Genomic DNA, 144,179 nt, shown 5'->3' on the forward strand with positions numbered 1-144,179 from the left:
TTTCCAGAGATATTACTTTAAAATGGGCTTAGAAAATGTTCTGAGTAGTAGAAGTGTCTTTCTCCTTCTGTGATAAATACTGTATAGGTAATCCCCGAGTTATGAATGTTCACTTAATGCTCGTTCGAAGTTACGTGATCAGCACCCCCCTAGTGTTTACGAGCAAGTCCCAAAATTACAAACATTGCAGCACCATGGCAGTTGTTCACCCTTACAAATGACCACAGAGGCCCTGCAACATTCACCCTATTCGCCCCCCAATTCCCCCCAACTGCTACCTCCTCCCTTCCTGCCGCGCCAGACTTACTTACCTTGCAAAATCTGTCTCCTCTCTGCCTCGGTTTCTTTCTCTTTGAGGGAGAGGAGAGTCAACTTGGAAATGATTTTCACACCAACAATGGAAGCTCCTGAATATCGTGCAAGTTCAAACACAAATTTTCTGCAAAAGAGGTCATAGCCCCCGGAAGCTTCCATTCTGGGGAGAGTAGGGAAGTGTTTGCTTCGTTTATATTCCTATGGGGCAAAGCATGGAATTGGAATTGGCCAGGCGCAGGAACCAATGCCATCTCTGGCCTGATTGCACTGCTCGCTCACATGTACCAGCCTTAGTTTGAGGGTAGGAATGAAGCCTTCAACTGAGCAGGGAGATATCGCTGAGTGAGTCTCCTTGCACCTGTGTCCAAGCTGCTGGTGGCGGCAACAGCAGCCACCTGAGCGGCCAAGATCTCCTCTCCTTAGCCAACCAGCCACCTTGCCTAACATACTCCGTGCCTGGCCTGCTGGTGGCCCAAATCCTGACCTCCTTGTTGTCTTTCCCACTCAAGCAGAGGGAGCAACTTGAGTTTCTCCACTCCATCCAAAAAGAAGAAAGCAGAGGCGAAGAGCAGGATTGGTCTCAAGAAAACATGGGTGTTCTACTTGCTCGTGTGCACTAGCCTTATTGAGAGTAATTCCTCTCTGCGCCTCCACTTCTTTCCACTCGGACAGAGCAAAGAAACTCAAGCTGCTGCCACTCAAACTTTTTATCCGAAGGGAGACGTGAGAGAGACTGGAAAGTGCATGTGACTGCCAATTGGGGGGGCTTCAGAAACTGAGCATTCCTTTCCATTTCTGAAGCCTCACCATTGGCAGTCATATAGACTTTCCAATCTCTCTCAGGTCTCCTTTGGATAAAAAGTGTTTGTACGCCTGTGAGATTATTCAAAACACAGGGATTCACTGCATTTGAAGCTTGATGTGACTGCACATGGAACTCACATGATATTACAGCATCCAGAAGCTTCCATTGTCAGTGTGAAAAGCATTCCCAAGCCGACTCTCCTCTCGCTCAAAGGGAAAGAAACCACAGCAGAGAGGTAAGTGAGTTCGGTGCGGCAGGAAGGGAGGGGGAAGCATGAGGTATTTTAGTGGGTTAGGGAGGCCTTGGAGGCCTGTTCCATCACTAGGCCCCCCGTGGCCTTCCCTACCCTGAGATACCTCATGTTCACTTAATGAGCCATGTGCGAAGGTACGAGATTCACTCCCACGAGTTTTCGAATTACAAATGACATGGGCAGGCTCCATTACATTCGTAACTTGAGGAGTACCCATAATGTGTTATCCAAGATCAGGGGTGTCAAACTGCTGGCCCATGGGCCAATTTCATCATTTAGAGGCCGTGGCCACCCCTGCTCCGGCAATGCAAAAAAAGTCACGATATGTCGCGACACGTGACACGATGAGTTTGACACCTATGCCCTAGATGATTCGCATCATGTATCCCAAATCAAAGCACACAGTGAGGTAACTCAGAGCTTATTTAAACAGTCACAAATGTGTGTCTTGTTAATAGCTAACTCAAAGTAGTTTCTGCCAGGTAATAAATTCCTCTATTAAAATTCATACAGAGTTTTCTACAGTTTGTAATAAATAGCACAACATGTTTATGATTACTCCAGGAGATTGCAAATTCTTCTAACTCTCTATATAAGGAACAATCATACTATTGTTTTGAGATGAGCAGTGTGCAGAAAAGGAGTAATAGTAAGGGTAAAAGGAGACAAGCAACATCTCCATAACATTTTAGTACACTCTTAAGTTTTATTTAGTTTTAAATAGTGCATTTAGTTATTTAAAATGAATTAGTATCTTTAGTATTTAGTACAGTATTACTAATTCTACTGTGTTAAGTTTTGCTGATATTTTAAAAAACTGGAGTCCAACAGCCTTGCACTACTGATAGTGCAATGCAATAGTAATTAAAAAGCAGAAGTAAAAAAGGCATTCAAAGGGAAAGACCAAAGGGAAGAACAAGTCTGAGATTTTGCAGGAAGAAATTTCTAGGCATTCCAAACAAGCTAAGGCTACAGGGACTTCCAGGCAATTAAAACTAAACTTAGCCTCAGTGCAAATATACCTTAAGTAAGTCTTTTTTTACTTTTTCCCCTTGGAACCTCTGCTAATAAAACCTGGTCCCCACTTGGTTGGGTAGTGGATGATTTTTCTTTCTCCAAAGATAAGACTTCAATAAGAGATACAGGGGAAGATGCTATTAAAAGTACATGCAACTTAAATGGGAATCTGGATTTGGTTGCTAAGAATTGCCATTTAATGAACCAAATGATTATTTCAATATTTGATCATTGACTGGTTGCCAATCAGAAAACAGACAATCTGTATTGTGGTCAGATTACCTGTAGGACCATTTCTCCCTGATTATCTGTCTTGTCAGATCTGACAGGAGAAGCATGCTCTGGTTCTTGCCATAAGATGGAAGCCAGGATGACAGTCTTCTGTGTTGTGCACATGCTCTCTGCAACATCATTCTTCTGGAGATCAGACTTGCCCTGGCTTTGGTAGTCTTTCTCAAGGCCTTGATGACCCGGCTTAGTTACTAAACCTGGGATGCCAGGTGTGTGGCTGAGCCCATATTATAGTTGTTTTAATTCTTGTATTGGTAATCCTTTGTCTTGGCTGCTGCGTATGTCATTTGTTTGTTTATAATGCTTTTATCTTGTTTTAAGCCTTGTTAGCTGTCCAGAGTCATGTATTTGAGATGCACAGGCTTATAAATTTAATAAATAATGTCTATAATAATAAATTGATAATTTAAAATACTTATTTATTAACAGTAATACTCTTATATAGTAATAAATAAGGCATGAAGAAAATGACATATCTACTTTAAATCCATTTACTATAGTTCAGTTTTCTGTCCTTGAAAGCCATCTTTGCTTGTAACATGCCCATATATTACTGCAGTGGTGTCAAACTGCCGGCCCATGGCCAGACATGTCACGTGAAAGCCGTGCCCACCCTATTGCTGGCAATGGCAAAACAGTCCCGATACGTTGCGCGATGTCACATGACATCGCGAGTTTGACATGTCTGTATTACTGAATACTCTTTTTTTCTTTAACTTCTCACCTCTCTTTTTGATGAACTCATCCTTCATTCAGCCATTCTTCCACAGCTTTCTCAGACCCTCCTTTATATATTCCTATTGACATTCAATCTTCATTCATTCTCTCAACCAACCACTCTCCATCAACTTACCTCAACATATTTCTTTGTATTCAATTGTAGAATCATATAATTGAAAGAGATACTATATTAGAGCTTGTCTAGTCTACTCCACCTCCCTGCTTAGTGCAGGATTCTTGAAGCATCCAGATTCAGCTTGAAGATTTCCAGTGATGAGAATTCATTTCATGTGGCAGTTTGTTCCTCTGGCTGGCAGCTGTACAATCAAAAATTTCCTCCTGATACCTAACCTGAATATATTTTGATGTAGTTTTAACCATTGATTCTAGATGGACCCTATAGGTCAGGGGTGTCAAACTGCCAGCCCGTGGGACGGATGCATCATGTGGAAGCCACGCCCACCACATTGCTGGCAATGGCAAAACAGTCCCGACACATTGTGCAACGTCACGTGACGTTGAGAGTTTGACATGTCTGCTCTAGGTAATAGAAAGTAACTCTAATTTCTCTTCTGTGTAAGAATCTATCTGTTATTGTATCTCCTTTAACTATCTCTTTTGTAGAACAAATTACAAGGTTCCTTGAACTATTCTTCAGTTTTCCTTGTAATCCTTATCTGAACTTGCTGCAGTCTGACATTTTTTGAATTGTGCTAAAAAAAATGTTAATTCTTCCAAAATGAAGAGGCATCTATAGAAAAGTTCCTCCTTTCGTCATTTCCATGCAATGAGAATGGCAATGCTACAGGATAAAAAAGATGACAAAGCCTATTCTTAATAATAATGGAGCAGAAAGTAGATGGAATGAAAGAAATAGCTAATGAAGATGCATCCCTTGGTCAGGAAGGAAGAAAGAGACAAGAGAAAGATTTTGACTCATTTATTTCACTGACTTCTCTTTATCTAATTTTAGAGTTTGTGTGGAAAACAAATCACAATTTAGGTCACCTTTATGTAGAAATATTGAAAATTAATAAAGATTCACAAACTTTTGAGCATTGCTATAAATCAGTCCCTAGTTAACATGTATAGAAGCATCCAGAAAACTATAACAAGAACAAGCAGTGAGAGGAATTAAATGAATAATGGTTTTTTAAAAAATTATCTGTGTCAGCAAAATGCAATCATTTCTACCAAAAGCATGAAACCCTTTGAAGGAAAACAGAAATTTGAAGAAATGGAATGCATTAGTTAATCAAGTATTTATTGCAAATTATAAAAGAGAAGTATCTCGGAGTCCTAGTAGTCACTTAAATATGAGCCAGCAGTGTGCTGCAGCTGCCAAAAAAACCAACACAGTGCTAGGCTTCATTAGCAGAGGGATAGAATCAAGATCACGTGAAGTGTTTATACCACTTTACAATGCCTTGGTAAGGCCAAACTTGGAATACGGCATCCAGTTATGGTCACCATGATGTAAAAAAGATGTTGAGACTCTAGAATACGGGTGTCAAACTTGCCGCATCACATGACGTGTTGTGATGTATCGTGACTTTTTTGCATGGCTGGAACTAGAGTGGGCGCAGCCTCTGTATGATGCAACAGGCTTGTGGACTGACAGTTTGACACCCCTGCTCTAGAAAGTGCACAGAGAAGAGCAACAAAGATGATCAGGGGACTGGAGGCTAAAACACATAAAGAATGATTGCTGGAATTGGGTATGTCTAGTTTAATGAAGAAAAGGACTAGGGGTGACATAATAGCAGTCTTCCAATATCTCAGGAGTTGCCACAAAGAAGAGGGAGTCAAGCTATTCTCCAAAGCACCTGAAAGCAGGACAAGAAACAGTGGATGGAAACTAATTAAAGATAGAAGCAACTTAGAACTAAGGAGAAATTTCTTGACAGTTAGAACAATTAATCAGTGGAACAATCTGCCTTCAAAAGTTGTGAATGCTCCAACATTGGAAGTTTTTAAGAAGAGACTGGACAGCCATTTGTCTGAAATGGTATAGAGTTTCCTGCCTGAGCAGGGGGTTGGACTAGATGACTTCCAAGGTCCCTTCCAACATCATCATCATCATCACCATCATTATTATTATACTTTTATTCATAAAACATGAAAGTCAGTCAACTGAACACTCAAATTGACTGGTACTAATGGTTGACACGGGCTGCTGCCAGCATCCTAGGTATCAACCAGGTATCTCCTTAAAATGTGAGATGTTCCGAGTAGCGCAGTTTTTTGTAGCTTTGCTGCAGTTATTGCAGGAAGTTGCAATTTCTTCATGTGTTTTGTAAAGTTTTTGGACATAGTTCCCAGTGCCCCGATGACAATGCTTTTTTTGTAAAAGAAAAAGGTGCCAGAACTCAAACATGTCATACAACCCGCCTTGCCTACCCTACAAGGTTCCATCCAAAAAAGGTGCCGGAACTCCGTTCTGAGCGTTCTATGAGAAAAAAAGCCCTGCTGTTACGCATTTCATCCATAATCGCACAGTTTCGATGGCCAGGTTGCGGTATTTCGTAATTTTTTCCAGTTCTTTTTCTTTGACTCTGGCATCTCCTGGTACAGCGATATCAATCAGCTGTACGTTTCGGTTCTCTACAACTGTGATATCTGGCATGTTGTGTTCCAAATGGTGATCTGTCTGTATTCGGAAGTCCCACAAGATCTTCACCCTCTCATTCTCGACAACTTTTTCCACCCTATGTTCCCATGACTTTTTGGACACAGGCAAGTCATATTTTTTACACAATACCCAGTGGATTAGTTTAGCAACTCGGTCATGTCTAGCGTTGTAATCAGTTTGCGTGATTTTGCTGCACTCACATTTTAAATGTGAAACAGTTTCAGCTTTGTTGTTGCAAAGTCGGTAATTTGGATTGTCAGTAGATTTTTGTATCTTCACTCTCATGGCATTAGTTTGTAGTGCTTGTTCTTGAGCAGCCAGTATTAAGCCTTCTGTTTGTTTCTTTCTTGATGGTTCCCATCTTTAAGCCATGCCCATGTCAAGTTATCACATTTCCTTCAATGTTTTTCAAATGTTGTCCATGCAAAGCTTTGGTTTTCCATCTATTTAATCTGTCATCCAGCTGTTTTTCCTTATATTCTGCCTTTGTTTCTGTTATTTTGATAATGCTCTCTGTTTTCACAGCCTGCAACAATTTTTCTGTACTTTGATTCACATAGTCATTCAAACTTCGTTTTTCTTCTTCTACAGTTTGGTGGATTTGCAGTAGCCCTCTGTCCCCTATTCTTCTTGGCAGGTACAATCTGTCGATGTCACTTCGTGGATGTAGAGCATGGTGCATGTTCAAAAGTTTACACATTTTCCGGTCTAGGTGTTCCAATTCGGCCAATGTCCAGTTGATAATTCCAGCTGGGTAGCGTATCACTGGGACTGCCCATGTATTAATGGCTTTAATTATATTTCCACCATTCAGCTTTGATTTTAGTATTTTGTGGACTCTTCTGTTGTATTCCTTTTGTGTTGACTCTTTGACTTTTCCATTCAAGATGTTATCTGCTTCCAATTTGCCTAGGTATTTGTAACCGTCATCCTTTGCTAGTGCTTTCATAATACTTCCGTTTCCCAGTTCTATTCCTTCTATTTTTCCCACTTTTCCTTGTTGCATGGATAATATAGCACATTTTCCAAGTCCAAAGTCCATTCTGATGTTGCTGCTAAACAGTTGAACTGCACTGAGTATTGATTCAGGTTCACTGTGGTTTATCTTGCCATGCTGGCTTGAGATGTAGTATCCCAGTTTTGTGTTTCGTAATATTATTGTCAATGGAATTAATGCGATGTTGAACAGTAGTGGTGAAAGTGAGTCCCCTTGGAAGATTCCTCGTCTGATGTTGATTTCACCAATGTTCTCCCAATTTGCTGTTAGAACTGTTTTCCATTTTTGCATATTTGCTTTCAAAAATGTACAGATGTTTTTGCTGATTCCAAAGTTTTCCAGACACGCATTAATCCAACTGTGGGGTAATGAGTCAAATGCTTTCTTGTAATCAATCCATACCATATTTAAATTTGTTTTTTGTCGTTTTGCATTTTTAAGCACCATTTTGTCAATGAGCAGCTGATCTTTTGTTCCTCTTGATTTTTTATAATTTCCTTTTTGTTCTGCTGAATACAAATTATTTTCCTTCAGATGATTGAATACTGAATTTGCCAGTATTCTTGTAAAAAGTTTGAACGTTGTTGGCAGACAAGTAATTGGGTGGTAGTTGCTTGGTTCTGTGCTCTTTTCAGGGTCTTTCATTATCAAGTATGTTCGACCAGCTGTTATCCATTCTTCACTTGTGGCATTTTGAAGCATTTCATCAAACTGAGTGGTCATGCGGTGATGGAGTCTGGTGAGGTGTTTCAACCAGTATCCATGCAGCTCGTCCAGGCCAGGTGGAGTCCAGTTCTTGACTTTCTTTACTTGTTTTGCAATCATATCAGTGGTTATTACAAAATTCTCCATTTTGTTTTGTGTTGCTTGTTTTTGAATATCTTTGATCTAGGAGGCAGTTTTATTATGTTCCACTGGCTTTTCCCACAGTTCTTTCCAAAAGTTTAAGGTTTTTTCTTTACATGGTAGAACAGTAGTCTGGACTTTATTTTCATCAAAATAACTAGAATATGTGTAAACTAAAAACTATGGATATATGTAAGATAGTTATTTTCTATATGATTGATAGGATAAAACTTGTCTTTTAATTTACAAATAGACAGTATATATGAAGGGAAAAAGAGAGGAAATGTTCATGGTAGCAATCTGAAATCTGTACTAATGATATCTGTATGTAATTGAATTACTACTACTCAGCCACCACGTTGCTTTTCAAATATGTGAATGTAATATTAGAAAATCAATAAAATTTGTAAAAACAAGAACTTAGTTTAATATCTGTTATGGGAAAACAATGGAGGAAAATAAAGTAAAGTAAAACAAAACACAAATCATTTAGCTTCAATAGACCCTTAGATAATGGTGGGATTAAGCTGGTTCACACCAGTTTGGCAGAACCGGTAGTAATTTTTTTGTTGCCCAGGCCCAGAATGGACTTTTGGAAGCGGCATCAACACAGACAACCAGTTGTTCACATATTTAAATCCCACCACTACCCTTAGAGCCTCTTTTTAGAGTTGAAAAAAACTTCTAGATTGAGTGAAACCCGCCCCCCAATCTATAATGGAAAAGAAGATAGCTCGCTTTCATTCGCTTTTGAGTTCATTGCAAGTTACAGTAAGCTAGCAGGCATGACATTCAATTCATAAGACAGGGCTACTATCATCCTCTTATCTCTGAGTTTGGAGTAAGAGATTTTTCAAAAATGCAACATACAAAGTTGCCTAGGAGGAAAGTGGCAAATCTATCTATTTCCATTTACCCCCTACCCCTTAAGCTCATATAAATACACTGTTTCTGAAGAATTAGAAGGATAAAATTATTTAAAGATATATAGTCATTTGCATAATCAAGATCTTTATAGTGAGATAAGCTGGGATAAGCTATACTGATCCAACAGACTTATTGTCAAGGTTCTGACTAATGACTAATGAACCCAATCAAATCAGAACTCCGAGGCTTGAAGTTTCCTCAGAGAACATGTTTATTGGATACATCATATCGGCACAGTCAAAAGTGAAACCAACTCTAAAATTCCCTTCAGGGATTCAACATAACTAAATGTAATACTTCCCTCTGCCATGCTATTGATCATGCTACCCAATAAAAGCAATTGGCAGAATCTGTGATACTTCTTCTCTCCACATTCCAGCACTGTGGGAATGACCTTGGTTCCCCTGGGACTGCTCCATGTTTAGTCTAGCAATATTTTCACTTTCTTCCCCCCCTTTCTTCCAACCTGTGTGGTGACTGAGAATGACAAAGATGGCTTCAGCCAGGTTCATTTCAGAAATTGACGGTCGGACTCCCCTAAAGAGAAGCAAGTTCCTGAAAAATAACAAGCATAGATAGTGTTTTGCTAATTTTCTACACTATCATCCAGAGGTTCCCTAGGCTTTGGGGGAATGTTTATTATGAAATTTCTATATTAATCTATCTGCCTTTACACCTCTGCTCTTTACCCATGTAGCTTCTGACAAAGGATAACCTTTCCATTGAACTAGGTACTGTAATTTATTTTTATACAGCACAGAATTGAGAATGCGTTTCATTTCATAATGGGTGTCACACTCCAGCATAACGGGACCTGGGGCTGTTCAAGGTACTGGTCTTAATGTCAATTCTACAACTGGTTTCAACAAACTGCACTGCAAAACTGAATGTATTTTCCCCAAGAGTCATGGGAGTTTTAGCTCCACCGTGACAGAATTTATGATGGGGAAAGGACTGATAAATTTAGGTCCCAGATTTTCACATGGAAGTTTTAATCTTAGGTATTTGGTTGAGAGATAGACTTTCTTTCTTATATGAAATGGGTTTTAGGGGGACCGCCTCTTATCTGCTTGCTCCTTTTAAATCTTTGTGGCTTTGGCTAAGGCACATTTGACATTTGCCCAAGCATTCTGCAGCAAGCTTACCCACTCAGACAGTGTTTGTGAGGGGGGGGGGCATTCTTGGAGATATTCAGGCATAGGAATGAATTTCCTGCCAGTAGCCACTTTAAAAGGCATAAGTCCAGTACTGCTGTGCACAGTATTGTTTTATGCTACTTCAGCAAAAGGCAGAAGGTCTGCCCAGTTAGTTTGCTGATATAACATAGCATCTCAGGTATTGTTCCATCATTGCGTTTACTCGTTCAGAGGCTCCATTCATACGCGGATGAAAAGCTGAGCTGAGCCCCTGAGTGAATCCAATCAGTTTCATGAACTCCCTCCAGAACTTTGTTGTGAACTGAACCCCTCGGTCCTTCTTGGGGCTCTGTGGAGTTGGTAGGTATGTTTTAAAAATAGCTTTGCCAGTTTCTGGGCGGAGGGGAGACAAGGGCAGGCTACAAAGTGAGCCTTCTTTGAGAAAAGGTCAATAACAGTCCAAATTACTGTATTTCCATAGTTTTCAGGGAGCTCTACCATGAAGTCCATTGCAATCTTTTCCCAAGGTTCGGATGGTACCTCAGATGGTACCTCTACCTGTTGTAAAAACCCAGGGGGGTTTCCCTGGTAATTTTTTCATCGCTGCATAGATTGCACAACTCTTAGCATAGCTTTCAATGTCCTTTTTCATTCGTGGTCATCAAAATGCCATCTTACCAAGTGTAAAGTCTTTAAAAACCCAAAGTGACTTGGCATCATGGTTTCATTGCAGGGTTTGGACCCTGAGGGTGCTAGGAAGGTACAACATGGAAGCTTTCCAGGCTAGTTCAAGGTCTTGGTGATGGTTTTTAAGTCCTTACATGGCATGGGTCCGGAATACCTCGGGGACCACCTGCTGCCGGCGTCGACTCCCCTCCGCCCTGTGCGTTCCCACAGAGAGGGCCTCCTCAGGGTGCCTCCGGTCAGAGAATGCCGGCTGGTGGCCCCCAGGGGGAGGGCCTTCTCTGTGGGCGCCCTGGCTTTATGGAACCAACTGCCGGTTGAGCTCCGGATGGCACCGGATCTTCGCTCCTTCCGGCGCGGGTTAAAGACCCATCTATTTGAACAAGCTGGCCTGGCCTGATGGGGGAATGTTAGGGTTTTAATGGGTTTTATATTCTGATTGTTTTAATTGGGCAATTATTTAATCCTTTTTTAACTTTTGTATTTCTATTTATATGCCCTGTTCACCGCCCTGAGTCCTTCGGGAGAAGGGCGGTATAAAAATTCAATAAATAATAATAATAAAAATAATAGTTCAACTCTATATGTTAACACCTGTCTGTTGTCTCTGAACCAGGGGTCAGATTTCAGTTTGGTCTTAAGTTTCTGGGTCAAGCTACTTTCGGAGCAGATGGATTGTTTTCAAGCTTGATGCCTAGTGGTTACTTGAGAGGCTTTTTGTGGTGAGGAGATAATATTGACTACTTCCTCACAGTTGTGCTTGTATTGTGGCATTCTGGACAAGGCATCAGCTAGGAAGTTCTTCCCTCCAGGAATGTAGTTTAGAGAGAAGTTAAAACAATTGGAATATTGCATCCATTGAATCTGTTTGGGAGATAATTTCCATAGGGTTTAAAGTTCCTCAAGATTCTTATGGTCAGTCCACACTTCAAAGGATATCTTACCCAGGCTAGCATTGCCCATCAAACAGCAAACCTTTCTTTCTCCAATACAGCCTATCACCGCTTTGTGTTGGAGAGTTTTCTGGAGATGTGTGTGCATGGTTGCAGATCTCCCTTGTTTTTTTGAAGAAGAACTGTACCCACTGCAACATCTCTAGCATCTGCTTGGATGATGAACCGTTCCTCGGGGTTAGGGTGTTTGAGGACTGGTTCTCCCATGAACAACCTCTTGAGCTGTTCAAACGCTGCCTGGCATTCCACAGTCCATTTTAAAGATTGACTGGGATGGGGTTTTGCCGCCCCTTGCCCGTTTTTAGAAGTTCAGTAATCAGTAGGGCTATTACTACAAAGGAGGGAATGAACTGCCTGTAAAAGTTAGCAAACCCCCAAAAGCTCTGCAGCTGTTTGTGAGTACGAGGAGGTTGCCATTCCAATATAGCTTTGACTTTCTCTGGATCCATTTCCACCTGTTTGAAATTCGGTACCCTCTGTAGTCAAGGTGGTGGAACTCACATTTAGATAATTAAAGGTTTGCCTTTAATAATTTTTTGAGCACTTCGCAAACCAATCTAATGTGTTCCTCCATCATTTCTGTAAAGAGGATGATATCAAGGTAAACTAGGACCTCCTTGTATAAGTGGTCATATAACACCTCATTTATCCACTGCATAAACACGGCAGGAGCCCCCTGGAGGCCAAAGGGCATCACTTTCAATTGGAAACTCCCTAACGGACAATTAAAGGCAGTTTTCCATTCATCTCCCTCCTTAATTCTTACTCAGTAGTAAGCTTCCCGCAGGTCCAGCTTAGTGAAAAATTTCCCATTAGCTAGGTGAGCTAACATGTCCTTTATAAGGGGGAGTGGGTACATGTTTTCCACACTAACAGTGTTCAAGCCTTTGAAATCCATGCACAATCTCAACGTTCCATCTTTTTTTCTCTTTGAATAACATAGGGGCAGCCACATGTGATTTAGCTGGCTAGAGGAAACTCCTTGTCAGGTTTTTGTAAATGTATTCTCTTAGTTCGTTCATCTTTCTGGGGGTCATGGAATGCATTTTTGGCTTTGGGAGTTTTGCTCCCGGCAGAATCTCTATTGCACAGCCAGTGGTTTGGTGAGGGGGAAGCACATCACATTCCTTCTCACTGAACACTTTGGCCTGATCTTGGTATTATTGAGGAATGAGTTGGACCCTAGGTAACCGCTCAGTTGCAATTTTCAAAGGTTCAGTGGAGATGGCTTTCCTTTCCTATTACCGTGTTTCCCCAAAGTAAGACCTACCCCCAAAATAAGCCCTAGCTTGATTTTTCACGGTGGGCCTAATATAAGCCCTACCCTAAAAATAAGCCCAAGTTTTGGGGTGAGGCACATACCTTAAAATCAAACTAGAGTGGGGGTATGGAGCTGACCTAAGTGCCTGCAAGGACATTGGGCTGCTGAATGCCTAGTGCCAGCTCCCCAGATGAAGAGTACCCCTACCACCATGACTAAGCCAAAGAAGCCACAGGGGAGAGGTCGAGAGAAGTTGAGCTGGGTACATCAGAGCCAAGTTGTTGAGGTGTCCTCCCTCCCAAAGGTGAGAGAGGGAACTCCAGTTGAATGCATTCAACTGCCAGCCCCCTCTGACAGTGATGCCGAAGGCAAGAATGAGCCCCGATCTGAGCAGCTGTCCATGTCCCATCTGCAGGGGTTGCACCAGGATTAGTAGTTGCTTCCTCTTTCTTCTCCATCCTGGAATCTTCCCTGAGTCTTTACCATCCTCCCAAAAGAATTGAGTAAGCAGTCAGGGCTCAGGACCCCAAACAGCACTCTTTGGTAGCTTTCAATCTTAGAGCAGTAAAAAAACTTTTACAGAGTTGGTTTAATGTCAGCATTCTGACTAATGAACCCAAACAAATCAGAACTCTGAGGCTTGAAGTTTCCTCAGAGAACATGTTTATTGGATACATCATATCGGCACAGTCAAAAGTGAAACCAACTCTAAAATTTCCTCCAGGGATTCAATGTAACTAAATGTAACACTTCCTTCTGCCATGCTATTGATCACGCTACCCAATAAAGGCAAGGCGGGGTCCGTGACACTTTTTCTCTCCACCTTCCAGCTCCTGTGGGAATGACCTTGGTTCCCCTGGGACTGCTCCATGTTTACTCTAGCAATACTTTCACTTTCTTCCCCCCCCTTCCTCCCAACCTGCGTGGCATTTGAGAATGACAAAGATGGCTTCAGCCAGGTTCGCTTCAGAAGTTGACACTTATTCAAGATTTCTAATTTAATAGTGTCTCATGCTTGTGATTATTTGTCATGTTCCCTAGAAATTCCAGAAAGCAGCAGAAATCACCAGGAACAAGAATGAAGACCCTTTGTTTACCTTTTATTCAGATTAGTTTGATTGAATACTGTCTTCTGGTTAAGGAACAATATTAGACATAGGCATAAGAATAGGGCAATTATTATTACAGTTCATCTAGTCAGTGGAAAATGAATAAAGAAATGCCAGTCTTGCTATCACTTTTGTGTACATGACCGACAGAGGGATACTGGCTGGGTCATAACTAAAGATTAGCAAATGGAACACAATCTTAACTACTTAAAAAGCTTTTAGATGAGGCAGGATAGGATGGTCTTCATCATACGATGTAGCACAGATCTATTAATATTGTAAAACCAATAGAAACTGCATAGAGGCTAGTTTATGAAAAAGCATCTTTGGGATAATTACAGTATGACCTGGATGACTGAGAATCTCCATAGACATTTAGCTATGGACTTTGGGAAGAACTGAAGAAATTTCTTGGATGAGAAGTAAAACGTCTTCAAAGAAAAACAAGAAAGTCCAGTAGCCTCATGAAAAAAAGCGTCTTTGGGACAGTAAGGGAAGCTAATTCAAAGCTAAGATTTAAGTTCCCATGCAAATTCAAATAATTAGAGGAAGAATAACATTGATTTTTCCAAGATTTATAAGGCCAGGAACTACTAAATTCTCCTCAACACTGTGAAATGATAACACCATGAAACAATTTTGAAATACAATTGAAAGGGAGGGCAGGTGAAAAGCTGGGTATTGTACATTGATAATAGGATTACAAACTTTACTGTCTGCAAAACAAGTGTCTTAGGCTACAGCAGGGACTGGGCTACTTCTGCTGTGGATTTCCAGAGGTTGCTGAATTCTTGATATCCCTAACTATTGATTATGCTGGCTGGAGCTACTGGGAATTGCATAAATCAACAACTTCCAAATTCTCCAAGTTTGTCATATAGAATAGATAATCATAGCCTCTTAAGCAGCTGTGTGTATGTGTGCATATACACACACATTGCTCCAGGACCTAGGTAGAAAACATTTCATGTAGGAAGGGAAATAAAGATTTATATTCCACCTTTCAATCAAATATACTCCACCTTTGAATAATTTCACTGGGAAGTTGACATCATAACAAGCATTTGACAATTTTGTTTTGGTCAATAGCAGAGAAGCCAGTGTCACTTTTTCAGGTGTTCCAGGGCAAATAAAAGAAATAGTTGCTGGCAAGATATCTGGAATTTTTACAGTTAACATCAGTGATATCCTAATGACAATCAACCTTGTTTTTCAGTTAATATTCAGTAGACTGGGTGCTGTAAATTGGTGTGTAACTGCAGATACAGTTAAGATGGGTACTGACAAATTGATAAATAAGTTTATTGAGAAAAGGATTCCTAGATACACATAAGTATGAATGGTCCAAAGAACTCAATCTTGGCTTTGAAAAGTTAGAAATTCAGATTTTGGATATTTATGTTCAGTTGAAGTATATATACATTTTGCCTTCAAGAGATACGTAGCAGTTTTGTCTCTAGTTGGGGCCATGTGTTTTAATCATATCCAAATTACATTTTTGCAGCTCTCTTGGATTCAGTACATTTTATATGTTTAAAAAACACAGAAAACATAATTGAAAAAGCTTGTATTCCACTGGGTTATGTTTTGTTATTCAGTTATAGTGGAGATGCTGCCACTTGCACTTTGTTTCTTTCATGTAACACAGAGAGGAAATGAAGATGCAGATTCCCCCCCACTCCCATGTAAGAGAAAAGCAATTTTCATTTGCTTAAGGAGAGAAAGCTGCATGTGAAGAACAGCTGTATAAGAGAAGCCCATCCTCAATGACCTAACTATGGAAATAGAATTATATCAGCCTTTTAAATGTGTATAGAGATTCTCAGTCATCCAAGTCATAGTTATCCCAAAGGTGCTTTTTCAAGAGGCAATTGGACTTTCTTGTTTTTTCTTTGAAGGCATTTCACTTCACATTCAAGAAGCTTCTTCAGCTCTAATTGGATGGTGGGGAATGGAAGGATTTATATTCCTTGCAGACAGCTGGTCATTTGCATTCTTTTAGAATCATTTGGGCCACCTGGATGTTTATCTGTGTTGTCAGGGTCAACTGAGTAGTGCAAATGGGTGTGGAGCCTACCTGGACTTGCTAGACTGGAGATAGATGATGTCTTATCCCTCCCTCTGATGAGAAAGAGCTGTTCAATTTTGTCATAGATGGCCTCTTTGACCCCTCTTTCAAACCCCTCTTGGATGAGAAGCGAAATATCTTCCAAGAAAAAGTCCAGTTGCCTTGTGAAAAGCACCTTTGGGATCAGCCTTTTAAACATTTCAAACATTTTGTGATAGGTTTCCCAATAGTAACTGGCTAACGGACAGAGTAGATTCTCTTCCCTTGCCAGTGACTGAGTTATTTGTACTACATCCTAAAATTTTTGAAAACTTAAGGAGTAATGAAAAATGTAGAAATCAGAATGCTCCATCTTTCCTACCCACCTGTTTTAAGCAATTATTATAGTGTTATGGGTTCACCACAACTGTCATAAAGCTTTGGCAGCTACATGCCTCGTTTCAACTTGCCAATAGGTTTAATACTCTGCTCAATGCAGGATTTGCCAATACATTTTGTATGGATCAGCCACGGTTTGAAGATTTCCAGTGAAGTCTTCAAACATGTTACTTTATGTGGCAACCTATTCCACTAGTTATATCTAAACCTGAATCTACTTTCCTACATTTCAGTGAATTCTGGTCTTGGTCCTGTTATCCAAGCCCTAGAAATCAACTCCATTTCCTCTTCTGTGAGATAACCCTTTGAATACTTAGCATATTTCTATCATACAGAAAGCTAAACGTATTGTTCCTTTAACTAGTCCTCATAAGACTTGGTTTCTAGGACGTTTTGACAGCCCCTCTTCTAAACCTGCTTCAGTTTGTCAATGTACTTTTCACACTGCAGTGCCTAGAACTGGAAAGAATATTCTACATGGGGCCTGATTATAGAGTAGTAAAGGTAAAGGTAAAGGTTCCCCTGCACATGTGTGCTAGTCGTTTCCGACTCTAGGGGCCGGTGCTCATCTCCATTTCAAAGCCGAAGAGCCAGCGCTTGTCCGAGGATGTCTCCGTGGTCATGTGGCCGGCATGACTAGATGCCAAAGGCACACGGAATGCTGTTACCTTCCCACTGTAGTGGTCCCTATTTTTCTACTTGCATTTTTACGTGCTTTCGAACTGCTAGGTTGGCAGAAGCTGGGACGAGTAACAGGTGCTCACTCTGCTATGTGTCACTCAGGAGTTGACCTGCCAAACTGCCGATCTTCTGATATAGAGTAGTAGTAGTACTACTCTGATAGAGTAGTAGAGTGGCACAATTACTTCTCCTCATGATCTGAACTCCATGCTCCTATTAATATATCCCAAAATAACATTTGCCTATCTAACAGCTGCATCATATTGTTAGCCTGTGTTTTTCTTTTGATGTACTGGAACATCAGGTCCTTTTCATGTGTACTACTGCCAAGCCAGTCCTCCATTTTATATTTATGTTTTTCATATTTTTCCCATCTTCAGGTGCAGAATGTTGTTTTTCCCCCACTAAATGTCACCGTTAATATTGTCTTACTATTCAAGTCTGCCTAGAGCTTTTAAAATCCTTATGTAACAAAATTGTTGGCCAGTCCTTTTATTGCTGGTGTAAGCATCATTACATCTCATTAATAAACATGTTGAATACCTGGCTCAGGACAAGGCCTGTGGCACTTTCCGATTTGAAAAGGAACTATGTATGAGTACCCTGTCTAGCCATTTAGCCATCTTTTAAATTAATTGCTGTTTTTGGATTCCACAAATATAATCCTCAACAGCATAAATCATGCACCCAATTGATAATGGAAGATTTCAGTCTAATTCTACCCCTTGCTGAGTTTGAGGTATATGTTATCCTAAACTTCTTTTCCTGTTTTGGTGTGAACTTGGGGAAAACTAAATGGCAGAATGGACTTTTGTGATTTACTTGATTTGTATGTGATTCAGTTAGCTGTCAAAATAGGATTTATTTAGGTTGCTACTCTCACATTGAATCAGAAGGAACTCTCAGAGTGAGTATTCAGTGCTAATGGCAAAAGTGAGACATTCAACTATAGAGTGTACCCATTTTACTCTTAGCAGTTAGCATTGCCTGGATGATCTCACCTTGACTTGGAAGTTGAAGCCTAATTAGTTCAGGTTCAGGAAATATTAGGACTGTAGACAAATTGGGGAATTAAAAGAAAATAAAAGAAAGCAAGCAACAATAAAATAAAAAATATTGTAAAAAACTATATGGGCATGTCCTTGAAGTCAATAGAATTTCCAAGTTTGACTTGAAGATTTATACTATTGTCATATATAAACTGAGAGTAAAAAGAAGCATGTTGAAGATGTAATTTGGAAAGAACAATTTGCAGCATACTTCTCTCAAATATACCCTCAACTGAGGCATAGGCAAAAACCGGGTGTGTTCTTTCCCATCCAAACTCTAATATAGTTTCCAGACACTGAGACAGAATGGCATCACCAAGTTGGTACAGGGCATAGATGTAAAGCTGAGTATCATCAGCATACTGATGGTCTATTCTATGCAATTGGATGACCTCACCTACAGGCTTGCATGTAGATGTCAAATAGGATTGGGGAAGTATGTTGAGCCTAGAAAGACCTCACATAGAAGAGGTTGTGCACTAGACTTCCCCCGCCCCCGCATCAACAATTGGAATCAACCCCAGAGAAAGGAAGAGAACCAGTGCAGAACTGTACCTCCCACTCTTAATCCCCAGAGCTGGTTCAGAAGTATACTATGAACAAATGATGGAATCAAAAGCCACTGAAATCAAGAGTTAAGGTGGATACACCACCTTCATCTGACTACATCATCCATAAGTAGGATCAATGCCATTTTTGGCACTGTATGCAAGTTTGAAATCTGATTGAAAATGATCCAGATAAGGTTTCCTTTATCTTATGTGTTCCAGGATCCTCCTGGATAAACAAACTACAAGAAGGAACTTAGTTTGGACATAAATTTTCAGGATTCAAATGGGAATTTTACCTATATAATAAGTTAAGATCTCATTTTCTCTATAACATGACAGCTTTAACTGTGTAAATACTTATCTCTTGAAGATCTCAACCATGTAAGCCCCCACTATAGGCTGAAATGATAGCCCAGATGCAGTTCTTCTATTTTTTGAGATTATTAAGTCTGGTAAATAAGGACAACCAAAAGAAATCTAGCTCTTCAGAATTCTCCTGCAGATTCATAGTATCAAATAAAATATCTAAAATACTGCATGTTCTGTTCCTTTGATCCAGAAAATATTAACAGGACCAATCTGAAAAATTGTGAGACAACTAGTAAAATGCTAGTTTTATTAGTAGTAAATATACATTTACATTAAAAATCTGGATGAAAAATCTTTTCATTCTACAGTCCACCGTATCTAGAGAATAAGCATTTCTTTTGAAGAATCAAAAATAAATAGGACATTAGGCTAGATGGAGGCATTATAATTTAGTACTGACTGAAAGTCATCTTCCCTATATAATTACTTCAGATAGGAGCGGCTTCCTGTTCATCCAGGCAAAATAGAGACAAATGGACGGTTCCACCCCAACCATACCAGAAGAGGAGGCATATTAGGAAGGTCTAGGACCACTTGGTGTGGACAGGTGATGGGTCACCCGTTATCTGGATGTGGGAGTAATGGCCTTGGCCAAATTAGGGACAACTCACTGCTGCTGGACAGTAAAGCGGGAAGAGGATAACATCTGCAGCAATTATATGTAAAAACATCTCAGCACTTGCAATTTTAGAGACATATTAAAATTTTAAAAAATAGTTTTTAAAATTCTAATGGGGTTTAGTTAATTATAGATAGTTCTTTTCCATTTTAAAATGAATCAGATCCTCTCTTTGGTATTGTTTTTAGTAATGAACATGAGGGATTAAAAAAATGACTCCAGAAATTAGTGCTTTGACTGACTTTAATCTTAGAATGTTGTAACCCAGTGACAGCAAGCAGCTGTTCACTTGTATTGTTTGGATTTGATGTTTGAATTATAAATCTACTCAAAAGAGAACAAATCCAGATTTGGAGTCCTGCAACCTTACAGTGAAAAGAGCACCGCCAGAGCCTTTCTTTGGAAGTCAGCAGGCAGCATGGAAGTATCAGTAATCAATACTGAAAGCCAAAACCCGTGCCTTCCTTCCTGGGAGTGCTCGTTCTTGCCTGCCTCTTCTGCAATTTTGCCTCTTTGAAGAAAAATGTTGCTCACCCCAAGCTTCTGATCAATGTAGCATCTCCCCAGCAAGTGTGTGCATTGTGTTTGAGTGATGATTTTGAGAGACTGTTCCTGGGGACCACAAAGTGAAAAACAAATCGGTTAGAGCCAGAAGAAGCATGGGAATGGCCCAAGATACAACTGCAGGAAGAAATCTTCCCTTTTCTGGCCCTTGCCTTGTTGCATTTTGAGAGGTGCCAAATCGGGGTGGATTTGTATCTATTTCAAGAAGACTGAAAAATGCTACCCTTTGAGAGCTTTGAAGGAAGGGGAATTAAACATCTGCACAGCTCTGCCTATAACTATGTAATTTGCTGGTCTTCCCTTCAGGGGTATATTTTTATGTCTGTGATTTATTTACCTGATCAGGAGGTAATCACTCCAGAATAGCATTGCTGAGTGGTTGCTGCTCTTTTTGAGGAAGAATTAGAGAAGCACGTACCTTACTGAAGTTCCATAGTTAATTAAACCCCATTACAATTTTAAAAACTCTTGTCTTTTAACATTGTTTTCAATATGTATCTAACATCATAACATCTTGCAACTCTCGAGATATGTTTATGTGTGCAGAATGTTACTCCTTCCCGCTTTGTTGTCCTGCATCATTGAGTTGTCCCCACATTCAGTTGGCCGGGGCCACTTGTCCCACATCCAGATGACAGGGTCCGTGCCGAGTTATCCCATTCCATGCTACGTATCTCATCAGTCAAGATGATAAAAGTTTCTGTGAAATAGTTTTTGCAGATTGACACTGAAATTTTCTCCTCTCAACTTCACAGTGAATAGAGCATTCCAATGAAAAAATACAGTCACAGAAAGGAAAATAAATGTAAACCAAGTTTATTTTGCTTTTTAAGTAGTGTTCTTAAAGCACTACAGCATGGTAAACAATGTAAATTAGTAGAAGTCATCTCAAAAGCCAGAGTTCTTCTTTAATGAGCTTGTTAAAAAGATGCAGCCTATTCTAACAGGATAAATATTTTAACCATTTCACTTCGAGTTAATGAAGGCTCACAAATGAGCAACACTCCTCATTGAGGAAAACAAAAAGCTGTTGTCGACAAAGCGACAGCACACACACAAAAACAAAAGAACTGTGTAAAAATAACTAACTGTACTGTGTTCCCATATTTTTCCAAGTTGCTTTACAATGGGATGATATGCACATGATCTTGCTGCAAATTTGCCATATGACTTGCAAATATCAGTAGCCTAGCCTTATCATTTAGCCCCAAAGCTGCTCATGTCTGATGATGCAGCACTCATCTTCTTATTACTAACAGTTAATTTGATGGATTTTCTTTATTACCCTTTTTTCAAGACTGCAGAGCAGACTAGAAAATTATCCTTAATTAAAAGAAAAAAAGTGTTCTAACTGGAAAAATGTTTAATTTTGCAGTAGACTTTACAAGTTATATGTTTTGCCTTTTTTTACTCTTAGCCACAAAATGGGCATGAAGTGTTTTATTTTTAAAATGCCTTAATTTTCAACTTCATGCAAATCTAAATAAAGATGACCAAAACAAAAAGCTTAAACAATGGAAGGATATTTCACAGAAAATTTCTTATACAAAAACACATAAGAAAAAAGGGCCACTAGGTGACATCTTAAATTTACAAATTGGCATCATTTTGGTCAACAAATATCCAAGTCCTGTTTTCTTCTACAACAAAGCAGCTGTACAGAAAGAAAACAGAAAAACTGATTATTTTTGTTTTAATCACACATTTCCTCAGGAATTTCATGTGGATTAAGGATGCCAGGGACAGACATCTGAAGTTTGTGTTTTTCCTCCTGAGCCTGTCGAAGAGCTGTCTCTCTTTCTTCCAGGAATAAGTCAGATGTGTCTTCACCTGCAAATTCCTATGGAAATAAAATAATTTAGGAATTATAACTGAGTCATACAGGAAGTACTTTCTAAAAAAAATTAAAAAGGCACCAAACATACAGCCATTTCTCTTTAAATCTTGAAGTAAATTTCATTTAAATACATTATTTTAGATTTTATCTTCAAAGCAAGTTTTTTTTTTACAAAAACACCTTGTTCCTCTTTAAATGAAATGAAATGAACCTTTATTGTCAAAGTACAACTATGTGTACATTGAGATTAGCTGAGCCTCCCTTTGTGCTCCCACCCCCCAACACACAGTGACAACAAACCCTCCATCTTACTACACCATGTGAACCAACTACACCACACACCGGCCTCCCAAGTCAATTCTGCATAAAATTCACAAAAGTTATTTCTCATTCAAAAGCCTAACAGCCCACGGATAAAAGCTGTTTTTCAGCCTGTTGGTGCGGCTGGCTATACTCCTATATCTCCTACCCGATGGTAGGAGAGTAAAGAGATACCGTCCAGGGTGTGAGTCATCCCTGAGAATTTTCCTCACTCTTCCAATCCAGTGGTGTCAGGGAACAGCCCACAATGTCTTGTGCTGTACTCACCACCCTCTGTAATACTTTCCTATCCGCAGCTCAGACCAGCATACCAAACCACAATACCATACGAGAGGACGCTCTCTATAGTAGACTGGTAAAAGAGGGTCATTAGCCGTTGTTCTACCCTGTTCTTCCACAAGACCCTGAGGAAGTGAAGCCTCTGTAGGGCCTTTCTAGCCACCTGGGTTGTATTAACTTTCCAGGTCAGATCTTCACAGAGGTAGACTCAAGGAAATTTAAAGGAGGAAACTCTCTCCACACAGTCCTCCCCGATGTAAAGTGGGGCAGGTTCCTCCTTTTTTCTCCAGACGTCTAGCACCATCTCTTTCGTCTTGCCAATGTTCAGGTGCAAGTTGTTACTACACCATATGGATAGTTTTTGTACCTCCGCCCTGTATGCTGTCTCATCCCCACCTGTAATGAGACCCACCACAGTTGTATCATCTGCGAACTTAATTATCGCAGTGGATGGGTCAGATGACACAGTCATATGTGTATAAAGAGTACAGGTAGGGGCTAAGCACACAGCCCTGTGGCGAGCTGGTGCAAAGCTTCAGGGGGGTGGACAAAGCAGACCCGACCCTCACTGTTTGTAACCGGTCCCTAAGAAAGTCTTGAATCCAATCACAGATGGCGGGGGAGAATTTCAAGTCAGTCAGCTTCTCGATGAGAATGCTCGGCAAAATGGTGTTGAAAGCCGAGCTATAGTCAACAAAAAGCATCCTGACGTAACTTCCAGGTTTCTCAAGATGACTTGCTACAAAGTGTAAAGCAGTAGCTATGGCATCGTCTGTCGACCTATTTCCCCTGTAGGCAAATTTATGTTTATCAAAATCCAGTGGGAGGCATGTCCTGAGATGTTGGAGAACCAATCTTTCGAAGCATTTCATGACTACAGACGTTAATGCAATAGGTCTGTAGTCGTTCAGGCACTCAACTGCAGTTTTTTTGGGGACTGGGACAATGGTAGCTGCTTTCAAGCACAATGGTACACATGTCGTTTGCAAGGAGATGTTAAAAATCCTTGTCAGGACCCCTGCTAATTGGTCGGCACAATTCCTAACCACTATCCCCAGCACCCCATCTGGGCCTGTGGCTTTGCTGGGATTCACAGCCTTCAATATAGCTCTCACTTGGTGTTTACACAGGGTGAGTGGCTGAGAATCAGAAGGCCGGCCAGCAAAGGCTATGGGGTCTGGTCTTTTTACCTCGTAGCGAGCGAAGAAGATATTCAGCTCCTCCGCCAACGAGGCATCGGTGTTAACCAAGCTCCTCGTACTGCCCTTGTAGTTGGTTAAGTGCTGCAGTCCCTGCCATACTTGCCTCGGATCGTTGTCTGCTAAGTGGTTCTCCACCTTGTGTTTATATTGTTGTTTCGCCATCTTAATGCCTCTTTTGAGATTTACCCTGTCCCCTGCCTTAAAGGCAGAATCCCGAGCTCTCAGGAGTGTTCGTATCTCTGCAGTCATCCAGGGTTTACAGTTCCCGTAAACTCTAATGCACTTATCTGTTGTTACACTATCAGTGCATGTTCTAATATAAGAGAGTACGGCATCTGTATATGCATTCAGTTCTTGTTCTTCAAATACACTCCAGTCAGTGGTTTCAAAGCAGTCCTGCAACTGGCTGAGGTTTTGACCCTTTTTGTGACTGCCTGAATTCTTTTCCTGAGAGGGACATACTTTGGGCACAACAGGAGTGAAAGATAGTCAGATGTACCCAGGTGGGGGAGAGGGAAAGCTCTGTATGCCTGTTTCAGATTGGAGTACACGTGGTCTAAAGTGTTCTTCCCTCTGGTGGCAACTTGCACATACTGTACAAACTTGGGGAGAACTGTCTTCAGACAAGCTTGATTGAAGTCCCCAGCCACGACAAGAGCGCCCTCTGGGTGAGTTTGCTGCTGCCTGGTGATGACGTCATACAGCTTGGAAAGTGCCATGCTGACATTGGCATCAGGTGGAACATAAAACAGCTGTAATAATTACCACAGTAATTTCTCTAGGCAGATAGAAAGGCCTACATATAACAGTCATCAGTTCCACATCTGGGGAGCAATATGTGTACACCAATCTGCTGCTGACACACCATTCACAGTGTATATAGACAGAGTCCTCCTCCTTCTTTCCTTTAATCCCAAATTTTTAAAAGCTGACTGCATCGATCCTTTTATCATATAATCACAGCATGTCAAATTGGAGGTAGTCGGGTTTTTTTAGCATTATTTATTTATTTAGAAAAAGCTAAATAAGATTTTGGATTGAAGAGTTATATAGACAGTTCTTGAGTTACAATTGTAATTGAGAGCAGAACTTCTGTTGCTAAATACATGGTAGTAAAGTGATACGTCAGATGTCTGCATCACTTAGCAACTGCAACCCCTGCAGTCTCCATTGCGGTCCAGTGAAGATTGTGGGTCATTAACAGAGCACCTCCTGCCGGCTTCTAACAACCAAAGCCGGCAGGAAGTTGGTGGGGGAGAGTTACCTAAGCTACCTGCAACTTTTGCTGCTGCCTTCTCCATTGTCTTTGCTTGTGGAAAGCTGGCAGGCAAGGTTGTAAATCTCAGTCACTTGATTGTGGGATGCTGCAGCAATTTTAAATGTGAGTTGGTTGCTAAGCACTAAGGTTATGATCATGTGATTGTGGAAGTGCTGGGGTGGCTTGAACTTTGAAGGCTAGTGGTAAGCGCCACTCGTTTAGCATCATTGTAACTTCAAATGGTTGCTGAACGAGTGGTTGTTAATCAAGAGTTACCTGTAAAGAAATTAAAGATCCAGACAAATTGGGAACATTGAAAACTTTCACTATAAGATTTTGGAACTAACTATATGAAATAAACAACTTTTTGTGGGAACCAAAATTATTTAGTCTACTGTAAATTGTAACAGAGATAAGAAACTTTACTGGCTAGTAGAGGGGCTAGAGACCACCCCCACCCCCCTAAATTGCGAAGTTGCTCTCGGTTTTAATCAATACTATATTTACAATATGACACAAAATGCTATAACATTTGAAATATTAGAGATCTTCAAAGAATGGAGCCATAAATTAGTAGCCACAGTATCAACATTAATAGTAATGTCTGCTTCTATGGATAAAAAGGTAAAGGTAAAGGTTCCCCGCACATGCGTGCTAGTCGTTTCCGACTCTGGGGGCCGGTGCTCATCTCTGCTTCAAAGCTGAAGAGCCAGCGCTTGTCCGAGGACGTCTCCGTGGTCATGTGGCCGGCATGACTAGACGCCAAAGGCGCATGGAACGCTGTTACCTTCCCACCGTAGTGGTCCCTATTTTTCTACTTGCATTTTTACGTGCTTTCGAACTGCTAGGTTGGCAGAAGCTGGGACGAGTAACAGGCGCTCATTCTGTTATGCGGCACTCAGGATTCGACCCACCAAACTATGTTTAAAAGATGTTAATGAAGGAATGACAGATGTAAAACAATCTTGCTTGATGCAGAAATAGTAGAATCAAACATATTGCATTAAAAATGTGTGGATTAGGAGATAGACATTTAAAATGCAAATACAAGTGATAGCCCAAGAGAATGACCCAGATAATGTCTACTGGATATACAAAAGAAGCTGGCTAAAGTTTTCAAAATTAAAGGGGAAATATAAATGATAAACCAAGAGAATGACATGGATAGTGATTTTTACTGAATTTACAAGAGGCATGCTAAAGCGTTCAAGATGCCTTTTATATAGGAAAAAAAAACCTGACGGTAGACCAAATCCTACAATAATATCTGATTACATTAGAGATCAAGATTGTCAGAAGTAGAAGGGAGGAATATTTGACCAAGGTTAAGATAAGACATATTTTTATAAAGTTCTGGCAATTTTTACAGATTTTTGCTGATACCAGGATTGAAAAATTGATGTCTCATGGATTTGCTTATAAATAAAGGATTGGTTATAGAAGTTAGTATCTGTTTTTAGCCCTATAGGGAATGAAGAGGTGGTATAATGCTATCATACACTTAACAGACTGCAGTATAGTTTTATATACACTGATAAAAAATATGTGTAACTCACTTTAATGCAATATTCATTTTATTGCAGTGGTCTGGAACTGAACCCATAAACATACACATGTACATATGTATTATATATTTACATATATGTTTATGTGTGTGTGTATGTATATGTATACACACACACTATTCCTTTGCTGAGCTATTGAAAGTGGTATTTTAGATAGCCTAAAAACAACTGGTAAGCTGCAAACTTAAATGAATTGCTCTCCACTCCTTTTGGAATTTTTGTAGGACACTTTGAAAGCAAAAGAAACAAGCTTCTCCCCTTTCCATCCTGAACAATGTACCCCAATTCAACTTTTGAAGTACTTACTGCTGAGATGCAGAGCATAGTTATATCCAAGAAAGTAACCAACTTTATTAGGGAGATGTCTGAACAGTGATTTTGACTCCAGAGATACATTCTGATATTGGGGTAAGGGAACTTCACAATTTTGAGATTTTAGTCATATTATAGTCTCAAAAAACACCTTATGCTTGAAAAGCAGATCCAATAGAAGGATGAAGCTTTGCAGAAAGATGTGAAATTGGTTAAAACAGTAATGGCATCACACAGAAAGGATTAACTGTTCAGAAGACAATCAACAGCAACAACAAAAACAACAACACACAAGCAGATAACCGGCCAAGAGGAATAAGATCAGACTGAAAATCAAACAAATTGCAAGTGCTTGGGGATGCTGAAGTTCCTATATGTATAAGACAAATGAGATAATATTTTCTGGTTGCCACAGAAAATTCTAACAGAACTTGTTTCAAATGAAACATGGACATTTTTGGGACACTGCTTTAGAATCCAAGATAAGTCATGATGTCAAAAGCTGTTTTATTCTTTTTCTAACATTTCTTTCCCTTTCTCCCATTCTTATAACTTTTGATTAGAAACCTTATTGAACTCTAGCTCAGATTCACAGCTCATTAAGACAAAAAGATAAAAAGTCAGACATAGCCAATTGCTCTATAGTGTAACCGTGCAAAAATAGTTTTATCATTTTTCATCTCATGTTCCTTTTTTGTTTTCTCTCCTTTTGTATATCTACAGCCTGCCTTTCTGAATGAATGGTTTTTGCAAAAATTTTGCAACTGAGAATTGAGAGAAAAATCTAGAAATCAGGCAAAAAGCAGTTAGTCTTCAATTTATAGAATTCCACTGACATTTATATTTTATGAATGCAGTAATGCCTATTGGATAGGTAGAAAAGTTTACAAACTGAATATTCCAAAGATTTTTGATGTTCCCTCAGGAGACTTGTTTATTTGTATATCCAGTAGTCTTTGACTTATGATCGCAACTGAGCCCAAAATATCTGTTGGCAAGTTGGTTTTAAGTTAGTTTTGTTCCATTTTACGACCTTTCCTGCCACAGTTGTTAAATGAATCATTGCAGTTGTTTTTTTTATTGAAAAGTTTTAAAATAGTTTTCCTTTAAAAAACCCCCCTTCCCCCTCCCTCCTCCCCCCACCACCCCCCCTCCCCCCCCCTCCCCCCCCCGACTTCCCAGAGCTAAATACAAGGTGTATATAAAAAAAAAGCAATCATAAACAACCATATACTAGCAGCTATAAATTCTAAAATCCATCACTCTCTAGCTTATATAGGATAAAACAAACCTTAGCATTATTAAATATATATAAAAAACTAAAATAGAAAAAGAAAAAAGAAAACGAAAGAAGACTTATTCGAATGCTACATAAAACTTCTTAACCCTATACTTGTTCTGGATAAACTCAATCCATTTTCTCCATTCCATAATATAACGTTCATTGCAGTTGTTAAGTTAGTAGCACGGTTGTTAAGTGAATCTGGCTTGCCCATTGACTTTGCTTATCAGAAGGTCGCAAAGGGTGATCACATGACTCTGGAACACTGCAACTGTCATAAATATATGCCAGTTGCCAAGTGTCTGAATTTTGATCATGTGACCATGGAGATGCTTTCACATGGTCATGTGAAAAACAGTCATAAGCTACTTTTTTCAGTGCCATTGTAACTTTGGTCATTAAATGAATGGTTTTAAGTTGAGGACTACCTGTATTAGGGTATGCTTGCTGCTCCTAAAAGTATTTTGGATGTACCTCAAAATTTGTGGGAGATTTTGAAATGACCAAAACAATGAAAACTGAAAAGACTCTGGCTAGATGGGAATCCTGTTAAATAATATGGAACTATAGGAAAAAAAACTATCTCCATATCATTAGATATACATAATAATCTTTCAAAAGAGACTTTTCCTCATAATATTGTGGGGCTTATTATGAAAACAGTATAGGAGTCTATACGTTATATTAATTATACAATATTCTAAAAACAGACAAGATGTGAGTCCCCATCCCCTGGCCCACTACTGGGCCTTGAGCCTTTCGGAACTGGGCCATGGAAGTGGTGGGTGAGCGTGCACATCCCCACTTGCACCAGCAGTGGTTGGCTGGGGCCATGCATGCTCAATTACACAAATGGAGTTACGCATTTGCCCTCCGTGCACACAGAACCATTCCCCCCCCCAAGCTGGTCCGCAAATTCAAAATGTTTGGGGAATTCTGCACTAAGTCTTTGTGTGCTATACTAACACAATTATATATTATCATTAATAATTCATCTTGTATATTATTTTTGTGAAAGGATGACAGCTCTCTGATAACATTTATACTGTAACTTATTTTCATAACATAAAAAATAATAATTTTGTAAGATGCAGAAGCTTTTGATGCTGCAAATTAACTTTTTGCAAGATATGAGAAAAGGGAATTTCATCTGATTTTTTTAATTGGGTAAAAATCCAGCTCTTCTATTTGGGTAGTTACTAATACACTTATTATTTTAAAAATCCAGCTTGTTATTAAATCACTCAGCTAGAAACAGGGAAATCTGGCAGAATGGTAGAATATTACGAAAGAGGTAACTCAGTCCAGAAAATGTAAAAACAAAAGAAAACACCAAAACAACTGCCCCTTGACTGGACTAGGTATAGGTTTGACTTTAAAAACTCTATTTTAATTACTGGATATAAAACCAAAAAGTCAAGGAAAGAAATAAACAGTCCAGCCACGACCATTGCAGATAAGCAATAAACAGTGCCAGATTCACAGTCAAGGAAGAAACAATGTTCTTATAAAGGTACCATCAAGGAAGACACCCAACTCCAACAAAAACTAGCAGAAGCTACAGCAAATTCTACTCTTCCATGAAGTATCGAGGTTACCAAACCTGGAAATTAAAACAGCCGGCTCAAGAATACTAACAACCTAACAGTTCAACCATGAGCTACACATATTCTCAATAATTGGAATACCTTTACTATATTAAACTACATTCAAAGACTTCTAGCTACTCATTTCATACTTCTAGCAAAGAACAGTTCACCAATTTTTGAGCTGCTACTTAACCATTAGGAAACCCCAACTTTACCTAAATGTTAATGAGAACTAAAAATATTCAGCTATTTCATTCATATCATGTATGTGGAAATATTATTGCCTGATCTAAATAATATAAAGTCAGATGATGGATACAAGATCCATCTGAGAACTCAAGCTAACTCGGGAATATAGAAGATGGTTATATTTACTACTACAATATTCACAGAATTTATAAAGAAAGTTCAGTGTTTAAAATAATGTATATCTACCGTCTGCACAGGCAATTATGCTAACTGGGTATGAATAATTTCCCCCCTTCCTCTACAAATGCAATCCAATACATGTTCATAAAATCAAACATACCTTTATTTGTACTAGGAAGTCCCGAAGGTGTTCCTTGAAAGCAGGAATATCCTGATTTAAACTGAAGAGTCCTGTTACAAACAGTTTAACCTGTGCACTAACATAAAAAAATATCAGAGGAATTAGTTTATATTACGGCTGCATGCATATAAATTTTAACCTGTGTTTGGAAATCAAGCACTTACTCTTGTAGATGAGGAAATGCAGATTTAAGAAGATTAGCAACATACTCCTGAATAAACATTTGGTTGTTTACTGGATTTCCAGGATTTAGGGGAGTACTTATTTTTCCTTCTTCTACTAAGTTGAACATGTATGCAAGAATTGATGCATGCATCGTCAAACCTGATTAGAATATACAAATTAGAGTTAATATTTGTAACTGATGTGGGTTCTACTTGTAGTAATTTTTTTCTAGTTTCCCACCTCAGGGTTCAATTCCTACCAGCAGTATGAGATGTGTCTGTTACAACAGAAAAAATGTGTTGAAGAATGTCACAGAAATAAGTTTGATAAAAGCTCTGGGCAGCAGCTTCTTCTTGTGCAACATTTTGTAAAAGTGTATAAAGGATCTGAAGACCTGGAAAAAAACACACATCAAAGTCATTCTAAAATGTTAATATTTGCAGATAATTACATTTTGACGAGTTGAACAGATAAGACTGTAAAAAACTTCCATATTTATGTGCTTCTAAACCATGATAATTTAGATTAGGATAAAGCAAATTCACCTGTATCTGCAACATTTCTCATTGTATGCTTGAAAGCCCAAATGATAGAATCCAATACTAGCTTGAACTGTGCAGGTGGAATGGCCAGGAATGCTGGAAAGCAATGGGAGTTTACTGCTTGTAGTAATAAAAAAAAGTTTGTTCTGTGTTCAGGATACTCTTCAAAATCCTAAGGGGAAAAAAGAGATCCTTTTACATGCAATTCCAGAAACTTCCTTACTTGTAAATTTTTATTCTGAGTCAAACAAATAACTTCATCTTATGACACTATTGAAATAGACAAGTCAAATTTTCAAATGCCTCTCCAGAGAAATATCCCACACTTGTCCCCCAGACCAGGGTAGAAAAACACATCAAAAACCTTCTTAAATAAAGTATCAATTTTCAAAGTGGAGTCAAATGACTCTCCTGTAAAGAAATTGGTACAGGTAGTCCTCAATGTACGAACAGAACTGAGCCCCAAATTTCTGTTGCTGAGACAGTTGTTACATGAATTTTGCCCCTTTTACAACCTGGCTTGCCTTAATTCTTAAGTGAATCACTGCAGTTGATAAGTTAATAACACAGTTGTTAAATTAATCCAGCTTCCCCACTGATTTTGCTTGTCAAAAGGTCACAAAAGGTGACCACTTGACCTGGGACATAGCAACTGTGATAAATATGAGCCAGTTGCCAAGCAGCCGAATTTTGATCACATGACCATGGGGATGCTGTAATGGTAGTGTGAAAAACAATCATAAAAGTCCCTTTTTTAGTGTCACTGTAACTTTGAACATCACTAAACGAATGTTTGTAAATTGAGTATTACTGTAGTTTGTTTTCTCTAGAAATGTATGGATCACTCTACAAATCATGGAATATAAAATCAATGTACTTTTGTAGAATTCAAAAAGTTTCATGCCACATTGATTTCCTGAAGCACACAACCTTTAATAAATAGTAATGCTCCTGAAGTATCTATTGGCTCTGCCTCATATTGCTTTTGTAAGTGAATTGGAAAGCTGAAGTAGCTATATTCTCAAAAATATCCCCAAGGCTTTACAAAGTCCTAAAAGGTCTTTGCAGTTTCTAAAATCCTGTACAAAGTAAAATTCAATGCCCATCTGCATTCCAATTAAGTTAGATCTTTTCTTATAGCAGAAATTAGGGCAAGAAATGATAGCAATGTTTATCTTTTCTCTTTAACCTGAACGTGAAGACAGGTTGAGGCCTATGGTCATGATTTATCTGAAAAATGTTTTAAGATATAAGAAGTCTTAGCTATAAAATTCACCTGGTCAAGACAGTCACCATTAGAAATATTAGACAATTCAAGGATAAGCTAGTTACTGGTTCAAATAGCAAAGCTGTGAGTTCTACCAGTTTAGATTCCAGTTAGATCATCCAGCAACTCTTATTCAGTTTATACAGGTAGTCCTCAACTTACAATAATTCATGTAATCAGCTATTCAGTTACAATGGCACTGAAAAATGTGACATACAACTAGTCCTTGCTCTTACAAGTGTCAGTGCCCCCATGGTTAAAATTTGGGTGCTTGGCAATTGGCATGTCCTCATGAGGATTTCAGCATTTTGGGGTCATATAATTGCTATTTGCTATCTTTCCCAGAGGGCTTCTGACAAGCAAAGTAAATAGGGCAAGCTAGAGTCATTTCACAACCACAGAGATCTGTTTAACAATAAAGTTGGGCACAATTAAGTTAACAACCACATCACTTATCAATAGACGTTCTGCTTCCAACTATGGTTATTAAGTTGACTACCTGTAATAAATTCTACCGTAATCTGAGGAGAAAATGCACCTCTTTCCCTTTGAACCTATGGTAGAAGGTAGTCTGGATTCCCAGGAGGCAGCGGCTGCATATCAGAGGGCAAAGAGGCAGCCAAGCATAAAAAGTTTGGTCAGGAAAAAAAGGAAAATGTAAATCAGTGAATCATGTGGTCCAAAAGTGCAAATCAAGTTCGTATTAAATTCAAATGGTTAAGCAATCAGTCCTAAGTCAAGGACTACCTGTGCTATTGCCAAAGAGAATTACATGGATTTATCTATGGTTTGTATAAGCTCTCTCTCTATAGCTACTTTTAATGTTTAAAAATCACTGAATTACCTTATTAATCATATTCAATGTGCACTCAAAGACAGCATCAAATATCTGAGGTATTTCAGCAGTAATGTGCCCCCCCAATTTGTTTACTATGATAGCCATTGTACTAAGCACTTCTGGCTCTCTGGCAGCTGGAACATTCCTCTGGTAATCAATAAGAACGGCATCCAGCAAAGGTGGAACAAAGTTTTCAGCTACCTAGAAAAAAACACACACCAACAAAGAGGATTAATCCAACATTTCTTCAAGTTTGATCTGCTTGCTTAATGTGTTAAATCATACTATGTTCAAAGAATAGTCAAAAGTAATATGTAAATAAAGCACAAACATAAACTAGTTTGTAGTCAATTTAAAGAATCAGTAAGACTTGCATACAATCCTAAAGTTGTGATAAATTCTTGCTTTATATGAGCATACAAAAAATACTGAGAAAAAATATGCCAGAATGATTTAAGGAGTGAACCATTTCAGATGAATTTCTATTTCTCACCTCCCTTTATTTCTGAGGGTCTTAAAAGAATTGAGAAAAGGATATAAACTTCCCTTTCCCCATGCAATGGTCTAAAATCAAGATACTCCCTCCCCCATCAGTAAAACATCATAAAGGCAGTTGTAATATTTGCTCTCAGCAGGGAAAGGTGGTGAGATAATAAAGGAAAAAGGGTGTTCTAGGATCCAAACAAAGCATCACAACTGGGAGCATTCTCTTGGAATGTTTTGAGTGAGTTATGTGTTCCAACAGTATAAACATGAAAATAGTTTAATTGTTGATATGCAGATGAGACTAGCCTTTTGTTTTCCAAACCAGGACCAAAGCCGTTAGAGAAGGGCTGAAAACTACCATATCTCAACTATTCGTCTGGATTTAAACATTTCTTCAGAAATAATCCCCTTGATATTTTTTTTAAATTATATTACTACTAAAACTGAGGAAGCTAGATTTTGATTAAAGTTCCCATTGTTTTCTCTGAACGTGCAATGAAATCCCATCTGTCCTCAACTTGAGACAGAACTCCAGAACCCAGACTTGTTCTGAGCTAAGAATATGAGATGTTCTGTAGAACCCTAGGGCAGTCAAATTGCTGCTACTATTGCAACCACAGTACCTAACACTTGGGTGTTTCCAAGGTCAAGGTAAATCTCCTACTAGGGTAAATGTTAAGTCAAGATTGTGTGTCATGCAAACGTATCCTCCGTTTCATAGTCTATTAAGGTCATTGCACTTACCATCTGAGGATCATTAGATCTGCTCACCCAGCCAGAAATGAGTTTTAAAGTTTCCCTTTTTACTGTTCTCATACTTCTAATCAGAGGTTGCTTTGTTACCATTTCACCTGGAAGAGTTTTAAAGTCAGTTACAAATCAAGAATAGCCTTGGAAAAGCAAATTGATTTAGAAAGTTTAACCCAGCTTTTCAAAAATCAACAAATTAAGGAATATGAAAAAAAATCCAGAACCAAATAACCACCATTAAATAATATTGAAATTCAAGATGCTGTACCAGAAGGATTACAAAATCTTTTTCTATAGTTCGTAACCTTTCTGTAAAGACAGAAGATGCCCAAAACCTACATGATACTTTGGTTTCTGCCAAGTGTACTACATTGTTAGCAGAACATAGGTGACTCAGGCCTTGATCTCTAAGGCATCATTACTGAACAAGCAAACTCATGTTTTTATAATTACAGAAAGTCTATAACAGATTATTATAATATATACATTCTGATTGAGTGTAAAAATATTCTAAGCTTTAATTGACTATGGAAATGCTTCTGATCCTACATCCCTTCTCTCATGTGCCATGTAACTCTGTTCTGTCTCTAGCACTTGAAGTATTTTTATGCATTGACCCCCTAGCTATAGTTAAGTATATGAATTGAAAAGCTTTGTGCTGGGTGTCAAGACTGATTCACTCTTTCAATGGCCCCATTGAGGAATGTAGCAGTAATTGGGTTGTATGTAATAATGCATATGTATGTTTATTGTTGTTCCAGGTCTACCCTTCTTCCAGGGGTCCACATGTGAAAACTGATTTGCCCTTTCACCTACATCTCCCTTGCTCACAGCTTGTCAAAAAAGGGAAGCGGTTGTGGAATGTAATGCAAAGATGGGGGGATGGTATCTAGGCAATCCAGGGATCTTTGGAAGTTTGCAAGGACATCCAACTTTATTGTTATTGTTATCAAGTGTGGCTAACTGTTTTCTCATAACAAAATGAACAGAAGTGATTGGTGAACGCTTTGGGCTCTGGGTGATTCATAGGAAAATGGGGAAATAACTATGCCTGTGTTTGTGTGGGAAATCAAGAGGTGGTTTCACTTCTTTTGTGCCAGTGTAGATTTTCAGTAGGGACGCGGTGGCTCAGTGTCGATCAGAAGGTTGTCAGTTTGGCGGGTTGAATCCTGAGTGCCGCGTAACAGAGTGAGCGCCTGTTACTCGTCCCAGCTTCTGCCAACCTAGCAGTTCGAAAGCACATAAAAATACAAGTAGAAAAATAGGGACCACTACGGTGGGAAGGTAACAGCGTTCCGTGTGCCTTTGGCATCTAGTCATGCCGGCCACATAACCACGGAGACGTCCTCAGAAAAGCGCTGGCTCTTCGGCTTTGAAACGGAGATAAGCACCGGCCCCTAGAGTTGGAAACGACTAGCACACATGTGCGGGGGAACCTTTAGCTTTAGATTTTCAGTAAAGTATTATACTCTTGGCAAAATTATGTCCCAGGAGTTTTTTTCTAGAAATGCCAACTGGGCAGTTCACATTTCTTGGAGAACTACAAATTTTTACTGTCACAGGATGGAAGGGGAAGATGATTTAAATAATCTTAAATTTAAATTCAATTTAATCTTATTTTGGGTCCACTTGCTGTTAAGTAAAGAAAAAAATTGTTTCCCCTTTTTATGCTCAAATGAGCTTGGGTGTTTCAAACTTTTTTTTTTTTATTGAAAAGTTTTTTTTTAAAGGGTGTTTCAAACTTAAGCCAGTTTTATTGTGAGTCTAAAGTACCATGGTCCAGATAGTCGGGTGTGAGTCCCTCCTCCTGAGATGTGACCCTAGAGCTCAGTTGGGCTTGCTGCTGGTGTACTTTTCGCCTAGTCGCATAGCAGCAGCCCTGCCTGAGCTTCTCGATATCCTCTCAGGGTTGGTGGTTGAGTTCCCCAAACTTATGGTCTTGGGTGACTTTAACCTACCATCCCTGGGGGGATCATCTGAGTTAGCTCGGGAGTTCATGGCTTCCATGACGGCCATGGACCTGATGCAGGTTATTCAGGGCCCAACTCATGGGGGTGGTGGTGTCACACACTCGATTTGGTTTTTCTATCCGGACGGTGGTTAGATGATCTTGGTGGGGGTTCTCCAATTATTATACCCCTGTCATGGACCGATCATCATCTCCTGCGGTTGGTCTTCCGTTTTGCCACTCCCCGTCGTGGGGCTGCTGAGCCAATGAGATCATTCCGCCCTAGGCGCCTAATGGACCCTGAGCGGTTCCAGGCAGCGCTTGGGCCCCCACCTGCCTCCTTTGCCCACAGCTCGGCTGATGCCCTAGTGGAAGCCTGGGAAAGGGCGGCCACAGAGGCACTTGACCGAGTTGTACCCATGCGGCCCTTGACCCAGCGCAGATCCCAATGGGCTCCATGGTTCTCCATGGAGCTCAGGGAGATGAAGTGTCGGAGACGGGGCCTAGAGAGCTGTTGGAGGTCCAGCCGATCCGAATCCGACCGGTTACGCCTAAGGTCGTTCACGAGAACTTATCTCACGGCGATGAGGGTGGCAAGGTCTAACCACTTTGCCACCCTCATCACGTCCGCAGATAATCGCCCGGCCGCCCTGTTTAGAGTAACTCGCTCCCTCCTTAATCAGGAGGTGAGGGAGGAGCCCTTGCAGGGTCGTGCCAAGGAGTTTAGTCGATATCTGTTGGACAAAATCGCTCGGATCTGGACCGGTCTGGACTCCGACTGGGCAGAGTCCGATGATGAGGATACGGGCAGTCTTGTCGATGTTATCTGGGAGGAGTTCGATCCTGTGACTCCTGAAGACGTGGACAGGATCATGGGGAAGCTGAGCTCCACCACGTGTTTGTTGGACCCGTGTCCCTCCTGGCTGATTTATGCAGCCTGGGATGGGACACGAGGCTGGCTCCAGGCAGTGATAACTGCTTCTTTGAGTGAGGGTAGTTTTCCCGCCACCTTGAAGGAGGCGGTGGTGAGACCCCTCCTCAAGAAGCCTGCCTTGGACCCAGCAATATTAAACAACTTTCGTCCGGTCTCCAACCTTCGCTTCCTTGCGAAGGTTGTTGAGAGCATGGTGGCGCAGCAGCTCCCTTTGTTCTTGGATGAAGCTGATTATCTAGACCCGTACCAATCGGGCTTCAGGCCCAGGTACAGCACGGAGACGGCATTGGTCGCGCTGGTGAATGATCTCTGGCAGGCTCGGGACAGGGGTTGCTCCTCTGTCCTAGTCCTTTTAGACCTCTCAGCGGCTTTTGATACCATCGACCATGGTATCTTGCTGCGACGTCTCAGGGGGTTGGGAGTGGGAGGCACAGTTTTTTAGTGGTTCTCCTCCTACCTTCTGGGACGTTCGCAGTCGGTGTTGGCAGGGGGGCAGAGGTCGACCTTGAGGCCTCTTATTTGTGGAGTTCCTCAGGGATCGGTCCTCTCACCTCTCCTGTTCAACATCTATATGAAGCCGCTGGGTGAGATCATTCGTGGTTTTGGAGTTGGGTATCATCAGTATGCTGATGATACCCAGCTTTTTATTTCGACCCCAAACCATCCCAGTGATGCCCTCAACGTGATGTCCCGTTGCCTGGAGGCGGTCTGGGTCTGGATGGGGAGGAACAGGCTTCGGCTCAACCCTGACAAGACTGAGTGGCTGTTCGTGCCGGCATCCCGGGAAATTCAGATTATTCCATCTCTTGCCATGGGGGGTGCGCCATTACCCCCCGTAGATAGGGCGTGCAACTTGGGGGTCCTACTAGACTCACAGCTCTCTTTAGAAGAGCATATTGGAGCTGTGACTAGGGGGGGCCTTTGCCCAGGTTCGCCGGGTGCGCCAGTTGCGGCCCTATCTGGACCGGGATGCCTTGCGTACAGTCACTCACGCGCTCGTGACCTCTCGTTTAGACTACTGTAATGCTCTCTACATGGGGCTGCCCTTGAAGACCACTCGGAGGCTCCAACTGGTGCAGAATGCAGCCGTGCGAGTTTGTTGGGAGTCTCCTGATACTCCGTTACACCTTTGCTCCGCGAGCTGCATTGGCTGCCGGTTGCCCTCCGGGTGAGATTCAAGGTGTTGGTAATGACTTACAAAGCCCTACATGGCATGGGTCCGGATTACCTACGGCAACACCTGCGGCCGGCGTCAACTTTCCTCCGTCCAGTGCGCTCCCACAGAGAGGGCCTCCTCAGGGTGCCTCCGATCAAAGAATGTCGATTGGTGGCCCCCAGGGGGAGGGCGTTCTCTGTGGGCGCGCCAGACCTGTGGAACTGCTTGCCGGTCGAGCTCCGGATGGCCCCCGACCTTCACTCCTTCCGGCGCGATCTCAAAACTTATTTATTCGAGCAATCCGGCCTGGTTTGATGGGTTAAGGGTTGGGGTTTTAACATGGTTTTTAATTACTGTTTATATTCGGGCATAATATTTAATTGTTTTTTAACTTTTGTACTTCGTTTTTATCTTTATTGCCCTGTACACCGCCCTGAGTCCTTCGGGAGAAGGGTGGTATAAAAATTTAATAAATATAAATATAATATATTTTCAACAAAGAAATTATGCTGCTGCGTCTTAAGTTACCAAAATATGATTTTATATTTAACACTTATCTTTATATTACAATGATCCCTTGTGTGAAGCTATTTAGGTTCTGCAACAACAATTAATCATCTGGTAGGATCATGTTCATGTCAATAAAGTTTATTCACCCATCACAAATTAAGCAGACCATACCCACAACACAACCCATTTTTTAACTCTGCTCTATATACTTTTACTGAATCATCCTAAGATTTGTTTTGTTTGTCCTTTATGTTATAAAGTCTAGTTCATTTTATTCACATGATAAATAACCAAGTAAAAAGATCCAAAATATTATTGTAATTAATCATTCTTACCATTTGCTTGAATAGCTGCAGAAATGTTTTCACTTAGGCACTTATACACATTCAGCATATCTAAGTAGATTCTTCCAAGCTGAATCACAAATGGATGTCCAACCGCTTTACATGCCCTCACATTAGTTTTTAGGATACTTCCCAACTGCTTAACTGTTTCAGAGTCTTTAAGAATATCAACATTCTGTTAAACAGAAATTTGTACATTTAGCAAGCAAACAACTCTTCATCTAATAGTGTATAAAAGTTAATGCTGTAGTTCAGTACAGGTCAATTACTAGTATGTTACTAGTTAACAATTCAAGATGCAGGTTTTGACCTTCAAAGCCCTATGTAGCATGGGACCAAATTATCCCAATTACATTTGCCTGTCCCAGCAGAGGGGGCATGTTGAAGGTCAGCTAGGAAACTTTACTTGGCAAATCCTAGGCAGCAGGCCTTTTCTGCTGTGGCCCCTGCATTTTGGAACATTATTCTGCCCAGAGTGAGGCTAGCTTTATCCTTCTTAAATTTCCAGACATGCCAAGACCTGGTTGTGTCATCTGGCTTAGGGGCCCCAGGGGACTGGTGCAATATTTGTAATATTGCTTTTCACGTAATATTTTTTATTTTTGTGCTTTTTATAATTTTAAAATTTTAGCACTAATATCAATACTTGTTTGCATATATGGTTTTTAGCTTTGATGCACCATCCAGAGTAACCTGTTTGTGAGATGGTTGGCCATTTAAATATGACAAATAGATAAATAAATAACCTGTAATGCAACAGTCCCATTTCATTTTATATACAGACAAAAATATTGGTAACATATTTTAGTACAGAGATGAACCACACAAAATTAATTATTTAATATTTTAATAATAAAACAATTCCCATAAAAATATTTGCTGTTCACCATTTTTTTCCTGAAAGCAAAACAAATCAAACCCAACTTAATCTTCACAAGAAATCATTATTTTCTAAAACTATAATCATGCCTGCAAGGAGTATACATAGTATGAACTCTTACTTTTGTAGCTTGTTGAATTATGCTATCCCATACTTGATTAGGGAGTAACATATATTTCTCTATCAAATGCTCTTGTACTGTCTGGTCAGTCTGAGCACCAATCATGTATCCAACTGCTTCATAAAAGGTATGTACCTAAACAAAGAAAAAGCATACTAAAATATGTAATTGAGTATGTTTGGAACTGAATAAGAATTTCAATAAAACTGTTAACCTGTAAGTTTCAAATCCAAAAAGTATATTCTAGGGGCAAAAGGATATTTCCAAGAGTTAAAAAACAGCCTTTTTGATGCCCATGTTTTTGCACATTCCCTTATTTTAGGTATTTTTGCAATATCATAACTTGATATTACCTGTTGCGGCTGAAGATCACAAATAATTGTGTTAATATTGTTCAGGATCTCATCAATGAATGGCATTACTTCTCCAACTTGAACTTGAACAAAGTGCCTTCGACATTTTTGCGCTATTTTTATAAAAGTATCACAAGCCATGTCCTGGACTCCATCATGAGTTTCTAAAGAGAAAAATTAGAAATAATTGCTGTTGTAAGAATGCTTTGTAAAAGTATTTCCCAATTGTTCATATACTGAATTTCTTCAGATTGATAAAAAGCACACAGTAATAAGTTTATTTCTTTTCTATAAATGTAAATAGTATTTTAAATAGAAATAGTTCTAAAACCCCATCTATTATGATATTTAATAGAAAAGCAGTAACTGTTACTGATTTTAACATTACTTATTATTACACAATCCAAATTGAATTCTAGACATATTACCATGCATAAATTCGAATAGCTTGTTGACGACAGTCTTCAGAAATTTCCAGTGGGCTCTCAAAAATCTTGGATATTGCCCTACTATGTACATTATATTTGATGCAATAATAGCTTTATTATCTTTTCCTCTTTTTTGCTCACAAAGTCCAAGAAGATCCTACAGAAACACAAGATTCATAAGAAGGTCCATTTTTATTTATGATAAAAAATTGTTAGAGCAGCATTGCAGAAAAAATTTAAAAATAAGGTAAAATAAATGAAATTAAATGCTTGTAAATGAATAGCCGAGACCTCATCTTGTAAAAAATGCTGCAAATATGCAAAACATGAAGACATTTTTCTTGATACTCTGACCTAATTAATGTAGCACCAACAAAGAATATATAATAAGACAAATCCTCTGAGTAACTAGTAACAGAAGTCCATCATAATGAAAATTTAAGTAACATACCAATTAACCAACTGAAGATTTCAGACTTTAAAAGTACACCAGTGAAATAAACAAATAAATTCAACTGAACCTAATAAATATATCAGTTTTAGCATAAAAATATGCTTGAATAAAAATGTTCTAAGTTTCATTAATATACGAATTAACCAACTGAAGATTTCAAATGTACTAAAAAGTACACCAGTGAGATCACACCAATAAAACACCACAGCAAACAAATTCAACTGAACCTAATAATCAGTTTTAGCATAGATACTTGAATAAAAATGTTGCTTCCTAGAATAACACAGAAAGCCTCACAGAAATTCCAAAGACTAAGAGCAGTCATCGATAACTCTCCCAGTGTTGTCCCCAACAAGTGGACCAGCCCTGCTTGAAAAGTTTAATAGAGAATATACTCTTTCCAGCAGCTTGTGTCTGAATAATGAATACTGAGTAAAGAAATTTTTTTAAAAGACTGTCTATCCTATATAGCTACCCCTTGCTTAGTTGTTATGTTGCTTAGTGGCTGTTCATAAATAGGATGGCAATATATATATTTTTAAAAAAAATCCAATAATGTGCACTTACAACCAAATTTGTGCCTGAGAACAATATCACTGCCACAGTTGCATGGGACAACTTTATCTCAATGAGATGGCTACAACCAGTGAACTTTGCAACCTCTCTGTCAGTCACTGCTTAGCCACTATTTCACTTCCAATTTAGGGAACTAAATGAGATGGCTAAATGAGATGGTGTATTTGGACTTTAAGGCATTCAAAGTGCTGTTTACCAGTGAGGTTGTAATACTGGTGTTTGACTTTCATGAAAACAATACCAACCTTCTCAAGATTTAAGCCTTATTAGAAATTCAGAGTTTCCTGATACAGCTGAGTATTTGCAAAATTGTCTTACGTTGATTTTCTTTTTACAAAAGATAAAGTTCCCTGAGAAGCTACTAATGACTGTATGTATTGCTATACCTTTATTACTGTTACAAGAAACCTTTTTTCATCTTCTTCATGCATTGCTCCACTTATTGAACCTATAGCCCAACACAGGGTGTTGAGATTTTTCCATGACCATTCAGTACCATTTACTTGATTGTGGAGCTTCTCTGTCATTATTCGTTCAGTATCTGCATAATCCAGATGGGTAAGATAAACTGGAAGAAATAATGTAAGTAAGTTGATAGTACTAGGAATGCAGAATATCATTCTTCACTAATATTTAATGAAGTACTAAAAGTGAATTGTAAAATTTGCTAATTTTTTTCAGAGTAGAGGGAGACCAATGCAAACTATAAACAATCATAATTAAACTCATAAACACCTGTAACAAAAATTTCAATGTACAGAATCATGGCTAAAATAAATTTGCTTATTAAAATGATATAACCTATGCACTGGCTTTGCTTATGGCTGTCAATGGAAAAACAATTTATCCCTTCCTATAAACTGTAAGAGTATAAATTTCCATATTTTAGTTTGGGAATTTTTTTTCTTAAGAAAGCAGAATGAAAGGTAATAATTATGCAAATATAATTTACCCAGTGTTTCTCTCATGTTCTTGTACAAGTTGATAGAGTCTGTATCTTTCATAAATTCTCGAACAACTTCTCCTTGATCATTTTCTACAACAAGTACTTCTTCTGGTTTTGCCATGCGGCTAACCATCAATAATCGCACCTATATATACATATACATATATATTAAAAAACATAGTATGTAAATCAGATTTTCACATCACTATTTAACTGATAGGCCAGATAAGACAGAGACCATCTAATGGCTGAGAATTTATTGTTGAGTATTGCAGTACAGAATATTTGAAAACTAAATTACAAACTTGATGTGCATTTACCAAATACTGATACTATTCCTTAATATAGACAAATGCTTTTCTTTGTAATGATAAAAAGTTATTTCTATGAAAAGCAACCAAAAACCTCATTTGCTGTGGCACAAAATTCATATACCCGGAATCCTTAACGTTTACTAGTGGGTGGCTGTGTACCTGTGACTATCACACTTACAACCCCATCAAGTTCTCTTTTCCACCTCACCTATTTAAATGTTATTGTTTTCAAATATTTATACAGCTCTCAAACTTAAAACATGACTCTGGGAAGTGTACAGTATTAAATAAAAATATAAAGATAAAAAAATGTGCATCACAAAAACAAACTAAAACAATTAAATGACCTTCAGAACTAAAACTGATTATATCTTTTCAATTGGGAATTCTACTCATCTTGACAGGGAAAGATCCAAATCTCGGCTGCCTTTAAAGGGCTATGGGGTTGTGGTCAACTGTAGTATTGGGGGGATTGGAAATGACTGGTCCATAGGAAAAGGGCCAACACCAAAAAGCATGCCCCCTGTATCTCATAGGTGACATTGCTTCAGAAACAGGGAGTATGTATTTTCTTTTGGAACGTGTGGGATAGGCACATACGCTTGAAAAGCCAATCTAACAAATAAACCAGTCCAATGCCATGTAGGACTTCATAGATGTTAATCACCATCCTGAATTGCACCTGGAAGCCTGTAGGGACACAGTGCAGCTTGCAGAGTAGAAGTGTTACATATGTATAATGATGAAATCCCATAACTACTACTGCATTCTGAAACAAATCAAACCTGTACGGTTTTCAAGGACATCCCCATATAGAGTATGTTGCAATAATCCAACTGAGAAGTGACTAAAGTTTGAGTTATCATAACCAGGTGCTCCCAATTCAGGAAAAAATATACTTAGCACAGTTGTACAAAAATCTCCCTGATTACAGCATCACTAGTTCTTCAAGTAGGAGTTGTAAGTCCAGAAGCCCCTCCCCCCAAATTGTACACAACATACAAGTGGAGTAGCAAATCACCATCCAGAGTCCAAGATAAAATGTATCTTCAGGAACCCATAGCTACTACTGTTTCCCGAAAATAAGACCTATCCTGAGAATAAGCCCTAGCTTGAGTTTTACATGTGTCTAATATAAGCTCTACCCCCAAAATAAGCCCTAATTAAGACCCCGCCCATTCTGTCCCACTGTCTGGTTGTACGAAATGGGGTGAGGCGCATGCATAAAAATCAAGCTAGGGTGAGGGTGGAGCTACCCCATGAATACGCTTACGTCAGGACTGCTACAGCCAGGCCTCCCACTGCCCAACGCTGCTGCTTGACTTCTTCTGCACCCACTTATGGCCACTAGCAGCAGGTGGCTGCATGGCACCGATGCTGCCGCTCACTGCAGGCCACTGGATGGTGCATTGTGCCAGTGCTGCTGCTTGCAGCAGGCCGTGTGGTGTGTTGTGCTGGTGCCGTTGCTCAAGGCAGGAGGCTGTGTGGCATGTGCAAGTGGCGGTACCGGCATGACATGCCACATCCTACTGCAAGCGGTAGCCCTAGCGCAAAGAATCACGTGGCCTCCTGCTGCGAATGCCTGCAGAAGTCAGGCGGCGGCGCAATAGGTGTCAGCGCATGGGAGGCCTGGCTGTGGCGGTCCTGAGGTAAGCGGGTAAGAGATTCCTCCAAAAATAAGACCTAGTGCCACTTTTGAAGGAAAAAAAAACATAAGACTGGAGCTTATTTTCAGGGAAAACACGGTTAAGTCATAGCAGGGCATTGCAGTAAACTCATACTTACAGAATGTATAAATAAACTGGAGATTACAATTACCTTAGACAGGACAGGCAAATAAAGTTGTCTCCTGGGAGGAACATCAAAATGCTGAGTGCCTGATAGCAATGGAGAAGCTGATGTTGAAAATGGACTCTCTCTATATAATTCAGCAGCCAGGTGATTCCAATACTCCAGACAAATCTTGAAGATTTCAGTTTCTTCTACTTCAGATACCAGCAACATATAATGGAGAGCCTAATATAAATTTATTTTGGAGCTTAATTAATAAAAGATTTAGAAATTGCTCAGATTATTTTAAAGCATCCCTAAAATGAAGTACTTATGAAACTGCTCTGAAATCGTACCTACAACCTGTTCCAAAAAGAAAATTTGAAAATTGCTGAAACTGAATACATTAAAATCTCATAGAATTCCAGCATTTTTTTTTCATTTAAGTTATTGCATTAAATTGCAAATCACCATAGATAAGGTGAGTGAATAGAAAAGGCTGGTTCTGCTCTAATCTGTCTGTATTTACCTTTTCAGAAACTACCAACCAACCAACCACCAATTAATAGTTTATCCACACCAATCACTAAAAGCAACAGAAAAATAAAAAGGACCATGTTCAGGTGAAAGAATTCATAAATCAGGGCAGGCAGTTTCATTCATGCATTCAATCAAGTTATTTATAAGCTGCCTAATCATAGAAGTGCCTCCAGGTAACGTACAACATTAAATGAATGCAATTTAAAACAACAAAGAAAAAAATAATTCAAGAAATATGGAACCATGTTGGGGAAACAACTCCACAATCAATCAAAATTAAGACAATATTTGAAGGGTGTCCACAAATCAATCTATCACAAGATCAATGCAAATTTTGTGAAGAATGCTATCATCAGAATGTAGAGGTAGCCAGGTAGCCACAAAGCATCCCATATGACATCACTTAACTGGAGAATGGCAATCCTGTAGGTTTCTAGGCTCTGAGTCATGCAGAGGTTTACAGATAATAGTCAATATCTTGAACTGCTAGAAGCCAGCAGGTAATCAGAGATGAGACTCTGCATATAACTGCAGTGGGATGTAAATATGATATAAATAGATAAAATAAATTTGTGCCACTGCATTTTGGATTAAGCTCTGGTTTCCAGGTGGAACCCCATGTACAGTAGTCCAAGTGAGAGGTGACTAAGTCATGAGTGACTTGGAGAAGGACATCCTGATTATGCACCAGATGCATCTATGCAAACATTCTTCAAGTTGTGGTTTCAGTTGCTTGTTGAGTAAAGGCAGCACGAGGACTCCCAAATCATGAGCAAAATTTGTATAGCAAAGTGCATTTCCATCAGTAAAGATGGAGATCCTCCAAAAATATAAGGTGGTTGAATCCAAAATAATCTGGTCTTGTCATTGTTAAGTTTCTTCCCATCCATAATCTAATAGCCACCTAATGGCAATGGGACAGATTCACCACAATATCACCTAACAACTGTATATTGATATCTGGCCCATACTAATATTATTTCATTTAATGCCTCATGGGGAATGGGGCAAATGCTAATCCCTGAGGAACTACACAAAATAAGGCTTAACTGCCATCTCTACAACACCATCACAACTGTCCTGAGAGGTAAGGTTACAACAGTGCCTCCCATGCCCAGGGATGGTCCAACAGGATTCCATGACTGATTGTATCAAACCCAGATAGATATGTTCAGGAGTTATATCTCCCTTATCTGAGGCCCATAAGAAGCGCCTGCAAGTATAATCAATGCTACCAGCTGCATATAGTCCTATCATTTCCAATGTGCAGTCCCAGATTTTCCCTTTAAAATTTGAAAGCAAAATGGCTTTTGTGCAATGTTCATATCTTTTCCTGTAAACCAAGTTCTTATACTATGAAGCTAAATGCATTGTTTTCATCGTAGGATAGCCCATTCCCCGCTTCCAAATCACCAAACAATCAAATACCTTAACTCTGTTCATCTGGTAATACACTTCAGAGAGTGTTTATCTCTGAAACACTCAAGATAACAATATTTTAAAAAATGAAAAAGGTGCCAGATTTTTTTTTTAAAAAAGTTTACAATTTCTTACGCACAGTTACAGTATCTGCACTGATCAGGTAGAAGATACATATCTGGACTGGAACAATTGCCAAGTTGACAGAAAAATACTTTCCTACTCATGGTAGGACTGCCATTGTGGTTGACTCCCAGCTCTCAAGTTTTAATCAAACTTATGAGATAGAGAGATAAACTAAAATGGAATAGAAATAAGCAACCTGGTCTATTTTACATCTTGTCATCAAACCAAGTCTTAGTATTTCTTCCCCACATCAAGTTGACATAGATGTGAATAAAAATAAAAAGGAACTTACTTCCATTAACGTTTCTCTCAGATTTAAACGTTTTTCTATAAGTTGGCCATGCTCTTTTAAAAAGGTACAAAGAAACAAGCTGAGGTTCTGAATGAAATTCTGTTCATCATCTTTTCCATTGGAATATGCTAGTCGAATATTGGTGTTCAAAGGAAGCATCTAAGAAAGTAAAATGTAGTTATAATTTTGAACAGTTAAGTCCTGCCAATGCTCTTATTTTTGTGTATGACATTATAAAACATACATAAACAAAGACATTACAGGTGAAACTCGAAAAATTAGAATATCGTGCATAAGTTCATTTATTTCAGTAATGCAACTTAAAAGGGGAAACTAATATATAAGATAGACTCATTACATGCAAAGCAAGATAGTTCAAGCCGTGATTTGTCATAATTGTGATGATTATGGCGTACAGCTCATGAAAACCCCAAATCCACAATCTCAGTAAATTAGAATATTACATGCAATCAATAAAACAAGGAGTGTACATAGAACAATATCGGACCTCTGAAAAGTATAAGCATGCATATGTACTCAGTACTTGGTTTGGGCCCCTTTTGCAGCAATTAATGCGGCGTGGCATGGAAGCTATCAGCCTGTGGCACTGCTGAGGTGTTATGGAAGACCAGGATGCTTCAATAGCGGCCTTCAGCTCTTCTGCATTGTTCGGTCTCATGTCTCTCATCTTTCTCTTGGCAATGCCCCATAGATTCTCTATGGGGTTCAGGTCAGGCGAGTTTGCTGGCCAATCAAGCACAGTAATCCCACGGTCATTGAACCAGGTTTTGGTGCTTTTGGCAGTGTGGGCAGGTGCCAAGTCCTGCTGGAAAATGAAGTCAGCATCCCCATAAAGCTAGTCTGCGGAAGGAAGCATGAAGTGCTCCAAAATCTCCTGGTAGACAGCTGCGTTGACCCTGGACTTAATGAAGCACAGTGGACCAACACCAGCAGATGACATGGCTCCCCAAATCAACACAGACCGTGGAAACTTCACACTGGACTTCAAGCATCTTGCAGTGTGTGCCTCTCCATTCTTCCTCCAGACTCTGGGGCCTTGGTTTTCAAATGAGATGCAAAAGTTGCTCTCATCAGAAAAGAGGACTTTGGACCACTGAGCAACAGACCAGGTCTATTTTTCTTTAGCCCAGGTAAGACGCTTCTGACATTGTTTGTTCTTCAGGAGCGGCTTGACAAGAGGAATACGATATTTGAAGCCCATGTCCAGGATCCGTCTGTGTGTGGTGGCTCTTGATGCACTGACTCCAGCCTCAGTCCACTCCTTGTGAAAGTCGCCAACACTTTTGAATGGCCTTTTCCTGACAATCCTCTCCAGGCTGTGGTCATCCCTGCTGCTTGTGCACCCTTTTCTTCCACCCTTTTCCCTTCCGCATAACTTTCTATTAATGTGCTTTGATACAGCACTTTGAGAACATTCAACTTCTTTTGCAATTACCTTTTGAGGCTTTCCCTCCTTATGGAGGGTGTCAATGATGGTTTTCTGCACAACTGTCAGGTCAGCAGTCTTCCCCATGATTGTGATTCCTACTGAACCAGACTGAGAGACCATTTAAAGGCTCAGGAACCCTTTGCAGGTGTTATGGCTTAATTAGCTGATTAGAGTGGGACACTTTGAGCCTAGAATATTGCACCTTTTCACAATATTCTAATTTTCTGAGATTGTGGATTTGGGGTTTTCATGAGCTGTATGCCATAATCATCACAATTATGACAAATCACGGCTTGAACTATCTTGCTTTGCATGTAATGAGTCTATCTTATATATTAGTTTCCCCTTTTAAGTTGCATTACTGAAATAAATGAACTTTTGCACGATATTCTAATTTTTCGAGTTTCACCTGTACATTGTATTTATTCCCCAGAGCAGACTTTCTCAACCTTTCCATCTTCAAGGAACCTTTGAAAAAAATTTCTGACCTCAGTAAATCCCTACATAAAATTTGCAAAAAAATATGGAAACTTCGATATACAATTCACTTCTAATCTACAATCTGTTTTACAATGATTATAATAGCAAAACAGCAGGTTGCCACTGAGTGTCAGAGCATTAAAATTTGAGTACTAGCATTGTACGGTGTATAAAGGTAAAAAATATATTTTAAAAAATTATAATCTCCCATAGAACCCCAGTTAAGGAAGGCTGCCCTGGAGTTATAAAATACTTCCTAACCAACTTTCATCTGAGAAACTCATGAAAATTCTTATCTACATACACAAAACTAGACTTCAAAGGTAGTATATCCCTTCAGAAATGACAACTAATATTTTCACACTTATTGTAACAAAGCTTTGCTTAAACATTCTGATTTACTTTTCTTTGAATTGAAGCTATTAAATAATTCAACTGAGAGGAATAAAATTTCAGTCCACTTGCAAGTCCTACATGTATTTTCAGCTAAAGATAGTATACTATTCAGAGATATAATGTTAAGGCTGATTTTGGGCGTGGCGGGGCTAGAGTGCATATGGCCTACTGGGTGAGCATGGCCAGCTCTACATCGTTCGCATCAAGGGTGCCTATGGGGGCCTGGGCAGGAGTGGGACAGATCTGAGGGTCTTTGGTGGAAGGAGGGTCTCTGGGCCAGGGCCAGGGCAGTGGGGGCCGTTCCCTCACTGTTTCCAGGATGGCTTTGCGGGTCACATGAAACCACTTTGCGGGCCGGATCCGGCCCCCGGGCCTTGTGTTTGACATGTCTGGGCTAGAGAGGCCAGTTCGGTTTGCTGGTTGTGCATTACTGCTACTACTATATCACCTACTCCTGAGCTTGCCTGATTGTTATGATGGTGGAGTTTTCCCAGATAAAGTAATGGGGGACTTGAACCTACCTTTCTTCAGCAGGAAGTCTGGAGTGGTTCTGGAATTCATGGTTGCTATGGCAACCTTGGCATTGACACATGAGAGATCTCACACTATACTATGGAATTTTGTAGTGCTACTCCCCCCTGCAGCAGAGGAACACCTATTAAATCAGCCTGCTGCAGCTGTCTTATGGATTTTGTGGCTTTTTAGAGGTCTTTTGATGAATTTCCCAAGGATTTGGTAAATCCTTGGGAGTGTTGGACTAGATTGTACTGGAGGGGTATCTCTTGTTGGCAGATTCATTGCAACTCACTCATTACTGAGCAGTTTAGGTAAATCAAGTAGCAAAAATGCCTAGAATGTCCCTGGGGGAACATCTATCTACAGTCTGATCTGTGCAAGGATAAGCTTACATTGGTGTATATATAGCAGTGATTCAAGCAGCAAAAAGGAAGCATTTTGCGACAGTTATGACGCTGGTTAATGCTACCCTTTGGCCTTTTTAAGATGACTCCATCCCTTCAATAGAAGAATATTCATCAAGACCATTTGAAGAATCACTGAAGAATTCTTGCAGCATTTGGCAGACAAAACCACTTATAAACATGAGGAAGAACTGGATTCCAGCTGGACAGCACCTGTAGAGATGACTGGGATCTTGTCTTATGAAGTGGAATTATTTTATGTCTGTGAGTACCAAGACAGTGGATGGGATCTTCTTCAAGGTTGGTCAAAGCCTCCCATGAGTTAGCAGATTGCCACCAGTCAGTAATCAATCCTTCTTTCCTGTCACCTCTAATCAAGATGTAATAAACCCCTTGCTCAAGAGGTTTTCTCTAATCTTGGACAATTTTGGATCTATCAGCAACCTTCAATAGCCCTCTGCTCTTTGGAACTCTGTCCTATTTAATTGGTTCTGTCCCACTTAGATTTTAGTAAAATTGTTTTCTAATTGCACTGGAGAAGGGTATTCTAATTGCAGCTGGGGTTCGCAGGCACATAGTGTTTGTATTTTTTATATGAATATCATCGTTATTTTATATATTTATAAACTGTCAAGGCCTTCGGGAATGAATGGCACACAAGCAAACTCAATCAATAAAATAACTCTCCGTGCAGTAACACAAATATATTTCTGATTATTTAACTAAAATGACATAATGCTCTTAAGTTAAGTGATTGATCAGGAAATGCTAGCTATTAAAGCTTAGTTTATGAATAAAATCTGCAACAGCCCAGAACAGAAACATGATTAAAATAGGTCCCTGAAGAATAAAATCTATCCAAGCTGGTAGTCTGGGACGCTCTATAAAATTTCTTGAATGGATATATCAATCTTTGAACCAGGAGAACTTCTAAGTGGACCAGATGCTACATAAGTCAGAGGTAACAATTTCTAATGACAGAATTTCAGCAGATTGTGAGCAGGAACTGCACCTAATAAGCTATCTGTGGGTAAACATGGCTATAAGATTTTCTGGTAGTAATTGATAGTAATAGCCAGGGCTTTTTTTCCTCATAGAACGCTCAGAACGGAGTTCCGGCACCTTTTTTTGGATGGAATCTTGTAGGGTAGGTAAGGCGGGTTGTATGACATGTGTGAGTTCCGGCACCTTTTTCTTTTACAAAAAAAGCACTGGTAATAGCAATAATAAGTAAGGTTAATGTCAATAAAATAGTTCTAAATGGAAGGTGGACTAGAAAAATAAATTCGTAATAGATTTTAAATGACACAGTCCTGGCTTTTTTTGAATGGCACAGAAACTTAACCCCTTACAATTTTTTATTTATAAATCAAATTTATATAGCTATTCATTCGTAAGAAATGATTCTGGGTACCATACAAATTCAATTAGGAGTTACACTCTGAAGCATTTTAGGGCCAAAAGGACCTCAGGTCTTACATCAAAGTCCAGCCCAAAGCTAATGATTATCTCCTCTCAAGACAGAGTCTGAATACAGCCCATATATTACCATGCACTTAACATTTTGTAAAATTATTAATGTGTAATTGTGTATTAAAGCCTTTGCAGTTTGTCAGGATTAAAAAAAAGGCTTCTATAGGGAAAATGCTTTTAAACAAGCCAAGAACAGCTTATTCAATGTAAGCAGGATAAATACAAAGAAACCTGCTACTTATTTAACAAGCAAATAGAAAAGATCAATAGTTGAGGTGGGGCCAGCGCCGTGGCGGGAGGACATCCTTTGGAAGCTCCCGAAAGATTGTTGCTTTTCAGTTGTTTGGGGGATCTGTCTGAGTTTCAGGCAGATCAGAGCTGTACTGTAGGGACGGTGAAGAAGGGAGGCAGTTTTGGCAGCACAGGAGGGATTGCAACCTCCTGGAGAGCTGACGGAAGCTTCTTGGACCAGCAGCTGTCAGACGGTCATTGCGAGCCGTCACAAGCCAGGGTGGCCATTTGGAAGATCTTGAAAGTATGTTTGGAGGATTGCCTGGGTGAAAAGATTGAGAATCCTTAAATGCTGGAAACTGTTTGTGTATGGGGAAATAAGAAGAATTTGAAGCCGTGGAAAAGTGGGGGGGGGGAGGAGCGGATTTTTAAACTGCTCCTCTCCTGGAACTGCAGCGTCGGATAACAATGGAAGGCAGATTTTGGCTGAGAATACACTTGAAGCTTAAGAAAAAAAGGAAGAGTAAGTGACCTTGAATGACAGCTGCTGGACTCACTGATAAGAAGTTTACAGAGTCTGTTTTTTTAGTTTGCGGAATGGTTGATTGTTTTTTACTTTGATTTTTTTTCTTTTGGACTAAGGCACAGAGACTCTAAAAGGAACAAAGAGCGTAACCTGTATGGATTAATTTCTTTCTTTCTTTTTTTTAAGATATAAGGATATTTGGCTTTTCCCTTCTCTTTTTCTTTCCTTTCCCCTTTGTACTCACCTTTATTTGTCGCTGAAATTTTTCGTACTCCTTTTTTTTGGAGTACATTTGGATTATAATACCCCATCGACATTTGGATTACAAACTAAAGGAGAAAATGAAGAAGACCACAACACACCCAGCAACAGCTGCCCTAATATCACAGAGTCCGGTGGCACAGAAATCACTGGACAACACAACGCAGCAAGATAGATCCAACATGGAATTGAAAAATATGATAGTGGCTCTACACACAGACTTCAAAGAAGGGATTGGCAAACTAGAAGAGGACCTAAAAGAGGTCAAAGAACTGATGGAGAAAAATGAACAAAGATTGCAACAAGCGGAAGAATTGAATTAACAGATAAGAGACTAGAGGAGATTGATAACCGACTTACATTAACAGACAGGAACCAGGAGAAAATGATCATTGCTTTAGAGATGGATAGAGCTGATTATTATTTAAGATTCCAAAATGTTGAAGAAGAAAAGGGAGAGAACCTAACAGATGTAATGGCAGGAATATTAGCAGAAGCATTGGAGGAAAGCAAGGAAAAGATAATTAATGATATAGATGAGATATTTAGAATATACACTAGATATGCAATGAGAAATACTCTCCCCAAAGAGGTGCATATAAGATTTACTAAAAAAGCATTAAGGGTAGATATACTACAGAAGCTGAGAAATGTTAAAGTAAAATATAAAGGAAGAGAGATAGTGATGTTAAAACAGATCCCAAGAAGAATGAGAGACCTGAGAAAGGAGTATCAATTTCTGACAAAATGCTTAATTAAAAAAGGTATAAATTTTAGATGGTTAATACCAGAAGGAGTAATGATAAATTGGCAAGAACAGAGACATAGACTGGACACAATAGAGAAAGCAGAACTTTTCTATGATCAATACTTTGGGCAGCAAGAAGAAGAAAGGCTGAGAGGGGAAAGAGTAATCAGACAGCAAGGAGATGAGACAGAGAAGCAACGCAGTAAGTATAGGGACAAGAGCAAAAGAGGCAAAACAACAAAGGGAGATGAGAATAAGGAGAGCAACTAAAACTTCAAATAAATAATCATGGAAGAAATAAAAGCAATTTTGATAAACGTAAATGGACTAAATTTGGCTATAAAAAGAAAAAGAACACTAAATAAATTGGGGAAATTAAAAATGGACATAATTTGCTTACAAGAAGTTCATATTAAGAAACAACATAAAAATCTACTAGAATATCCAAAATTTGGAGAATTATATACTTCACTTGCAGATCAGAGTAAAAGAGGTGTGGTATTATATATTCAAAAAGCAATACAAACTACATTGTTATACTCAGATGAAGAAGGGTGAATTTTAATGGTGGAAGTAATTATGAATTGTAAAAAAACTTTATTGGTAGCTATTTACGCCCCAAATGAAAACCAAGAAAATTTCTATTCAAAATTACACCAGAAAATAATAGTGGAATTTGAAAGCATATGTATGATTGGAGATTTCAATGTTATTGTAAAGGCCGGGCTGGATTATAATACGACCAAAAAAAAACACCCTAAGGAGAACACTTCCAAAATCTTTTCATAATATGGTGGACGAATTAAATATACTAGATGTTTGGAGAGAAAAATATCCGGAAAAGAAGCAATATACATTGTATTCTAACAGGCATCTGTCCTGGTCGAGAATAGATATGATATGGACATCAATAGACTTATTTACAAGTGCACAAAATATAAACATAGAAACAAGCGCAGTCACAATTACATGGAAAGGACAAAAGAAAAAGAACAAGATGGACATTAAATCAAATTGTATTGAATGAAAAAGACTTCCAGCAATATATGGAAAAAGAAATGACTTTCTTCTTTAAGGAAAACGGAACAGAAGATACCTCACTTCAAAATTTCTGGGATACGGCGAAAGCGTACATGAGAGGACCTGCTATATCTTATATGGGGAAAAAGAATAAACAGAAAAGACAAATTAGGGGAAAACTGGAGGAAGAATATAAGACTCTTGAGAAAGAATTACAGAAAGATACACAAAACAAAAAGATAAAAAATTTAATGGAGTTGAACAAGCATAAAATGAACTTAATAGAAAATGAAGAGGTGGCAAGGAAAATAAAGGCAGCTAAACAAACATTTTTTTGAACATGCAAACAAACCAGGGAAATGGTTGACATATAAAATTAAAAAGGAGAAAGAGAAGAGATGGATTAAACAACTGGAAGATGCCGAGGGGACTTTACAACACCGGAATGAAGAAAAGAAAAAAATAGCTTGGGAATAGTATGAGAATTTATATAAGCAACAAGCAGTTTCAGATGATAGGATAAAACAATTCTTGGAAAAAACAGATATACCTAAAGTACCAGAGAAATTTGAAAAACTACTAGAAGAGAAAATAACAATGATGGAATTAACAGAAGCAATTAAAGAACAAAAAATGGCAAAACACCAGGACCAGATGGGCTACCAGCGGAACTATATAGAACATTGCAGGAACTGTTAGGCAATGTAATGCTGGAACTCTATAATGAACTCCTCTCTGGTGAGGTAGCAGGTTTGAAGATTAATAAAGATAAAACAAAAATGTTAGTGAAAAATATTACTGAAAAAAAAAAAGAATTGATGGGAAAGTTAGAGATACAGATTGTAAAGAAGGTAAAATATCTGGGGATTCACCTGACAGCAAGATGTACAACAATTAAAGAAAATAACTACTATAAATTGAAAAGACAAATTGAAGTAGATTTGGATAAATGGAAAAAGGTACAACTATCATTAATGGGCAGGATTGCAATAATCAAAATCAATATATTACCACGATTGTTCTTTTTGTTTTCAACAACACCAATAAGATTGGAAAAGAAATATTTTGAATAAAATAAATAAAATAATTTTGAAATATATTTGGCAGGGGAAAAAGGCAAGGATTAATTTAAAAATGTTACAGGATGCAAGACTCAGAGGTGGGTTTAGCTTACCTAATTGGGAATTATATTACCAGGCTGCAGTAATGTCATGGATGAGAGAATGGATTTTACTGAGGAATACTAGATTATTGACATTAGAGGGACAAGACGTATGATTGGGATGGCATGTGTTCATATGGTATGGGAAAAATAGAATACACAGCTATTTCCAGAGACATCATATCAGGAATTCTTTATTGATGGTTTGGGAGAAAATAAAGAGGAAGAATTACTTGAGTTTTCCAGATTGGCTCTCAATGATGGAAGTGTTAATATACCCCAATGCGAAACATTATAAGATATAAAGACCTACTAACAGACACAGGGAAACTGAAAACCAAACAACAATTAGAGGAACAAGGAATAAAGATGTATTGGTACATGAGAATGCAAATACAATCTAGATATCAAAAAGATGCTAAAAAGATGGTTTTAATTTGGGGAGAACAGACTTAGATGAAATACGGGAACTGAAGAAAAATGGATTAAAAATGTATAGCTACTTATTACCGTATTTTTCGGTGTATAAGACGACTTTTTAACCCATGAAAATCTTCTCAAAAGTCAGGGGTCATCTACGCTGGGTGCTGAAACTTTAGGGACAGGGCTGGCTGGAAAACCTGGAGCGGATCTCCCATTTAGTCTGCGCAGGGAAAGCGGGACCAATTGGAGAAGAAGCTGCAGTCTGTGATTTTTTACAGGCTGGGGTCTGGGCATCTTTCCTTCTAAAGTTGAAGAGCAGCTGTAGTCTATCCCAACTTGAAAGGCAGGTGGGGAATGCTGCAGTCAGAGCAGCTGCTTAGCTCTAAGGACACATTTGACTCAGGAACTGGGAGGGCTGGCTGGAAAACCTGGAGCGGATCTCCCATTTGGTCTTTTTTTTTAATCCCATTTATATCCCGCCCTTCTCTGAAGACTCAGGGCGGCTTACAATTTAAAGCACAAATCAATGTGCTTAGCAATAGCCTTCATTCTATGTATATGCCTGCTTATTAGGGCTTTCACCCCCACCCCCAAAAGCAGCATTATTACAAAGTCAGCTTATTGCTCCCAACAATCTGGGTCCTCATTTTACCTACCTCGGAAGGATGGAAGGCTGAGTCAACCTTGAGCCTGGTGGGATGCGAACCTGCACTAATTGCAGGCAGCTGGTCTTACTTAAGGCTCTGAGCAGGGAAAGCTTTAGAGTGAATTAGGAAAAGTGAAAAAGTGAATTAGGAAAATAGGGAACGGTTGCTGGAATTGGGTATGTGTAGTTTAACGAAGAGAAGGGTGAGGGGTGACATGATAGCAGTGATCCAATATCTCAGGGGCTGCCACAAAGAAGAGGGAGCCAAGCTATTCTCCAAAGCACCTGAAAGCAGGACAAGAAGCAATGGATGGAAACTAGTCAAGGAGAGAAGCAACCTAGAACTAAGGAGAAACTTCCTGACAGTTAGAACAATTAACCAGTGGAACAACCTGCCTCCAGAAGTGGTGAATGCTCCAACACTGGAAGTTTTTAAGAAGAGACTGGACAGCCATTTGTCTGAAATGGTACAGGGTTTCCTGCCTTAGCAGGGGGTTATTATTATTATTATTTAAATTTATATACCGCCCTATTCCCATAGGACTCAGGGCGGTTTACAGGGAAAATTAAAAGTTAAAATACATCACATACAATTAAAATCGATTAAAACTAAGATTAAATTAATCCCTGAACTTAACTAAAACCCATTAATTAAATAATTAAAACCCCTCAGTCTGGGCAAGACAGCTCAAAAAACCCAAGTTTTCAAGTCCCTACGAAATGAGCGAAGGTCGGGGGCGGTCCTAAGCTCCGTGGGAAGCTGGTTCTAAAGGGCCGGCGCGCCCACAGAGAACGCCCTTCCCCTGGGAATAACCCGCCGGCATTCCTTAACCGGCGGTACCCTAAGAAGGCCCTCCCTGTGGGAGCGCACAGGATGGGAAGTTGATGCCGGCAGCAGGTGTTCCCTTAGATAATCCGGACCCAAGCCATTTAGAGCTTTATAGGTCATTACCAGCACCTTGAATCTCACCCGGAGGGCAAGCGGAAGCCAATGCAGCTCACGGAGAAGAGGTGTTACACGGGAGTATCGGGAAACTCCCATAACAACTCGCGCAGCTGCATTCTGCACCAGCTGAAGTCTCCGAGTGGTCCTCAAGGGCAGCCCCATGTAGAGCGTTGCAGTAGTCTAGCCGGGAGGTCACAAGCGCATGGGTGACTGTGCGTAGGGCATCTTGGTCCAGATAGGGCCGCAACAACGGGGGGGGGGGGAACACCTCACCCCCCCATCATTAGTGGTGGAACAACCTGGTTTATCCGAGATGCCGATATGCACAGCCACTCAGTCTTGGCAGGATTGAGTCGAAGCCTGTTTCTCCCCATCCAAACCCGGACCGCTTCCAGGCAACGGGACATCTCGTTGAGTGCATCACTGGGTTGGTTTGCGGTGGAAAGAAAAAGTTGGGTATCATCAGCGTACTGATGATACCCCACCCCGAAACTATATGGTCCCTTCCAACTTTATTATTATTATTAAAGTTTAATCCACTTGCACTGTTTTATGTTTACATGTTTGATGACAAACAGCCTTATGTTTATAAGTGACAGTTTTCCTACTAAGTACCTGCATGTCATAAGCATTTGAATTAAAATTACCATATTAAAATCAAATCTGATGTTTTTAAATTTTTATTTGGTGTCGTCTTATACGGCGAGTATAGCCCAAACCCTATAATTTAACAGGAAATGTAGGGGGTCGTCTTATACGCCCAGTCGTCTTATACGCCGGAAAATACGGTATATAGGGAATTAGAGGAGGAGCAAGTTAAGGAGTCAATGATAAAATGGTCAAGAAATTTTGGATATACAATTGAATTAGATAGATGGCAGCAATTGTGGGAAAGAAACTATAAACTGACAATGGCGACAGCGTATAAAGAAAATATTTACAAGATGTTCTACAGATGGCATATGTCTCCAGAAAGACTAGCTAAAATGTTTAAGGACAGATCTATGAAATGTTGGAAATGCCATCAAATACCAGGCTCTTTCTATCATATGTGGTGGACGTGTGCAGAAGCTAAAACCTATTGGAACATAATCAAATCATGGATAGAAAAGATGATACAACAACGTATAGAATTAAGACCAGAAATATTCCTGTTGGGTATTTTACCAGAGAAATATAGCAAAGAGAACACATATTTGATTATTCATATAACCACTGCAGCTAGGATTGTGTTTGCACAAAACTGGAAGGCACTGAAAGCTCCTCCAGAAAAAGAGGTGATCAGGAAAATAATGGAATGTGCGGAAATGAATAGATTAACAATGATAATTAAAGATAAGACAGAGTCAGAGTATTATGAAATTTGGGGAAAATTTTATGAGTGGGTGAAAAAGAGAATATGCTTAAAAGACAGCTAACACTAATTTAGATGGAAGAAAAATGAGATAAGGATATTATCATACCTAATATAGACATTGAAAATCTAAGGAGAGGAGCTGCTTGGACATCACCCCTGAATTGTATCGGAAGAGGAATAGGAGGGAGGAAAGGAGAGGAGGAAAGAGAGTAGAGGAGGGGGAAGGAAGTAGGGAAAGAGGAGAAGAGAGGAAGAAGAGGGAAGTAGGAAAGAAAGGAGAAAGGGAGAAAGTAGAAAAGAGGAAAGAGAGAGAAGGAGGGTGGATACAGTGAAAGGGGAAATGGACGAGCAGCACCCAAACTTACGTGTATGTATTTATGGCGATATATTTGTTGACTTGTTTGTGGAAGAAATGGGAAAATAAAATTGAATATATATATATATTTTACACAAATATATGAATTGTCCGGTGTGACTACTGCCTGTTTGATAGCCTTCAAGATAGGCTGAAAACAGGAAATAAAGATTTGCCCCATGGTTGGGGCCTAGCAAGGTAATCTAAATAGTTAACATTTGAAACATATATATATATATATATATATATATATATATATATATATATATATATATATATATATATATATATATATATATATATATATATATATATATATATATATATATATATATATATATATATATATATATATATATATATATATATATATATAAAATAGTTGAAGGTGGAAGTTACCTGTTTCAACTGCATCATGGTTAAAGTAAAGAGTGTGACAAATTGTTCCTCATACTGACTCACACTGACACCAGCAATTTCTGTCAGGCACTTCAATGAAACATTTCGGAACATAGGAACATTTAAAAACTATAAAAGAAGAAAAAACAACATAAGATGCAATGTCTTGTTTATTAGGCACAGTCAAGAACTATTTTTTGCTCTCAGTAAATTAATTTATACATAGCAAATACTCACTTTGTATATTAATGTACTGATCAATTTGGTCTCAAAAATATAGCCTAGGGGAATCCAGTTGAGAAATCGAAGTAAAGTTTCCAATGTTGCATGAACAAGAGGAGCATTTTGAGAGTTCTCCTATTAATAAAATGATATGTGAGCAAATTCACCTATATTGTGAAGTGGTACCTTACAAATAACAATTATATTATAAAACTTACCATCACAAATTGACATAGCTGAAATATCTGTGAGAATTCATTGCACATGCTAGTAGCAAGAAAACATAATCAAGTTTAGTATTAGGCAATTTATTTACCACCTTAATATATAGGACTGAAGTGGAATATAGATATTAATGCATTTCACAAAATATAAGTTATGGTCATGTCAAAAAATAAGTAGCACCCCATGTAAGAGTATTTTTTTTAACGTATGGGGACATGGCAATATTTTATTTTCATTCAAACAATATACAATGATAAGATTAATTAATCCCCAAAGACTCTTTGGAATAGTCCTTGTAAGCATCCAGGAGCTCATGAATGGGAATCACCCTCACCTTGGATGGGCAAGTTGTTATTGAGAAGGGGAGTCACAACAGAGAACTCCTGCCGTCTTGTCCACTCCCACTGCACCTAATGACATGAGGGGCCCTTCAGCAGGGATTCTCTAGCTGTTTGTTATTATCATGCCATATTGTTGCCAATACAATAACTAAATACAAATTAAATGATAGAATAAACATTTAAGCTACTTTTTAAAATAAAAGCTTCAACTTTTACAACTTTAAAATAATACACAGTTAAATTACAAAAGGATGCTTGTGAAATCCTTATAAATATATTCAAGACAAAGACAGTGATTAGAAATCAGTTCAACAGTCTGTGTATCCATAAGAAACTGGAAATCTTCAGATGTTAAATCTAAAAAAATGGCTAGCCCCTTTCTCCCAAAAAAGAAAGGGTATTGATAAAACTGGCAAAATCACCAAAGAAAATTCTGCAGCTTCATGGAAGATGCAGAATGATGGCTTAGGTAGAAAATTCTGGACAAAATAGAGCAAAACTCATCTCATTTTTTAAGTGAGGCAGCTCGGCTACTATGGAGTTGTCTGGGCATGTATCTTCTTTGGCACAGAAAGGTGAGAGGGGGACAAACTACTTTTGTCTATGTTAGAGGAAATGGGAAGTAATGGCTCCTTGAAATCAAGGACCAGAATTCAACAAAATGTATCTTAACTGATACTACTTTCTTATGTTCAAGGCTCTTGACATTAGGTGAAGAATTTGATTTGCCTTTCATTACAATTCAGAATTGCATTTCTGGCATATTCCTTATATTAATCACTTGCCTGTCCTTTAAATGTTTGGCTTTCACTTGAGTTATCTGTCCACTGGAAAAATCAAAAACTTCTTCACTCAATAGCTTCAAGATGACCATGTTGTTCTGGCAAAGACTTTCACTTGTTCTGCTGGCCCCAACAATATCACTGATGAACGTTGGCCAATGTTTTGGCCATTCTTGTTTTAGAATCTGCAAAACATTAAAAGTGAATACAGTGAATAATTATTACTCCAGACATAAATTAATATATAAAGACCAGAAATTCGACCCACCTGAACAAGAATCATGTTCAATTTCCCAATGTATACTTTCTCTTTCTGAATGAGGGAGAAGGGAGAGGATAAGAGAGAAAAATAAGAAATTAAGACATATCCTATTTCATTTGCAAGGACCATCTTCTTATCCCCAAGGAACTCTTACTCACTTCAACACATGATGGATCAGAGGAGGTCTTGATAATTAAGCCAACAACGTATTTTTTGATACCTGTAGACATTAAACAAAAATTACTTAATAGTAAACAACAGCAACATAAAAAAAAACAGTAAACTATCATCTGCCAGTTAGGTTGCATCAATATTACATACATGCATTCACATATAACGATCTTACTAAAAATGAAGACACTGAACTTCTGAAACTTTAGCAACTAAAGGTTTAAATGACAACTGAAAGAGCCCCAAAGTTTAATTTCCTGGAGACTGGGCTTGGGAAGCCAGGAAACATAATTCAGTTCTTGGTAGTCACTTATTTGATAAATGGCAAACTTTATATTATATATTCTCTCCCAAGATTTCTATGCTGCAGTACTAACTTTTCCTTATCTAACATGTTCCCTTAAGACTCTCAACTTTGAGGTCCGGTACGCAGTTAAGCGTCATCAATGTTCAAGACTGTACTTCATCTATCCATATTAATCAGATATGGAGTTGGATAAGCAATTAAAAATGTGTTTTATAAATCTAATTAGTGACTACATTTATTTCCATCAATTTATGTGCAAGTACATTTCCTTAGGACACCTATACACACTCAACGACTTTTGGCATAATTTATCATCAAATATACTTCTTCCACGAACAGTTACTATTAAGCAATTATAAAGTAACCTATTTTATAAATTTTAGAAAACACAGGGGTAGAAATCTATTCTATTATTATTTGCATTCAAATTTTTTTTCTTCTTAAGCTATTAGAATTACATTTTATTTATCTGAATATTAGGATCTGGCTCTTTTTTGCACAGTTAAGTGCCCAGATGCTTTCTGTGACAATGTTTTAGAATGTGAGTGGGTCTGAATGTAGTAACCTGCCTGCAAGTTTATGCAGCCATATATTGGGGGGAAAAGAGTCGTTTCTAAATTATTTCTAAAACACAGTAAAATTCTGAGTTCCAGCTCCTGCCAACCTAGCAGTACGAAAGTGTGCAATGGCAAGTAGATTGATAGGCACCACTTATGTGGGCACATTAATGGAGACATGAAAGAAGCCCCCAACTGGGCATCCCCCAGGCAACAGTGATGTCACTGGCTAATTCTTGGTGCTTCCAACATGAGTGAGTAAAATTCTATTCCATCTTTTCAGCATTCTTTTCCAAGCTATAAGGCAACAATTTCCACTAAACAGTTTCACATTCCCTTTCCAATACTGCCATTTCTTCATTATTCTTGCAGATGCAATGTCTATACTAAATCTAGCTTTGGTATGAACATTTCTGATAGTTGTAATACAGCTATTAATAAGTCCCCTTAACACAATAGATTATCCTTCTTAATTTTCCATGTGTCTGACTGTGGAAAGCCATAAGTCCTGCTGCTCTTGCAAATTGTGGCACCTGTGTAGTCAGATTATCATATTATTTTGGATTATCTAATCTTAGTTGACAATTCTTCAGTTCTCATCTACTAATCCCTTTTCGTTTTCTATGGTTCTATTTTGTATTTTGGAGCTTTCTGTTTTCCATCAGCTTTCCTTTTTATCCCAATCACCTTCGCTTCCAATTCTTTCTCAAGAGCAATAATTGCATTTCCTTACCAATCACAGCACCAAGCTATCCAAGAAAAAAAGAAGTGTTTCTTTGAAAAACTTGCTATTTACAATCATATCAATATAGAGACCCATAAATAGCCTCCCTCCACAAAGTTCCACTAAATTTTCAAAATGTAGGAGAAATGTTAGCAGGGTATTATAAGAAGAAAAATGGAAAGAATGAATGTTAAGATTTTTTAAAAATAATTTTATTAAACATAAGAATTAAAAAAACAAAAATTAAAATAAAGAAAAAGTGTAGGCATATATAAAGAAATGACTTTATCATAAGCATAAACAATTTTAGTAAATTATCACTTTCTCTTAAAATACAAATTATTTTTTCATATCATTCTTGTAGCCCGTTGTTTTTAAATCCATTTTCAGATCAGTCTCAGTCTTATATGGTAAATCTTGTTCTTCTTCCATACCGTTTCTTTCTCTTTTTTTTAAAGTATCCATTACGGCAGACACTCTTAAAATTAACTTTAGGGTCCATTGTTCACAAATAACCTTTATTGCATCCAATCTGTATTAGGAATTCAAATTTAGTCTATTTGTAACTTTCCAAAATCAGCATTCTAATTACTCTTTTGCTGTATATATATTTTTAAAAAAATTCTTTTTACAGTCTTTAAATTCATATTTAAAATTTACTTGTAACTTCTGATGGGGAAAAGATGGGTTAAAGAGCTTTCCTGAAGTGGCAGCCCAGGTTGAGTTGTTTTTTGGGGGCAGATTTCCAGAAGTCTGAAGAATTATCTAGATCAGACATGTCAAACACAAGGCCCAGGGCCCAGATCCGGCCTGCGAAGTTGTTTCATGTGGCCCGCGAAGCCATCCTGGAAAGAGTGAGGGAACGGTCCCCACTGCCTTGGCCCTGGCCCAGGCTGGCTGGGAGCCAATGTACAATTTCGTGGTGGCCATCTATGCTGAAACGCATTTAGTCTTAGCTCCACAAGGCCGTCTGGAAACAGTGAGGGACCAACCCCTGCTGCATCGGCCCCACCCCCTGGGCACCCACTGGGGAGGTATCACCCTTTGTGAAGAATGAAGAGATGCACCACTGCCTGGAAGTGGCCAGCACATGGCCCTGCCTACTTCGGGCAGGCTAGGGGCTGAGCAGCGTTGCGCTTCTCTTCAGATTCATGCCACCTGGCTCAGCCTCTCGGCACTGTGAGGAGAGCACCTCGTTGCCTGCCAAAACCAGGCAGGCTGGGGACTGGGCAGCACTGCGCAGGTAACATTGACGCTCATGCTGTTCACGGCATCCCCTCCTCAAGAGCCCACCAAGCCGGATATGTGAAATAGGCGAGGGCCATGTGCTGGCCACTTCCAGGCAATGGTGCATTTCTTCATTCCTCACGAAGGATGACACTTCCCCAGCTGCGTTTCTTGCCTGTTTTTCTCCCCCCCCATCTCAAATATTTTCCCACCATTTGAAGAAAGGAAGGAAGGAGAGGGAGGGTCTGAGGGAAGTCCTGCCTTAGTCCTTCCCTGCTGCCCTTTCACCATCCTCTTTCCCCCTCCTCCTGGCATATCCTGGAGGGTCTCCCATCCTATTGCTAAGGAAGCTTTGGATACAAAGCCAGGTCTCCTCACATGGCGAGGGAGTGGGCCTCCCTCTTAACTTTGCCCTCGTACCCATCATGAGCAACCTGGCTAAGGAGAACAAGCACAGCAGCAGCCTTGAGGGCTGGGCTGGGCATTTGACCTCCGTGCCACCGTCCAGGCCCCCCCTGCATGGCCTGAGAGGAACAGTGAGGCTCCTCCAGTAGACCATGCCTTGACACTTGCCCTGGTACCATCTCCTTCTGCCAGAGACCCTCAAATCTGTCCCATTCCCACCCAGGCCCCCATAGGCACTCTTGACATGAACGATGTAGCCATGCCCACCCAGTAGGCCATACGCACTCCAGACACGGCCACCCAGTAGGCCACAACCACCCACCCCCACCCCCAAGGGCAACCGCAATGCTGATGCGGCCCTCAATGAAATTGAGTTTGACACCCCTGATCTAGATCATGGGTGTCACTTGCTGCATCACATGATGTGTTGCGACATATCATGACTTTTTTTGCATTGCCGGAGCTGGGGTGGGCGCGGCATTCACATGATGCAACCAGCCCGCAGTTTGACACCCCTGATCTAGATGTAAGGAAAATCCAAAAATAAAATAAAATAATAATAAAAAATAAATATATATAAAAAATAAACTCACACGAGCTCCGGACAGCTGGTGCTTGCAAGGTCACAAAAAGGATGTTCTTGGGATTGCCTGGTAAATAACCATTTGGCAGGTGGGGTTTCCATCGCGTTCAATGTTATAGTTCAGCCAAGACAAACAAACACTAAACCTGACCTATTTTATAAGCACTTTATTTAATTTATTAATCTTTAAATTGAAGAGAGGTTTTCCTCAATCATGAAGCCTTATCTCCTGGTGATTTTCAATATTTCAGAAGTTATTTGGGACTAAAAAAAATCAATTTGGGATTTGCCTTTAGCTTTTAGAACAAGAAACAAAGTTTTAGATTTTTTAATTTTCTTCTTTGTTTGGGACTATGCATTTTTATTAATAAAGCACATTTCTGGAGATGGAATTTTTATTAAAATATTGTTATAATCCTTAGAAGCTAAGTTTGAAAAAACTGAACAATTATTGGACAATAAATTGGATGGTTAATGTGGATTGTAAACAAATAAAATATAAATTGGAAATTAAAGATAAAGGACATTCTTATAAATGCTTATGTTTTAAGTCCTCTGTTGTTTATTGAAAGAGAAAGAAGTTTCTTGTGAGCATTGGTGGAGCAGTGGGCTAATGCCTCCTTAAGTAACACCAGCTGCCTGCAATTAGTGCAGGTTCGAGTCCCACCAGGCTCAAGGTTGACTCAGCCTTCCATCCTTCCGAGGTAGGTAAAATGAGAACCCAGATTGTTGGGGGCAATTAAGCTGACTTTGTAATAATGCCGCTTGGGGGGTGTGTGAAAACCCTAATAAGCAGGCATATACATAGAATGAAGGCTACTGCTAAGCTTGTAAGCCGCCCTGAGTCTTCGGAGAAGGGCGGGATATAAATGGAATTAAAATAAAAATAAAATAAAATTCTGATTTAATATTAAAAGCTAAACAACAAAATACAATTGTCTTAAAAGAAATCTTTATTGAAATTTGCGAAAAAGAAAGGATTCCGTTTTACCAGGTGCAAACCAGGCAAAATGGGAAGATGTGACCTTAATTTTCCAGAGACTGAGGTTTGAACTCTATCTCATCCAAAGGATTAGCGTATTTTCCGGCGTACAAGACAACCCCCTACATTTCCTGTTAAATTATAGGGTTTGGGCTATACTCGCCGTATAAGACTACCCCTCTTCCAACGCACACCAAATAAAAATTAAAAAACATCAGATTTGATTTTAATATGGTAATTTTAATTCAAATTCTTATGACATGCAGGTGCTTAGTAGGAAAACTGTCACTTATAAACATAAGGCTGTTTGTCATCAAACATGTAAACATAAAACAGTGCAAGTGGATTAAATAATAATAATAATAATAATAATAATAATAATAATAATAATAATAATAATAATAATAATAATTTGGAGCGGACCTTGGAGGTCATCTAGTCCAACCCCCTGCTAAGGCAGGAAACCCTATACCATTTCAGACAAATGGCTGTCCAGTTTCTTCTTAAAAACCTCCAGTGTTGGAGCATTCACCACTTATGGAGGCAGGTTGTTCCACTGGTTAATTGTTCTAACTGTCAGGAAGTTTCTCCTTAGCTCTAGGTTGCTTCTCTCCTTGACTAGTTTCCATCCATTGCTTCTTGTCCTGCTTTCAGGTGCTTTGGAAAATAGCTTGGCTCCCTCTGCTTTGTGGCAGCCCCTGAGATATTGGATCACTGCTATCATGTCACCCCTCACCCTTCTCTTCGTTAAACTACACATACCCAATTCCAGCAACCGTTTCCTATTTTCCTAATTCACTTTTTCACTTTTCCTAATTCACTCTAAAGCTTTCCCTGCTCAGAGCCTTAAGTAACACCAACTGCCTGCAATTAGTGCAGGTTCGCATCCCACCAGGCTCAAGGTTGACTCAGCTTTCCATCCTTCCAAGGTAGGTAAAATGAGGACCCAGATTGTTGGGGGCAATAAGCTGACTTTGTAATAATGCTGCTTGGGGGGGGGGGTGAAAGCCCTAATAAACAGGCATATACACAGAATGAAGGCTATTGCTAAGCACATTGATTTGTGCTTTAAATTGTAAGCCACCCTGAGTCTTCGGAGAAGGGCAGGATATAAATGGGATTTTAAAAAAAAAAGACCAAATGGGAGATCCGCTCCAGGTTTTCCAGCCAGCCCGCCCAGTTCCTGAGTCAAATGTGTCCTTAGAGCTAAGCCGCTGCTCTGGCTGCTGCCTTCCCCACCTGCCTTTCAAGTTGGGATATACTACAGCTGCTCTTCAACTTTAGAAGGAAAGACGCCCAGACCCCAGCCTGTAAAAAATCAGACTGCAACTTCTCCAATTGGTCCCGTTTTCCCTGCGCAGACTAAATGGGAGATCCGCTCCAGGTTTTCCAGCCAGCCCTGTCCCTAAATTTTCAGCACCTGACTTTTGAGAAGATTTTCATGGGTTAAAAAGTAGTCTTATACGCCGGAAACTACGGTATTGATTTTTTTACCAGAAATGTTTTACAATAAAGATGGCACATATCCCCCAACAACCCCCACAATAAATGAGTAAATAAATCTTGGCACAGCTTTATGAATGATTATTTTGTTTGAGATAGAAAATATTTGGGTGTAATATTAATTTTGACTATTGGTAAGTATGTGGATTTAAAAAGTGAAATCTATGATAGACTACATCTTTAATGAGATTTTTATAAGACTGTAAAGATGAATGTGTAATTGAGATTACGATATTTTGCTATGATGGATGAACAGAATAGAGAAAATAATGGGTTTTTGTTTTCTCTTGGGATTACATCACTGAAACAACATAATAGAGATGAAAGAAATTTAAAAATTACTAAGATCGTATTTTGATAAATGAATTGATGGAAATGCTAAAATGGACTATTTTGGTTATTGTAAGGCTTTATTTGGGTTTATTTTTAAACTAGAGATGTTTATAATCTTGTTTAATGATGAAGTACTTTTGAATTAATGACTAGATAATCAATTTGTCTAAGATTATAGAAACTTCTTTCGCTAAGGATTGAGGAAACTTGATAAAAGGCACTGCAGTTTGATGCTCAGAATTTTGACCAAAGGAATCTTGAACTACCTACATGAACTTTGCCAGGGGAAACCCAGCTTAATCAACTTTTTCATGAGTAGGTTTGAGTTTTTACAGTAGGAATCTGTAAAAGCTATGGATTAACTCTTCATTAAAAAGCCCCAAATGTAATAGTAATGGTATGACTATCATTGAAGAGCAAAAAGCACAAAGCAGAAATAAATGGGATAAGTCATTTATAAAGGAATATAAACAATGTTACTCCAAATTCTGTATCAGAAGCTACTTGTTTTTTATGCTTAATTCAATTTTAGTAATGTACAATGAAGTTGCCAAGATTACAAGTAATCTCAGATTTAAGACTGAAATTACACAAGAACAGCACAGAGCATTAAAATAATATTGCTTTTTTCCAAAAATTTCAAAAATGCATCAACAAAATAATTGAAATTGATTAAATTGATATCTAAGAGATGATGGAATCTAAGGGATGATATGTAACTAATTAAACCTCAACCAAAGGATAGTTATAACAAAGGTGATCAGGATGTAGCCTAAAATTGAAAAATATCCATGGTACAGAAAGAAGATGCAAAAAGGCATTTTCACAATCTCACCTTAGTGATAGTAGTAGGGCATATTCAATTAAGATGAGCGGCAAAACAAAAAGGATAATTTGAAATGCTCCACATGTTATCCAGTGCATAATTAATTCATGAAATATATATTCTACATTTTCAAAATAGGAATAGTTATTATATTCCTTGTCTCAGAGTATCTTTTATCATTACAATCTAACTACTCAGCTACAATATACAGCATAATTGCTATAATTACTATACATTCTAGTATCAGTGTTGTTCAACTTATAAGTTTTACAACTTATCCCTGTTTTTATATAATTTATATTTAGTCCTAACAAATTCTTTAAGATACCACTTTCGTTTTGAGTCCAATACGGTCTTTTCCTAGTGATTTAAACATCCATTCTAACCCTTCTTGCAGCCATTGATGTTCCATTAAAAGCATAACAATTACACATCACCGTATTTCTTCTAAAGAGTTTACAGAGATCTCATAACTAACTTATTATTTTTATAGCATTATTATATATTATTACAATTATTCAACAGATTTATCCTTGAATCTGGAAGTCTTACAGTGCATTCAGAAAGTATTCAGACCCCCTTCACTTTTGACAATTTTATTATGCTGCAGCCTGATTCTACAGTTGTTGAAATTCATTTTTTCCCCTCATTGATCTACATTCAGTACCCCATAATGACAAAGTGAAAACAGAATTTTAGAAATGTCTGTAAATTTATGAAAAAGAAAAAAACTAAAATATCACATTGGCATAAGCATTCAGACCGTTCACTCAGTACTTTGTTGAAGCACCTTTGGCAGCAATTACAGGCTTGAGAATTTTTGAATATGACGCGACAAGCTTTGCACACCTGGAATGGGGGATTTTCTGCCATTCTTCCTTGCAAATGTAGATGGCAACCATCATTAGACAGCCATTTTCAGGTCCCTCCAGAGATGTTCAATATGGTTCAAGTCATGGCTCTGGCTGGACCACTCTAGGACATTCACAGAGTTGTCCCTAAGCCACTCCTACTGTATGTTGTCTTGACTGTGTTCTTAGGATCGTTGTCATGTTGGAAAGTGAGCCTTCGGCCTACTCTGAGGTCCTGAGCGCTGTGGAACTGGTTTTCATTGAGGATATCCCTGTACTTTGCTCCATTCAGCTTTCCTTCAACCCTGATCAGTCTCCCAGCCTCTGCTGCTGAAAAACACCCCCACAGCATGATGCTGCCACCACCATGCTTCACTGTTTGGATGGTATTGGGCAGGTGATGAGTGATGCCTGGTTTCCTCCAGACATAACGTTTAGGACTGAGGCCAAACAGTTAAATCTTGGTTTCGTTGGACCAGAGAATCTTATTTCTCACAGTCTGAGAATCCTTCAGGTGCTTTTTAGCAAATTGGTGGAGGGCTGCAGTGATGGTTACCCATCTCCACACAGGATCTCTGGAGGGAAGTCATAGTGACTATCGGGTTCCTGGTCACCTTGCTTTACTAAGGCCCTTCTCCCCCGATTGATCAGTTTGACCGGGCCACCAGTTCTTAGAAGAGTCCTGGTTGTGCCAAACTTGCAGCAGAAATTTTATAGTAGCCTTCCCCAGATCTGTCTCTGAGCTTTGCAGGCAGTTTCTTTGACCTCATGGCTTTTGCTCTTCAACAGTTTGCATTATCAGCTGTGAGGCCTTCTATAGAGAGATATGTCCTTTCCAAATCATGTCCAATTTACCACAGGTGGACTTCAATCAAGACATAGAAACATGTCAGCAACCATCAAGAGAAATGGGAGGCACATGAGCTAAATTTCATGTGTTGTTGCAAAGGGTCTGAATACTTATATCAATGTGATATTTCAGTTTTTTATTTTTAATAAATTTACAGACATTTCTAAATTCTGTTTTCACTTTGTCATTATGAGGTACTGAGTGTAGATTAATGAGAAAAAAATGAATTTCAACATCTCTAGAATCAGGCTGCAACATAACAAAATTGACAAAATGAAGGGGGTCTGAATACTTTCTGAAGGCACTGTATTTGGTTTCTGCTGTTGGAAAGATACAGTCTGGGAAAACTCAAACCAAAGGAGAGGTTGTATGTGCACAATGTACACAAACTAGACAACCACATTTCAACTTAAGAGTGCTTTATAAACCAGGTCTATATGGCTAATTTAGTATTAAGTACACAGCGCAAACTCAAAAAAAGAATCTGGATAAGCATATTGTGCTAACAGACACTAGCTGTGAAGGCTAAATACTTGATTTTCAAGGAATATAGTCATCTATTTTAATATTATGTCATAATTCATGTAGCATCTATATTACCACATGCTTCTTTGAACTAATAGACTGCCTACCATTTAGATATGTTATATCATCAATATAAGATAATAAAGATTTTAAGAAAAAAGCCCTAAAGCAGGGATATCCAACCTGTGCGCCATGGCCACTACAGTCCGTGGCCTATTCACAACCATGCCACGTGAGTGGCTGGCTGGTGTGTGTACAAAGCTCCACTCATGCGAGTGCTACAGGCATTTGGGGCTCCACCTGCGTTACTGTCATGGGTGCTCTTGGTCCCACTTGCATGAGCAATGTGTGCTCATGCGCCCACAAGTGCACGCACCTGCCCCTCCCACAAAACCATCCCGTCTTTCCCCCTCCCACTTCCGGGCTGCCAACCCGGAAAGGTTGGGGAATTCTGCCTTAAAGAAAAGATAATATTGAAGTAATAGACCTTAATGATCAAAATAAGTCTATGATTAGAGGAATAATTCCCAGCATATCAGAACTGCCTTATGCAGATCAATTATTTTGGTCAATCACATATTTCTATAGTATATTCATTTAACAATGAAAAATATATTCAATTACCCTGCTCCACACAATATGCATATTCATCTTTGACTTGTTAGCCACCATTCTTTCCCTTCAAAGTAAAGGTAGTGTGAATGAAACACCATGGAATCAAGGAATAGATTAGGGATCCTTGGTGCTCTCTTGAGTTTGCTTGTTTTCTTGCAGATGTTTCATTACTCAACATCATCAGTGCTAGCAAGTTTGGGTAATGAAACATCTTCAAGAAAACAAGCAAACTCAGAGATCACCAAGGACCCGTCATTTTTACCTGAACTACAAATATTCTCCTTTATTGGAACAAATTGTTTTAAAAATAAAAAACCTCTCCCTGCACACCTATCAACTCCAGAATTCAATAAACAAGATTATAGGACAGGCATGTCAAATTTGCGATGTCAGGCGACATATCACGACTTTTACCCTATTGCCAGCAATGGGCTGGGTGCGGTTTTGGCGTGACGCATCCGGCCCATGGGCCGGCAGTTTGACATGCCTATTATAGGAGAAGCAGCAAATCAGTTTGCCAAAACGGCAAAAATAGCACTAGATAAAAAGATTAAGTGTTTTGCAAATGGAATTGATTTTAAATCAACAGAACAATAAACCCTATAACCCTAACCATCTCTCTCACAAATTTATACATGCTACTGGGTAGAAGACAAGGTCCATTTTATAGGTCTACATATGTAGGACCTTTCAAATCAGGGTGCAAATCCGTTTCTGTGAGAGAACTATTAGCTAAAATTTACCATAACCAAGAATATACCTGTGTGCCTGATTCACTGCTCCTATATAAGTCCTCACTTAGCAACCATTCAAAGTTATGACACACCTCCTCAGAGCTGCTTATGACTTCCTTTTAAAATTGCAATCATGTGATTGTATTTTGGGGAATTGGCAAGTTGCTTGCATTTACAGCCGCTAACAGCATCCCATGGTCACATATCTGCCATTTTGAGTGCTTTTTCCCCAGAAGTGGTTCAGTAGATGTTCATAATAACATCTCCAATAACTTTTCAATGATCGCACATAGACCTAAATGTGTAAGCTAATATTTATCAGAACTCTGCAGGATTTCTAATATGTGGTAAAATTGCCTATTTTTCAGTATAGATTTGCCAAAGTAATTTATTTGGGGATGCTAATTTATGATTTTTAAATGAGACATGGCAAAAAAGATTAAAAAGAATTGTTTTTTATTTTATCATATTACTGTACATTATATTACATACAGAAAATAAATACAAAATAATGTAATTTCAGAAAATTGTGTGTGTGTGTGTGTGTGTGTGTAATCAGAGATTATACAGTCTCTTACATAATAATCTCTTAATTATATAATTGTTAATTATATTAGACAACCTCTGTCCTATTGGGTCATCATTTCAGAGATATTTCCTTACCTAAACAGAGAAACAAAATGAGCACAAGTAGGCAACAAACAGTGGGAGCAGGAATGACCTCCAACTTTTGCCAGTTTCCCCATTGAGCTTCCTTGTGGGAAGCTGGTGGGGAGTATCAGAAATTTTCCTTCTCTCCCATTTCCTTCCCTGTCACTGTCTTCCTCTCTCTCTCTCCCTCGAATTCCTGTCATTTAATTGGTTCTAGAAAGCTTGCAGGAGAGATTGAAGAAGCCAACAAGAAGTTGCATGTCTAAGGCCAATCAGCAGCTAAGTGGCTACAGCTGGGTGAGGGAAGAGAGCAAGGGAGTGCACAGGGATGGGGGTCAGGAATAGTACGTGGGGTGCATGAGAGATACTGTGTGGGTTGGAAAGGGTGTGTGGGTGTTATCATAAATGCCCCATGGGTTGTAGAGGGTGCACAGTATGTTAAGGATGCCTGGGAATGTACGAGAGGTATTGTGCAAGTTGCACAGGACATGTGGTATGGGTTAAGAAGAGGGCAAGGGTATGAGAGAGGTGCCACAGGCAGATCAACGATGACAAATGGGGGGGAGAGCCCAAGGAGTATTGCATGGTTGGGAAAGGTCTGTGGGGGCCACTGTGGTCAGGAAGTGTGCACAGGACTGTGCAAGAGATGCCGCATACATTAGGGAAGGCACATGGGAGACTGGGAAGATGTGTGGCTTGGAGCAGTACACAGATGATGATGTATGGGCTGGAAATGTGTGTGTGGGTTCCTTCATTCCTTTCTCCCACCAGCAGGGTAGGTAAGTGTGTATTGCTGGGTGGGAAGAGAGAACGGATTGTGAGACTTGCTGGGAAACTCATCAAATGTTGAAAATAAAAATCACATATCCAAAGAAGAAACCAGTAGCATTGAAGCAGCCACAACTTCCTCAAATTTATTCCCTCTAGAGTCAGAGTCCCCAGATTTCAGATGTATTCTGTAAGTTAGACCGTTTGAACTAGTTTGGTTCAAAAACTGTTGCCCTATAATGCACCCCAGGGCAAAGGTCATGACAAGAGTTTTAATATTATATAGTCATTATGTAAAATGAGTCATAAAATTAATAAATATAGGGTGAGAACCCACATTGCTAGTTAGTATATGGCCAACAAATGTGGATATCAATCATTCTAGACACATTCTTCTACTTTAAATCTCTTAAAACAAAAATCATGAATTTCATGAAATTTAGTTTTTATTCTACAAAACATATTTGAAAACACATATACACAGATGCCCATTAATAAATTCAGTCAAGATCAGCTACCAAGATAACAAACAGATTGTCTCACCCAACACCAAATTTGTTTTTATTTATTCATGGTTTCTTATAGAAATGATTTCACACATAGATAAAACAAAAATTTCTTTTTAAACGATACTAGGGAAATACTTTACTTACAAAGAAAAATCTAGAAGTTGGACTTTGACAGTACAATTCCAAAGGACATTACATTGGTAAATCACTGAGATTGGGAACTTAATGATTATCCTTCCCCAAAGTACAAATTAATAATTGCTAAAGACAACCAGCTTATAAAAATACTACTTAAGTTACATCTAATTGTTCCAATTCTGCCATATAGAAATGTCAAAAATAGACTTACAGCAAATGCATTGTGAAGTAAAACTTTAAAATCCCTATGAAGTATGAAAGCATTTTAGTGAAACATATTTTGTCACAAACAAGCAAGAAACCTAACCACTGGAAATAAAAAAGTCCCTCACTGTTTAACAGTTAGCCACTGTTGTAACAGCTAAGTATGTTAATGAGGATTAGTGAAGCTGATATGAAATTTCTGCTTTTTTCCAATATAAGACCATATATAAGTACCCAAATGGATAGTCTATATGATTAATATTCTTACCACAAACATAGGGTTTAATTATCTTCATTTCCTCAATTACATATTAAAATGTGTAATTTGATTAGCAGACAAAAATGAGATGATTAGAGTACATCTGCAACATTGCCTTTTTTGGCAGAACATTCCAAGACACTATGGCTTTAAAAAAAAGGATACCAGAAAGGAAGAACAAAAAAGGCAGAATTTATTAATGTTCTGTATTTCTGTAGCTAAGACACTTTAGAACAGGGGTCTTCAAACTCGGCCCTTTTATGACTCATGGACTTCAACTCCCAGAATTCCTCAGCCAGGCACACTGGCTGAGGAATTCTGGGAGTTGAAGTCCATGAGTCATAAAAGGGCCGAGTTTGAAGACCCCTGCTTTAGAAGTTAAATGCTGACATTCTCAACTGTTATAAACAGAACACAATACTCTAAGTCAGGGGTGTCAAACTCAATTTCATTGAGGGCCGCATCAGCATTGCGGTTGCCCTCAAGGGGCCGGGTGGGTATGGCCAGGGTGGGCGTGGCCTACTGGGTGGGCGTGGCCAGCTCTACATCATTCGCATCAAGGGTGCCTATTTGGGACCTGGGCAGGAGTGGGACAGATCTGAGGGTCTGTGGCAGAAGGAGGGTCTCTGGGCCAGGGCCGTGGGGGCCATTCCCTCACTGTTTCCAGGATGGCTTCGCGGGCCACATGAAACCACTTCGCGGGCCGAATCCGGCCTCCGGGCCTTGTGTTTGACATGGCTCAAGGTTGACTCAGCCTTCCATCCTTCCGAGGTAGGTAAAATGAGGACCCAGATTGTTGGGGGCAATTAAGCTGACTTTGTAATAATGCCGCTTGGGGTGTGTGTGTGTGAAAGCCCTAATAAGCAGGCATATACATAGAATGAAGGCTACTGCTAAGCTTGTAAGCCACCCTGAGTCTTCGGAGAAGGGCGGGATATAAAAAAATTAAAATAAAAAATAAATAAAATGTCTGCTCTAAGTAATACAAAAAATCAGGGGCGGGGGGGAAGTATTGGGTGTTTATTGCAATTACTGCAGATATCTTACTTTCATAAGAATTTCTGAAACTGGAATTTTAAAGCTTAATATCAAAATATGAAACTTCTAATTTTGCTTTGTGGATAACTAATAAAAATAGGTATCAACTTCCTAGAAGGGTGTACAATTATGTACACTTATCTGCCCTGCAGAATTGTTTTGCCAAGTCTAGTAATCCCTATGTTATATCATTATATTAAAGGATATTTCTCATCTAATTTTGTCCACAAAATTCTACAATCCAAAAGCTTCTGAATTCAGGCAAAAAGATATTTAAGTTCATCTGCATATACAACACTTGTCTATCACTCCTTAACTGAAAATTTTATCACTAGTGTAAAATGCATTTGGTTTAAGGAGCTGCAGACAGATGTTTTTTTACCTTTGAATCTGTATAGCCCTAGTTTTTGACTGTTAATACACAAAACCCAGGGACGCAAGGTAAATTTTTACCAAATGAAAATTGTCAGGCAATGGACTATATAATGTTGTATAACAATCATAAAAGAACCATATAATAATATCCACCCAACCACTTCACTATGCAGAGTTGGATGGAGTCCTCTGAAGAAAGTCAAAAGAGTTTGGAAACAAATCTCTGTAGCAGTGCCTGCCCTCTGGAATGAGGTTGCCCCCAAACCCAAATTGCCCTCACAGTTACTCAAAAGAGCAGGCCTTTGGAGAAGAGAGTGAGACTCCTTACTTTATTCCATTGGGTCTGTCACTCTTGCCATCTTTTATTGATTTTATTGTAATTTCTTGGCTGCTGTGAGCCACCTCGAGTCATTGGGAGTTGGGCAGCATACAAGTGTAATAAATTATTATTATATTTATAACGATAAGGACTACTTGGATGAGACACGCTAATGGCAGATATAACAGTGTACTCTCAACCAGCAGTTTGTATAAATAAAAAATAACCATTATTTGCAGCCATACCCTGAAAGTTCTATTAAACCAGCTAGAATTTGCCAGTTTAACAAAGCAAAACTGAAACTATTCTGATAGCTTGCATTTCACTGAAACAAAACTCAACACAGATTCAAGTATTTTGGCCATAGAAACTAGCAAAGGAACAAACCTCTTAATTTGAAAAATGCTGTGCAACCACTATGACACAGCAAAGAAATATTGAAAATGTAACTCTTTGCTATTATATTTATTTTTTATTTATTAAATTGGTGTGTTGTCCATCTCCTCTAGAGGCAATTCTATTATATAGAGGTCATAAAATCGTGCAATAACACACTGACAAACATGACATAGAAGATAGTGGCTTCTATAGCTCATATCTCCTTTTGATGTCTCTAATTCACCTGAAATATTTCCAACTCACCCATAAAGCTCAAAATCTCTCCTTCCTACCCAGCACCTTTTGCTGCTTAGACTGCAGAGGTCTCTCATAATAGTAAGTCACATGGTGGTCATATAGTCAATGCCCACCTCTTCCTCTTACAAACATGAGTTGGGAAATGTGTGGTCCACAATCAATTTAAAATTAATGCCTTATATCTATCATTTCCCTTGGACTACCACCAAATATTTAAAAGCAATCTTTGGGCAAACTGTTAAATAAAATGCAACCATAACAGAAAATGCACTGAACTCTCAGCAATTCTAGTACCTCTAGTGATTTAACCTTCACTTCAAATCCCAGCAATATCTTCTAAAGTTATGCACTGGAATCTAGTGGTTTGATATATTTAGTCAACTGGTTCTACTTCAATATAATCTCATCAATTGCAACTTCTCCCGGTTTCAAGCAGGAAATTTTCCAAACCATACTTCTTAAATGTAAAGACTGTGCATCACTCGCTTATTACTCTTTCTGTAAAATGCAAGGACTTTAGATGAGTAGTTTTAGTTGACTAAACCTTAGCCACATTATTTGCAAGTATATAGAAACTGAGTATCTGACCAGCAGACTTTACTTTGAACAAAAGGCACTCCCATATCTTTCTGACAAGATGCAAGATTTTAGCATTTGTTTAAGTTTGTCCAAAGTGCTATGTAGATATAATTTGAAAACATTTAAATTTATCTAAAAGTTCTAAATTAAATAAAGGTGATGTTAGCATTGGACACCATAGGAACATATAAATTATAGGTATCTTTATTGTCCCCAAATAGAACAACAAACTGTCATCTGATGGAAATTCTCTGCCTTAAAAACTCTGTATAATCTATATTATATACATTATTTCTTCTAAACATAAAATGTTTTTAACCCACCTGTTACTTTTTATAAATAACTCAAGGCAGTGAACATATCTAGTATTCCTTCCTCCAAAGTTATTCAGCTATCTTTCAAGCCTAAGATGGACCCAGAACTTTCAGTTTCTTAGTTTCTAGCCTTAACCACCAGACCAAATCGGCCCTCTATCTTTTATTTATCACTTCAGTAATAAATAAATTCAGGATTTACATGAGTAAACAAACAAAACATATAAATACCTTCAGAAAGTCCACTTCCAGGTTACAGCACATGCCTTATGTCTTACTCTATACAATAAACTCAAATTTCTATTTAGTATGTTAGTTGAATTCCAAGTTTTTATGTAAGGATATTAACTAATCGGTCTCATTCTGATATCTCTTTCACTAGCTTGCTGAAGCTAGTATAACACGTGTGATATACATATTTATAGTAGCCCCAGTTCTTCTGCTCTAACCTCAATCAAGAAGCCAGACTAAATGCTAACAATATTATATGCAAGACAGCAAGCAGTTTTTGGATGGCACTGAATTCAGCTCATTTAATATAATCAGCCAATATCGGAGCCTTCTGCTTAACAAGGAACCCCTTAACAAACATTCTGCAAATATCAACTCTATCTTTCCCATAACTTAAAAGGTAACACTGGAATATGGTGGCTTAGGATGTTTTAGAGCGATTGCTGGCTTGTGTCTCCAAAGCACTGGAAAAGTAAGTGTCTCAATTTTAACCAAGACTTCTTTTACACACCAGTGATTTCTAAAGCAACTATTCTTGACATTTCTATTACAAATTCATTTGTCAGTGTTAAAACAGCTGTCTTAACATAGGATGGTATGGTATAAACAAGTGTTCTACTGAGGACATGATGGAAAAAAGAAGAATGAAATCAATCATTATCATTTATTACACACATGCTTTACAAGTAGACCTGAAGCTTGCTTATCACAAATACAAATGGCAATTAGCTAATGAGGGAGTAATAGGTATGAATATTCACATTTAGATTAGATTGAATAACAATACTCATGTGAACTCTGTTGTTTAGACAAATTGGAAATCAAAAGCACACAAACTTTATAAATAACAGTGTTATTCCAAATAACATTATTAATCTGGCATTGTATTATGATAAGATTTCTACCACCTAATCATTAGGTCCTAATGCACTGAAAGTAGTTAGTTAGATACAACAGATCATATAAGACCAGGTACAATGATTAGGAAAAAAAAGAGCCACATGAGATCCGCATCTTAAAGAATTATGTTACCAATCAATCAAAAAAAGTCTCTACCTTCACATTGGTTTCTTGGAAGGATCTTCCACCTTGTTTTTATCACATTTTCCAAGATCTGCAGGCCATAATACTGAAAATTGGAGAAGTGAAATATGTGAATATGCTGGAATTAACAACAACTTTCAGGATTCTCATTTGAGCTGATATCATTCACACTTTATTAAGATTATGTTGATCAAAAACAAATCTATCACCCATTTACTAGCTTTTCCCATGCATTTTCCTCATTTTTCTTTTGCTAGTCTAAAGTCCTGCTGCTTGGTCATGATCACACCAGAGGGGAGCAATTAAAAATGTTTTGGGAAGCCAAATTAATTATCTTTAGGGGAGAAAATCAGCAGTCAACAAAAATCATGGCCTAAATGACTATTTATAGCTTCCAAATATACAGCTAGGTTTAGCCACTTGGGTGTTTATGGGCTTTCTGTCATTTGAATTGTTAAGACTGGGGCTTAACATTAAATCCAGTAACACTTCAGAAAAATGTGCTTCCTAAGAATTAATTGGTGTGTTTCTTAAAGAACAGCAAGACAATGCAGGTTTATTTCAAGGTACAATAATTTCTCCCCTATAACAGCCATAGCTATAGTTTCAATATTAACTTTTGTATTCAGTCAAAAGTTCACCATTTCCATATGTACCTTGAGGTTGTTTTACCTTCCAGGTAAGCCTGCCAACACATGTTTTGAAAGCAATACATTTGTAGGGAATGAAAATTCTTCAACCCATTTTATTCCTTTTATCTCAGCATAAAAATATTCAATATGACCTCTATCATAACTTGCATAGAAATAAAAATATATTTAAAGAAATAGCACAGGAGAGGAGGAAAAGGGGTCAAAGAGTTGCTGATAGTGAGAAGATGGGAGGCAATACCTGAAAGGCAAAATTAGGCTTCAGTGACAAGATGGCTGGTCAAGATTTGGTCAAGAATAAAAGTTCTTCAAGACTGTTAGTGTCTATACAGAATAGGGTAATTTTAATTTCAGCCAGAGGTATCATGTAAGATCATTTTAAATGAATAGCACAATGTAGACTGTCCCAAACTACACTGTGCTTCCTGCAAAAGTTTTTGAGACTTGTGTTAGCTTTTCCTGCATTTTTCTCTCAAAGTTTATTGTTTAACCTCTTTCAGAACTAATAGGGTATTCCACCTCCAGTGCAGAAGGTGGTAAAACATTTTAAATTTATAGCTGCAATCAAAAGCACTTTAGTTATCTATGAATGTTAAGAAAACACATCTAGAGCAGTGGAGTGTTGCTTGCTGTTTCTTCAGGAGGTCTCTCAGATTAAAAAGGAAAGAAAAAGAAAAAACACAACTACATCTAAAACTGAACAGCAGGTTGCTTTCTTGACAATCAGAATTGATGCCAAAGAAACAGCAAGCAAATCTCTAGCAATTTGCAAGTCTCTTATTTCTTCTTCCTATTCCACAATGCATGCAACTTCTTTGTACTGTAGCCTAAATCTTAAATGAACAAACATTTCTATTGAACAGTGCTGGCATTCATGAAATAACAGCATCCAGAGCAGCCAAAGCACCAGACATGAACAACAGAGTGTCATGACAAGACTTCACCTGTTACGATGATTCCCTCTAATCAAAATTGTACAGTAGATACCAGTGCAAGTATCTTTCTTGTTTTAATATTAGTTCCACTTCTCTTAAGACTAACTGGTTTCCAACATTAATTTCTGTCCCCGGAGAGGATACCCATCAGTGTAGCTGGTTACAGATCTAGGAGTTTCAGAAACAAGTTTTCAAATATTGTCTACCACAGAGATACACAAAAAGCTGAACAGTTTTTACAGCTCAAAAGTATAGCCACCTCATTGCCATCCTGCAGCAAGATCCTAGAGACACAAAATGGCAGGAAGCATTGCTTTCTTCTTACTGATACAAAAAGATGCTTAGAATATCTCACAAATAGACTTCTGTCTCCCAAAATTTTACCCAATTGTCTGGGGCAATAAGGGTGCACAGGTATGAGGTTATTGTCACACTACTCCATTCCACTGAACCCACTTAGCAATTGTGAGTAATTATGCATATAAAGCATGGGTACTTAGCTAAGGCATCCCCTCAAAGTATATATAACTGATCACTCCAACACTAAGGACTTATTTACAAGAAAATTATGTGCCCTTTTCTGGCTCACATGATTAATGCAACTTTAGTTCAAATTATTCTGAAAAGTCCACAAGACTATATTTTCATGTAGCTTGGAGGGTGGTACTAGTCTCTTTCACAAATGCATGTTTAGTTACATATATGCAAAGCAGGGCAAGCAAATAGGCAAGCATGTTTTTCTTTACTTGTGTTATGCAAGAATTTACACTTAGTTCTAAAAATTAACAGAACTGGGGGGGTTTGAGTAAAAAAAACCTCCCAGTGCCTACAATCTCTTTAAAAAAGTTCTCAGGACTACCTACAAAAATTTATGCACATAAAATCGCTAGCTGTAAAACATACTCTACTGTATGTTTCTCCAGGTCTCAAAAACATTTTCAAAATAAATGATAAAATGAAATTACAAAGGATGGGACAGAAATAGAAGATTGACAAAATATAATGTATCATGATCCCCATGGCAGAAATTTTTATGGGTCACTTATTCAATGTACCAACCCATTCCCTCCCACCACCCAAGAAACCAAAACAAGGAAAAAAAGCAATTGATGAACAGAATTCAGTTAAAGGGAATCAAAAGGGTAGACCTTGTGGAGGCCTGCCGTCAAAGCCTAGCTGTGTCAGTTGCACAGGAAGACACCCCTTTTCTTCCTATTACAAGCAATCAACATAATGGAACATTATGATTAATATCAGGTAGTGTTAACAGCTTTAAGAAAAAAAATGACTGCATAAAAGCCAAATGTCATAGTGCATAAATTTAGCACCAAATCATTTGCAATTTATGTAAATTGAAGAATTCTTTACCTGTTGCTTTCTTTCTGTTCCTCTAATCATCTCATTTTTCACAAGACAAATTTGTGTTTTAAAAAATACTGTTGATAAATCAACTTAAACATTAGTAATGTCTGTGAGTATAAAAAGCAAAGTTTACCAGGCAAGCAAACAGGCAAACATGGTTACTTAAATTTAGTACTTTGAGGAAGTTCTTAACCTTGTCCTAAAATTTACGAAGCCTTTTTTAAAAAATAAGACTTTGATAAATATCATCCAAATTCTGTAGGAACTATTTGGAGCATGGCTGTACATTATCTAGAACAAGGTATAGCAAAGTATATGTGTGTGCACGCAAAGAACATGGCCATGCACATGTTTCTTCAGCTATATGACAACCACTTTAATATGTTTGACAATTTATATTTAAACCTCTAAATTTTCTAGATCAAAAACAACTGCAGAAGGCTGAGAAATGTCCATTACAGCCAGCCAGATGATATGGCCTAACTGTATTAAAAGGAAGTATAAATTGTATCCAACAGAAGAAAGTATCTGGGGTGCCTAGCCTGTTTTAAACTGTATGGAATAATACCAATGTAAAAAAAAATTTGAGGAACGTACTTGCCCTCAGTTATGTGCATATGGCTTTCATTAATATAAATGAAAGCCAAACACAATCTTAACATGATACAGCTATAAAATGTTCTCAAATCTGTTCATATTCAAACCATAATTTTTAACACCAATCCCATGTGACTCAAATTCTCAAGCCTTTTACAAGAAAAAATAACCAATAACCTCATGGAAATACCATGTGATAGTATAGGGTTAAGTTAAAAGAGATTTGCAGGAACAAGCAAAAAAAATTAAACAAACACTAAATCTAAAAATTGAGATACCTTCCTCAAAGTCTGAATGGAAGAAAGAAAGAACTCAATTAAAAATCATGTACTTACTTTGGTGTTCATATTCTGAGAGAATTCCAAAATAGTATCAACTCTTGTCCATGCATCAGGGTGTTCCTTTAAGTGAGTCAAGACCTCCTGTGCCATCCTTTGCTAAAAAGTTAGATACAAATAATTAATACCAAAGTAGCTTGCACAAGTAATTTTGGAATAGTGTTACCTAGATTTCAGACAGCTGAGACACATTAGCCAATTTCCAAAAATCACAGATTTTAAGATAGAGGCTTATGCATTCTTCAATATTCTAGTTAGCAAATAAAGTTGCATCAGGAGACCAGTATTTTCTTATAAATGGGTAAACTAATATTTGATCACATAAATAGCTTTATTAAAGTTCTGAAAAAATAAGCCTCTTAAAACACTCTACCTGACAAAGAAACATATAGTTGGAAAATCTCTATAGTTCTGATTATAACTTGAAAAGTGTGAATATCTATTCACAACACATGTGAGATAGATATGTAACAGGTACTCTCAAGAAAGACTCAAGCTATGAACCTACAATGTCAATACAGGTAAGTAGCAAAGTAAAGCTTTGCAGCATCCAACTTTAGAGCTTAACATCTATAGTCAGAGGTCCTAAATACAAAATATAAATGCATGGATTGTCTCTTGGAGCTATACTGGATATTGTTCTATAACATGACTAAACAATGCAAAATATATTTTTAAATATTAATTCCTCCATGCCTATTCACTATCATAAATATGAAAGAACATTGAGGATAAATCTTCATCAGTCCTGAACATGAACAATGGCACCAAATAATCAATTAGCAATTGCAAATATGTATGTTTTGCTCAGCTCTGGGCAGCATGCAAATTAAAACCAAAGAAAAACAACAGAAGAAAATGGTCATCTTAGTGGAACAAACATAAGAATCCTCACAACGGTAGCCACTGCCCATCCTAGCCCAAGATTGAGTAAAAAGCCAGACCTTCAAGGCCTATTTAAAGCAGAATTGGGGACATTCAATTTTCCAGGTGGATACTGTTCCAGAGGGCACATAGTGCAACAGAGAAGAAATGCTGTCCCGGTACATCAGATACTTATAAGCATGTGACTGCCTGAGCTTATACCATGGGAGAGATGATTTTTCAAATATGTATGCCTTATACTTAAAGAGCCCTCAGAACCAGCACTTTGAATTGCATCTGGAAAATATAAGGGAAAGTAGTACACTCACAAAGCAGAGGTGTTACATGGGTACACTGTGCCATTGCCATATCTGTTTATACCACCATTCTGGAATTAAATTTCCAAGAGCAGTCCCAAACAAAGTGCACAGCAATGTGCACGCATGGAAAACCTAAGTGACTGTAAGAAGGAAAAGATGTAATTGACACACAAAGACAAGATGTGTGCAAAGGCTTTCCTATCAACAGCTGCCCCCCGGCATTTCAAGCAGAAGCCGAGAATCCAGCTTCCTGAACTGCACACCTGTTCCATGTGGGGAACTGCAATCCCATTCAGAAAAAGAAACGGAAGATCTCTGGATTTTTGATGGTCAGGTATCTATAACACTTTGGTCTTGGTAGGATTGATTTCAAGTCTCCTTCTCTCCATCTGGATCTCCACTGCTTCTAGGAACTGACAAAATCTTTGACATCCTCATGCAGTCAGCCAGGGATCAAGATATACAACTAAGCATCATCAATACTGATGAAGGCAGGCACTGTGATAACTGATGCCCTCACCCAGTGGCTTTATATAGATGTTGAGTCCAGGGCACCCAGATCTTTGGACTTCATTTCTTCCCACCTGTCAAGCCAAACAGAAGACAACCCCCCACTCCCCAATACAGTACCTCCAACATTTAATCTTAATAGTTGGTTTCAAAAGGATACCTTGATCAATTGTATCTAAGATTGTTGAGAGATCCAAGACAGCTAAGATGGTTGCACCATTCTTTTTTCTATGCAATCTCAATTTTATGCCATTCAGCAAGTGTGATCTATGCCATCTCAATTTTATGTATTGACATGAAACTTAACTGTAGAAAGGCCAGATAATTCATTTCCTGCAGGACTACAGCCAGCCATCTTCTCAATAACTTTTACCCAAATGGAAAGGTTGGAAATTGGGCAAACATTCAGGACTGTTGGGTCCAGTGATGATTTCATTAGAGGGATCATTGCCTCCTCCAAGCCTTCCCTCAGAGACAAAGTCAGCACCAGAGAGATGCAATCATCTCTTCCCAGGAGGCCTTCACTAACCAAGCAGGTCAGAAATCTAACAGGTGGCCAGGTTAATTAACTCAAAATTCATGTCTATTGCCTCAGGAATTACAGAATCAAATTCTTCCAGGTAACTTCCAGGTAACATCAGGAACATGCCTTATTCACTACTGGATCACACAGACAATAAAACTAAAAAGAACGATCACCAAAAGTTTAAGCTATTGGCCTTCCAGTTCAAGTTGTTGTTAGCTGCAAAGTCGTGTCCGACTCATCGCGACCCGATGGACAACGTTCCTCCAGGCCTTCCTGTCCTCTACCATCTTCTGGAGTCCATTTAAGCTCACACCTACTGCTTCAGTGACTCCATCCAGCCACCTCATTCTCTGTCGTCCCCTTCTTCTATTGCCCTCAATCTTTCCCAGCATTAGGCTCTTCTACAGTGAGTCCTTCCTTCTCATTAGGTGGCCAAAGTATTTGAGTTTTAGCTTCAGGATCTGGCCTTCTAAAGAGCAGTCAGGGTTGATCTCTTCTAGGACTGACCGGTTTGGTCGCCTTGCAGTCCAAGGGACTCGCAGGAGTCTTCTGCAGCACCATACTTCAAAGGCCTCAATTCTTTGGCGCTCAGCCTTTTTTATGGTCCAACTTTCACTGCCATACATTGCAACTGGGAAGACCATAGCCTTATTCACTACTGGACCACACAGACAATAAAACTAAAAAGAACGATCACCAAAAGTTTAAGCTATTGGCCTTCCAGTTCAAGTACTGTGATGCAATCTGTACTGAACTTGGGCATCAGCAGATTATATTAAAAATACTCTTTCTAAGGTGTTTTATGATTCTATTATTATAGTACAGGTAGCACTCCACTTAGGCCCACAATTGAGCCCAAAATTTCTGTTAAGTGAGGCATTTGTTAAGTGAGTTTTGCCCCATTTTACAACCTTTCTTGCCACAGTTAAGTGAATCACTGCAGTTGATAAGTTAGTAACCCACTGTTAAATGAATCTGGCTTCCCCACTGACTTTGCTTATGAGGGCACAAAAAGGGATCACATGACCGTGGGACACAGCAACGGTCATAAATATGAACCAATTGCCAAAGCATCTGAATTTTGATCACATGATCATGGGGATCCTGCCAAGGTCATAACTGTGAAAAACAGTCATAAGTCACATTTTTCAGTGCCATTGTAACTTTGAACAGTCATAAATGAACTGTTGTAAGTTGAAGATTACCTGTATATTATTAAAGCAATATTTCTGCTTCCTCAGGACTCTTTATTACAAGTCAAGCTATAAGGTCATTCTTAAAGAGAACAACTTGTTTCTTCCTTTGCAGATTAGAGTATACTTAAATCCCTTAATGGATATCTAATTACCAATCATGTACTCTACCTGAGCTCCTTCTCCATGATACAGGCAGTTCACCACATTATCCAACAGATTTATATCCAACTTCTGGTTGAAATCCAGCAGCTGCCGTGCTGCATGGTCTGCTAACATTGTCATAATTGCTGGCATAGATTACTGAAATTGTAAAGAAACAAATCAAGTGAAAAATAATTTTAAACTTTCAAATATTCAGTAAGATATTTTACAAATATGATTACATTTTAAAGAATTGACTATCTTACATTCCAAATTATAGATTTTTAAAATGGAATAACAGAGGGGTTTCTTCTCAAGGCATTGTTGAACCAGGCCATATGATTAAACCATAACACAGATGGTTTGAACATTGAATGCTGTGTGAATACACTGGTAACTCAGTTACTAATGTGGGAAAATGAAGACTCTTCAATGTTATATTTAAGTAAAAATATTTTATTCTTACAAAATCAATAAACATTACACACAAAATTAAATTTGAATGATAGTAATCTATCCCCATCATAAATATTTGTATTGATAATGTAATTCATTTTAAGTGGAAATAAAACGCAACAACTTCTGAAAATTAGAGAAAATTATTTGCCTTCTCTGCAAGCATACTAAAATGATCAGCAGTTGAAAGTCTGTTGCCTGTTTAACATATTACCTTTAAGAAACCCATGATTCCCATTCCCAACTTTTAAAGAATATATATACACTGCTCAAAAAAATAAAGGGAACAGACGATAAGACATCCTACTATTAAATACAGTACATTGTGTTCCCTTTATTTTTTGAGCAGTATATATATCTATGCTAGTCCTACCCTATGCAAAAATTCTACTTAAGTTAAATAGGATGCCTCTGATGCCCACCAGAAATATGGTACAATGGCTACTGTCAGATTATACTGATTGATGATGGAATGGTAGCTCAGATCTTGGGATACTAGATTGGAAGAGTGATGTTTATAACTAAGCCTTACCTATGTTCCAGTGTTCACATTGTTTTGGAAATGATTCCATTAATATTTTCTACTAGAATACATAATACAAATGTGTAAAGAAATAATAACTATCAGGTGATTATGCTGAGGTTGTTTTTAATTTACGGCTGCAATCTCATTCATTCAATCTACAAAGCCTTCTATTGAATTCAGCAGGTCTAAATTCCCTTAGGATTGAACTATAAATATCCATAGAGTCCTCTTATGGTAAATTGTATATACTGTCTGCTATTGAGAACAAAATTTAACCAAGTACACGCCTCCAAATGTGTTATGTTTACATATGTCAGATATAGTTCATTCTTTCTATGCTATTGGAAATGACATCTTTAGTATGACAGAGAAGCATTTTCCTTATATTGCTGTCCAAAACAAGACAAAATTATACATATTTTTTCAATACCTAGTTGCACATTTTTATCAGGTACTTAATTTTGTAGTTCTAAATCTCAATTAGCACTAGTTCCATTCCTGATTATACATTTCCTTGAACAATTTATATGCACATAGGAAATTTGTAGTGGCACCTACATGCAATTTCCACTGATGTTTACTTTTCCTTTAAGAAAAATCTATTTTCTTAACTAAGTTTGGTGTAGTGGTCAGGCTAGAAACTGACAGACCATGAGTTCTAGTCCCACCTTAGGCACAAAGTCAGCTGGATGGCCTTGGGCCAGTCACTTTCTCTTAACCCTAAAAGGCAAATCACTTCTGAAAACCTTGCCAAGGAAACTGCAGGGCTACCCAGGCAGTCTCTGGGAACTGGTATGACTGAACAGAAGAAAAAACTTCACTATCATAAGAAATGATGGCTTATAAGAACCAGTCAATGGAATAGAAACATTCTTACCACATGATCTCATTAAAATGACACAGCTGCTTCTAATGGACAGTACAAAAGGGCAAGGGTAGACACCTCATCTCTGTAAGATCTAGATACTTTTAACATTAACGCTGTATATATTTACTAATTGCAAAACGTAAAGTGGAAAAACTTTACATTGCAAGCTTAAAAATTAGACATTAAGCTAAGTATTTTAATCAGTATGTCTAGTTAATCTGTAACATGTATACATCAAATAATTTGAAAAGGGATACAATGACATTTGAAATAAATTTAGACAATCATCCTTCAATGATCAGAGTTAACAAACTTACAACTTAACACTATCTCTGCACTTATCTTAATCCATTAACTTCAGCACAACCAATTCATCTTTAGTTATTCATGTGCTGCTGCTTAATGTAGGCCTCCTGAAGTTTTATTTATGTTCAAAATTAGGTACTTCATATAGAATCTCGTCAGAGCTGTGTAAGATGAAAAACCTTTAACTGACTCTAAAATGTAGTATTTAATGACTGCAGTCTGCCCCTCCCCATTTACAGACTCTTCGGTAATGTTTATTCGGAACAAGAAATTAACTTAACAGAAAAATTAGCGAATTAAAAACTTAAATCTCCAACAGAGAAACCATACGCACATGGGATACATCCAAGGGAGACCGCTACATTCACACTTACACACACCCATTGGTTAGGCCTCGGCTGCCTCCCTTCCCCAATACCAGACCTGCTGCAGAACATGCGACATCCACGCTACTGACATACAACTAAGCTATAAATTGTGACTTTTTCATAATTTTCACAGATTTCATTTTTCAGCACCAAGCGGACCACGCACAAATAGATTTCTTTTCCGCCCTAAGACCAGTAAAAACAGCCGGGCCGCTGCAGCCCCTCCCTCCTTTCCCTGCTTTTCTATACAGGGCCCCCACGTGATCCAGGCGGACGTTTCAATACTGCTGCACGGAGACACACAAAAAATATTTCTGGAAACTTCCACTACTAATAATTCACAGATAACGCTCGTTCTTTTCTCTATCCGATCCCAGTCTCCCGCCTTGTCCTTCATCTACCTATAAGAAAAGGCCCTCCTTTCATCTCCCGCCAGGCCCTTCTCTTTCCCGCTTACGTTTTAGTAGCCAACTCATTTTCTAACCTACACTTGCTGCTTTGCTCCAGTCCCACCGCCATGCTCCAAGGATGGCCTAGGTTGGTGGATCCTGCTACATTTCCCTTCCCTGTCTGATTACTTTTATTCCCGATTTCCCAAGCATCATCTCTCTTGTTCGAACTTCGTTTTGCTCCAAAGCTGGCATCTACTGAAGCCCTATCTCTCTTTGAGATACACGCCCCTTTCTCTTTCTGCTTTCCATGTGGCTGCAAGTACAAGTCTTCAAGAACGACCCGCTCATATCTCTATATTACAAAAAAGCTTCGTACTTCGCACTCCTATTTTTGTTTTCGTTGGAAACAAGATTATCACACACCATTTATACAGTTTAGGCCTAGGGGATGGCAACCATTATTTCAAATGAAAATTATGCATTTGACAATTGCTAAGCATAAAGCAGTCTTTCTAGTATATCTTTTCATATCTAGCCCCTTGCACAAGAGTTCCAGTTGATTTCTCCGGGGATTGCTTTCCTCTAGATCCCAACTTACTTCAGCAAGCCCTCTTCCCTCCCTTTCCAGCTTAATGTCCCATACACGTGTTTTCATTAATTGAAAGCTCTCACTTACCTAATTGAGTATCACAACTATTTCTTCTAGAGAAGCAAGTAGTGGAGAGGAGCAGTTAAAAAAAAAAAGGAAATCCAAGCAAAGCTAAAAAGCACGAGGAGGAGGAGTGAAGAGATCTGTCCAGCCTTCCTTCCTTCTCAACTCCCCACAACACAGATACAAAAGAAAAGTATCTTTCTCTTTTCATAAGCAGTCCAAAAGTCATTCAAAGCCCACCCACCCTCCCCACAACTCTCCAACTTACTAACTAATGGGGATGGGGAAAAAAGGTGAATTACAAAAAAAGGGCCGAGAGGGCAACACACAAATCACTTTCTGTTTCTTAAACTCAAAGTTACAAATTCGCCCATAGAAAAAACCAGGGCTTGGCCGTCCATTCAAATGTGTACCCAAGATTCACCCCCTTTTTCAGCCACCCCGAAAAAACACACAAGGGGGGGGATGCGACTTGATTCGAGACAAGTCTTCCAGGCAAGAAAGCACTCTCTACCTGTTTCTCTCTCCCGCCCTTTCCTTAAAACCTTTAGTTGTAGGGGGCGTTTCTACACCCCCCCTCACATAAACAATACTTTTTATATATTAAAACACAACGATTTTAAGGAGACTCCCTCACTGCCTTATACAGGTATGCAGTCAAGGCTGAACACTGAAGTTGAAGGAGATCTGCCAATGGGGGGGGGATTTAGGGGCCTACAACACTCCCACACCACGCTCCTTCCCACTCCAAAATTAAATAGATGGGGAAGCTAGAAAATGCTCACTTGGGCAGACCCCCCCCACAAGGCCTGTTCGGGAGTCCCCAAATTTTTAAAAACTCCGAAGCACTTTTCACCACCCGACTATCGGGAGTCAGTCAGACGGCCAGTCTTTGGCTGGGCTGCCTCTCCCTTTCTTTCCTCACGCTCCCACACTGCACGGGTTGCTTTCCCCCTCAGTTCGCTTCCATACCTAGCCCCGTCCCTTCTATTTTAAACCCCTGCTTCTCCTCCTGCTAATCCACTCCTGCGCTTAATGAACCCCGCTCTGCTTCCTCGCACACGCGCGCCCTCCAGCAGTTCCTCCTCTCTCGCTCGCCCGCCCCTCCCCACACGGTAAAGGCGGTAAAGGAACCGAGTGCGTGGGGCTACTGCTTTTCTTTCTCTCGGACACAATTCCCCCCTCGCTCTCACTCGCTCTTTCGTTTCCCCCCCGGCTCTCGCTTTCCTTCGTTGCTGCTGCTTCTCCTTCCGCTCTTCCCGCTCCTCCTCCTCTAGTGCCACAGACTCGGAACCGGCTCAAACCGGTTCAGACTGGGAGATTCCATCTCGGTTTAGTTTTCAGCCCATGGCGCCTCCGATCGTGCGGGAGGGGAGGGGGAAAGCCTCCACCCCAAGCTGCCCTGTCCTCCTATTGGCTCCAAGAAATGACGAAAAGAAGAGGGAGGGAGGGAGCTTCAAAGTAGAAGGGGATCCGTATATACACATACAGCGCACCATCTAACGGGGTTATAGGCAAATAATAGATCTCTGCGTTTCATTGGCTAACCAGAACATCCATCTTTTTTATACTACCCCTTTCGAACGCGCGAAGCTCTTGTGGGGGAAGCCTGGCTCTTCCCCCCCCCCCCGCACGTTCTTACTCTTTCCACAATACAGGAGTGGAGAAGAGTGAAACGTACTAAAGTGCCAAAGAGAAGGAAAAGTAGCCGCTTTTTTATTGGAGCAGGAGGGCCGTCTCTCTTATTGTTGTCCCGCCCCATCCCCACCTCTATTTCTTCCCGCCTCGACCTTTTTTTTTCTTTTTCGTGCCCCAATGTCTTCAAATAGCATTCACGAGGACTGGTTCTATACTTAAGCCTTACCTCTCATTGGGTGGCCGCTTTAGATGACGTCAGGAGGCGAGCTCGAGGCGAAGGAAACCGTTTACGGCAGGGCTCGGGGCGTCGTAATTGAATTGTGAGCGGCGGAAGATGCTGAGGAGAAAGGCGTTGATCTGGCGACACATAGAGATGAGAAGGAGGGAAGGAAGGAGAGCTGACTCCGTATAGTTCAAGAGAAGATGGTTCTTAGCATTTGGAAATTTAAGATAACCGTAGTAGAGTGTTCCTTTCTTTCTGAAAGAGTTGTTACGTTGATCTACAAAATCGTAGTGGATTCTTGGCGACATCTGCATCGTTAATCAGCTTATACCTTAGTCACTAAGGCTTAGTGTTTGAGCCTGGAAAGTGCTCTTTGATTTTGGGTTGTCCTGTGTTTACCCTTGGAAACAAGGGAACAATTTTCTCAATTGGTACTCTCCAGGAGGATTGGACTACAGACTTGCCATGACTGGCTTAGCAGAAATTTAGTTCGAGAAATGTGCCATATTTTATATTTTGTTTTAGTTGTTAGAATTATACCTCACATTTCCTTCAAGAGGTCCTCTCCTCATCTCCATTTAGCTTGGTCTCACAAGTCTTTATTTTTCTAAAAAATACTAAACTTAAATAGTTTAGTATTAATATTTCTTGCACAAATAGCACCTTCAAATATGTTAACTATATTAACAAGTGGTACTACAGGATAGGTTGCTCAGTAATTCTTTCTAAACTAATATCTGATCATAGATAGCTAATGCATTAGGAGTATGTAAATACCACCTTGTGCATATTCAATAAAATTATATGAAACTTACTTAGCCTTTCCCCCTCCCCATCAACTTCTCCATTATGGCTATTGGCCAACCTTGTAGAATCCAAACTGACATTGAAAGATTATGTCTTGTCTTCCCTATGCGATCTATAAATTGGCTAGTAATTACTAAGAAAACTATAACAATTCTTTGTGCAACTTTTAAAATTTGCTTATTAAAAGGCTGATAATAAGGCTAACCTGGGGTCTATTCAACCTTGACAATTATAAATTACCAGAACCCCACAGATTACATCCCAGAGTTCTGAAGGAGCTGGCAGATGTTATCTCAGAACCATTGCACCATATCTTTCAAAAATGGTGGAGCACCGGGGAAGTACCTGAGGATTGGAAAAGGGCTGATGTGGTTCCCACCTTCAAGAAAGGAAAAAAAAACAGACCCAGGAAACTACAGACCAATGAGTCTAACATCAATACCTGGGAAGATCCTGGAAAAGATATTAAAAAACAGATTTGCAAACAACTAGAAGCAAAGTTATAACCATTAGCCAGCATGGGTTTGTCAAAAACAGATCATGCCAAACCAATCTTACTTCATTCTTTGATAAAGTGACTAAATTAATAGACCAGTGAAATGCTGTGGACATAGTATACTTAGATTTCAGTAAGGCATTTGACAAAGTAGACCACAAGCTAGAAAAAGGTGGGATAAACAACATCACCACCAGATGGATCTGTAGTTGGCTGACAAACCGTACTCGGTGAGTAGTCCTTAACTAGTAGGCCTCCTAGTTTTGCAAAGGAATGAACTTTGTACTAAGACCTTGTACTAGGATCTTGGAGTCCTAGTGGATAATCACTTGACTATGAGCCAGCAGTGTGTAGCAGCAGCCAAAAAAGCTAATACAATCCTGGGTTGTATAAACAGGCATAGAATCAAGATCACATGAAGTATTAGTACCGCTTTATAAAACCCTAGTAAGACCACACCTGGAATACTGCAATTTTGGTCACCATACTAGAAAAAAGATGTTGAGACTTTGGAAAAAGTTTAGAGAAGAGCAACTAAAATGATCAAAGGCCTGGAGACTAAAACACATGAAGAATGGCTGCAGGACTTGGGTTTGGCTAGTCTAAAGAAAAAAAAAGGGCAACATGATAGCAGTATTCCAGTATATGAGGGATTGCCACAAAGAAGAGGACATCAAACTATTCTCCAAAACACCAGAGGGCAGGACAAGAAACAATGGTTGGAAACTGACCAAAGAGAGAAACAATCTGGAATTAAGGAGCAACTTCCTAACAGGACAACCAATAGAACAGCTTGCTTTCAGAAATCGTGGGCACTCCATCACTGAAGATTTAAAGAAGAGATTAGAGAGTCACTTCTTTATTATTATAAAAATTTTCTTATTTAGCCATGTTAATTAGATAAGATAACTTTTATTGTTTTTTGCTGTGGACACGACACACATCAAAAATGAAAGTTGTTCGCTCTCAAAGTGAACACATACATGATATCTAAACGTACTATATATAACATACATACTATACATCATATGTATAGACTTACACCCCTACATATACATAACGTATGAATATTAAACACTGTCCACCTTGAGTATATAACAGAAGGAGGAAGTTTGAGAGTTCACAAGGTTTATACTGTATGGAACGAAACTGGCTGAATCTGGATGTTCTGCTTTGGATACCACAGAGCCTCCTCCCAGAAGGTAACAAGAAAAACAGGTTGTAAAGAGGATGGGTAGTGTCCCAGATAATCTTATGGACCCTGCTCAAGCAACCCTTCTGTGCTATGTCCTGGATGGGAGGGAGTGAACTGCCAATAATATTTTCAGCCAGCCTCACCACTCTGCACCACCTTCCTGTCTGAAGCAGTGATGCTTCCAAACCAGACTGTGATGCTAGCTCTTGATCGTTCCCCTGTAGAAAGTGGTCAGGACAGGGGAAGGAAGATGTGCTTTTCTCATGCGATGCAGAAAATGCATGCGCTGCTGTGCCCGCTTCACCAATTTCTCACTGTTGAGCGACCAAGCCGGCCTGCTCATTAGCTGCACACCCAGGAATTTGATGCTGGTAACCATCTCCATGGTTGAATCATTTACGCACAGAGAAGTGTGGCTGTGCCTGCCTTTTCTGAAATTGACAGTGATCTCTTTGGTTTTTCCAGTATTTAAAATTAGGCTGTTTTCCTTGCACCAGTTCACCAACCCCTCAACCATGTGAAGGGAGTTGGACTAGAAGACTTCCAAGATCCCTTCCAGCTCTGTGATTCTATGATTCTAGGCATTAACAGCCCTAAGGACCTTATCCACCTCCTCAGGTCCAGCAGGGTCAAACTGTTCCCAGAAAATTGGACAAGTCCTTTCTTTGTCCATCTCTAATGGACTTGCTCCACACTTGGTATCAAACTGAGAATGATTGATTTTATCTGTTAGGCATTCAACAAATTTGTCTGAAGTCCTTCTTCCCAAGGAGGGACTGGGTGGCCTTGAACAGAGCCATCAGGTGATAATCTGTGGATGCAATAAGACTGAAAAAGTGACTTTTCACCATTCTTACTGCCATAATGTTGGCCTTAAAAGTGACACTGACCTGTATTCAGTCAGATATGTTCTTAATTTTCCTTTAGCAGTGCTCTAGCTGTCTTTTGGCTCTTTTCAGCACCCTTAGTTCCTCCGTAAGCCATGAGGAATTTGGGGAGCTATGGGCCAGGAGAGGGTACATGGGCGCAATCCTGTCTAGGACCTTGACCCCCTGCTCAGGCAGGAAACCCTATACCATTTCAGACAAATGGTTGTCCAATCTCTTTTTAAAAACTTCCAGTGTTGGAGCATTCACCACTTCTGGAGATAAGTTGTTCCACTGATTAATTGTTCTGTCAGGAAATTTCTCCTTAGTTCTAGGTTGCTTCTCTCCTTGATTAGTTTCCATCCATTGCTTCTTGTCCTGCCCTAAGGTGCTTTGGGGAATAGCTTGACTCCTTCTTGTTTGTGGCAACCCCTGAAAGAAGAGAGGATTAAGGGACGATAAAGGGAGGGAGGAAACAAAGGAGGAAAGAAGGGAGAAAGAAAGGGACAGAGGAATAGGGAGGAAGGAAGGAAGAAAGATTTTTGACACTTACTGCCAGGAAGGAAACTCAGTGGGGAAACTAACAGGAAGTTGGGATTCATTTCCCCTCCCACTGATTTTTTTGCCCACCCATGTTCATTCTGTTTCTCTATATAAGTAAGGTCATATCTCTAAAACTATGGCCCAATAAGCCATGTGTTGTCTAAAGTAAAGGTAAAGGTTCCCCTGCACATGCATGCTAGTCGTTTCCGACTCTAGGGGCCGGTGCTCATCTCCGTTTCAAAGCCAAAGAGCCAGCGTTTGTCAGAGGACATCTCTGTGGTCATGTGGCCGGCATGACTAGACGCCAAAGGCACATGGAACGCTGTTACCTTCCCACCGTAGAGGTCCCTATTTCTCTACTTGCATTTTTACGTGCTTTCAAACTGCTAGGTTGGCAGAAGCTGGGACGAGTAACAGGCGCTCACTCTGTTATGCGGCACTCGGGATTTGACCCGCTAAACTGTCGATCTTATCGACAAGCTCAGCATCCTAACCTACTGAGCCACCCTCTTTGTGTTGTCTAGTAGATGGCTAAAAATATCTAATTGGGAGGAATGCATTATATTAAAATGCCTGTTACTTCAAAATTTAGAAGGATTTCCATGGTAATATCTGCAGGTAAATAGATTAATAACAAAATAGTTATTATGGGATGGACAGACCTTCAACTTTTCTGAATTAAATCACAATTTGCCATTAAGATGAAAGTTTTAATGTCTAGGCTCGTTGAAAGAAAAATCATCAGGTCCAGTCCAAGCCAGGAATAAATAAAATGGAGGCTGTTTGGAAAGGAGGTTCTGTTTATTGAAGAACAGAACCAACAACATGTGGTTCTGGGACACCTGACAAAATGGAATTGTGATAGGTGGGCTTTTATACCTTCTTTGGGCTTTGTATTTGAGGTTCTTCCTGTTCCTCTGCAGTGTACTTTGACCTGAGCTTGAGTTTGCCCTTTTGATATTGGTAATAGTGGTGGGTTAATCCTATTATGTCCTAAAGGTCATGTTCCTGTCCTTGGGAGTCTTTGTTTTTCTAATCCCATCAGCTCAAACCTTCTCTGGGACTGTGGCTGAAGGCATTTTGCTTATGAATAGATGGTCCCAAGTTTGCATTTCTAAAAGCTGGCCTCTGCCTGGGGAAAGGAGACTGGGGGCTGGTTTCTGCCTAAGATTTTTCTCCATTATTCCTTTAGGGAAATATAATATTCTGTCTTTTTTAAATATCCTCCAAAATATTTCCTTCTCTGGGAGGGGTGGTGTGCTAACTTCCTAAGGCTTCTAGTTTGATCTGTCTCTTTCCTCCTAAAATTTAGGTGATTTTCATAGATACAAATTATTACTTGGGCCTGCTGATATTATGGGAAGTTTTTGGTTCCCATTTTAGCAAAAGTCTATCATTTATCTAACACTAAAGCATGCAAGAAATAGATTATTGAAGTTGGGAAGAAAGCTTAAATTTGATTGATATTTCCATAAAAATCTGACATTCTGAGATAACTGTAGTTTGAAAAGTGTAAGTAAATGTATAATAAATTAATTTTATTGTTACACAATCATTCAAAACATTTGCTGCATTGTATTGGAGAAATAATTTAGATTCTCTAAAACTTTTCAATAGTGTTGTGTTCATCACCTATTCAGACATTGAGTTATCAGTGCAAGAGGCAAACAGTGAAAAGAGTGGGGAAGTGGGGCAGGGGGAGCAGACTTTTAAGCTGCTCCTCTTCCAGAACTGCAGTGGCGGACAACAATGGAAGGCAAAAGAAGGCAATGAATTAAGTATCTCGGCTGAGAATACTCTTGAAGCTTATGAAAAAAATAAGGGAGAGTAAGTGACCTTGAATGACATCTGCTGGGCTCACTGATAAGAAGTTTACAGAGTCTGTTTTTTAGTTTGTGGAATGGTGGATTGTTTTTCACTTTGGAGACCATATTTTTGATTTTCTCTTCTTTTGGCACAGAGATTTTGAAACGAACAAAGAACGTAATCTGTATGGATTAATTTTTCCCCTCTTTTTTTAGATATAAGGATATTTGGCTTTTTCTTTCTCTTTTTCATTCCTTTTCCCTTTGCTCTCACCTTTTCTTGTCACTGAAATTTTTCATACATTATTATTAATAATATTTATTTATTTATTTATTTATTATCTATCTTTTGTTGGAGCACATTTGGATTATAATACCCCATCAACATTTGGGACCTTGGTGGAGCAATGGACTAATGCCTCCTTAAGTAACACCAGCTGCCTGCAATTAGTGCAGGTTCGCATCCCACCAGGCTCAAGGTTGACTCAGCCTTCCATCCTTCCGAGGTAGGTAAAATGAGGACCCAGATTGTTGGGGGCAATAAGCTGACTTTGTAATAATGCCGCTTGCCCCCCCCCCGAAAGCCCCAATAAGCAGGCATGTACATAGAATGAAGGCTATTGCTAAGCACATTGGTTTGTGCTTAAATTGTAAGCCGCCCTGAGTCTTCGGAGAAGGGCGGGATATAAATGGGATTAAAATTAAAATAAAAAAATAAAAATAAAAATTACAAACTACTGGAGAAAATGAAGAAGACCACAACACACCCAACAACAGCTGCACTAATATCACAAAGTCTGGTGGCACAGAAATCACTGGACAATACAACGCAGCAAGAGAGATCTAACATGGAATTGAAAAATATGATACTGGCTCTACACGCAGACTTCAAAGAAAGGATTGGCAAACTAGAAGAGGACCTAAAAGAGGTCAAAGAACTGATGGAGAAAAATGAGCAAAGACTGCAACAAGCTGAAGAAAGAATTGAACTAACAGATGAGAGACTAGAGGAGATTGATAACCGACTTACATTAACAGACAGGAATCAGGAAAAAATGATTATCGCTTTAGAGATGGATAGAGCTGATTATTATTTAAGATTCCAAAATGTTGAGGAAGAAAAGGGAGAGAACCTAGCAGATGTAATGGCGGGAATATTAGCAGAAGCATTGGAGGAAAGCAAGGAAAAGATAATTAATGATATAGATGAGATATTTAGAATACATACTAGATATGCAACGAGAAATACTCTCCCCAGAGAGGTGCATGTAAGATTTACTAAAAAAGTATTAAGGGCAGATATACTACAGAAGCTGAAAAATGTTAAAATAAAATACAAAGGAAGAGAGATAGTGATGTTAAAACAGATCCCAAGAAGAGTGAGAGACCTAAGAAAGGAGTATCAATTTTTGACGAAATGCTTAATTAAAAAAGGGATAAACTTTATTTATTTTTTTATTAAAGAGTTTTACAAAAACAAGATTTTACAATACATCCCCAACTCCCACCCACCCCAAACCACCCTCCTTCCCCCCCACTTCCCAGAGCTAAATACAGGGTTATAGTTATAATAATCATATTCTAACTAAATATTATCCATAATATAAAATTAACCAAATTCATAATGTGCTTTAACTCCCCTTTAACATAGATTCATACAAAGTACTAACACTACAATTAATAACAATATCCCTCTAAAATCTACTCATAAGCTAAATGGAACTTTTTAGTCCCATATTTATTCTGAATATAATCTATCCATCTCCTCCAAACTGAAATATATCATTCTTGTGAATGATCCTTCAAATAAGCAGAAATCTTAAACATTTCTGCAAGATTCGAAACTTTAAACACCCATTCTTCTATAGTAGGCAAACTATCCTTCTTCCAGTATTGTCCCACCAGTAACCGTGCTGCTGTTATCAAATTCAACATCAAATTGGTTTCTTTAACATCACAATCTACAACAATACTCAGTAAAAACAATTGTGGAGAGAACTTTATCTTTCTCTTAAAAATCTTTTGAATGTTCCACCAAATTTTAACCCAAAAAGCTTTTATATTTCTGCAAGTCCATCACATATGAAAATAGGTGGCTTCTAAACTACCACATCTCCAGCATTTAGACTGTAAGTTAGGATACATGTTAGACAACTTTTTGGGATCCAGATGCCATCTATAAAACATTTTATAAAAAATTTCTCTTAAATTTTGAGCCTGAGTAAATTTAACATTTCTAACCCAAATTACCTCCCAAGTATCCAGCGGAATTGGTTCCTGAATATTTTGTGCCCACTTTATCATACAATCTTTAACTAATTCCGTTTGCAAATCCAATTCAATTAAAACATTATATATCCTCTTTATATGTGCAAATCTCTAATTTGTTTTACTAAATTTTCATCTGTAATTGTGATGCCAACCTTCTGATCCAACTTCCACCTAGCTTTCAATTGAGTATATTGAAACCAAGAGTAACTTATGTTTTCTTGTCTTAACTCCTCTAATGATTTAAGTTGCCAATCATTCCCTTCCAATCTAAGTAATTCCTTATAGGAAAACATATCCAAACTCACTCCCATAGATACACCTTCTATCGCGTGTCCAGGAATTCCCCAAATTGGTATTTTATAATTTAACTTATAATACTTTTTCCAGACACGCAACAAGGCACTTCTAAGAATATGAGATTTAAAAGCCCTATCCACCTTCTTATCATAAAGCAAATATGCATGCCATCCATATACCAAATCCCAACCCTCAAGGTGAAGTATTCTCTTATTAGTTAAATTAAGCCAAACGCTAACCCATGTCAAGGCCACCGCATCATAATACAGTTTCAAATTCGGCACCCCCTCTTTCCCTAGCATCTTGTAAAATCTTAAATTTAACTCTTGGTTTTTTCCCCGCCCAAATAAATTTATTAATACCCTTCTGCCATTCATCAAGGTTGGCATCCTTTTTCAATATAGGTATCATTTGAAACAAAAAGAGAAACTTTGGCAGAACATTCATTTTAACAACTGCAATTCTTCCCAATAAAGATAATTGTAATTTTTTCCAATTATTTAAATCCCTTTGTACCTTCAACCATAGTGTTTCATAATTATTCTTATATAATTTTACATTTGAAGCTGCAATATACACTCCTAAATACTTAACCTTTTTTACTATTTCAAAACCTGTTAGTTTAATTAACATTTCCCTTTCAGTCATAGATATATTCTTAGATAATATCTTAGTCTTATTACTATTCACCTTAAACCCAGAAACCTTACCATACTGAGTTATAATTTCCATCAAATCTATAACCGACTGTATCGGTTGAGATACTGTCACAACCAAGTCATCAGCAAAAGCTCTCAATCTATAATCATTCTGTTTTATTTTAATTCCCTTTATAAAAAGGGATAAATTTTAGATGGTTAATACCAAAAGGAGTAATGATAAATTGGCAAGAACAGACATAGACATAGACTGGACACAATAGAGAAAGCAGAACTTTTCTATGATCAATACTTTGGGCAGCAAGAAGAAGAAAGGCTGAGAGGGGAAAGAGTAATCAGACAGCAAGGAGATGAGACAGAGAAGCAACGCAGTAAGTATAGTATAGAACAGGAGGAAAGGGTGTTGAGAGAAGGGACAAGAGCAAAAGAGGCAAAAGAGCAAAGAGAGATGAGAATAATGAGAGCAACTAAAACTTCAAATAAATAATCATGGAAGAAATAAAAGCAATTTCAATAAATGTAAATGGACTAAATTCGGCTATAAAAAAAGAACACTAAATAAATTGGGGAAATTAAAAATGGACATAATTTGCTTACAAGAAGTTCTAGGAAACAACATAAAAATCTATTAGAATATCCAAAACTGGGAGAATTATACTGTATACCTCACTTACAGATCAGTGTAAAAGAGGTGTGGTATTATATATTCAAAAAGCAATACAAACCAAATTGATATATTCAGACAAAGAAGGGCAAATTTTAATGGTGGAAGTAATTATGAATTGTAAAAAAACTTTATTGGTACCGATTTATGCCCCAAATGAAAACCAAGAAAACTTATATTCAAAATTACACCAGAAAATAATAGAATTGGAATTTGAAAGCATATGTATGATTGGAGATTTCAATGCTATTGTAAAGGCCGGGCTGGACTATAATACGACAAAAAAACCCAAGACCCTAAGGAGAACACTTCCAAAATCTTTTCATAATATGGTGGACGAATTAAATATATTAGATGTTTGGAGAGAAAAATATCCGGAAAAGAAGCAATATACATTCTATTCTAACAGACACCTGTCCTGGTTGAGAATAGATTTGATATGGACATCAATAGACTTATTCACAAATACACAAAATATAAACATAGAAACAAACACATGGGCGGACCACAGCCCAGTCACAATTAGGTATATGGAAAGGACAAAAAAAAAGAACAAGATGGACATTAAATCAAAATGTATTGAATGAAAAAGACTTCCAGCAATATATGGAAAAAGAAATGACTTTCTTCAAGGAAAACAAAAAAGAAGATACCACTTCAAAATGTCTGGGATACGGCGAAGGCGTACATAAGAGGACTTGCTATATCTTATATGGGGAAAAAGAATAAACAGAAAAGACAAATTAGGGAAAAACTGGAGGAAGAATATAAGACTCTTGAGAAAGAATTACAGAAAGATACACAAAACAAAAAGACAAAAAAATTAATGGAGTTGAACAAGCATAAAATGAACTTAATAGAAAATGAAGAAGTGGCAATGAAAATAAAGGCAGCTAAACAAACCATTTTTGAACAGGCAAACAAACCAGGGAGATGGTTGACATATAAAATTAAAAAGGAGAAAGAGAAGAGATGGATTAAACAACTGGAAGATGCCGAGGGGACTTTACAACACCGGAATGAAGAAAAGAAAAAAATAGCTTGGGAATATTCTGAGAATTTATATAAGCAACAAGCAGTTTCAGATGATAGGATAAAACAATTCTTGGAAAAAACAGAGATACCTAAAGTACCAGAGAAATTTAAAAAGCTTCTAGAAGAGAAAATAACAATGATGGAATTAACAGAAGCAATTAAAAAACGGCAAAACACCAGGACCTGATGGGCTACCAGCGGAACTATATAGAACATTGCAGTAATTGTTAGGCAATGTAATGCTGGAACTCTATAATGAACTCCTCTCTGAAGTTAAGATACCAGATTCGTGGTCAGAAGCACTTATTACCCTGATACCAAAGGAAGAAATGGAAATACAGAAAATAAAGAACTATAGACCAATTTCCGTGCTGAATGTGGACTACAAAATATTCGCATCAATCATGGCCAAAAGACTTTAAAAGTTCCTAAACGAATTTATACATCTGGATCAAAATGGGTTCCTGTCCAAAAGACAGATTAGAGACAATATGCGAATTATATTAAACACATTAGAATACTATGAAACACATCCCAAAAAACAGATGGCATTGATGTTTTTGGATGCGCAGAAAGCATTTGATAATGTGAATTGGCAATTCATGATAAGACAACTGCAGATTATGGATTTTGGGGAGATATTTATAAATGTAATTAAAATAATCTATAATAAGCAAATAGCCAAAATAATGATTAATGGAGATATGACTGAAAAGATTAATATTATGAAGGGAACAAGGCAGGGATGCCCTTTATCCCCATTATTGTTTGTATTGACACTAGAGATACTAAATAGAACTATAAGACAGAATAAGGATATAAAAGGTATGAAAGTTAAGAGAGAAGAATATAAGCTACAAGCTTTCGCAGATTGTCTAGTATTTATCTTGGAGGAGCCACTAGAGACAGGACCTGTATTAATAGAACAAATAGAAAAACATGGTGAGGTAGCAGGTTTGAAGATTAATAAAGATAAAACAAAGCGGATTATCTTGACCCGTACCAATCGGGTTTCAGGCCCGGGTACAGCACGGAGACGGCATTGGTCGCGCTGGTGAATGATCTCTGGAGGGCTCGGGACAGGGGACATTCCTCTGTTCTAGTCCTATTAGACCTCTCAGCGGCTTTCGATACCATCGACCATGGTATCTTGCTGTGGCGTCTCAGGGGGTTGGGAGTGGGAGGCACGGTTTTACAGTGGTTCTCCTCCTATCTCCAGGGACGTTCACAGTCGGTGTTGACAGGAGGGCAGAGGTCGACCGCGAGGTCTCTCGTTTGTGGAGTTCCTCAGGGGTCGGTCCTCTCGCCTCTCTTGTTCAACATCTATATGAAACCGCTGGGTGAGATCATTCGTGGTTTTGGAGTTGGGTATCATCAGTATGCTGATGATACCCAGCTTTTCCTTTCGACCCCAAACCACCCCAGTGATGCCCTCAACGTGATGTCCCGTTGCCTGGAGGTGGTTCGGGTCTGGATGGGGAGGAACAGACTTCAACTCAACCCCGACAAGACTGAGTGGCTTTGCATACCTTCATCCCGGGTCTATTCGGATATTCCACCTCTTTCTATGGGGGGTGATCTATTACCCCCCGTAGATAGGGCTCGCAACTTGGGAGTCCTCCTAGATTCACGGCTTACCTTGGAAGATCACATAGGGGCTGTGACTAGGGGGGCTTTCGCCCAGGTTCGCCTGGTGCGCCAGTTGCGGCCCTATCTAAGCCGGGATGATCTATACATGGTCACTCACACGCTCGTGACCTCTCGACTGGACTACTGCAACGCTCTCTACATGGGGCTGCCCTTGAGGACCACCCGGAGGCTCCAACTGGTACAGAATGCAGCCGCGAGAGTTGTGTTGGGAGTCTCCCGATACTCCCACGTTACACCTCTGCTCCGTGAGCTGCATTGGTTACCAGTTGTCTTCCGGGTGAGATTCAAGGTACTAGTAATGGTGTTCAATGCCCTACATGGCAGGGGTCCGGAGTACCTTAGGGAACACCTGCTGCCGGCATCAACTTCCCTCCGCCCTGTGCGTTCCCACAGAGAGGGCCTCCTCAGGGTGCCACCGGTCAGAGAATGTCGATTGGTGGCCCCCAGGGGGAGATCCTTCTCTGTGGGCGCCCCGGAGCTATGGAATCAGCTACCGGTTGAGCTCCGGACGGCGCCCGATCTTCGCTCCTTTCGCTGCGAGCTAAAAACATACTTTTTTGAACAAGCTGGCCTGGCCTGATGGGGGACTGGGGGGGTTGTTATTGTTATTTTATTGGGGTTTTAAGATGTATTAATTGTTTTTAGTATATGGGCATGTATTTAATTATTTTTAAACTTCTGTAATCCTGTATTTTTATTCTTGCCCTGTTCACCGCCCTGAGTCCTTCGGGAGAAGGGCGGTATAGAAATATTATTAAATTAAATTAAATTAAATTAAATTAAAAATGTTAGTGAAAAATATTACTGAAAAACAAAGAAAAGAATTGATGGGAAAGTTAGAGATACAGATTGTAAAGAAGGTAAAATATCTGGGGATTCATCTGACAGCAAGATGTATACCAATTAAAGAAGATAACTATTATAAATTGAAAAGACAAATGAAGTAGATTTGGATAAATGGAAAAAGGTACAACTATCATTAATGGGTAGGATTGCAATAATCAAAATGAATATATTACCACAATTGTTTTTGTTCTCAACAATACCAATAAAACTGGAAAAGAAATATTTTGAGGGGCTAAATAAAATAATTTTGAAATATATTTGGCAGGGGAAAAAGGCAAGGATTAATCTAAAAATGTTACAGGATGCAAGACTCAGAGGTGGGTTTGGCTTACCTAACTTGGAATTATATTACCAGGCTGCAGTAATGTCATGGATGAGAGAATGGATTTTACTGAGGAATACTAGATTATTGACATTAGAGGGACATGATTTACAGTTGGGATGGCATGTGTTCATATGGTATGGGAAAAATAGAATACACAGCTATTTCCAGAGACATCATATCAGGAATTCTTTATTGATGGTTTGGGAGAAAATAAAGAGAAAGCATTATTTGAGGATTCCAGATTGGCTCTCAACTATGGAAGCGTTAATACACCCCAATATGTTTAACATGGGAAACATTATAAGATATAAAGACCTAGTAACAGACACGGGGAAGCTGAAAACCAAACAACAATTAGAGGAACAAGGAATAAAGATGTATTGGTACATGAGAACGCAAATACAATCTAGATATCAAAAATATGCTAAAATAGATGGTTTTAATTTGGGGAGAACAGAGTTAGATGAAATACTTACGGGAATTGAAGAAAAATGGATTAAAAAATGTATACCTACTTATTATATAGGGAATTAGAGGAGGAACAAGTTAAGGAGTCAATGATAAAATGGTCAAGAAACTTTGGATACACTGAATTAGATAGATGGCAGCAATTATGGGAAAGAAATTATAAACTGACAATGACGACAGCATATAAAGAAAATATGTACAAGTTGTTCTACAGATGGCATATGTCTCCAGAAAGACTAGCTAAAATGTTTAAGGACAGATTTATGAAATGTTGGAAATGCCATCAAATACCAGGCTCTTTCTATCATATGTGGTGGATGTGTGCAGAAGCTAAAACCTATTGGAATATAATCAGATCAAGGATAGAAAAGATGATACAACAATGTATAGAACTAAGACCAGAAATATTCCTGTTGGGTATTTTACCAGAGAAATATAGCAAAGAGAACACATATTTGATTATTCATATAACCACTGCATCTAGGATTGTGTTTGTACAAAACTAGAAGGCACTGAAAGCTCCTCCAGAAGAAGAGGTGGTCGGGAAAATAATGGAATGTGCGGAAATGAATAGATTAACAATGATAATTAAAGATAAGACAGTATTATGAAATTTGGGGAAAATTTTACGAGTGGGTGAAAAAGAGAATATGCTTAAAAGATGGCTAACACTAATTTAGATGGAAGAAAAATGAGATAAGGAGGGAGACCCAGGTGACATAGTATTGCATAACCTGAGGTAGTATAAAAATTTGTAGAAGTATATACCGAGAAGGCCAGATTTATAGAAATATTGATATAATAGAAAATTAATGTTATCATACCTAATATAGATATTGAAAATCTAAGGAGAGGAGCTGCTCGAACATCACCCCTGAATTGTATCGGAAGAGGAATGGGAGGGAAGAAAGGAGAGGAGAGAGGAAAGAGAGTAGAGGAGGGGGAAGGAAGTAGGAAGGTTGGAGGAAAAGAAGAGAAGTGGGAAGAAATGGGAGGGGAGTGGTGAGGGAAAGAGGAGAGGGGAGGAAGAAGAGGGAAGTAGGAAAGAAAGGAGAAAGGGAGAAAGAAAGTAGAGAAGAGGAAAGAGAGAGAAGGAGTGTAGATACGGTGAAAGGGGAAATGGACGAGCAGCACCCAAACCTACGAGTATGTATTTATGTATTGCGGTATATGTGTTGATATGTTTGTGGAAGAAATGTAATAATAATAATAATAATAATAATAATAATAATAATAATAATAATAATAATAATAATAATAATAATAATAATAATAATAATAATAAAAAGACTGACTGTCGAGCTGGCTCGTTATAAGAAGCCACCACCTCAGGAAGCCGGGCAGAAACCAGAAGAGACCAGACGACTATCCCCGCCATAAGCCTCCAGCTATTATGGCCATGGAGCCCCCCCAGACCATCTGCTGGTCCATCAATCAAATGCTTTAGATGTGGGCAACAAGGACACTGAGCGGCGAGCTGCCCGGTCCCATACCCCCAGCAACAGAACAGATCGGGACCACCGGTGAAGAAGAAACCAGTCCAGCAACTGGCAAAAGAGAAATCAAATTGGATCATGCAAGAACCCGTCGTCCAGGTTACATTGCCCATGCAGGAGAGTGCCGAGGCCCACGCTGGACCTGCCACTGCTCTGCCCTCGTACGCCAGTGATGACGGGGAGAACGACTCAATGGTGAGTTGACCCATTCCACCTTTTTCTCTTGACTTACAACCATTCAATTAGTAACTGTTTGAAGTTACAACAGCACAGAAAAAGTAACTTATAACCGTTTTTCACACTTATGACCATTGCAGCATCCTCAAAGTCACATGGTTAAAATTCAGGCACCTGGAAACTGGCATGTATTTATGACAGTTACACTACTCCACGGTCATGTGATCATCATTTGTAACCTTCCCAGTCAGCTTCTGATAAGCAAACTCAATGGGGGAAGCCAGATTTGCTTAACAATCACATGGTTCACTTAATAACTGATTTGATTTGCTTAACAAATATGGCAAAAAGGTTGTAAAAAGGAGTACAATTCACTTAAAAACTGCCTTGCTTAACAATGGAAATTTGGTGCTCAATTGTGCTTGTAAATTAAGGACTACTTGTATAGTATTCAAAGAATGGCAGAAAGATGAACCCGAATTTATGTGGCAAGGGAAAACCCCCCACAGGTTAAATATAAGACGCAAAGAAAGGAAGAGGATTGGGTTTTTAAAATTATGTTTTGCTATTTGGTATTTGGTCAGAATGAAATAATGGATGCTGAAAAATAAGGGACCTTACATTAGAAGATCATACGTTTTCAGAGAATGCACACACTTTTGCTGAGAATTGAAACAGCAGAAGAACAAGTTAAAGAATGCATGATAAAGTGGGCTAAAAATTTTGGTTATAATACAGAAATAGATCAGTGGGGAAATATTAATTAAAAGTATTGAAATTTACATAGTGTTATGATCTTCTAGTATAAAGCACTTTCTTCTTGAATTCAGAAATAAGTGGACTGTATTCAAACGGGATTTAAAGGAAAGGAATCTGCTTATGATGACCCTACACAAAATCAGAATCTTAGGCTTAAGATGGAACCCTGTATTTTGACCTTTGTACAGCAAGTAAACCTCTAGCACCTTTTATGCAGCAATAAAGACAACTATAACTAGGGAAAGTTATTATTTGTCCAAACTCTGCTATATGCACTGTTAGAGAAAATTTACAATAATTTTCTTTCTGGAAATAAATACTATTAAAAATGGAGAGATTATTTTCTGTGGCATATGCAGATGAAGTTTCAACCATATTCCCTACTCTCAGTTCTTGGAAACTGTAGATAGAAGATTTTGAATGCATATATTATTAGATTGTGAGTCGAGTGATTCTGGAAAGTACTGTTCAAATGCAGAAGGAAAATAATGACCCATAAAGTATTGTATAGTATTTGAATGTTTATTCTAATTAGGATAAAAGGGATGTGTAACAATATTATTGTCTTGATCTTAGCTCTGCTAATGTATTTCATTTCTAAAAGAAAATCTGTACGCCATCTACTGGATTATTCAAAACCTACATCCTCAATCAAATCAAATACATGATTAGGTAAGGATATTACTTGCACTACTGGCTTAAACAGTTTAATCTGTATTTTTTCCCCATGAAATTCTGGAAACGGTAGCCTTGTAAGTGTAGAACTTTAACTTACTTCCTGAACTACTACATGATAGATTACAGGACGATTTAAAAAGATAAAGGTACCCTTGTCCAGTCGTGTCCGATTCTGGTATGTGTGCGTGTGCTCATCTCCGTTTCCTAGCTGAGGGAGCCAGCGTTGTCTGAAGATGCTTCCATGGTCATATGGAATGTAGACTGAGCAGGCACAGAATGCTGCTACCTTCCCACTGAAGTGATACCTATTTATCTACCTGCATTTGCATGCTTTCGAACTGCTGTTACAAATAAATATGACATGTTCATCTACAATTAATCAGTGGAACAACAGAAGTTGTGAACGCTCGAACACTGGAATTTTTTAAAAAGAGACTTGACAACCATTTGTCTGAAATGGTATAGGGCTTCCTGCCTGAGCAGGGGGTTGGACTAGAAGACCTCCAAGATCCCTTTCAACGTGTTATCTTTTATCAAAGAAGTAATATGAGATTTTTGTTGTAAAAAAAAAGGTTACCATATCTAAGCTGCCAAAATCCATACTATCACCAATGAAAACAGAATGTGTTATCTGTATCCCCTTGTTGCCATTGAGTGATCAGCTGGATTTTTCTAGTCCTTAACCAGTAATCCTATATCAAAGTAACAAAGTATTATTTTTTTTACCACTGTAGTGCCTGATATATTTCTTGGACCAAAAAATTTCATAGGCAAGAGTTTGTATCATTGGAAAAATATTTTAGAATAAAATTTATGCTGCCCAGAGTCACCTTTTGTGAGATGGGTGGCCACATAAATGTGAGAAATAATACAAACAAATACATTTATTTATGGGATGATAGTTGGTGATTACTGCAAATCTTTAGTTTTTTTTTAAAGGCAAAATGCTATCTTTCTGGACCACTAGCCCAGAAAGGACAATTAATCAATATTTATAGGTTATCAAAAAAGTCTGGCTGTCCTCTTGTTCTATCTGTAGAGGACAGTTTGGTCACTGTGAAGTCAAGTTCGAACCCACACAATTTTGGCATTTTCAATAGTTGTTCCATATTAGAGGATTTCTAAAGAATATTAAGTATATTCTTTTGTGTGTGTGCCTCTGAGTTAGTGTTGATTGCAAGCTACAGCCTGGACTAGCTCCTGTAGCTTTTGTGGCAAGATTTTTAGAAATGGTTTGCCACTGCCTCCTTCCTAGGGCTGAGAGAGAGTAATTGGCCTAAAGCCGTAGCTGACTTTGTGTCTAAGGTGAAAGACCCTAGCTTGGTGGCTTAATCACCATGTCAAACTGGTTCTATATTTTATTACATTAATTTAAACAAATACCCTAGGAAAGTTTATAGTGAAAAAAATCTGATCTTGGCCATGAGCAGCCATATGGCTCTTCCTCAAGGCCACATTAATGTGCGTTATTTCAGAACCTGAATTGAAAAGGAAAATACAATGCTATAATTTGGTATGGCTTGTCAGATGAGCTATAATCTGCCTAAGTAATAAGGCTTGTGAATGGTCCTGTTCTTACAACTTTATTATGGAACAATTGAAGTGTAGTAATGGACAGATTCTGATGAATGAATGAATGAATCAATCAATCAAACTATCAATAAATGACATGGACAGATGCCTCTGTGGAAACTAGTTGTCTGCATTTTCTTGCAGCTCAATCCAAAATAGCTATAGAGGGCAGAAACCAGTGACTGGATATGGGGGGCTTGTACCCACAGGGAGCTTCAAGCAGCCTTCAAGACCATGAATGAGATGTAATCTGTTATGCTGGTGAGGCTGATAGGAAGTAGTTACGAGTTTGAAGATATTGAACTTTCTAACCTGCCTGACTAAATGTATGGTATTTGATTAATCATTTTGGGGTTTGAAAAATATTGTATACTGCTACTAGGTAATATAAGAACTGAGATTTCTGAACTATGTTTCCTCTTACACCCTCCCATGCAGAGTAAATTTTAAGAGATGCACAAAGAAGAAAAATTTTCTCTACTGGCAGATGCCACATTGTTTCTGGTCAAATGCACTTGGATTCCAAAATAAAAAATCAAACACATGACTTTTATTTAATTTATTGATTAAAATTTATATTTCATAGTTTGAGACAATTTTGGTCAGTAGAGTCTTCCGACATAATAATGTTAACTACGTGTTGTAGGGTTGAATTTTATGTTTAGAGTATTATGTGTTATTGATTTATTTTTTAACAACTGCTTGCCACGGTCAGTCATTACAATTTTGTATTTCTATTCCCTTTCTGACTTCTTTTTAAACATGCTACCAAACATGATTTTGGAGATTATTTTGGGCACTTATCTGCTTTTTTGATCATAGGAAAACTCTAAATGCATATTTATCAAGACGTGTACCCACTTGTCAAAGATGTATAAAGGAACAGTGAATAAGTGTTGGAAATATAATCAATGTGAAGGTACCTTTTATCACTTTTAGTGGATATGTAAAACTGCCAAGAATTATTGGAATCAAACATGTTGTTTTATTCATAAAATATTAAAAATGGATATAAATTGTAACTAGAAGCTTTTCATTTTGATGTCATGGAGAAGCAGATTGAAAAAAAAGGAACTTTGATTCTATATATGACAATAGCAGCAAGACCTTTAATTGCACAGAGGTGGAAAGATACACAGAATCCCACAACTGGGTTTCGAAATTAATGGAATTGACAGAGATGGGAAAATGTCTGCTTTGATGAGAGGCAAAAGCTTGTCTAATTTGCTTTCTATGTGGAGACCACTTTTGGACTTCTTGTTTGAGAAAGCAGAAAATGAAGTTTTGATTTTAGAATAAATATTATGTATTCTTATTAAACATGTATACTGTATTTTTATTCCTTGTGTTTAAACTTAGAGGTTTTCTTTAATGTGATTTTAATGTTAACTTGATTGATTATATGACATTTTTCCATTTTTCGTTTTAGCTCTAAGTCAAAGATTACTTTACTATATAATTGTTCCTGTACTTAAGAAAGCTGGAAGTCAATTTCTCTTTTTTATTTCTTGTCATTTTTTAACTTTTTTCCTTTTTTTCTCTTTTCCTCATTTTATTTTGTATTTTTATCTTTTTAAAATTTAATAAAGTTGATTATTAGTCCTTCTATCAAGAACCTCTCTCTTCAGTTCAGCTCTAGGAAAAGAAGGTGTTTTGAAAAGTCCTGCATAAAATAAAGAATATAAACCTTGTGCTAGTTCAGAAACAGAAGGTGTAGTGTAGAGTCCTGCATGTTAATGAAAAAATTCAAAGAATTCAACATAGCAAAAACTCTCTATAAAAAATGGGACAAAGAAAATACAGCAAAAATAATGGTGGGTAACAATCACATAGAGAATTTCAATTAAATAAATATATTCAGCAAAGGAAAACTAGTTACTTAGTTCATCTTGGAGATTTTGAGTTTCAGTGCATGTTCATTAGAGAGAAAATGGTTAGAGAAAGATCACATGGACCTCCTGTTTGGATGTTAATAGATAGGGCCATTTTTCAGGTTCCATTTCATTTTTTTCCCTTTCTTTGTTTTTTTTTTTGCCACAGTCATTCTACTTCTACATGCAAATCTTTGTACTTTGTAACCTTTCTCATCTATTCTGCTGTCTCCAGGTACTACAACATCCACTATTCAGACTTTTTTGTTTTTTTTATCAGCAATTTTTAAGTCTGGGGTTTTATGTGGCAAGCGCTTGTCTGTTTGAATTCTAATGTTCCAGAGCATTTGAGCTTTTTCATTTTCTATTATTTTGTCTATCTCAGGGGTCGGCAACTGGAAAGAGCAAAAGAGCCAATCCGAACCGGTTCCATCACACACACACACACAAGTGGGAGCCGCAAAATGTGCGTGCGATGGGTCTCCCTCGTGATGGGCACTGGGTTGCGGCACCTCCTTCAGCCCGGGTGCCGCTGGAGCCATCCCCGGGACCTCCAAACTGCTGCCCGTTCGAAGAGGTGCACACGCAGCTCTCTAAACCTTCCCACTCTCCGAACGGGCAGCAGCACCACTGTTTGCAGACCTGCCATCGCCTGTTTGGGCAGCGGTAGGTATGCAAACTCAGAGAGGTGCGCGCCCGTTCAGAGAGGTGCGTGCGCAGCTCTCCAAACCTTTAGAGAGGTGCATGCGCACCGCCCAAACGGGCAGCGGCGCCCCCCGTTTGTAAGCCTGCCGCTGCCGGTTTGGAAAGCTGCCGCAGTCAGAGGATGGCGGCAGCTCTGCAAATGGGCCGCAGGAGCAAACAGAGAGGTACGCGCGCAGCTCTGCAAACCTTTGGAGAGGTGCGAGCGCAGCTCTGCAAACCTTTGGAGAGGTGCGCGCGCACCTCCGCCTGAACCCGAACGGGTGGCGATGCCACCCATTTGTAAACCTACCGCCGCCGGTTTGGAAAGCTGCCGCAGCCAGTTTGCATACCTGCCTCCCTCAGAGAAAGGGGGCAGCTCTGTAAACGGGCCGCAGCAGCTTTCCAAACGGGCGGCGCCACCGTCCGTTTCGAGAGGTGTGCACGCAGCTCTCCAAACCTTTGGAGAGGTGCACGTGCAGCTCCACCCGAATGGGCGGCGGCGCGAGTGCCCATTCGGAGAGGTGCGTGCGCACCTCCGCCTGTTTAGAGAGGTGCATACGCAGCTGTCCCATTCAGAGAGGTGCGCGTGTACCACTGCCCTTTCAGAGAGGTGCGCATGCACTGGGCGACTGGGAGGCGCAGGAGAAGCCTTAAAGAGCCGCATGTGGCTCCGGAGCTGTGGGTTGCCGACCTGTGGTCTATCTTATGGTCCCACCAGTTCTTGTTTGCAGGCAAATGGTATGTTTTGCAGATCTTCCAATGCATCATTGTTGCTACTTTTTAATACCATTGTTTGTAGTTAAATTGTGTGATCTTGCAACAGCTAACTATGCAATCTACTGTTTCTTTAGCTTCTTTTCAGAGGCACCACTTGGTGTCTGTTGTTGTCTCCTCAATTCTGATTTGGTGTATATTTATTCTTAAGGCTCAGTGTTGTGCAGCCAGAATTAACTCCTCTGTCTCTTTCTTCAACTTTCCTGCTTTTAACCATTGCCAGCTCTTGTAGTTATATGCTTTGCCACAAAAAGTGTTTGTGTCATATTTTGCCTTGTTATGTCTCTTTCCTATTCATCATTTGATCTTTCTTGTAGGCCAGTTTGGTGTATTATTATTGAAATTTATATAGTACTTGACACTCAGCAGTTCTAGAGGGGTGTCATAGCCTTCATACATTTATTTTTAGAAATTAAAAAAATATTTTTGATGATCAAATGATTGTGCAAGCACTCAGAAGGATTTCTTTGGCATGGTTCAAAAGGCTTCCAAGTTAGAGTAGGGCATGATTTCCAGAAAAAGACTTTGGCTGGGATGTCAAATGTACCTGTACATTTAATTGTTTCTACATTCCTGTACCCCTTCATGGCTTACTGCCTTGTCGTGGCAAAGGGGCTTGTGTAATTCAATAAAGCTATGAGCTATGCCGTGCAGGGCCACCCAAGATGGACAGGTCATAGCAGAGAGTTCTGACAAACTGTGATCCACTGGAGAAGGAAAGGGCAATCCACTCCAGTATCTTTGCCATGAAAACCCATGGACAGTACCAAAAGGCAAAAAGATATGATGCTGGAAGATGAGCCCCTCAGGTCGGAAAGCGTCCAATATGCTACTGGGGAAGAGCAGAGGGATAGTACTAGTAGCGCCAGAAAGAATGAAGCAACTGGGCCAAAGCTGAAAGGACGCTCAGCTATGGATGTATCTGATGGTGAAAGGAAAGTCCGATGCTGTAAAGATTTTTTCTCCCTAGGAACCTGGAATGTAAGATCCATGTATCAAGGAAAGCTGGACATGGTCGAACAAGAGATGACAAGACTGAACATTGACATCTTAGGAATCAGCGAACTAAAATGGACAGGAATTGATGAATTTAATTCAGATGCCCATCAGGTATACTACTGCGGGCAAGAATCCCTCAGAAGAAATGGAGTAGCCTTCACAGTCAATAAAAGAGTAGGAAAAGCAGTACTGGGATACAATCCCCAAAATGACAGAATGATTTCAGTTCGAATCCAAGGCAAACCATTCAATATCACAGTAGTCCAAGTCTATGCCCCAACCACCGGTGCTGAAGAGGATGAAATTGACCAGTTCTATGAAGCCCTACAGCACCTTATGGAACTAAGACCCAGAAATGATGTCCTTATCATCATGGGGGATTGGAATGCTAAAGTAGGAAGCCAAAAGATAACTGGAATAACAGGCAAGTTTGGCTTTGGAGTACAAAATGAAGCAGGGCACAGGCTGACAGAATTTTGTCAAGAGAATACTATGGTCATAGCAAACACTCTTTTCCAACAACCCAAGAGATGGCTCTACACATGGACATCACCAGATGGTCAACACAGAAATCAGATTGACTATGTGCTCTGCAGCCAAAGATGGAGAAGCTCTATACAGTCAGTAAAAACAAGACCAGGAGCTGACTGCGGCTCAGACCATGAGCTTCTCATTGCAAAATTTAGGCTTAAACTGAAGAAAAGCACTAGGCCACTCAGGTATGAACTAAATCATATCCCTGATGAATATACAGTAGAGGTGACAAATAGATTTAAGGAATTAGATCTGATAGACAGAGTGCCTGAAGAACTATGGATGGAGGTTTGCAACATTGTACAAGAGGTAGTAACTAAAACCATCCCAAAGAAAAAGAAATGCAAGAGTACAAAATGAAGCAGGGCACAGGCTGACAGAATTTTGTCAAGAGAATACAATGGTCATAGCAAGCACTCTTTTCCAACAACCCAAGAGACGGCTCTACACATGGACATCATCAGATGGTCATCACAGAAATCAGATTGACTATGTGCTCTGCAGCCAAAGATTGAGAAGTTCTATACAGTCAATAAAAAGAAGACCAGGAGCTGACTGTGGCTCAGACCATGAGCTTCTCGTTGCAAAATTTAGGCTTAAACTGAAGAAAGTAGGGAAAAGCACTAGGCCACTCAGGTATGAACTTAATCATATCCCTGATGAATATACAGTAGAGGTGACAAATAGATTTAAGGAATTAGATCTGATAGAGTGCCTGAAGAACTATGGACAGAGGTTCGCAACATTGTACAAGAGGTAGCAACTAAAACCATCCCAAAGAAAAAGAAATGCAAGAAAGCAAAATGGTTGAGGAAGTTTTGCAAATAGCTGAGACAAGGAAAGAAGGGAAAGGCAAGGGAGAAAAAGAAAGATATACCCAACTGAATGCAGTATTCCAGAGAATAGCTAGAAGAGATAAGAATGCCTTCTTGAAAAGTGCAAAGAAATAGAAGAAAACAATAGAATAGGGAGGACCAGAGATCTCTTCAAGAAAATTGGAGAGATGAAGGGAATGTTTCATGCAAAGATGGACATGATAAAGGACCAAAATGGCAGAGACCTAACAGAGGCAGAAGAGATTAAGAAGAGGTGGCAAAATTACACAGAAGACCTATACAAAACGAGCTTAACATCCCTGATAACCATGATGAGGTGGTCACTGACCTCAAGCTAGACATCCTAGAGTGTGAAGTGAAGTGGGCCTTAGGAAAGCTGAACAACAACAAAGCTAGTGGAGGTGACAGTATTCCAGCTGAGCTATTTAAAATCTTAAAAGACGATGCAGTAAAAGTGCTACACTCAATTTGCTAGCAAATTTGGAAAACTCAACAGTGGCCACAGGATTGGAAAAGATCAGTTTACATTCCAATTCCAAAGAAAGGCAGTGCCAAAGAATGTTCAAACTACTGCACCATTGCACTCATTTCACATGCTTGTAAAGTTATCCTTAAAATCCTACAAGCTAGACTCCAGCAGTATGTGGATTGAGAACTACCAGAAGTACAGGCAGAATTTCGAAGAGGCAGAGGAACTAGAGATCAAATTGCCAATATACACTGGATCATGGAGAAAGCTAGGGAATTCCAGAAAAACATCTACTTCTGCTTCATTGACTATGCTAAAGCCTCTTTGATTGTGTGGATCACAACAAACTGTGGCAAGTTCTTACAGAGATGGGAGTAACAGACCATCTTATTTGTCTCTTGAGAAACCTATATGCGGGTCAAGAAGCAACAGTGAGAACTGGACACGGAACCACCGATTGGTTCAAAATTGAGAAAGGAGTCCGGCAAGGCTGTATACTATCGCCCTGCCTATTTAACTTATATGCAGAGCACATCATGAGAAAGGTAGGGCTAGATGAATCAAAAGTTGGAATTAAGATTGCCGGAAGAAATATCAACAACCTAAGATATGCAGATGATACCACTCTAATGGCAGAAAGTGAAGAGGAACTAAAAAGCTTCTTGTTGTGGGTGAAGAAGGAGAGTGCAAAAGTTGGCTTAAAACTTAACATTAAGAAAACCAAGATCATGGCATCCGGCCCTCTCAATTGCTGGCAAATAGATGGGGAAGAAATGGAGGTAGTGACAGATTTTATTTTCCTGGGCTCCAAGATCACCGCAGATGGGGACTGCAGCCAAGAAATTAAAAGATGCTTGCTCCTGGGGAGGAAAGCCATGGCAAATCTAGACAGCACACTAAAAAGCAGAGACATCACCCTGTCAACAAAAGTGCGTATAGTCAAGGCTATGGTCTTCCCAGTTGCAATGTATGTCTGTGAAAGTTGGACCATAAGAAAGGCTGAGCACCAAAGAATTGAGACCTTTCAACTATGGTGCTGGAGAAGACTCCTGTGAGTCCCTTGGACTGCAAGGCGATCAAACCGGTCAGTCGTAGAGGAGATCAGCTCTGACTGCTCTTTAGAAGCCCAGATTCTGAAGATGAAACTCAAATACTTTGGCCACCTAATGAGAAGGAAGGACTCACTGGAGAAGAGCCTAATGCTGGGAAAGGTTGAGGGCAAGAGAAGAATGGGACGACAGAGAATGAGGTGGCTGGTTGGAGTCACTGAAGCAGTAGGCGTGAGCTTAAATGGACTCCAGAAGATGGTAGAGAACAGGAAGGCCTGGAGGAACGTTGTCCATGGGGTCACGATGGGTTGGACATGACATGGCAAGGAAATGGGCTGTGCTGATGGCCTCTGCAGACTACCACTGCCACTAATGGATCCTGATCCGGCTCCAGCTGCTAGAATATTGTCCATACAGGACATACCTGAATTTCCCCTCCATGCAGGGGACATAGCTGCTGAAACTGCCAAAGATAAAATATTTAGTAGAGTGCTGTCATGGGTATACATGGGTTGGTTGGATAAAAGTCCAGGCTCAGAATTTCAGAGCTATTTTGTCAGGAGGCATGAGTTATCTGCCCATAAAGGGTGCATATTATGGGGAAACTGAGTCATAATTCCCACTTCCCTAAGAGATAGGGTTTTACAATCATTACATGAAGGCCATCTAGGCACTGTCAGAATGAAAGCTTTGGCTAGAAGTTACCTCTGGTGGCCTGGCCTTGATAAGGCCATTGAGGCTCAAGTCCATGGTTGTTATACATGCCAGCAATCTAGGCATGAAATGCCACAGGCTTCAGTTCACAGGTGGGAGGAAATGCACACTCCCTGGTCTAGGGTCCACATAGACTATGCTGGGCCCTTTTAGGGACAGCTCTTCCTTATAGTAGTGGATAGCCGCTCAAAATGGCTAGAAGTAATTCCAGTTCCTAATATGACTACTGCTAGGACCATCCAGGTGCTGAGAAAACTCTTTGCCACACATGGGTTGCCAGATGTCTTAGTTTCAGACAATGGAGCCCAATTTACTGCAGCTGAATTTCAGGCCTTCCTTAGAGTTAATCTCATCAGACATGCAACGTCTGCGCCTTTTCATCCATCTTCTAATGGTCAAGCTGAACGCATGGTGAGGACAACGAAGGAAGCACTCAAGCGCATTGTCACAGGTGACTGGCATCACAGATTGGCAGATTTTTTACTCTGCCAGCATTCTATGCCCTGCACTGCTACAGGCAAAAGTCCTGCAGAACTACATTGGGGGAGGCATTTGATTACTAAACTGGACAAGTTGCATCCAGATAGAGTGGCAGCAGAAGCCTCTTGACCAAAACCCCCGAGGGGGCTGCATATGGGCGATTGGGTTTGGGCCAGGAACTATGGTCATGGGAATCTGTGGGTTCCTGGTCAAATTACCAAACATCCGGACCCCTATCTTATGAAGTGGGGTTGGAGGGAGGGCGAGTTGTCAGACGTGTCAGACATTGATCAGCTCAGGAAACGATCAGCGAGTTGTCAGACGTGTCAGACATTGATCAGCTCAGGAAACGGTTTCCATAATGGCCACTAAGTGAGGACTGCATCATAAGTCCCTCCCAAGGTCCTCAAACTTGTGGCCAAGCCAGTCCTCACATGGACTATCAGGACTTTTCCTTCTTAACTGAGGCAGAACCAGAGGGAGAACTGGGGAGCCCTGGAGTGCAACATGGGTCCCCTGAAGGAGCAAGCCAACCAAACTTCAGCAACCGCTGTGCCTACTCTGCTGAACAGTCTGACTCTGGGGTGGGCCAACCTGGAGAGGCTAGCCAGAGTGCATCAAATCCCCTTAACTCAGGAGCACAAAGGGACACAAGTCTACCCAGCCCACTGAGTAAGCTGGTAGACCACAAAGTGATGGGAACTCCAAGACATTCCTCTAGGGCACACAAGCCTCCTTCATATCTTGCAGATTACGTTGTAAAATAAAGAGCTATATATTGTTGTAATTCCTGTTGCCACTACACTACAGAAACTAGTGCTATGATGTAACTGTCTAATAGTGCCATTTTTGAAGCCTATTCATTGAGACGTTGTTTAATAATATTGTAACCTACATTTTTTTACTTTTATTATTATTATCACTTTGATTTTACTGTGTTTTGGATAATGAGTCTTGACAATTGTTGAGACTAATTGGTGTTATTATGGTCTGGTCTAAGAGGGGAGGGGCATTATCTACTGCGCTCTTAAAGAATACCACGTGGGTTGCTGGAGCAGCTAACGGCTCTCCAGCAACCCAGACTACAAGTCTCCTGTGCTGCAATTGGCTATCTCCAGGTGGCAATGGTTGATTCAAACCTACTGGCTGCCACCTAGGGGCTAGACTATATATTGCGGCTAGTTGCAGCCTTTTCCCCAGTACAGGTTCTGCACGAAATAAACTATGAGTTACCTTGTACTCATCTTCGCGTCTTCATTGCTGCACCAAAGAACCTGCTATTTAACAGTATAAAAACCTACTCCCTATATGTGGTCAGTCCTTCTTTTCTGCCAGCCATCTTCCGTCTGATTCTCTCTTCAATAAACTTCTTCCCAAAGCAGTTGCCATATTTATTCCCAACTTGGATGAACCATAGTGAAGACTTTTCTTCCAACAATTTGGCACACCAGAATGGGACTCCAAGCTAACCTCTCCAATGGACTAAGACTGGTAAGCCCCATCTTGCCGGCAGCAAACCCTTTGTGTCTGTGGATGGGTTTCCCAGGCCCTGCCCATGTAGAGTCAGGGTAGTAAAGGGAGTTTGGGGTTTGAGTTTAAGGGCTGCTTTCGAAAGAAGCTGAAGGTGAGTACCTCTAAATTTTAACTTTAAAGCCCAGGAGAGTGAAAGAAATGTGTGTATGTCTCTATGTGTATGAGTAAGAAGACCCTTTTCCCAATCACAGTTGAATTTTGCTCCCTCTGGCCTTTCCTAGCTGCAGAAAGGATCTGTTTGAGTGGCAGACCCTGGAAAGCATGGGGGTTTGGCCAGAGCGCAGGATCTTTTGTTAGGGAAAAGTGTGAAAATGGAATGGAATGAGTGAATGAGAGAATTGGATTTAGGCAACCAGCTGGTAGGGCCCTGTAAGCAAAGCCTAGTTCAGAAGGTGCCACGTACTCACTGCGTAGGGGGCAGCAGGTCCTTCCAGAGCTGCAAGGGATCTGAAAACCGGTGGCAGGAAAGGAGGTGCTCGTACTTACTGTTTTTTTTAAAGATTTGTGCCTTTCCTAATTTGATTTAACTGAGATTTATGGTGGGAATGACTAGGATGTGTGAAACTAAGACTTCTGTTTCCTTTTCTGTTCTCTTTTCCTTGTCTTTGTGTGTATATGTGTGTCAACGTCTTTGTGTGTGAGGTAAATGTGACTGTTAATTGTTTCTAATCCAAAGAGAATAGAATTTTAAAATTCTGCTAGAAATTCTGCTTAAAATAAGCCATAAATGGAAAATACCCTCATTCTGTTTGTCTGGCCAGCAAACAGAGTGAAGAAAAATGTGTTTGTTTGTTTTTCTTTTTCCTTTCTCTCTGTACTCTTAAGAACAGCCCAAAGTTAACAGGAAGAAATGTTTTAAGTTCATCTTCTGGAAAAGTTTCACTCTTGCATTTAATAATAATAATAATAAAGTTGGAAGGGACCTTGGAGGTCATCTAGTCCAACCCCCTGCTCAGGCAGGAAACCCTATACCAACTTTATCAAATGCCTTACTGAAGTCCAAGTAAATTGTATCCACAGCATTCCTCTGGTCCACTAATTTTGTCATTTGGTCAAAGAATGCAATAAGATTTGTCTGGCAAGATCTGTTTTTGACAAACCCATGTTGGCTTTTAGTAATGACTTTGTTTGCCTCTAGGTGTTCGTTGATCTGTTGTTTGATTATCTTTTCCAGAATCTTTCCAGGTATTGAGGTCAGGCTGATATATCTGTAGTTTCCTGGATCTATTTTTTTTCTTTTTCTCTTTCTTCCTTTTTTTAAAAATGGGAACTACATCAGCTCTTTTCCAGTCCTCTGGTAGTTCCCCAGTGCTCCAGGTTCTTTGAAAAATATAGTTCAATGGCTCTGAGATCACATTTGCCATTTCCTTGAAAATCTTGAGGTGATAGGTGCTCATTTACCATTTTCTTGCCTATCTTAACTTGTGTTTCTAATCTATTTTTTTATGGTACTATTTTTGATAGGTTGGACTGTTTCCCCCCCTTCCCTTTGTGTAAAGACAGATGCAAAAAAAAAAGTTAAATAGTTCTGCTCTCTCCCTGTTGCTTGTCAGCTTCTTGCCACAATCATTTCTTTAATTTTTCTTGTTTTTTATATGTTGAAAGAAGTTTTTTTTGTTATTTTTGACTTTGGTCACAAGCCTTAGTTCATTTTGAGCCTTAGCTTTCCTCACTTCATCTTTGCAGGCTTGGACTATTTGCTGATATTCTGCTTAGTTATGTGCCCCTGTCCACTTTTTATGCTTGTCTTTTTTATCTTTCAATTTATCAGAAAGTTCTTTCTGTAGCCATGCTGGTATCTTTTAAGAGCTGTTATTTTTCTTCTTTGTTGGTATTGTGCTAGACTTTTTTTTTAAAAAAATTCCCAAGCTTTTTGAGTTATTTTCCTTTTGAGGATTCTCAACCATTGCAAGCAAATGACAACGATGATAGTGAATCGGTGTTTTGAAGCCCCTAGACTTAGCTTATGGATAGCCATGAAATTGAAATAGAGTAGACAAAATGGGTCTCCTCCACTAAAGTTAAAAAACCAACCAATTATATTAAACCTTTTTTTGGTAGAAATCCTATAAGCTATCAATGATGAAAGAACCAGCAACAGTTAAGTGGAAGAACCTAACTCTCTTTCCTAGTTTAAATTGACTATGTTTAAAACCCAGGTCTTGCACTTTGTTGGAAAAAATCATATAAAACCTAGGAGGCATTTAGGAAAACACCAGTCAGATGTTAAATTGCCAGATATCTCAGGACTACAAATATCCAGTCTGTCCTGCAACCCTAGCCCAAATAGCCATAGCGGGCAGGAATTGGAAATGACAGCAATTTAAGGGCCTTTGGATACAGTGACTATACACACATTAGTATAAAGAACAGTCCTTTATTTCAGGATCTATTTATTTACTTTTCAAAAACTTACTTTTGGCTGTTTAACAGTACAAATGGTACACATCCATGTGAAAATATGGAAATGGAACCATCTTTTTAAAATAAAATTACATACACTGTTTGATTTTAGGTATTATTATTAATCTATTCATTTTTGTCCTTTTTTTGTCTTGGTTTTGCTCTTGAATTTTCCTTTGTAAAGCAAGGTTATAAACATAAACAGTTGCTTTTCAAAATCCTTATAACCTCTTTCATATTTTTCAGACCAGCCCTTTACATTTTTCCAATACTCTCTATCTCTATCTCTATCTCTATCTCTATCTCTATCTCTATCTCTATCTCTATCTCTATCTCTATCTCTATCTCTATCTCTATCTCTATCTCTATCTCTATCTCTATCTCTATCTCTATCTATCTCTATCTCTATATTACTATAGAGTCATTGTCCCAGTTCTGTAAGAACTGGACAGTTGCTCCCTCCCGTGCCCCCCCCCAACAAAGACATCAATCACATCCTCAGAAAAACATGCTACTTCATACCCACAGCTAAAATGGTGTTGGGAAAAGAGGGAAAGTGCAACTTTTAAACTGGAACAGCTGAAGATTTTCCTCTGTGGGCTGTGGATGAGATGAGATGAAGACAATATCATGTGGACATGGGCAGGCTCATCCTGTGGTTAGGAACTTATGAGAGTAGCTATTTGAAGAAGTGCATAGGAGAACTATCCAAAAGCTGTCAGGAACTATTTCTTTGTAGATACAGAAGCAAATCAGAACTACTATATAAGGTGGTTACCTAGACATAAAAAAGTTAAATTAGCTAATAGAATAACTGTCTAGATCTTTTTTTTCTTTTTCTTTTTTTTTGGTAGAAAGCATATTCCATGAAATATTTTCTATGTTTCTGGTTTACTGTTTTGCTTTTCATAGATTGTTATTTAATTACTGTATGCTTTTCTATATTATTTTTGAGATTTTAAATAAAATACAAGTCCAAACTTTTGAACCAAATCAAATGTCTAAATTTTTGAACTTTTAGAGTAGTAAAAAACATAGTTTTGCTCTGCCATCATTAGATCCAAATAAGACAGTTTGACTTTTTTTTCTTTGCAATTAAATACATTAAATATTTTGCTTAGTTTTACAGAAATTTCCAAAAAACATAGAAAATCTTGTGACCAAGACTAACTTAAAAATCCCTATTCCTGATAAACGGATAGAGAAATAACTGAATTGTTAGTCCAGTTGTCATTCACTTCTAAGGTAATGTGTGTTACTTGTGAGGAATGGAGTTTTACACTTGGATTATAGAGCTGTGCCATGTAGGTATTATATGACACTAAGATTTCAGCATGAAATTTGAAGCTGCTAGTATGAAACATATAACTTAACTAAATACTTTGCTCAGCAAATTTAAGCAATGGAATCTCATATCAGATTTCATTGCTCTTTGGGTGACCTCTGTGATGGCTTAAGAAGCAAACCTTCTTAAGCTACTTGAAGCATAGTGAATGCTTTTAACTGAATAGCCCTGAAATGGCTATAGATACTATGAGAGTGTAATGCTACTTTTTGAGCATCAGGCTAGTAGATGGTACTTATGTTACATGGCATAGGTTTTTGAAGTTGGTTAATGCATTCTAATGTAGATGTTGTTTAAATGCTAGCTAAGTATTGGTACATGGAAGGCATCCTTGATAAATGGGACTTCTCCCATGTAGTTTCTCCTTTTGGCCAAATTTTGTGTGACACAGCCCCAAATAAATTTTTGATTGAATCCCATTAACTCAGAAATTCAAAATTCCTCTTGTAATTTTGTCTAATGGATTCCTTCCTTTTACAATGGGGACTGATCTGTACATGCTGGAATGCATTGTTTTGCAAGAAATTACATTATTTGTTTGGTAGGGTTCCTCAGGTTAAAAACATAATGGCTAATCAGGGTCTTTGTTTCATAGAAGCAATCAAGACAAAACATTCAAGTGGAGGCCAGAAAACTGAAAAGGCAATGGGGTTTATTTAATTTACTATAGATGTATCATGCTGAAATCGAAATGATTTCCTGTGTCATTTTGTAATGGTTTATAAAATAAAAATCAATAAAATGCATTAATTGCAATAAAAATCTAAAATAATACAATCAATATGAGGTCAGGATTAAACCATTTAGGAAGGCCAAATCTAACCAAACTGTCCTAATGGCTGGATGCAGCTGGTATATAGGCTACATCCTAGACCAGGGCTTTTCAACCAGTGGTACGGGTACCACCTGTGCTACATTGGCACCTGGCAGGTGGTACGCAACCATCCTAGAGAAGGGGTAGCAGGGGAGGGGAATGAGCTGAACTGGCGGCAGCACCGCACAAACCTGAGGGAGAGACGGCTGGAGCTGCAGGGCTGTCAAGGCTTAGCGGAAGCGCCAGGATCAGTGCTGCTTTCCAGGTGATTGGCGCTTTTTCGGGGCTCAGTGGAAGAGCCAGGATCAGTGCCGCTTTCCAGCTGATTGGTGCTTCTTTGGGGCTCAGCAGAAGCATCAGGATCAGTGCTGCTTTCCAGCTGATCAGTGCTTCTTCAGGGCTGTCATGGTTCAGCAGCTTGGCACTGATCCTGGTGTGTCTGCTTAGCTCAGAAGACGCACTGATCATCTAGAGCCCTGCTCCTACTCTGCAGAGGGCAGACCCCCATCACCCCCCGCCGAGCAGGGGTCTTCCTGCTGCTCCATTGCAGACAAAAGGGGGCTCCGGTGAGGAGGAGGTAGAGGAGGAGAATTTAAGAAAGCTTAGCAACCGGAGTTGGGATCCCTCCCCGAAACAAACGTGCTTCGTGGGTAACCTCTGAGCATGACAGAAGTGACCAAAACCTTCTGCATCCACTCAGAAGACGGGGGGGGATAAGAATCACCCCCCCTCCGCTGCCAATCCTCAACAGAAAAGTTCACAACAATGAAAACCTTGGACAGGATGAAGAGCACGGTTGGGTGGGCAGGCAGGTGTCTTGCTCGGTTGTGGCTTGGGGGGAAAGGGGGCAGCTTCACCCCATCCCCCCAAATGCTGCCCTCTCACAAAAGCAGGATGAAAACTCCCAAAAATGACAAGGGAAAAAGGTTAAGACAGAAGAGTGTCTCGTGATGGTTTGCTTCCCCATTTCCTTCTAGCAATTTAAATTTTAAAAAGCTTGGCTTTCTTTCATTGTAATTCAGAAGGGAAGAACGGGACGATTCAAGGGGGGTGTTGTTTGTTTCAGGAAGGGAAAGAGGGGCTTTGGATCTGTGGGGGGTGCAGCATGTGGGGGGCAGTGTTTTTAAAAGAGCAAAATGAGGTAAAAAATAAAAATTGCCCACTCCACCCCCAAGAGCTGAATGCGGATGTGATCTTTTTTTTCTTGTTCAAAAGAGACACTCTTCTGTTTTAACCTTTTTTCCTGGTCGTTTTTTGGAGTTTTCATCCTGCTTTCACGAGAGGGCAGTGTTTTGGGGTGGGTGGGTGAAGCTGCCCCATCCCCCCAAGCCACCAGCTAAGCAAGACACCTGTCTACCTGCGTTCTTTCCCCTATTTGAGGTTTTTGTTGTCGTGAGCATTTCTGTTGAGAATTGGCGGGTTTTTTCTCCCTCTTATTCTGGCAGAATATGTAAGTTCCTACATTTCAGTATCTAATATCTTATCTGCTACTTTCTAGGCCTTATGTTGACCAGATGTGCATAAGACATATCTGTTGCTATCTATAAAACATGACTTATCTCATCTTTATCTTATTTTATATTAGGCCCTTATGTTATTTTCCTCTGTACTGATTAAACTCTTTTGGTAGGGATTGGCTTTCGTATTCATCTAAATCTATTATTATGTTGCCCATTGAACTCTACTGAAGGATTATCATTTTCTTTTACATATAGTGTTGATTTAGAGTGTCATGTGTTCACTTTTATCTGCTTTTCTAATCAGCCTTTGAATCTAACCTTTGCATCAGAATAAACTTTATTAACTGCATGCACTTGGAGTCCTTTTTTCTGCCATATTAATGTTCTCAATTCACACTATATATTGAACCATAAACTGAGCAAATAGAATTTCCAGCAGCAGATTAATCTACACATTTACATGTCCAGAGAGCAAAGCGGTTATTTTTGCAGTCTGTTAGCCCTACACATAGCTTAATATGTGTAGGTATTTAATTAACTTAATTAAGCACATTACATCAACATAGTCATCATTTGCAATCACAACTGGTTGTTAAATTATTTGAATCTCACCACTGGTTTGAATCACATAAATTTGATACTAAATATAAGCGCTATGTATGAGTCCCAATAAGGTTGAAACCGGTTATATTTTGCCTTCTGTTAGTAAAGTAATGTGTAAACACAGGAATAAATACTGTACTGAAATAGTGGTAGAGTCATGAACCCACAGGTATAATAACAGCGGTAGGTTTTTAGTCTGAAAGGTCATATAAAGGTCACATATACTGTACATCCCATAGAATGTTAATTAAATTTATAAGGCAGCACAAGTTTATACTGATATATCAAGACAAGTAGAAGGCACATTAATGAAGCCATGAGGAAGCATCCAAAGAGAGAATGGTTGAAGCTGCATTTCACTCTATTGAAAGCCTATGCAGGTTAATCTATATGTGGATTAATCTTTTTGCTATGGATTTTCCAACTTTTCAAAAGTTTAGGATAAGAAAAGTGATTTTAAAAATAGGAACTTCATTCCTTCCTATTTCATCTAGTTCTAGCAACACATAAAATCTTGATGATTTATGTCTTCCACTTCTACAGCCTTACTAATTTTTACATTATAGTTAACCTCATGAAGTGTGTGGGGGTTCTTCCAAGCTTCAGAAAATGTAGATTCTTTATGGGCTAGGAATCAAAGCAAAACTTCAGTAAGAGGTCCAATGACATGACCTCTCTTCCTGAGGATCTAAACTACATTTACAGGTAGTTCCCACTTATTGACTGTCTTGAACATACGATGATGTAAAAAAACTCAGCTTTGTGACCAATCCTTAAATTTATGACTATATTACAATGTCCTGTGGTCACATGATTGCCATTTGTGTGCTTCACAATGGACTTCTGACAAATAGATTTAATGTGATCATGGCATAAAATTGCGAGTCATGGTGAAGTAATATTTCACTTAACCACTGGTGATTTGTTTAATGACTAAATGGTAAGTGATATTATAAGTCTACCATGGTCACGTGATTTCCTGCTTAGTGACACAATCATCCCAGCTGTGGTCTGTAAACAAGGACTACCTGTACTTTTTTTCTGAGCATATCTACATGTCTTATTTTTGTAATGCAATGCCTCTGAAATGCACATAATTAGAAAATTAAGACAGAACTATCTGAAAGGATGTGATCCCTATATTCATATCTAATTTACAGTAAAGTGTACTTGTATTGATATACATTATTATCCAATGCCATTACATATTGCACATGTGGCTCATTTTGCATTATTTCATTACTGTTTGGGAAGAAGTACCGTTATGTCACAAGAGAAATGTTACTATGTGGTATTGAAAATCAGGGTGAATCTAACCCAGGTGTTCTATCTTAACATGTAGCTCTATCTATTTGTCTGTTGTAAAGTCTCAGCCAGGTTAGGCTCTATAATATCAGCTGTATAGTCTTAAAGGGACTGACTATTAGCTGCAGTGATTAAAATGCAAGTATGTGATCAAAAAAGGGGAACACAGAGTTCCAAAACAGTTATTATAGGGGTCAGAAACAAGTACACCATTAAAAGACAAGTATCCCAAAGGTGCTTTTTCAGGAGGCAACTGGACTTTCTTGTTTTTCTTTTTCTTTGAAGACATTTCACTTCTCATCCAAGAAGCTTCTTCACTCTGACTATATGGTGGGGAATGGAAGGATATATATTCCTTGCAGACAGCTGGTCATTTGCATTCTTTTAGAGGGTCGTTGAAGCCATTTGGAGGTTTACCTGTGTCCTCAGGGTCACCTGAAAGATGCAAATGTGTGTGGAACCTTCTTGGCTGCAGGATGTTTTCTGCCCTGTGTCCTTTCGCTGTTGAAGACAGGCGCAGGCTGTTGGGAATGAGTCTGTGTTTTCTGCATCTCAAGCTAAAGGGCAAATGGTTCCTGTAGTCTGCAATGTTTTCTGGAAATCCGTTCATGCTCCCTCACCATTCAAAGGGTATTCATCCCAAAGTGCATAGCTAAATGTCTATGAAGATTCTGACCTGGATGACTGAGAATCTCCATAGACAAGTAGTGATAAAAAACCAGAGATAGAAATCTACATAATACAAAATCTCCAAACCATAAAACTCAATTATTATGCCCATAAGGCATGAAATGCCCAGATAGATAAACTATACTGTAACCTAATGTTATGGCCTATTACTGATAGTATGCTAGGAAAATGATGACTTATGAGCTATCCAATTCATATTAGGCCGTTCTAGTGTATTATGTGATCCCAGCCAAACAAGAAAAAAAGCAGGGAAATTTGACAGTATCTGATCATGAGAGATAATTAATCAGAAGAATAAAAATCATTACAATCAAGACTTACTAGGGTTTCTTGTACCAGAAATGTCCCGTGGTATCAACTGATGAAACACTTAGAACTGTTGATAATGTTGTTTATATTTGCAATGTAAAACATAGAGACAACATATAGTCTGCATGCTATGTCTATAACTCCCATAACCCCTTACAAGTCCTGTTTTGTCACACCTGTTTGAAGACCTTATCCCCACACAAACCATGCTAGAAAATCCATGTATGAAAAAAAGGTGGTTTGGGAAATAAAGTTCATATTACAACCCTAGCTCTGATAGGTACACTCCAGGACAGAATGTGCAAAATTCAGAGTTCACGGCTGGACAATCAGGGTGACAGTTTTTCCTTACCAAGACAAAAATGTATTGGAAGGAGGAAAGGAAGGAAGGAAGTGATATAAATCTGTGTTAAATATACATATTTTTCAGCAGTAGTGCTCTCTCTGTCACTCATTAAATGTAAATCACAGATATCACTATCATCTTGGAAACCACATGTCTGTATGCATGCGCACACATACACACACAGAATTAGCCCTTGAGTTTGCAAACTCATAAACTGTCCTGACATGTGCAATGTGCTACATTATGTACTGAATACTTGTATATATACTTGGTTACTGGAACTGTTGCTATTGCTCTTCAAGCTAGGGGGAATCAATTTAATCCAAAAGATTGTTCTAGGGCAGGGGTGTCAAACTCAATTTCATTGAGGGCCGCATCAGCATTGCGGTTGCCCTCCAGGGGGACAGGGTGAGCGTGGCCTACTGGGTGGGCGTGGCTAGAGTGCGTATGGCCTACTGGGTGGGCATGGCCAGCTCTACATTGTTCGCATCAAGGGTGCCTATGGGGGCCTGGGCAGGAGTGGGACAGATCTGAGGGTCTCTGGCAGAAGGAGGGTCTCTGGGCCAGGCCCAAGGCAGTGGGGGCCGTTCCCTCACTGTTTCCAGGATGGCTTCGCGGGCCGCATGAAACCACTTCGTGGGCCGGATATGGCCCCCGGGCCTTGTGTTTGACATGTCTGTTCTAGGGCAAGATTTTATCATTGATAGTAAACTTAAATTCCGGGTACCCTATGAATTTCATGCCAGGAGTAACTTCTGGAATTAACCACCCCCACTCCGGCATTATAGTGACTGGAGAGTTTGGGGTCAGCTTTGATGAGCTCTATGGTTCAATTTGGTGCTAGGGTTTGCTTCAAGCTGAGTTGTTATGGTTAGTGGCAGTCTTAAAACGATGTCTTGAGGGTATTGTTTTATGGTGGAAATTTTCTTGTGAGCAGAAGGGTGAAGGTAGTGTTTCTTGAGGTCCATTTTTCCTTATTGAAAAGTTACACACATGATTATCTAGTTACCGAAATGGCTCCCGTATAATATCAATCTAAAAGTACCACTAACCATTACAATTCATGCCAAACTAATACTTACATCAACTGAAGCACAAAACTGAAGGAAATCTAACTCAAATCCACACTTCAGCATCCTACCAGGAGAAATACCCTGGTAAACCTAATATTTACCTTTCCTTATTTATTATTTGTTTATTCTATTCAATTTGTTTGCTGCTGGTCTCACCCTGAGGTGATTCTGGATAGCGTTAAAAGTAATAAAACCACAAAAAATAAATATTTCTAAAAATAATAAAAATAGAATTACAATCCAAAGTAAAGTTATGGTTAAACGATGGGGAAGGAGGGAGGGAGGGAGGAAGGAGAGGTGTGGGGGAGGAGGTGGGATTGTATCTTAATTCATCAACCACCTCCAGTGTGATACTCTCCTGTTGGGACCCCAAGCCAGCTGTCAGAGCCAGTTCTTCAGGCCTTTACAGAAGGTCAGAAGGGCAGGAGGCAATCTCACCTCAGAGGTAAGATGTTCCAAAGGGTGGGAAGCATGGCAGTGAAGGCTCTTCTCCTGAACTCTACCAACCAAAATTCCCTGACTGACAAGGCCCACAGCATATCCCTTCTGCAGGTGCAGGTGAGGTTGGCCAGTCCCATTAGGGCAAGACAGTTCCTCAAGTAACCTGGATCCATGCTACACAGGGCTTTAAAAGTGATAACTGACACCTTGAATTGCACTCAGAAGCAAACCAGTGCAGCTCACAGAGCAGTGGTGTAAAACAGGCCACTCTAGGGGTATAATTGCCTGGGCCACTGCCTCTGGACCAGTTATAGTTTCAAAATGTTCTTCAAGGGTAGCCCCACATAGAGCTCATTGCAGTATTTTTTTTATTTTTTTATTTTAATTCCATTTATATCCCGCCCTTCCCCGAAGACTCAGGGCGGCTTACAAACTTAGCAGTAGCCTTCATTCTATATATATGCCTGCTTATTAGGGCTTTCACCCCCCCCCCCAAGCGGCATTATTACAAAGTCAGCTTAATTGCCCCCAACAATCTGGGTCCTCATTTTACCTACCTCGGAAGGATGGAAGGCTGAGTCAACCTTGAGCCTGGTGGGATGCGAACCTGCACTAATTGCAGGCAGCTGGTGTTACTTAAGGAGGCATTAGCCCACTGCTCCACCAAGTCCAACCATGAGATGACCAGGGCTTGAGTGACTGATGGTAGGGACTCCTGAGCCAGGAAAGGCCGCAACTGGTCCACAACACAAAATTGTCCAAAGTCTTTGTATTGTGCACCAGTTGCAGCCTTTCCTGCATCAGGAGTCCCTGCCATCAGTTACTTAAGCCCTGGTCACCTCATGTTTGGATTAGTGCAATGAGCTCTATATGGGGCTATAACTGCCACCTACTCTTCAAGCATGAGTCCAGAAGAACTCCCAAGTTGTGAACTGGATCTGACTGGGGTAGTGCAATCCCATTCAGAACTAAAGTTGCTAAAGTCTTAAAGCTCTAGCATGCTAAAGTCTTAAAGCTCCATGTTCTCAAGGTCATTTGGTCTTGTCAGGGTTCAGCTGAAGGCTGTTTTCTCCCATCTAGGCCCCTATAGCCTCCTAACACTGCAAGAGGACAGTGACAACATCACTTGGATCACCAGGGGTGGAGATATAAAGTTGAATATCATCAGCATACTGATGATACCTCAACCCATGGAGACATATGATCTCATCCAGCAGCTTCATGTAGATGTTAAAAAGGAGTGGAGAGAATACTGAGCCCTGTGGCATGCTACAAAGGAGTGGCCATAGGCTGAATTTCTTACTCTCTATTAACACTAATTCAGACTGGCCTTGGAGAAAAGTCTTGTTATGACCCAGGTGGTCAAGGTGGTCAAGGCAAGGCAGACCTCTAGAGAATTCTTTATTTCTCTTAACAAATGTTCCAGCCAACGGTCCTCCAACAACTGGTAAGACTCCACCCTCAAGCTACTCTGAAGGCACCTACTTAATTACTCTCAGACTCCAAAACACAGCCCCAGTAATACAAAGAAAGCCCACAGAGTAGGAACATGCTCACAGGGCAAGGTCCAGGATTTCAAGTGGAATCCACCAGGCAGGGTTCAGGGACACAACTAGGGCAGTCCTCAGGTCAAGAAACAGATCCCAGAAAAGATGCAGTCCCAAACCCCAGTGAAGCAAAGGCCAAACGTAGGCCACAAGAGAAGGGTGAGGTCCGAAGTAAAATGCAAACAGCAATCTTCCAAACGAGGCAAGGCAAACAGCAACAGGTATGAGTAAAAGCTAGGGGACTGTAAGCGAAAGCAAACAATTGTTCCTGGCAAAGACTTCCCACCACTTCTTAAGTTACTCCCCTTCAGGTGTTCCTTGTGAAGAGGAGTGGGATGATATCTTCCCAAATTGCCTTGCAGCCCTACTCTGGGCTTGCCTATGCTTCACTCTCTTTGCCCTTGGATTAATCAGAGGAGATTGGCTGCCTATCAGCACCATTGCCGGTCAACAGCCGATCCTCCCCTATGTCTCTGTAGGCAGGCAGCTTTCTGTTGTGACTCAGGGTCAGCCTGTGGGTTCGGCACCCGGCTCAGATGTATCGGATGACTCAGATGAGGGGGAGGAGGTGTGTGTGGGTGACGAACCGGCTGATGGCTTGCAGGCTTGGCAGAGCTCCCAGCCGGGGCCCTCTTCTCAGCTGCGTGAGCCCGATAGTGCGGAGGATGATGACCCACAGCTGGCCCTGTTCAAGGACGCCCGACGCAGGAGGCAGTCGAGCAGGAACAAACAAAGAAAGGCTGTGGGACTCCTTGGGAGGAGGCAGAGGGAGGCCACGCCCTGAACTCTAAATAAAAGGAGTGTTTGGGGAAGGGCTGGTTGCTGAAAGCAACCCTTCCGCTTGAGGATTCAAGTTCCAGAGTTTTTGTTTCTTGTTCTGTTAATTGACTAATAAATCTTGGCAGACGCTTTTCAGCCTTGGACGCTCTCCAGTCTCTACTGTTTGAATAGGGGTTTGCTTTATTACAAAGCCGGTAGTTGGCTGGTTCAGAACAGTTTGCTTTCAGCCTCCCACCCCTTACTACTACGATGGAGCAGCTTCGTGCCGAGAATGCTCAGCTCACCCAGCAACTCACTTTGTTGGCAGCTCAGGTGGCTCAACTGCAAGCTCAGGTACATGCTGCACCCCCACCCAGGAGGAAATGTCAGATAGCTATGCCGGATAAATTTGCTGGCAATCCAGAACTGTTTCCTGCCTTCCTGGGACAATGCTAGCTTTTTATCAGCGTGAGAGCAGCTGATTTCCCCACTGACCGAGATAAGGTGGGATTCGTGTTGAGCCTTCTGTCGGGGGATGCAGCTCGTTGGGGCACGCCTCTGCTGGCACAGCCTAGCCCTTTGTTGGATAACTTTGGGGGGTTTTGTGACCATATGCGCCTCATGTACGAGGACCCAATTAAGGCGCAGACCGCCACCCGACGCCTGAAAGCTTTGAGACAGGGTCAGCGCCCCCTGCAGGCCTATATCAGCGATTTCCGGCTGCTTAGCCAGGATTCCGCCTGGAATGAGGATGCGCTCGTGGATGCCTTCCAGGATGGCTTGTCGGAGGAGATGTTGGATGAGCTGGCCCGCGTGGACATTCCCTCAGACCTGAATGGGCTGATCCATCTTTGCCTGCGGATCGATGCCCGGCTGCAGCAGCGAAAGAGTCGCCGTGCCACCCCACAGACCCCTGCCGCCCCTGTTGTGCGTGAGCCCCCAGTCCAGAGGGAGGAGCCAATGGAGCTGGGTGCCGCCAGGTCCCGTCTCTCGGTGACGGAAATGGACAGACGACGATCGGGGGGGTTGTGTTTTTACTGTGGGGACCCTGGGCATTTGGCTGCTTCTTGCCCGAAGAAGCGTCAGCGGGCGTCAGTGACCAAGCCTGCCCCGAGAAAGTCCCCTACTTTGCTGTCGGGAAACGGCCCGAGCCCGATCTAGACGGTGTGATAGATCGGGCGACTCACAATGACCACGCCGAGCGACGCCGTTCCGACGGTGCCTGTGAACCTCCACGGCATTTGATTTTGGAGGCACGTCTGATCCTTCCTGGCAAGCCAGAGGGGATTCCGGTCCATGCCTTAATTGACTCTGGGGCTACCACTAACTTTATGGACTCGGCCTTTGTGGCCAAATGGGCTGTTCCCCAGTGTCCGGTGGATCCGCCCATGCTAGTGGAGACCATCGATGGTCGAGTGCTCCTGTCCGGGCCTATTACGGCCGCCACGCAACCCGTGTGTATGGCCATCAGTTCCCATGTGGAGGCCATCCAGTTCTACATCACTTCGGATCTGCACTTCCCCGTGGTCTTGGGACTGGCGTGGCTCCGGGCGCATGATCCACAGATCTATTGGTCACAGAACTTGGTCACCTTCCCAAGTTTGCAGTGCGTGGACCACACCCGCCATATCTGTGCCGGCCAGGTGGAGGGTTCCTCAGGGGTTTCCTTGCCTCCCGAACTGTCCGACTTTGCTGACGTGTTCAGCGAGTCAGAGGCGGACCAATTACCCCCGCACAGGCCCTACGACTGCTCCATTGATCTAGTCCCTGATGCGCCTCTCCCAGTGGGGCGTTTGTACTCCATGTCGGAGCCCGAGTTGGCTGCATTGCGGGACTTCCTGACTAAGAATTTGGCTCGTGGTTTCATCCGGCCCTCGTCCTCGCCAGTGTCTGCGCCCGTGCTCTTCGTCAAAAAGAAGTCGGGCGAGCTACGGCTTTGCTGTGACTACCGGAAACTCAACGCCATCACGGTGCGTAACCGCTACCCGCTGCCCCTCATCCCCGAGCTCTTGGACCGACTCCGGGAGGCTAAGATCTTCACGAAACTGGACCTGCGTGGAGCTTACAACCTCGTCAGGGTTCGGCCGGGTGATGAGTGGAAGACGGCGTTTGGTACTCGCTATGGACATTTCGAGTACACGGTGATGCCGTTTGGCCTGACCAACGCCCCCGCTGTGTTTCAGCATTTTATGAACGACATCTTTCGGGATCTGTTGGACCAGTTTGTCGTGATTTACCTGGACGACATCCTGATTTACTCCCCGTCGCGTGAGGCGCACCATCAGCATCTCCGTCAGGTCCTGCAGCGCCTCCGGAAACATCGGCTGTTTGCCAAGTTGGAGAAGTGCCAGTTCTACCAGGTGACCATCGATTTCCTGGGTCACTGCATTTCTCCTGAGGGCATCGCCATGGAACCGAGTAAAGTTGAGTCGTTGCAGAGTTGGCAACCCCCGCGTCGCGTGAAGGATGTTCAGCGACTTCTTGGATTTGCCAACTACTATCGAACATTCATCCCTGGCTTTGCTGCCTTGACAGCCCCCCTCACCCGGCTCCTGCAGAAGAAGACTCGGTTCCAGTGGAACGCCCCCGAACAACAGGCGTTCCAGGCTTTGAAGGACGCCTTCATGAAGGAGCCCATCTTGAAGCATCCTGACCCGCAACGGCCGTTTGTCGTGGAGGCGGACGCCTCCGACATTGCCATTGGGGCCGTGTTACTCCAGGCAGCGACGCCCAACGGTACCCTTTTCCCTTGCGCGTATCACTCTCGGAAATTGAACCCCTCGGAGCGCAACTATACCATCTGGGAGAAGGAGCTGCTGGCCATCAAGGCGGCGTTCGAGGCTTGGAGGCATCATCTGGAGGGGGCGCGGCATCAAATCGAGGTCCGGACGGACCACAAGAATCTGGAAAGCCTGCAGACCGCTCGGAATTTGAACCAACGCCAGATCCGGTGGTCCCTCTTCTTTGCGAGGTTTGACTTCCGGGTGCGGTACATACCAAGCGGGCACAACCAGAGAGCGGATGCTCTGTCCAGGAAGCCCGAGTACACCCGAGCGGAAGACAAGCTTCCGCCCAGGACCGTGATCCCCGTCGAGTCTTTTGCTGCGGTGCGGGAGCCGGTGGATATACGGGCTCGGATCCGGGAGGCGCAGCAGCAGGAGGCGTGGGTGGCTCAGCGGAAGGAAGAGGTGGGGCCAGATTCGCCTTGGTCGGTCACGGATGGTCTCCTGTATTATCGTGACCGGCTCTATGTTCCAGGAGGGCCACTCAGGGGACTCGTCCTCAGCCAGTGTCATGATAACCCGGCTGCGGGGCATTTTGGCCTGTTCAAGACTCTGAACCTGGTCTCCCGTACCTTCTGGTGGCCCCGAGTCCGACACGACGTCCAGTCTTATGTCACCTCCTGCATCCCATGCAGGCAGGCCAAGTCAGCGACAGGGGCCCCGCCTGGTTTACTGCAGCCTTTGCCAACACCCAAGAGACCCTGGGGGGCTGTGTCCATGGACTTTCTGACGGATCTACCCCCATCCTCCGGCTTCACGACAGTGTTTGTGGTGGTGGACATGTTGACCAAGATGGCGCACTTCATCCCCTGTCGCGGCTTACCGTCAGCTCGCGCCACTAGTCGCATGTTCATCCAACAGGTGTTCCGGCTGCACGGCCTTCCCGATAGAGTCGTCTCCGATAGGGGGGCCCAGTTTACAGCCCGCTTCTGGCAGGAGTTGATGCGGGCGTTGGACATTAAGGTTTGCCTCTCGTCCACGCATCATCCTCAGACCGACGGGGGTACCGAGAAGGTCATCGGCATCTTAGAGCAGTATCTGCGCTGCTACGTTAACCTGCAGCAGGACAATTGGGTGGACTATTTGGCCATAGCCGAGTTTGCCTTTAACAACTCGCAGCACACCTCCACGCAGATGACACCGTTCTTGGCCAACGTGGGTTATCACCCTCGGTTTTTCCCCCTTTCTCCCGTGGACTCACCGGAGCCGGCAGCGAACGAATTCATGGCGGAGTTACAGGCGATCCATCGGTTGGTGCGACGGCAGCTGGAGAAGGCCAAGGCCGACTACAAGAGGTTCGCCGATCGGTCGAGAAGGGATACGCCTCCACTATCGGTGGGGGATCGGGTCTGGCTGTCTACCAGGAACCTACCATCCACTCGGCCGGCGAGGAAGCTGGACCACCGTTACCTTGGACCGTTCCCAGTCGAGGCCGTCATCAACCCGGTCGCCTATCGTTTAACTCTGCCACGTTCCCTGCGCGTGCACCCCGTCTTCCATCGGTCCTTGTTGGTCCCCGAACAACCGGCTTGTCCACTTCGCCAAGCGGAACCTCCCCCATCAGGACCTCGCGAAGGAGGCAGCACCCCCGAGTACGAGGTCGCCAGCATCCGGGATTCCCGCTGGCTGAAAGGTCGCTTTCAGTACCTGATCAAGTGGAAAGGGTACGGGCCGGAGGACTTCACATGGGAAGACGCGACCGCCGTTCATGCCCCTGCATTGGTGACTGCTTTTCATGAACAGTTCCCATCCCGACCTCATCCGGATCGGCAGCCCCGGGGGAAGGGCCCTGCGGTGCGGGATAGTGTTGTGACTCAGGGTCAGCCTGTGGGTTCGGCACCCGGCTCAGATGTATCGGATGACTCAGATGAGGGGGAGGAGGTGTGTGTGGGTGACGAACCGGCTGATGATGGCTTGCAGGCTTGGCAGAGCTCCCAGCCGGGGCCCTCTTCTCAGCTGCGTGAGCCCGATAGTGCGGAGGATGATGACCCACAGCTGGCCCTGTTCAAGGACGCCCGACGCAGGAGGCAGTCGAGCAGGAACAAACAAAGAAAGGCTGTGGGACTCCTCGGGAGGAGGCAGAGGGAGGCCACGCCCTGAACTCTAAATAAAAGGAGTGTTTGGGGAAGGGCTGGTTGCTGAAAGCAACCCTTCCGCTTGAGGATTCAAGTTCCAGAGTTTTTGTTTCTTGTTCTGTTAATTGACTAATAAATCTTGGCAGACGCTTTTCAGCCTTGGACGCTCTCCAGTCTCTACTGTTTGAATAGGGGTTTGCTTTATTACAAAGCCGGTAGTTGGCTGGTTCAGAACACTTTCCATCTGGTAGACTATCTCCCCCAATGCCTGAGGGGCCTGGACAGTGTCATCCTCAGCCCTGGAACGCCTTCCCTGTTGGATGGTCCGAGCTCCAACTCTTCCTTCTCCTCCTTCAAACCAGCCTCTGAGGGGGCCATGACAACACCCACTTTACATTTATTTTCTAAGATCATTGATTTCTCTGATAATATTTCTTTGTTCAGGACTTGTATTTTCTTGTACTTTCTCCTCCTGAACTCAGTCTACCTTAGTTATTGTTTCTTTCACATCTTTCTTTTTCTCTCATGTCCATTTTTCCCAAGATCCCCTCTTCATGTTACCAAATAATGGTCAGACCTACATTCACAACCTCTTTCACCTTGTACTCCTCTGTAATTGTCTCATTTTTCAACATGAAGAATCAATTATGTTGTTGTTGTTGTTAGTTGCGAAGTCGTGTCCGACCCATCACGACCTCATGGACAATGTTCCTCCAGGCCTTCCTGTCCTCCACCACCTTCTGGAGTCCATTTAAGCTCACGCCTACTGCTTCAGTGAATCCATCCAGCCTCCTCATTCTCTGTTGTCCTATTCTTCTATTGCCCTCAATCTTTCCCAGCATTAGGCTCTTCTTCAGTGAGTCCTTCCTTCTCATTAGGTGGCCAAAGTATTTGAGTTTCAACTTCAGGATCTGGCCTTCTAAAGAGCAGTCAGGGTTGATCTCCTCTACGATTGATCTGTTTGATCGCCTTGCAGTCCAAGGGACTCGCAGGAGTCTTTTCCAGCACTATAGTTGAAAGGCCTCAATTCTTTGGTGCTCAGCCTTTCTTATGGTCCAACTTTCACAGCCATACATTGCAACTGGGAAGACCATAGCCTTGACTATACCCACTTTTGTTGACAGGGTGATGTGTCTGCTTTTTAGTGTGCTGTCTAGATTTGCCATGGCTTTCCTCCCCAGGAGCAAGCGTCTTTTAATTTCTTGGCTGCATTCCCCATCTGTGGTGATCTTGGAGCCCAGGAAAATAAAACCTGTCACTACTTCCATTTCTTCCCCATCTATTTGCCAGGAATTGAGAGGGCTGGATGCCATGATCTTGGTTTTCTTAATGTTAAGTGTCAAGCCCACTTTTGCACTCTCCTTCTTCACCCTCAACAGGAGGCTCTTTGGTTCCTCTGCATACCTTTCTCATGATGTGCTCTGCATATAAGTTAAATAGGCAGGGCGACAGTATACAGCTTTGCCGGACTCCTTTCCCAATTTTGAACCAATCAGTGGTTCCGTGTCCAGTTCTCACTGTTGCTTCTTGACCCGCATATAGGTTTCTCAAGAGACAAATAAGATGGTCTGGTACTCCCATCTCTTTAAGAACTTGCCACAGTTTGTTGGTGATCCACACGATCAAAGGCTTTAGCATAGTCAATGAAGCAGAAGTAGATGTTTTTCTGGAACTCCCTAGTTTTCTCCATGATCCAGCATATGTTGGCAATTTGATCTCTAGTTCCTCTGCCTCTTCGAAATCCTGCCTGTACTTCTGGTAGTTCTCGATCCACATACTGCTGGAGTCTAGCTTGTAGGATTTTAAGCATAACTTTACTAGCATGTGAAATGAGTGCAATGGTGCAATAGTTTGAACATTCTTTGCACTACCTTTCTTTGGAATTGGAATATAAACTGATCTTTTCCAATCCTGTGGCCAATGTTGAGTTTTCCAAATTTGCTAGCAAATTGAGTGTGGCACTTTTACTACATTGTCTTTTAAGAATCAATCATGTAAGACATCTAAATTTATTCCATTATTATGTGCCAGACTGTCATGGAGAAAAATTGTCTTTTTCTATGTAGATTTAACACTAACATGTCAATCAATCAATCAATCAATCAATCAATCAATCAATCAATCAATCATTCAATCAATTAATCAACATATAAGCATGAATCGAGTTGCTATGACAACTTATTTACCCCCCCCACACACACATTTTTCCCCTAAGCCAGGAATGTCAAACTGCCGGCTCATGGGCCGGATGCATCATAGTGAAACCACGCCCACCCCATCGCTGGCAATGGCAAAAAAGTTGTGATGTTGTGAGTTACGTGATGTTGTGAGTTTGACACCCCTGCCCTAAGTAGATACCTATCAAACAAGCACAGAAATCTCTTGTGGGCAGGGCAATTAAGTACATCAACAGTGTGGTTGAAACCTCACTCCTTGCTAATGTGGCTTTCAGGCATGTAACAAAGGTGGAGGCTTCAAAAGTGTGATTGCACCTTGACTTTTTTGACCACTCCTGCAAATGCCCCTATAAACAGTCTCAATTTTCTTCCTTCATTTTTGGGTCTCTGAATGGCCTCATCATTTTTTTCCTATACTCTCTTATCTAATTCCAAATAATCAGCCAACTCACTGAATAACATCCCTTTGATCGTATTACTTCAGGATATGGCATAGGATTCTCCCATATTTGGTTCTTCATTATCACTATTCCCTTAGATGAATGCAATTACTATATCATGGGAGAATCAGAAAATTTTCTTGAATTTTTTTGACTTCAATGCAGTTCTGTGTTTCTTACATTATATCCACTAGATGGCACCAATAGACCATAACAGAAAAGGAGAGAAATGGAAAAGCAGTCCTTTTGAAAACTGAAAAAGCAAAAGCTGCAATATTTAGGCATCACTTTGTTATGTGTGAACTGATTATTTTGACAGCAAGAGTGAATTTCAGAGTTTCCCATTAATATGTCTAGAAACTCTGAAAAGAGTTCAGAAAACATTGTTTCAGCCTCTTCATGTATGAACCTTTTATTAAAATGTAAAAACCTGTGTGTAGTGTTTACTGTATAATTAGAGGCAATGTCAATTTTCTAAAAACATAAAACAGATTCTGATTATAGAAAAGAACATCTGTAAAGGATTTCAGGTTCCTAGCAGCATATCTGTCCTCACATTTGGAAGACCCTAGATTAGCCCCCACAGTTTTCATATAAATAGTAAAAAGACATGCACACCAATATTTCACAGAAATAAAAAACTTAATGTGACACCTGGAAGTTAAGGAATTGTGTGAAAAATGAAGATCATAGGCCTTTGAGATAATTAAGAAGGCAAATTCAGTTAGGACATGGGTGTCAAACTTGCCACGTCATGTGACGTGGCATGATGTATCGTGACTCTTTTTGCATTGCCAGCAATGAGGTGGGCGCAGCTTTGGTATGATGAAACCGGCTCGTGGGCTGGCAGTTTGACACCTATGAGTTAGAAGATAATGTTTCCATATGGTAGCTAGATCTATGACATCAGAAAAGGAGCACTTCACTTAATTGGACATAATAGCAGACAATATCCCCAAACCTGCTCAAAATAGAAAAAAGAAGCAAGGAGAACTTAAGAACATCCATGCAGACACTCAAGTAATCTCTTTACAATCTTTTCTCATAATCTCTTTACAATTTCTGAACATCTCCTGAAATCTTGTACAAGCAATTAATAATTTAATAATTTAATTTAATAATTTGATTTCTATACCGCCCTTCTCCCGAAGGACTCAGGGCGGTGAACAGGGCAATACACAATAAAAATATTATACAAAAATTAAAAAGTCATTAAACATTATGCCCTTAAAATTAATACATATTACAATTAAAACTATTTATAAAAACCCAACCCCATCCCATCAGACCAAGCCAGCTTGTTCGAAAAAGAAAGTTTTGAGATCGCGCCGGAAGGAGCGAAGGTCGGGGGCCATCCGGAGCTCAACCGGTAAGCTGTTCCAAAGGTCTGGCGCGCCCACAGAGAACGCTCTCCCCCTGGGGGTCACCAATCGGCATTCTTTGATCGGTGGCACCCTGAGGAGGCCCTCTCTGTGGGAGCGCACTGGACGGAGGGAAGTTGACACCGGCCGCAGGTGTTGCCGTAGGTAGGTAACTAGGCTTTGCCAGATTAATTGGGTTGATTTAATTTGGAGAAATCAGGCCTTAAAAGGAAAAAAAAGTACACAAGGAATGCAAGGGAAGAAACATAGAATCAAGGTAAAAATAAATGATTGGGGCATTAAGGGATGAAGTAGAATGAGTAGGTTTTCCAGTTTATTTAGAAACAGTTCTTGATATTTTAACTC

The 144,179-nt window shown here is 39.9% G+C and overlaps 1 protein-coding gene across 6 annotated transcripts; it reads right to left on the reverse strand.

The window, feature by feature from the left end:
- Positions 1-21,025: 21,025 nt before the first annotated feature.
- XPO1 (exportin 1) lies at positions 21,026-91,694 on the reverse strand. 6 transcript variants are annotated; one of them, XM_081313730.1, is made up of 25 exons: positions 91,494-91,694; positions 87,929-88,060; positions 84,342-84,443; positions 80,475-80,547; positions 62,363-62,424; positions 62,211-62,255; positions 61,946-62,127; positions 60,813-60,861; positions 60,610-60,729; positions 60,373-60,501; positions 47,580-47,738; positions 45,251-45,448; positions 43,125-43,263; positions 42,559-42,740; positions 41,143-41,299; positions 40,715-40,878; positions 40,362-40,496; positions 39,352-39,535; positions 34,463-34,569; positions 33,326-33,433; positions 31,131-31,299; positions 30,845-30,979; positions 30,585-30,744; positions 30,400-30,496; positions 21,026-22,065 (listed from the first exon to the last, which is right to left on the reverse strand). In XM_081313730.1, exons 2-25 carry the CDS (start codon positions 88,052-88,054, stop codon positions 21,919-21,921), a joined length of 3,129 nt encoding a protein of 1,042 aa, XP_081169856.1. In that variant the 5' UTR covers positions 88,055-88,060; positions 91,494-91,694; the 3' UTR covers positions 21,026-21,918. The 6 variants fall into 6 exon arrangements, with proteins under 6 accessions (XP_081169856.1, XP_081169855.1, XP_081169857.1 ...); XM_081313729.1 differs by having other exon boundaries at positions 33,239-33,433; XM_081313731.1 differs by lacking the exons at positions 84,342-84,443; positions 87,929-88,060; positions 91,494-91,694 and adding an exon at positions 83,196-83,243 and having other exon boundaries at positions 33,239-33,433.
- Positions 91,695-144,179: the final 52,485 nt, after the last annotated feature.

This window comes from Vipera berus (genome assembly GCF_964194415.1).
Source record: "Vipera berus genome assembly, chromosome: 1".
Lineage (NCBI taxonomy): Eukaryota > Metazoa > Chordata > Lepidosauria > Squamata > Viperidae > Vipera > Vipera berus.

Bases quoted from the DNA above. Each gene is read 5' to 3' on its own strand.
- XPO1 (XM_081313729.1), bottom strand. From the start codon at position 88,054: ATGCCAGCAATTATGACAATGTTAGCAGACCATGCAGCACGGCAGCTG. The intron at 43,264-45,250 runs GTAATTGTAATC...ATGTATATATAG, and splicing joins ATTTGCCTGTCCTGTCTAAG to GTGCGATTATTGATGGTTAG. The intron at 39,536-40,361 runs GTAAGAGTTCAT...TCTGTTTAACAG, and splicing joins TAATTCAACAAGCTACAAAA to AATGTTGATATTCTTAAAGA.